At 40.6% G+C, this 144179-nt stretch overlaps 1 protein-coding gene across 1 annotated transcript; it reads left to right on the top strand.

Annotated features, from left to right (window-relative positions):
- Positions 1-27699: 27699 nt before the first annotated feature.
- SLC9A4 (solute carrier family 9 member A4) lies at positions 27700-91399 on the top strand. Its single transcript, XM_044262425.1, has 12 exons — positions 27700-28662; positions 35220-35683; positions 58092-58351; positions 59759-59976; positions 62612-62814; positions 63841-63927; positions 67270-67340; positions 72263-72424; positions 77844-77940; positions 82575-82706; positions 83918-84005; positions 90604-91399. Exons 1-12 carry the CDS (start codon positions 28302-28304, stop codon positions 90957-90959), a joined length of 2499 nt encoding a protein of 832 aa, XP_044118360.1. The 5' UTR covers positions 27700-28301; the 3' UTR covers positions 90960-91399.
- Positions 91400-144179: the final 52780 nt, after the last annotated feature.

Below are 144179 nucleotides of genomic sequence, written 5' to 3' on the forward strand. Positions count from 1 at the left end.
TTAGAAATCTGCTCCATTGAAGGACCTCCCTCCAGAGGCTACACCAGGGGTGGGGGAGGTGAAGCCCTTACGGGGACAGTGTGGTCTCAGGACCTGCAGGGTCACAGAATGGGGGGTACCTGAGTGTGGCAGAGCCCCCAGGCATCGGAGTGGGGAAGCCGGTGGCAGAGACTGAGCCAAGCAGTGAGCTGTCAGCTCAGGGTTACTTTAAACTGTCATCCAAGGCAGAGTCTGGCCACTGCTCTTCAAGCAGGGACCCCACAAGTAGCAGATCTGGGGAGACTCACCTTCCTCCTCCTCTTGGAGGAGCAGCATGTTAGGAATCTACTGGGTTTGGAGACTCCAAATGGGGCTGTGTGCCAGAGATAGAAATGCTCGGTTACAGGCCAGGTGAGATCAGCATGCAGCCAGAGACCAAGGAGATGGGAGCAACTGACTGCTTTTTTATGAGAATGCACTGAGGAGTGGGGCCCCGAGCTCCACCAGGCTGGAGATTAGGAGGCCACCATTTTCATTCCCATCCTCCAAAGCCCTATGGAAAGCATTCAGGGAACAAAATCTATGAGCATGAACCCAAGCAGATTACTTGTATGGCCCCTGGCAAGGGCGGTACAATTCTGCCTCGGGCAAAGACATTTGAGAATCACTGCAAACAGGCCCCTCCCCGAGAAGATCAGCAAGAACATCCAGCCAAGACCAAGTTCACCTATCAGAGAACCAGGGAACTCCAGAGTTAGGGGAAAGCACCACGTAAAATTCATGGTTCTCTCCCTACGATTGATTCTTTAGTCTTTCAAAGTTAAAGTTTTTTAAATTTTATTTTTTCTTACTCTATTTTTAAAAATTTTTCCTCTTTCTTAATTTAAGCTTTTTTAAACTATTTTATCAATACCTTTTTAAAAAATCTCTTAAAATTTTCATTGTGTATAGTCATATTCTATCCTTTAATCATATTTAATCTTATTTTTTTGTATACATAAAGGCTTTCCTTTCTTTAAAAATTTTGGGATACAGTTTCTTCTAACAGATCAAAATGTACCCTAAATCTAGCACATACCTTTCTTCTGCTCTCCAGCCTAGTCACATTTTTTTGTTCTCTTTCTTTTTCCTTTTTCAACCAACTTCTTATCAATTCCTTTTTTAAAATCTCTTTTAATTTTCATCTTTACAGTCATATTCCATCCTTTCATTAGGTTTACCCTTATTTTTGTATATATCAGTTTTTCTTTCTTTAAAATTTTGGGAGGCAGTTTCTTCTAACAGACCAAAATATACCCAAAATCAATATGTGTGGCTCTGTTCTATTCACCAGTCTAATATATACATTTTTTTTCTTTTTTTTTTTTCCTCCTTTCTTCTCCCACTGATTTCCTCTCTCTTCTGATTTAGTTAGTGTATATTTTTCTGGGGTCTTTGCTAACATTATAGTATTTATTCTCTCATTCATCAATTCTTATCTAGATAAAATGACAAGGCAAAAAAACTCACTTCAAAAAAAAAAAAAAACAAGAGGTAGTACCGATGGCTAGGGACCTAATCAATATGGACATTATTAAGATGTCAAAACTAGAGTTCAGAATTACAATTATCAATGTTCTAGCTGGGCTCAAAAAAAGCATGGAAGATACGGGAGAAACCCTTTCTGTAGAAATAAAATTCCTTTCTGAAGAATTAAAAGAACAAAAATCTAGCCAAGTTGAAATCAAAAAAGCTATTAATGAGGTGCAATAAGAAATGGAGGCTCTTACTGCTAGGATAAATGAGGCAGAAGAAAGAATTAATGATATAGAAAAACAAATGATGGAAAATAAAGAAGCTGAGTCTACGGCCATACCACCCTGAACGCGCCCGATCTCGTCTGATCTCGGAAGCTAAGCAGGGTCGGGCCTGGTTAGTACTTGGATGGGAAAATAAAGAAGCTGAGAAAAAGAAAGATAAACAACTCTTAGACCACAAGGGGAGAATTCAAGAGATAAGTGATATCATAAGATGAAACAATATTAGAATAATTGGGATCCCAGAAGAGGAAGAAAGACGGGGGGGGGGCAAAATGTAGATTTGAGCTATTTATAGCATAGAATTTCCCTAATTTGGCAAAGGGGAACAAGAATCAAAATCCAGGAGGCATAGGGACCCCCTCTCAAAATCAATAAAAAATATGTCAACACCTCCTCATCTAATAGTAAAACTTACAAGTCTCAGTGACAAAGAGAAACTTCCAAAAGCAACTTGGGACGAAGGTCAGAACACACAATGGTAGAAATATTAGATTGGCAGCAGACCTATCTACAGAGGCCTGGCAGGCTAGAAAGGACTGGCATGATATATTCAGAAGACTAAAAAAGAAAAATATGCAGCCAAGAATACTATATCCAGCTAGGCTGTCATTGAAAATAGGAGAGATAAAAAGCTTCCAGGACAAACAAAAACTAAAACAATTTGCATACACCAAACCAGCCCTACAGGAAATATTGAAAGGAGCAGAGAGAGAGCCTAAAAGTAACGGACCAGAAATGAACAGAGACAATATACAGTAACAGTCTCCTTATAGATGATTCAGTGGCACTAAATTCATATCTTTCAATAGTTACTCTGAATGTAAATGGACTAAACGTATCAATTAGAAGACACAGAATAAAATTTTAAAAATTATCCATTTTATCAGAATGGATTTAAAAAAAAAAAAACAAAACCCATCGATATGCTGTCTGCAAGAAACTCATTTCAGATCCAAAGACACCTCCAGATTTAAAGTGAGGATGTGAAAAACAATCTACCATGCTAATGGACATCAAAAGAAAGCTGGGGTGGCAATCCTTATATCAGATAAATTAGGTTTTAAGCCAAAGACTATAATAAGAGATGAGGAAGGACACTATACCATACTTAAAGGGCCTGTATAACAAGAAGATCTAACAATTTTAAATATCTATGCCCCTAACATTGGAGCAGCTAATTATATAAACCAATTAATAATAAAATCAAAGAAATACATCAACAATAATACAATAATAGTAGGGACTTTAACACCCCCTCACTGAAATGGACAGATCATCTAAGCAAAAGATCAACAAGGAAATAAAGACCTTAAGTGACCCACTGGACCAGATGGACATAGCAGATATATTCAGAACATTCCATCTCCAAGCAACAGAATACATGTTCTTGTCTAGTGCAATGGAACATTCTCCAGAATAGATCACATCCTGGGTCAAATAATCCTAAAATTTAAATGGAACCAGAAAAGACCCCAAATAGCCAGAGGAATGTTGAAAAAGTTGGCAGCATCACAATTCCAGACTTCAAGCTCTATTACAAACCTGTAATCATCAAGACAGTATGGTACTAGCACAAAAACAGACACATAGATCAATGGAACAGAATAGAGAGCCCAGAAATGGACCCTCAACTCTATGGTCAACTAATCTTCGATAAAGCAGGAAAGAATGTCCAATGGAAAAAAGACAGTCTCTTCAACAAATGGTGTTGGAAAAATGGGACAGCCACATGAAAAGAATGAAACTGAACCATTTCCTATATCACACAAAAAAATAGACTTAAAATGGATGAAAGACCTCAATGTGAGAAAGGAATCCATCAAAATACTTAAGGAGAGCACAAGCAGCCACCTCTTCAACCTCAGCCACAGCAACTTCTTCCTAGAAACATCACCAAAGGCAAGGGAAGCAAGGGCAAAAATGAACTATTGGGACTTCATCAAGATCAAACGCTTTGGCACAGCAAAGAAAAAGTCAACAAAACTGAAAGACAACTGACAGAATGGGAGAAGATATTTGAAAATGACATATCAACTAAAGGGCTAATATCCAAAATCTATAAAGAATTTACCAAACTCAACACCCAAAGAAGAAAGAATCCAATCAAGAAATGGGCAGAAGACATGAACAGACATTTCTGCAAAGAAGACTTCCAGATGGCCAACAGACACATGAAAAAGTGCTCCACATCACTCAGCATCAGGGAAATACAAATCAAAACCAGAGTGAGATACCAACTCACAGCAGTCAGAATGGCTAAAATTAACAAGTCAGGAAATGACAGATGTTGGTGAGGATCTGGAGAAAGGGGAACCCTCCTACACTGTTGGTGGGAATGCAAGCTGATGCAGCCACTCTGGAAAACAGTATGGAAGTTCCTCAGAAAGTTGAAAATAGAGCTACCCTACAAACCAGCAATTGCACTACTTGGTATTTACCCTAAAGATACAAATGTAGTGATCTGAAGGGGCACTGCATCCAAATGTTTATAGAAGCAATGTCTGCTATAAACATTATACAGTATATAATACTGTATAATGATATACAGTATGGATACCCAAACTACAGAAAGAACCTAGATAACTATCAAGAGATGAATGAATAAAGAAGATATATATATATATATATATATATATATATATATATATATATATAGCAAAGATCCGGAAAACCAAAATCTTGCCATTTGGAACAAAATGGATGTAACTAGACGGTATTATGCTAAGCAAAAGAACTCAATCAGAGAAAGACAGTATCATATGATCTCTCTGATATGAGGAATTTGAAAGGAAGGGTGGGGGTAGTGAGGGAAAGGGAAGGAAAAAATGAAACAAGATGGGACCTGTGAGGAAGACAAAGCATAAGAGACTCTTAATCTTAGGAAACAAACTGAGGGTTGCTGGGGGGTAGGGAGGGGAGGGCTACAGTGGGTGGGTTATGGACATTGGGGAGGGTATGTGCTAATGTGAGTGCTGTGAATTCTGTAAGATTGATGATTCACAGACCTGTACCCCTGAAGCAAATAATACATTATATTTTTATAAAATAAAAAAGTGAAAGGAATATATCTCAAATTAATAATCTAAATTTCCACTTTGGCAAGAAGAGGAAGGAAATAATAAAGATAAGAGCACAAAATGATTATAATCATTATACTGAATATAGGAAAACAATTGAGAAAATTAAGAACACCAAAAGCCAGATCTTTGAAAAGATCAGTAAAACTGATAAAGCCTTAGCAACACTGGTAAGAAAAAAAGGAGGGAAGACACAAATGACCAATATCAGGAATGAAATAAATGGTAACACAATAGACCCTACACATCTTAAGGGGGTAAGAAGAAAATACTATGGATAACTATATGGACATGTATAGGGAATTGAAATGAATAAATTCTTTTTTTTTTTTTAAAGATTTTATTTATTTATTTGACAGAGAGAGATCACAAGCAGGCAGAGAGGCAGGCAGAGAGAGGAGGAAGCAGGCTCCCTGCTGAGCAGAGAGCCCGATGTGGGCCTCGATCCCAGGACCCTGAGATCATGACCTGAGCCGAAGGCAGCGGCTTAACCCACTGAGTCACCCAGGTGCCCGAAATGAATAAATTCTTAAAAAAAACCCACAAGCTATCAAATGTATCCAAGATGAAATAAAAAATTGAATAGTACATAACTGTTAAATAAATTAAGTTTGTAACTTAAAATTTCCAAAAGCAAACCAGATGTTTTCACTGCCTAATCCACCAAACAGTTAAAGATGAAAAAAAACCTCCACCCATTTTTACAATTTCTTCCAGAAAATAGAAGCTGAGGGAACATTTCCAAAGTCATTTTATATGGTCAGAATCTTCTTAATAGCAAATCAAACCAAGCATTAGAAAATTATCAACTAAAATTCTTTATGAACACTGACACAAAAATATTCAAGAAATATGAGCGGATTGAAACCAGCAATACATAACTACAATAATAAACCATAGCCAAGATTTCCAAGGTATATCTTAGATATGCAAAACTGGTTTAATATTAAAAAATCTTTCAATATAACCCTATAATAACAGTCTGAAGAAGAAAATCCACATAATCTTATCAACCAATTCCAAAAGAGCATCTGGCAAAATTTACCACCATTCATCATAAAAATTCTCAACAAACTTTCTCACTATAGTTAAAAACAAACAAACAACTAGAGTTAAAGCCATCCTTGATCATGACACACTGTTTGCTTTCTCCATAACTGGGAAAAAAGCAAGGATGTTTGTCCTCACAACCTATTCAAGCTTGTACTGAAAATCCTCACCAGAGCAATAATGCAAGAAAAAGAAATAAAATTCATGCATTTTTGAAAGAAATATATAAAATTGTCCTTATTCATGACACATGATTTTCTGTGTAGAAAGAAAGCTGAAAAAAAAAATCCTGGGACTAATAGGTGAATTTATTAAGAAGATCCCAAGATACAAGATTAACATGCAAAAATCAAATATATTTCTATCTCTAGAAATAAACAATTCAAAACCAAAAATTAAAAAGCATTATCATTTACAATAGTTCCCTCCAAGAAAGGATTACTTAGGGACAAATCAAGGGAACATGCAGAAAATTATAAAATACTTTTGAAATAAATCAAATAATAAGTAAATGGAGAGGCATAGCATGTTCATTGACATAAAAAGTCAACATATTCTCAAATCAGCAATTCTCCTCAAATTGATTTAGAAACTTAACACAATTTCAATCAATATCTGAGCAAGATTTTTTATAGATACAAGCAAACTGATTACAAAATTATATGGAAGGGCAAATTATTTAGAAAAACCAAAGCAAATTGAAAAAAAAAACCTGGAGGAATTAGACCACACCAGTTTTATGAATCGATATAAAGTTACAGCAGTAAACACAGTGTGATATTGGCAAAGTGACAGATCAATGGAACAGAGTCAAAAGTGCAAAAATACACCCACACTAATATGGCCTATTCATTATTGATAATGATTTGTAGGTAATTCGGTGATGAAATACAGAGTTTTAAACAAATGGTGTTGGTAATTGGACATACATATGCCATAAGATGAACTTTATACCCTATGCAAACATTAAATCAAAATGGACCATCTATCTAAATGTAAAACCTAAACCTCTAGAATGTTTAGAAGAAAACGTGACCTGAGATTAGGTGAAGAGTTCTTAGATCTGACACCAAAAGATGGTCTATAAGAAAAAGATTGATAAATTAGACTTTAACAAAACTGTTTGCTTTGAGAAATATGCTATTAAAAGAATGAGAAAACAAACTTTAAACTGGTAGAATATATTTGAAAAATCACACATCCACCAGAGAACTTGTATCTAGAATACATAAAGATCTCTCTAAATTCAATAATTAAAAAATGCAAGCTACTCAATTAAAAAAGAAGCAAAAAACTTAGACAATTCAATGAAAAGGCCAAATAGATGGCAAATAAGCACGTGAAAAGATGTGCAACATCATTCATTAAGAAAATGCAAAATAAAATGACAAACTAAAATGGCCAAAAAACAAAACAAAACAACAACAACAACAAAAAAAACAATAAAAAGAGAAAGGAAGAAGGAAAGACTAAATAAATCTGACAATACCAAATGCGGGTGATGACGCGGAGCAACCAGAACTCTCGTGTGCTCCTGGGGGGAATGAAAAATGGCGGTCACTCTGCAAAAAGCTCAACAATTCCTTATAAAGTGAAATATTCACTTAACTACATGCCCCAGAAATGCCATTCTTAGAAAATCTACCCCAGAGAAATAAAAACTTACGTTCACATGCACACAAAATCCTGCGCCTGGATGTTTATATTAGTTCTATTCATCACCATCAATATCTGGAAAAAACTCAATGACCTCCAACTACTGTGTTAGTTTGAGTCCAATCTGAAGACAGAACCACATGGCAATTTTAAAAGGCAAATTTTAATATTAAGAATTATTTGGCTGTAAGAGAGTATCTTTAAAGCCGTGAATAGAACTCTAGGGTATCTTAGGGCCAAAACAGGGTGGGAAGACAAACTTGGAAGGGAGCCCTCCTCCAGTCTGGGTCTCAGATGTTGTTAGAGAAGGTGTGGTATTGCGCAGGGAATGACGAAGTTCTCTTGGTTGCCTGTGTCAGAGCTCCCCACAGTCTCTGGAAGGCAGTAAGCAGCCCTCTGGGATCAGGACACGGCTGGGGGAAATGAGGTCTGGAACACAGAGTGTCCCCATTGAGGGAGCTTCAGGGAACAAAGCTTTGGTGTGCAGGAGAGTGGCAGCTGATGTGGGGGGGCACGGGGGCAGGTGGAGTGCCACCGTGGGCATGAGGCTTGGAGCGCTGTGTTCATGGCAGGAGGCTGTGGGGAGGTGGCCACGTGACTCAGGCCAGGAAACTGAGAGACTGCTTACTCTGGGTGCATGGCTGGATTGCGCAGGGCCGGACAGACATCTCACATACCCATACTGCCAAGTGCTGTTGCAGCACCAGCAAGAAAAACAACATTCCGGGGCTGGAACCAGGAGGACCCTCCTGCAATGCCCCTCCATCTCCCTCTACTGACGGAGTTTAATATTGCGCTCACTGCAGGGGGTAAGTGCTGTGAAATTTAGTCCTTTATGCCGGGCAGGTGCTGAATGGTAAACTTGGGACTGACAGGTAATAAAGTGATAACCTGGCACAGGCCAAATCAATAAGTAAAGAGTTGCACATGCAAAAAATTAAGTACTTCTCAACCAAAAAGAAGAGTTCACTAGTGAGACGCAGTACCTTGGCTGAATCTCAAAGCATCATGCTGAGTGGAGGGGAAAAAATTAATCTCAAAAGAAAACCTTTTTTCATTGTTATGACGTGTTTAAAAAGTCAAAACTGTGGACCAGGAGAGATCTGTGGTTTCCAGGGGTTAGAGGTGAAGGACGGTGTGACATCGGGACATAGGAAGAGAGAGAGGCTTGTTGTCTTGATGACTATGTGAACCTGTGTGTGCATTGCCCCTCACATGGCTGTATCTTACTGTATCTTAGTTTTATTTCATTCTATTCTACTACCTTAATTTTATTAGATTTAATTTTAAAACAAAAAGTTTAAGTCAAGTCCCATCTAATATCAAAACTTTAATTTTGAATCCATCTCAAACTTCTCCCCTTAGTTTAGACCCAACCTGTGTGTCCATGGACCAGCAATGGGACAGGGGAACCAGATCTACTCTTCCGTCCTTTTTCTGCATCCTTCTGTCTGCTTCTCCCTTTCTCCTCATTGGATTTAAAGGGAGGAGGGAGTAGGAGAGGAGGACAAATCTTAACCCAGATGGTGTTCTTTGAAATTCTCTGCCAATGGAGTGCTCTTTCTTCTACCTAATGCCAAAGCACTAGCTCCTTCCAACTGAGGCATTCTGATGAATTTGAGGACAAGATATGCAGTGTGTTGACTATAGTCAACCAGAAAAGCCCCATGGAACAACCTCTCCTCCCCTGCAGCCCCACTGGGACCCTCACTGCTTGGGAAGCACCTGCAGCAGGTTGATGCCTTCTCTGGATCTCCTCATCTCCTGCCCTGTGCGTTGAAGCCTCTAACAGCCTATTCTCTCAGTGTGATTCCCGTGACTCCCGAGGAGTCAGATGCCCACTTTCTCCACCCCTGCAGTCGTGCCAGCTGACCTCCCACTGCCAGTGACATCCTGGGGAGGCTCATGCACCTATCCGATCTTTGAATCCCAAAGGAGAAATGTCACATACTCCCAAGATTTTTTTTTTTTTAACCCTTGTACATCCAAACTGCAAGGATGCTCTGGGAATGATAATTCTTCAGCTCCACCCACCTTCAGCCTGGGGTGGGGCGGGAAATATCAAGTGTCAGCAGACAAGCCCCAGGTCTGGGTTGTTCTTGGAGCTTTCTCCCTGGTAGTGGGGCTGAAGTGCTTCTCCTCTTAGTTGCTAGGGTTTGCGATGTGGCAGTTTGGCTGCCCTCAGCAAGTCCTGCAGAGCTGTTGTCTAACCTCTGTGTATGGACCAGGAAGGCACATATCACTCACAGTCCTTAAATGTGTGATGTTTACCAAAATGCAAAGTCAACCAGAAAAGCCCCATGGAACATCTCGTTGCACCCACGCTGGGGAAGTTTTGGGGCCCTCTTCAAAACCAGTTACACAAAGGCAAGTTTCTGACCATAATTTTGCACATTTAAATACCACATAGCAGCTCTTCTTAGCTTTCTAATCTGTTCTTTTTGTGTCTATAAATTTTCCGCCAGCCTCTTCAGCTCTGAGTGGATTATTGAGCAGGTTGCCCTTATTGACATACCTGCAGGAAATGGCTTTATTCTCCTCCTACCCCTGCCTTACCACCTCCCACAGAGTCTCCTTCACAACCCTGCTCCGAGCCCACGGGAAGTTATTTACGAATTACCATCCAGCTGTGGATGGAGGGTCACTTACAGAATTGCTTCTTGAGTCTAATGAAAGCTAACTTCAGAGTGTGGTCAACGTTGCTATGTGTTCTCCAAGATCATTTTGTCTTTTCCAACATACAGGATGGCCGGACAAGTGGCTCCTTTGTAGCTGGATGAGGACCTGTGACAGATTTTTTCTAGAAGATAAATGGAAATGGTACGTGATTTCTAACAGAGACAAATAAGAGCAGGAATAATGTTCCCCCACTCTCCCTGCCACCATTGTGACCTTGAAGTCCACATGCCTGGGTTGGCATTGCTGTGTGATTAAGAAGGGCTTCCCAACCCACACTGAGCCGTAATGTGAGCGGGACATACACTTGTTATGTTGAGCCACTGAAGTTCCGGGATTATTGACTACTGTGGCTGACTAATAGAAGACAAAAACTTTTCTGTTCTCCTTCTTAAGTCCTCGCCTTAGGGTTTGCCATTTGAAACTGTTATGGTTTTCAGAGTTAAAGAAAACAATACCAAAGCAGTTATTTTTTGGTAGGGAGAGTTGTGATTTCCTTCCATGATCTTTCATCTCATTTCTCCTTTATAACTTCTTCCTTTTGCCTTCTTGCTCTGGACAATGCCCCTGTGACAGAGCAGTTCAGTCAATAGTTGTTGAATCGAACTGAGCTCTGGGGCTCTATTTTAGGAACAGCTGATGAAGAAATCCATCATCCTTCCCACTGACTCCCAGAGCTATTTACAACTGACTTTGACAGGAGCTTTTTTTTTTTTTAAGATTTTATTTATTTGAGAGATAGAATAAACAAGCAGAGGGGAGGGACAGAGTGAGAGGGAGAAGCAGACTCCTGGCCAAACAGGGAGCCCGATCCAGGTTTCAATCCCAGGTCCCCGGGATCATGACCTGAGCTGAAAGCAGATGCTCAACCAAGTGAGCCACCTGGGTGTCCCTGACAGGAGCTCTTTTTAACTTTCCCAAAAAGCCTGTCTTTTTTCTTCCTCTTAAAATTAACCAAATGACTATTCTCTTTTGTTGGGTGAGCAGAATATAGACATTTCTCAAAGGGACTCAAACTTACCAGAATCACATCATTTAGCATATTTCTTAGTAAAATGGGATCCCGTCTGAGGGTGGGCAAGTGGCTTAATTGGTGTGGAAAGATCACATGCCCAGTCTTTTGCAACACACACACACACACACACACAAGAATACATTATTCAGTCATAAAAAAGAAGTAAATTTTGCCATTTGTGACGGTATGGACGGGCATTGAGGACATTACGCCAAGAGAAATAACAGACAGAGAAAAGTGAATACCATATAATCTCATTTGTATATATAAAACATAAAATGAAAACATGAACTCATGGACATGGAGAATAGATTGGGGTTGCCAGAGGTAGGGCAAAACAGGGGGTGGACAAAATAGTTTGTAATCAAAAGGTACAAACTTCTAGTCATGAAATAAGTAAGTCCTGGGGTTGTCATATGCAGTGTGGTGACTATAGTTAATAATATCGTAATTTCAAAGTTGCTAAGAGAGTGAACCTTAAAAGTTAACCATCACAAGAAAAAAATCTGTAATTATGTGTGCTGATGGATACTAACTAGACTTATTGTGGTGATCACTTTGTCATATATACAAATCTCAATCAGTACGTTGTACATCTGAAAATAGTATAATGCTAGACATTAATTATATCTCAATAAAACAAAGCAGATTTTAAAAAGACATAATCCCATCCAAGTTGCTTTAATTATCAAAAAGCTACTTCCTGTAAGAGCCTTTCTCTTATCCCTGAGCTGAGCATTAGGTAAATATCCCCAAAACAGGTCTGGTCTCATAGGTCTCCAGAGGGAATCATGTTTGGGAATCTCCCAGGGTTGATTAAACAAGTGAGCAGCCACCTCTGTTTCTCTGAGCTATAGAAGGTTGTCTTCGGGGAGTTGGGAGAGAGCTCAGCTCTCCTGTCCTGAAAGCAGGGTCAAATGTCTTGACTTCTCTCCAGTGTGGGAGGCAGCCTTTCAATTTAGGGGTATGATATGCCAGAGCTTTGTCTGAGGCCATCCAGCTTAATTGCTAGCTATGGTCTTGGAAAGCAAATCATGTTTCTGGACAGCACTGACCAGCTCTCTATCACTACTTTCTTGTTCTTCTTCCTGAAAAAAAAAAAAAAAAAAAAAAAACCACCATGAAGTTTAACCATGAGAAGGTAACAAGAGTTCAGGGACAAACAGCTTATCCTTTGAGTCCCAGAGGTGCTACACAAGTACTTTCTGGTAAAGTCAAACTGCTAGGCACTCTGGAAGGCACCTCAGGAAGAAAAGAGAGGCTGGCCATTTTGTTTAAAACTGTTCTTGGAGAGCAAGGACTTTCTAACTCCTCATATTCAGGCACAGAGCCTGGCATCAGTTTGACCCTTGTTTCTTTTGGAGCTTCGCTTAAGATGAAAGTTGCTTTGGGAAACAAAACTGAGGGTAAACAGGGAAGAAGACCAAACCCCCAAAACTCTGCTTCCAGCCATGCACAGCTGGAGCTCTCGGGGACGCGTGAGCCCTCTGCTGGGTGCACCACCCTTAATTAGTTCCATGAGGGTGGACCGGGTATGGCCACTTAAATTATAAGGGATCCACTGGGGAGAGGACAGCAGGTCATTCCCTCCCCACCGCTGGACTATATGAGTAGATGGGTTTCCAAGAGCAGATGAAAAGGATCACAAGGTTTCATAGGACCTTGCACCAAAGGTCAGAGCAGGCCAGGTTTCTACTGCCAATATCATTATCTGGATAATTAGACCAAATGCATCACATCATCCAGTAGCTTGCTGCTGACCTAAAATTCCAGAATAAGTCCTTTAATTCTCTGTCTTGCAAGGGAGAGCTGGTCCTTTTCCCAAATCTCTTTCTACGTAGTGGCACCTGGGTGGGTGTGTTGGTTAAGCATCTGACTCTTGATTTCTGCTCAGATCATGATCTTGGGGTCATGAGATCGAGCCCTGGGTGGAGCTCTGTGCTGTGTGTGGAGTCTGCTTAGGATTCTCTGTCTCCCTCTCTGCCCCTCCCCCACTCTCTCTCTCTCTTTCCAAAAAAAAATTTCTTCCTATGTACACCAGTGGATGGGTAAATGTCCAGCTCCCCCCAGTGCCCTGAAGCCTTCTCAATTGATCTCTCTCAAGGATTCAGACAAACTGATAATTATCTGTGAATTTTGTTAAAACATGGACACATAAAAAAGAATTTGTTTCAACTAAACAATGAGGATATAACTAAAAGCCTCTTTCTATCAGTTGCTGGGACCCTTCCTAAGGTCTGCAATCTTTCAAGTCTAGTCCATGGTGTAAAATGTGTTCTGGAAATACCACATGCTTTTCCTGAGACAGTATCTCTTCCTTCCTGTTATCCTCAGAACAAATGATAGCAAATTCATCATGTTTGTTGAAGAAATGCCCTCCTCCTCCCCATTCCCTCTCGTCCCCCTTTCCTTAAGCAAGACTTACTTAGTGCTCTTCTATGTGTCAGGCTTCATCAATATCAGCTCGCCTAACACTCAGACATTACAGAAGGGGAAACCAAGGCACAAAAAGGTTAAGTCACTTTTTCAAGGTCACTTTTCCAAGCTAGTAAATAGGAGAGCTGGGATTTGAAGACAAACCACCTAGCTCTAGAATGTGTGTTCTTAACCACCCCATAGCCCTGCTTCACTTCAGGAGCTTTCTCAACATGCAACTTTCCCTGCGAGACTTCTTAGCATTGTCTTCCTTAGTTGTGACTTTCAGAAGGCAATGTGTATGCTCTGGAACTTCCAAAGAAGAGTTTAGTTTTTCCATATTGAGAAAATCAGACTGTGGAATAACTGAGGTTAGTGGGAAACGCTTTTCATTTCCACATGGTTTGCAACATCTGTCCTTCCAGCATAGCCCCTTGGTGCCAGACAAGGCACCAAGAGATAAACGTGGCAGTGCTTGTTCCAATGAGCTCCTCATCTGGTGGGAGGAGAAGGTTAACGTAAGTCCCAAAAGAAACCCTCTTGGAGAGCAGAAGGGAGTGAGATGCTCCTGGCTTGAACTCTAAAGGGCCAGAAAGCATCATTGAGATAATGGGCAGTGATGGGATGTAGAATTGAGGTATTGCAGTCAAAGGCATTTACAATGATGCAGGTTTGAAAGGAGTGTGTCGGGCTTTGTCTTCAAGAACTGTTATCAATTTGGGTGTGTGGAGCTGGAGATGTAATCAGAGGTTAGAACCTGCAAGTCACTTACATTATGCTAAGAAATAAACTGAGCAGAGAGGCTTTTTTTTTTTTTTTTTTTAACTAGACCCCGGTTTAAGTCCCACCATCTCTACCCCCTCCCTCCTATCCCTCCTTTCCCTCCTCCCCGAGCCCCTCAACCTCATTCAGGATTTCCCTTGCTCCATCTGCATGGGTCTCCACCAACTGCTCTGGCTTCCATAACCTTGCTTGTTCAACTGGTCCCACATCAAATTGGTCTTCTCCAACAGATATCCTTGAGTGAGGGCATGAGCACCTATTGTTGGAACAGCAGCTTCTCAACCAGTAGATGGATTATAGTCTTAGAATGCTCAAAACTTGTCGGTGTGCTTGGAGGTCAGCTTTCACAGCCAGAGATGAGCAGCTGTTTATCATTTCATGTGAGGACCTGCAGCTCACCCTACAGTTCTTGTCCCATGGGCAGCAGCGTGGTAGGTGGCACCTCCAAAACTGAAGCCATCCATTTCCCCAGATCCCTGGCTCTGGCGTGGGGGTGGGGGTGGAAATCCTAAGACATTTGGCAGCTTTCTACAGTCTTTGGCTGCAACAGCATCAGTGGCTTCTGTAGGCTTAAGCCTTGGTCTCAATTTGTCTGAATCCAAGGAGGCTATCTGGCTCTTTTTCTTACTTCCAAGTGTATGGACTGCCTTTCCCATGGGTACTCTGTAAATACATCCTGAAGTAGAAGGAGTTAATGCCCAATGGGGCAACTGTGGACCAGTAAGAGATCGGAGACAAAATGGACCCACCAGCTAATTCCTTCCTGATTTCACCCATCTCCCATAGACTTTTCCAAAGCACAGTGATTCCACATGCTTTCTGGAAGACACCTTATGGGACCAAGCAACAGATTGTGTTTTCTTGTGAAGCTTCAGCAGCTGAGTGGTAACAAATGAACTCCCTTCCCTGTCTCATTTCCTAGATTTTTAAACAGCTTTTTTGAGATGTAATTCACATTTTCTACAATTCACCCATTTAAAGTGTAACATTTGGTGGTGTTAAGGATATATACAGACCTGTGAAACCATCCCGTGAACTTAGAAGTTTTCATTAACCCAAAGAAAACCCCATTACCGTGAGCAGTCACTCTGGATCCCACCTGTGCCCATTTCCCTCTCACCTCAGCCCAGGCCCACAACTAATCTACTTTGCATCTCACAGAGTTGCCTATTTGGGGCACATCATCTAAAGAGTCTTGTGTCATGTGATCTTTTGTAACTGGCTTCTTAAACTTCACATAATTTTTTTGAGGTCATTCTGGAGCACTTGTCAGGACTTCATTCCAGCATATAGATAATCTATATTTTATTTACCCATTCAACTGTTGATAGGCATTTGGGCTATTTCCTCTTGTTGTCTATTAAGAGTAATGCTGCTAAAAATATTCATGGACCGGTTTTTGAGTGGATACGTGTTTTCATTCCTCTTGGGTATATATCTAAGAGTGGAATTGCTGAGTCATGTGGTAACATTGTGTTTACCCAAACTGACCCATTTTAGATTTCCACTAGCATTTTACATTTCTACCACATCCTTGCCAGCTTTGGCAGCGTTGGTTATTATAGATCATCATCATCTGCTCCTCCTCCTCTTTTTCTTCCCTTTATTTTTTCTTTTTTACCCCATTATTATTATTATTATTATCATTACTATTTAGCCACTCTAGCATTCTAGTGAGTACGAAATGATATCTAATTGTGGTTTCAATTCATATCTCCCTTTTGACTAATGATATTGGGTCTCTTTTCATGTGCTTATTGGCCATTTATGTATCTTTTCTGGAGAAATGTGTTTTCACATTCTTCATCCATTTTTTAATTGGGTTATTTATCTTTTTATTATTGAGTTGTAAGAGCTCTTTATATATTCAGGATACAAGTCCCTTATCAGACATGAGAGTTACAAGTATTTTTTCCCATTCTGTGAGTTGTCTTTCTCACTTCCCTGATAGTATAGTTTGGAGCACAAGATTTTTATTTTGATGAAATCCAGTTTATCTGTTTTTTTCTTTTATTTGTTGTGGCTTTGGGATGTGTATATAAGAAAGTTTTGCCTAACTCAGGATCATCAAATCTTATTCCTGGTGTGGTTTTTTTTTCCAGTAGGTTTTGGGGTTTAACTCTTACATTTAGTCCATACTCCATTTCGAATTAACTTTTATGCATGGTATAAGCATGGAGTATGTCTCATTCTTCTGAATATGTGGATAATCAGGTTTTTAGCACTATGTGTTGGAAAAGTCATTTTTTTACTCATTGAATTGTGTTGGAACACTTGTCAGGAATCAATTGACAATAAATAGAAAGACTGATTTCTCTTTTCTCAATTTTGCTCTACTGTACGCTCTACTGTATGTACATTCTGATGCCAATATCATATTATCTTGATTACTGTACCTTTTTAGTAAGGTCTGTTTGTTTATTTAGGATTTATTTATTTATTTGAGAGAGAGAGAGCAGGGGGAGCGGTAGAAGGAGAGATACTTTAGCGGATTCCCCACTAAGCATAGAGGCCAAACAGAGTCTTGATCTCACCACCCTGAGATCATGACTTAAGTTGAGATCAAGAGTTGGATGCTTAACCTACTGAGCCACCCAGCCACCCAAGTTCGCAGTAAATTTTGAAACAGAGAGTATATGTTTTCCAGCTTTGTTTTTGTTTGAAAATAGTTTTTCAAGATTGCTTTGTTTCAAGATTGACTGATTGATTTTGGAGAGAGGCTTTTCTGGACATATTCCATATAAATCTTAGGACAGCTTGTCAATTTCTGAAAAGAAAAAAAAAAGAAAAGACACGTGGGATTTTGATAGAGATTGTGTTGTATCTGTAGATCATTTTGGCGGAATATTCCCATCTTAACAATATTAATTCTTTTGATCCACGAACAGGGATATCTTTCTTTCCATTTATTTAGGTCTTCTTTAGCTACTTAACTTTGTGTTTTTATGGAATACAAGATTTACACTGCTTTTGTTGAATTTATTCCTAAGAAATTTAGCTTTTGATGCTATTAATTTCACTTTGGTTTATTCATTGTTACTATAAAATGCAATTTGTTATTTTATATTGATGTCATACCCTGCAAATTTGCTGAAGTTACTTACTAGATCTAGGAGTATTTTATTCAATTATTTAGGATTTTCTATATGTAAAAGGACCTTTCATGTATAAATAGAGATGGTTTTACTTTTCCCTTGCAATCTGTATATCTTTTTTATTTTTAAGATTTTATTTATTTGACAGAGAGAAATCACAAGTAGACGGAGAGGCAGGCAGAGAGAGAGGGAAACAGGCTCCCTGCTGAGCAGAGAGCCTGATGCTGGACTTGATCCCAGGACCCTGAGATCATGACCTGAGCCGAAGGCAGCGGCTTAACCCACTGAGCCACCCAGGCGCCCTGCAATCTGTATATCTTTTATCTATTTTTCGTGCCCATTGCCCTTGCTAGAACCTCCAGTGGAACGTTGAATGTGAGTGGCAAGAGCGAGCATCCTTGTCTTATTTCTGATCTTGTGGGAATATATTAAATCTTCACCATTATGGATGATGGAAGCTGTGGATTTTTTATAGTTGGCCTTTATCATGTTGAGGAAGTTCCTTTTAATTCCTGTTGAATGTTCTTAAAATGAGGGGATATTAAATTTTGTTAAATGCCTCTACTTAGTGTACTGAAATGGTCACATAGTTTTGTCCTTTATTCCTTTGGTATGACGTTATACTAACTGACATTTGGATGATTAGCTGGCCTTGTACTCCTAGGACAAATCCCATTTGGTATAGAGAAGTTTGTAATTGCTATGTCTTCTTGGTAAGTTAGTCCTTTGATTTTTATAAAATGCTCCTCTTCATCTCCAGTAAAATTGTCTTTTTTTTTTTAAAGATTTTTTTTATTTATTTGACCGACAGATCACAAGTAGGCAGAGAGGCAGGCAGAGAGAGAGGAGGAAGCAGGCTCCCCACTGAGCAGAGAGCCCGATGTGGGGCTCGATCCCAGGACCCCGAGATCATGACCTGAGCTGAAGGCAGAGGCTTTAACCCACTGAGCCACCCAGGCGCCCCTCCAGTAAAATTGTCTTAATATCTATTTTGTCTGCTATTTGTTTAACCACTCCAGCTTTCTGACCTTACTGCTTTAGGGTATATTTTTTCCATCCTTTTATTTTCACTCTACTTGTGTTTTTGAATCTAATAGTGTGCCTTTGGGGTGCCTGGGTGGCACAGTTGTTCGAGTGACTGACTCTTGACTTCAGCTCAGGTCACCATCTCAACGTCATGAGATTGAGCCACACATCAGGCTCCATGCTCAGCGGAGAATCTCCCTAGATTCTCTCTCCCTCTCCCTTTGCGCCCCGCCCCCTGCCCCCGCTTGTGCTCTTTCTCTCTAAAATAAATAAATAAATCTTTTAAAAAATGAGGGGATAGCATGGAAAAATCTGGAGATAGCATGTAGTCTTACATTTTAGTTGTTGTTAAAACTAGACATTTTAATGTCTTGTAGTGACTCTTCTTACCGATTCTTCTCCCTCCCCCAGCTGTTACTGTGATCTGGTTGTCTGTATAGTGACTTGGATGGACTTGTTTTGGTAAAGTCTGCTTCCCTACGCAGACTTTAATATTGTCTTTCGGCCCATTTGGTCTTAGGCATACTCATAATCTCCCTGACCTCTTCCTCTCTCAGCCAGGATGACAGTGCATTGAATAGGATTCCCTTTGACTCTTTCCCTGATATCCCTGTTAAGTTCTGGCTGGTCTGTTGTCTCTATGAACATTATATCTAGCTCTTAGCTTCCAGTAATTGCTAGCTGAATGATCTGTTGTGTTCGACAGGCCTTAAATTGCTCCACAATCTGATCCAAATAAAGTCAGGCCCTTTTTCCGGGAGATCTTGAGGCCAGACTTTGACACTCCTCTGACCCCATGATGACTCTTCATATCTGTTTCTTTCCCTAGTTCTTCTGTTATACTTCTAAGTAGTCTACCTTTCACATATTGGTATCAGGGAGCTACTGGCTCTTCTTAACTTGAACTCTACCTAAATCTCCGCTGTCTTTGACAGTTCCCTTTGGCTTGAACTTCCCTACTTTTCCTCCAAGTAAAGTCAGTCCCCTTAGAGATACGTACGGAGTTCTCTGTTCTAGGCCTGTCTTCCCTCTTAACAGAACGTCTGCTCCAACACTCTGGAAATGGATACAGGGATAGCAAACTGCTTCTCTTGGAATAACACTCCTGCTTTTACGAATAAGTTCCCAGATAGAGGGATTAACTCTCGGTATTCTTGGCTTGTCTTCCCTGGTGTGGAAACTCAGCCCTATGAGTAAGAGGTGATGAGAGTGACTGGGACCCAGTATTCTTGGCCTGCCATGCTTGGGGTAGAATTTCAAGCCTATAAGTGAGCAGTACTGTATAAAAGAAGGAATCTCCAGTCACACTATCCTGCAATGCAGTTTGTGTAACGCATTGCTTGGGGGTGGAGGGTGGTGGGTGAGGTGGTACTGATGGCCAATACTGACTGTCTGACTTTCTGAGTAGAAATTGTAGCCTAAGACCAGGAGCTAGGGTTAGACGGAGCCCCATCCTCTTGACTGTGCCTTCCCAGAGTAGAGTTTTCTTCACACTGAGTGGGGAGGTAGGGGCAGAAATAGGTCATGCCACAGACTCTCACAGGTTTTACCAATATTTAAAAGATTTATTTTAGTTGCTGAATTCCCAGAGGACAATTTCCACAGACCAAGGGGATATTCTTTTTATTTTCTTTTTTTTTCCAATTTATTTATTTTCAGAAAAACATTATTCATTATTTTTTCACCACGCCCAGTGCTCCATGCAAGCCGTGCCCTCTATAATACCCACCACCTGTTACCCCAACCTCCCACCCCCCCGCCACTTCAAACCCCTCAGACTGTTTTTCAGAGTCCATAGTCTCTCATGGTTCACCTCCCCTTCCAATTTACCCAAATTCCCTACTCCTCTCTAACGCCCCTTGTCCTCCATGCTATTTGTTATGCTCCACAAATAAGTGAAACCATATGATAATTGACTCTCTCTGCTTGACTTATTTCACTCAGCATAATCTCTTCCAGTCCCGTCCATGTTGCTACAAAAGTTGGGTATTCATCCTTTCTGATGGAGGCATAATATTCCATAGTGTATATGGACCACATCTTCCTTATCCATTCGTCCGTTGAAGGGCATCTTGGTTCTTTCCATAGTTTGGCGACTGTGGCCATTGCTGCTATAAACATTGGGGTACAGATGGCCCTTCTTTTCACGACATCTGTATCTTTGGGGTAAATACCCAGGAGTGCAATTGCAGGGTCATAGGGAAGCTCTATTTTTAATTTCTTGAGGAATCTCCACACTGTTCTCCAAAGAGGCTTCACCAACTTGCCTTCCCACCAACAGTGTAAGAGGGTTCCCCTTTCTCCACATCCTCTCCAACACATGTTGTTTCCTGTTTTGTTAATTTTGGCCATTCTAACTGGTGTAAGGTGGGTTTTTGATCACTGATTCAATCTCGTTATTAGATATTGGTCTATTGAGGTTGTCGATTTCTTCCTGGCTCAATGTTGGTAGTTTATATTTTTCCAGGAATGCATCCATTTCATCTAGGTTGCTAAGCTTATTGGCATATAACTGTTCGTAATAACTTCTGATGATTGTTTCTACTTCCTTGGTGTTAGTTGTGATCTCTCCCTTTTCATTCATAATTTTATGAATTTGGGCTTTCTCTCTTTTCTTTTGGATTAGTGTAGCCAGTGGCTTATCGGTCTTATTGATTCTTTCAAAAAACCAGCTTCTAGTTTCATTGATACGTTCTACTGTATCTCTGGTTTCTCCCTCATTGATCTCAGCTCTAATCTTGATGATTTCCCTTCTTATGTGTGGAGTTGGTTTAATTTGTTGTTGATCCTCCAGTTCTTTAAGGTGTAGAGACAGCTGGTGTGTTCTGGATTTTTCAATTTTTTTGAGCGAGGCTTGGATGGCTATATATTTTCCCCTTAGGACCGCCTTTGCTGTATCCCATAGGTTTTGGACCGAAGTGTCTTCATTCTCATTGGTTTCCATGAATTGTTTCAGTTCTTCTTTGATCTCCTGGTTGATCCAAGCATTCTTAAGCAAGGTGGTCTTTAGCTTCCAGGTGTTTGAGTTCCTTCTGAACTTTTCCTTGTGATTGAGCTCCAGTTTCAAAGCATTGTGATCTGAGAATATGCAGGGAATAATCTCAGTCTTTTGGTATTGGTTGAGTCCTGTTTTGTGACCCAGTATGTGGTCTATTCTGGAGAAGGTTCCATGTGCACTTGAGAAGAATGAGTATTCTATTGTTTTAGGGTGGAATGTTCTGTATATATCTATGAGGTCCATCTGGTCCAATGTGTCATTCAATGCTCTTGTTTCTTTATTGATTTTCTGCTTCGATGATCTGTCTAATTCTGAAAGAGGCGTGTTAAGATCCCCTACGATTAGTGTATTCATATCAATATGACTCTTTATCTTGATTAACAGTTTTCTTAAGTAATTGGCTGCTCCCATATTGGGAGCATAGATATTTACAATTGTTAGATCATCTTGGTGGATAGTCCCTTTAAGGATTATGTAGTGTCCTTCTGTATCTCTGACTACAGTCTTTAGTTTGAAGTCTAATTTATCTGATATGAGAATCGCTACCCCAGCCTTCTTTTGAGTCCATTGGCATGAAAGATGCTTCTCCACCCCTTCACTTTCAGTCTGCGTGTATCTTTAGGTTCAAAATGGGTCTCTTGTAGACAGCATATGGATGGGTCCTGTCGTTTTATCCAATCTGCAACCCTGTGCTGTTTTATGGGTGCATTTAGGCCATTCACATTGAGAGTGATTATTGATAGATACGTTTTTATTGACATCGAGTTACCTTTGAAGTCTTTCTTTCTGTAGACTGTCTCTATATTTCTGTTCAATGCTATTCTTGGGATTTTTCCTCTTTTATAGAACCCCCCTTAATATTTTCTGCAGTGTCGGCTTGGTGGTTGCATAGTCTTTTAAGCCTTGCCGGTCTTGGAAACTCTTTATCTCTCCATCCATTTTGAATGTCAGTCTTGCTGGATAAAGTATTCTTGGCTGCATGTTCTTCTCATTTAGTGCCCTGAATATATCTTGCCAGCCTCTTCTGGCTTGCCAGGTCTCTGTGGACAGGTCTGACGTTATTCTGATGGGCTTCCCTCTGTAAGTAAGGAGCCTCTTTGCCCTGGCGGCTTTCAAGAGATTATACCTACAATTATAATTCCTCAATTTGACTATCAGGTGTCGTGATGTTTTTTTGGAGTGTACAATCTTGGGTGGAGACCATTCAGCCTCTAGTACATGAACGCTGGTTTCATTCGCGAGATTCGGAAAATTTTCATGAAGGACTTGTTCCACGATATCTTCTAGACTTCTTTCTTTCTCCTCCCCTTCAGGAATTCCAATAATTCTGACGTTGGAACGCTTCATGGCATCATTCATTTCCCTGATTCTGCTTTCGTGGGATCTAAGCTGTTTGTTCCAGGCTTCCTCCTGATCCTTTCTCTCTATCTGTTTGTCTTCCAGATCACTAATTCTATCTTCTGTCTCAGTTACCCTAGCTTTGAGAGAGTTTAGATTAGATTGGAACTCATTGAGAGCATTGTGGACCTCCTCCCTGGTAGCTTTAAGCTCCGCCCTAACATTGTGAACATCCTGTCTGGTCGCTTTCAGTTCGGCCCTAATCAATTCTGTTTGGTCATCCATGGCTTTCTTCAACCTAGCTATTGCCTGGATAATTGTTAGCCTGAATTCTCTTTCCGACATATTGTCTATGTTGATAGCCGTTAGCTCTGTTGCAGAGGGTCCATCCTCTGTATTTTTCTTCTGTTGGGCATTCCTCCTCCTAGTCATTTTGGTGGGAGAAGACTGAACAGATGTAGCTGGATGTATCAACTCTGGTGCAGTCAAGGTGCACCCTGGAACACTTCTGAGCAATCAGGATTCCCCACCCAAACGAGAGACAAAAGAAAAGAAAAAGGAAAAGAAGAAAAAGAAAAAGAAAAAAGAGAGAGAGAGAGAGAGAGAGAGAGGAAAGAAAGGGAAGATGAAAGAGACGGTTCAGCCCAGATGGGCCCCAAGGTAAGATTTATGAAGTAGACAAACAAAAAGAGATAAAAAGACTGATACAATTATATGGCAAGAGAAAGAAAAAAAATATATATATATGCAAATAAAGAAAGAACCTCGTCAAAAGAACCACAAGTGTAAAATTTATATGCTATCAGGACAAACTCAAAAAACACAGAAACACTGGTGGAAGAAGATGGGAGAGTTCTTATAAATTCTCAGTGTGTGCGAGGAAGGTTGTTTTGATTCTTCCTGGATGTATCTTGATATCTTTGTTAAAGGACTCAACTTTCCTAAGATAAAGGGGATTAAAAATTGGTTCACCTATAGGGGTAGTATTGATTGGGGAAAGGGGATTACTTTGAAGTTAACTCTATATGAATATTAGAGGATAAAAATAAAAAGGAATATACTAGACTAAACTAAACTAAAATTTTAAAAAAAAGGAATTCAAAAAATAAAAATGCAAAAGAAAAACATAGGTGTATATATCAAAAAGTTCAGGTTAGAAAGGTATTATGGAATTTGATGTACTGTACAGCTCGCTGTGATGGTAAATAGGTTAAAAAAATTACCTATGTGAAAAAAAAATTATCTATGTGGTTAAAAAAAAAAAATATATATATATATATATATATATATATATATGAACCGGAATAGTGGAAACGAGTGAATAATACAAGTTTTCCTATGAAGTAGTGGTGGTTCTCTTGTAGTCCTTTTTTTCTTTCTTTCTTGGTTTGTTTTCTGGGGGAGGGGCCTGCCACGTGGGTTGTCAGTCAATGATGTTTCCTGAGTTGAGTCCCCCCGCCCCCCTCAAGGGGGTGGGCTCTGGGGAAACTGGTTTTTTTCAGGCTTTTGTTCTCTGGTGGTTTTTTTGCTTGTTCACTTTTTTCCCTCTCACCTTGACCACCTTTGATGGTTTTTGTAGTATTAGAAGAAATCAAACCGCACCCTGATCTCCGTCTCAGAGAGAAGCCTCAGTCTGGGTGCAGAAGCTGAATAAATTCCCCCTTGGCCGCTGGCAGCGCAGGTTCCAAGTTGCAGACCCTGGGGGCACAGGATCTTTTGCTCGTCCCCAAAGCCAAGGCAGTGGCAGCTGTCTGGGAGCTCCTGACCGCCAGAGAGGTTCCAAGCAGCGATCGCACACTGAGATTTTGCCGCCAGCCCGGGCTGGGAGTGCCCAGATTGCGCGCACCTCTTTTCAGAGGCGGCTGTGGGTCGGGCGCGTGTCTGGGGCACTGAGAACGGGGCGCTGGTCCGTAAGCCGCAGGCTGGGCTTTTGCGCGCCTCTGTCCGGGGAAGAGTTTCGCGCGCGCGCACAGCTTAGGCTTTGAAACAATGGCGGGGGTCAGGGAGCGCCGGCCGGGCCTCATTAACCCAGGGGAGTTCGAGGGACGTGTGCGTGTATCTCGAGCTTTGTGGTAGGGCTAGTGCGCGTTCTGCAGACCGGCGCGGCTCCCATCCCCTCACAGGAGCCGGAACCCCCGCGCTCTGGGGCGCGCTGGCGGCTTAGGGACCAGGAGCCGGTTTCACCGCCGCACTCTCTCTGCCTCCGCGCCGGGGAGGCCGTCTGGGACCGGGGACTTAAGCCCCGGTCCCTAGCCGCCCCGATTCCCACAATTTCCCCCCGCGATCCTTTGCTCTTTTGGAGTGCTTTCAACCAGTCTCCAAGTTAATGCTGGTCCCCAGACGCAGGGCACTCTCGCTCATATTGGGGTATTACTCTCCCACCGGTCGCCTCTGGTGGCTCCCTCCCCCTTTTGTTTATCTTCTGATATCAGTCCGCTGTTCCCATTCCGCTTTACCTGCTCACTGGCGTCTTCTGCCCCTGTAGAGATCCAGACGTGTATAATTCTGATCTCAGGCTGATTTCATGGGTGATGGGAGTTCTTTGGTAGGTAATCAGCTCACTTTGGGGTACCAGCTGAAAAGCTGCCTCTTCCTACTACCCCGCCATCTTGTCCCATCCTATTCTTTTTATTTTCAATAGTTCTTCCCAATTACAGTTGTCTCCCTAACACTAGGGAGAGGGTCTATAGAACTCTCCACACCACCATTCTAGAAGTGTTTCTCCCTTGCTTCCTTTTTTCTCTCACTTTGCTACCTTTGGTTTGCACCACTCATGTAAGCTCTGTCTCACACACAGTTTTCTAGAGAACCAGGACTAAGGTGATTTTAGAAAGAATATTTCATGTGGCTGTGTGAAAGCACTTTTGCATGGGTGGAAGTGATACCAAGGGTGGACCCTGCAGGCAAGGCTGGGGATTTGGAGGAGACAGCAACCTCGATCTGGAAGACAAGGTGGCTAGTTGCTGTAGAATTCACATTTTCCTCTCACCATCCCCCAACCTTGGCTTCACTTCTCTGATAGTGATTGTACTCTCAGCTACCTGATGATTGTATGACAAAGCATGTTGTAATATATTCACAAAGATTTGAAACTTAGAGCAGGAAAAGAGACCTGGAGTGGACAGCATCTTCAGTTTATAGATGACAAAAGGTGAAATGTTTTTCCCAGAGTGTAGCAGGTAATTAAAGTCAAGGAATAGAGGTTTTCTGATTCTTGTTTTGGTCTTGTCATGGAGCACTATGGGAAATTCTTTCCCATTTCATTTTAGAAAACAAAAGTTAAACAGATGTGCAAATGAGAAGACAAATATCTAGTCTAAAGAAGTTTTCCACTACAAGCTTATGCATGTCATCTTTCTTGAAAAATATATTGACCCAATATGGTGACCTACTAGTGGTCAACCTCTAAGTTTAGTGACTAAATCAGATCTATTTTTAGAGCCAAACTGCAAAGGAAAGAGGAAAAACCCATATGCGAGCTCTTAATCCTTGTCTTACTAAGAAGTTGCATCTAGGTGCTAGCCTTCCTCAACAGAGGTAGCTCTGTTTTCCAGTGATCTCTGCTGAGCATGGGGTGGAGGGTTGGAGTGATCCACACTCACTAACATGAACCAAAATATATATATATATATATATGAATTGTCCTGCAATATGATATGGAAAAGGCATTGAGACTGTTTATGAAGACTAATTTGCTTTTTCCATTGAGCGCTGATCCGCATTGTAACAGAGTTCTTGTTTTCATATAGCCTAAGAAATGTGAGGCGAAATAATAATACCAGCATTTATTATGTGCCACTTAAATGCCAGAGACTTTACTTGCTTTATCTCCTTTAATGCTTCTAGTCAGTCAATGAGGTAGACATTATTATCCTCCCCTTTTTCAGAAAATGATGCTTGAAAAGTAACTAATTTGGTTAAGGTCACTTGGCCAGATATAGTAGATCCATGAATCCATTTCAAATTCTTCCATAAACTCTCTGTGGCACTGCTCTTTTCGAACAAATAAACCGTAATAACAAAATTCTTTAAAATGAAAAATTTGGGGGCGCCTGGGTGGCTCAGTGGCCTAAAGCCTCTGCCTTTGGCTCAGGTCATGATCTCGGGGTCCTGGGATTGAGTCCCGCATCAGGCTCTCTGCTCAGCGCGGGGCCTGCTTCCCTCTCTCTCTCTGCCTGCCTCTCTGCCTACTTGTGATCTCTCTCTCTCTGTGTCAAATAAGTAAATAAAATCTTTTAAAAAAATGAAAAATTTGGATGTGCCATGGAGGGTTTTTTATTACAAAGTTTTAAATGTATTTCATAACACATGTTTTTCTGCTTTTTTTTTTCTTCCTGTGTTAAGTTCTTGGAAACCTGGAACTTCTTTGAATTACTGCTTATGAGTTTGGTAATGTGTTATGCTGCCTCCTTTTCCTTCCTAATTTACAGAGACCATATGATTCTGGGATAACCCTGGCTGACACCCATAGTCTGACATTAAGTATCAATCGCTCTTCTCTACTCTCAAAAATGCCCTTGTGTGGATGATAATTACAAGACCACCTTAATCATTCATCATTAAACATGCAGAAGTGTATGTGCTTTTGGGTAAATTGGAAGGGGAGGTGAACCATGAGAGACTATGGACTCTGAAAAACAATCTGAGGGGTTTGAAGTGGCGGGGGGGGGGGGGGGGGGGTGGGAGGTTGGGGTAACAGGTGGTGGGTATTATAGAGGGCACGGCTTGCATGGAGCACTGGGTTTGGTGAAAAATTAATGAATACTGTTTTTCTGAAAATAAATAAATTGGAAAAAATAAATAAATAAAACATGGATCAAAAAAAAAAAAAAGCAGACGTGTCATTTTGCGGCTGCCCACTAGGTGTCAGCAGCGTAACCTCCGGAAAAACCCTCAAGGAGAGCATTTCATTACAAAAGTCCTATCAGAGCAAATAATTAAGTGCAGGAGCTACCTGCACCCTTGCCCATTCAAAACAAGTACGAGAGCAGGGGGAGGAGAGAAGGAACAGGTGCAGGACAGGTAGCTCCTTACTGAGACCTGGTGGAGAGGGAAGGATCGCCTTCCTAGTCAGAAGGACTCCAGTGATACCTGGAAGGCACACCGTGGTGTCCTTCTTAATTTTCACTCACAAGATGAAACCAGTGTGCCGTGAAGTGAGGAAACAGCTTTGAATGAAGACATGTTTTTCCCCTTCCCAAACTGTTCTTCAAATCACGATCGGATGAAGGTCACACAGGTGACTTGGGCTTTACCGGGTCTACTGAATGACTGACGCCTTGGAGCCAGAGGCTGAGTTGTCTGGACACAAATCCTTTAAAGGTGATTTAAAAACATCGACACTCAGAATTCCATGGCAAGCTCGGACTCTTCCTGGAATGACCCACAGACTGTATGTATATTACCTTTGACCCAGGAAGACGCCTCTGTGCTCTAGAAACCCTCCTTGAGGCAGATGTGTGGCACACAATCGCACACGGGGTAGGAGAAGCCCACAGCATGGGTTTTCCAATGCTTGTGCCTTTCAGTCCTTGGTGCTGGTTGCTACTGCTGGTGGTCCTCAAGTGTTCTGAAGCATCTTCAGATTTGAACAAATCCACAAATTCCACTGCCCAGCATGAACCTAATGTTCGGTTTGCTGCTGCCAGCTCAGAGGCCGATGAGAAGATATCTGTTTTTGCCCTGGATTATGACTACGTACAGATTCCTTATGAGGTCACCCTCTGGATACTTCTAGCATCCCTTGCAAAAATAGGTAAGTCCCCCAGATGCCTGGTTGTGGGAGTTGTTCTCCACGGGAGATAATATATGTGAACTTTCACATACATTTCACTTGTAGGTGGTGAACTACATGGATTTTAATGGTTTACTGCTATTAGATTAAAAAAAAAATCTGTTCCTTTGAGTCAAGGGAAAGTTGTAACTGCTTTTTATGAAGCCATGTAACACTTCAGGATTGTGCTTTGAAATTTGAGCAGACTTCTGGGTCCTGGGTTGTTTTGATTTCTTCTTATTTCAGGGTGACAACTATGGGACATTATTTGGCATGTAAAAATCTCGAGTTCTATGCATTAAAAACTAGGGAAAAGGCATTAGACCTTGGAATGATACCCATTGGAAATTTCAGGAGCACATAATGATTCTTCTGTAAAATAGTCTTCCTTCATTCTTGGCCATGTAACTGTGGGCTTCATCAATGACTCCCATTGTTTATTCTTTAAAAGTGACATGTGCTCCTTGCAGAATGACAGAAAGCAAGGAACAAGACAATCACAGGCCACTCTTATATCACCCAGTGGTGGGATATGGGGGCGTAAGGGAGGATATGTCAGTAAAATACTGGTTTATGCCTGAGCCAAATGGTGCCAGTGGGGTACCTCTGCTTTCCTTTGTGAAATAAAGGGAGTTTCAAGTTCGTGGATTAAATTCTAATCAGGGTTATTTGTGCCAAAACCCAAAATAATGGTTTACACCCTGTGAACCTTTAATCCCTAACTCCACCCCCCTTTCTCCCTAAAACCATCTTATTCCAAAGTGAAAAACTGATACAGTTATCTCAGTCATTATGCAGGACATCTCCTTTGCCTCTGTTAGGAACTTTATTACTTGATAGATAAGTTGTCCTAGTGGGATAGAATCTATGATTCATTTGGATGCTTATTTATAATTTTCCCCTAGCATGGGTGTGAAACAAGGGTTGAGCCTTGGGATCTGGCAGATAACTCCTGGGGATCAGGTCTGCGGGCTCCGTCTCCCCATCTTACTCCCTCCCGGGAATGACGGGGTACGAGTGTAATCTCTAGATGCCCTTCACAATTGCTACTCATTTTGATCTAGTAAAGTGTGAAGAGAATGGAAATTGTTAATTAGAAGAACTCCTGTGTGTGATTTATCCAACCATTAAATTACATAGAGGGTCTCCTGTTAATTTCTCCAAAGTGCTCAAGTGAAAATGGCTTTCTGATGGGATAAATTCACAGTTCAGAGGTAGGATTCTACCACCTTTCACGCAACTGCATGGGCGCGGATATCATTCGAAGTGATCTTAGGTGGATCTTGTCTTTTCCTGGGTGAACAATACTGTCCCCACCCACTCCTTCCCTCTTTACAGTAAAGGACGAAGTTGGACCGGGAATCAAGGAACTAGAGCTGTCACTGACCGGCTAGTCACATTGTCTAAGTCTTTGCTGTGAAATTATTTCTAAGACCTCCTTTTGGTGCAAATAAGGATTTTCTAGTGGCAAAAAGGTTTACATGTTATGTCAGTGAACGGTTCAATGCAGAAAGGATATATTTTATCTTGGTCTTATATTAGCATAAAACTCAGATTTTTCTTTTTAGAATATTGCACATATCCAGACCCACAATGTCTAGAAGCTCAGAGGATGGTAAGGATGCTGCTCTTCACAGGACTACAGGCTTAAATGGTCTTGATTTTCATTTTGGTGAAATGCAGCATACTTTAGAAAAAGAAAGTAACTTTAGTAGGTTATCATTTGGATCATTTTTTTTAAGATTTTATTTTTTATTTGACACACACACACACACACACACACACACACACACACATAGCTAAAGAGGGAACACAAGCAGGGGTAGTGGGAGACGGAGAAGTAGCCTTCCTGCTGAGCAGGGAGCCTGAAGCGGGGCTTGATCCCAGGACCTGGAATTATGACCTGAGCCAAAGGCAAACCCTTAACGACTGAGCCACCGAGGCGCCCCTGGATCATTCTCATTCAAATACAATTTCATGCTTTCTAGCCTTTAAGAACTCAGACTATTTCTATATTGGATATGAAAAGAAGGCTACATTTAGTGATTATTATTTCTTATGTCAAGTACTGGGCTCATAGTTTTCTATATGGTGGCTCATTTGCTTGGGGCAAAAAAAAAATGACATAAAAGTTTCACACATGAAGAATCTATATAGATTTTTTAGATTCTGTATTGTGAAACTTGAATCAAAATATAATTAACAATATTATATTTAACATCCATTCATTTTTTTTAAAGATTTTTATTTATTTATTTGACAGACAGAGATCACGAGTAAGCAGAGAGGCAGACAGAGAGAGAGGAGGAAGTAGGCTTCCCACGGAGCAGAGAGCCCGATGTCGGGCTTGATCCCAGGACCCTGGGATCATGACCTGAGCCAAAGACAGAGGCTTAACCCACTGAGCCACCCAGGTGCTTCTTAACATTCATTCTTTCATTCAGTCATTCTGTTGACACACATTTTTTGAATACCCCTACCATACATCGTAATGCCCACGGTTCCTGGCCTCAAGGGACTTAGCATGATGGGGGAAACAGATGAATCTAGCACTGCCTGGCAGGTGCTCGGACACAAGAACATCACAACTCTCCCCCAATTCTTTTTAAAACAGCCAACTCTATGTGTTATAGAAGAATATTATAGAACAAAGATAATACCGAGTCATCTCAGATTTTGTTGTTTATCTTTTATTTTAGTTCCACTCCTTGGCACATTACAGAAGGGTGTTCCTTGAGTCATTGGGCAGAATGGAATGGTAGAACCATCTCTGACTTTCAGGCAGGACATTGCTATCAGTGGCCATTTAAATTTCAGGCGCTGGAACTGAAAACTCTCAGTGACAACTCAGGACGGATGCTGTGGTCCATCATGAAAGAAAAAGAGAACTGGAGAGTGTGATGCACATGATGCATATTGCCCTACTTTACAGTGCACAGTGCCTCTTCCTGCTACCATCGTGTAGGTGTAACTTGGCTTAGACAGGTGGATCCATTTCAGGAAACTTGATTCCTGGAAGAAGGACCAACTGGGAAGACACAGAGCCTGAGGAAATCACACTATAGTCTCTTCCACCTCTTTTACATGTTAAAGAATTCAATGTAGTTAAAAGGAGCACGAATTGAAGAAGAGGAAGAAGGAGGAGGAGGGTGGGGAGGAGGACAAGAAAGCTGTTGTTAAGGAACAAAGAGAGCAGGACTCTGAGAATCTTGAAGGAGACCTCAAACTGGTCTTAAAGCCAATGTGTAGGCTTGTGGTTTTGAACAGTCCCTTGATACTAATATATCCTATCATAATAACCTACCTGCTGATTACAAATGAAATTCAAAGCTGTGATTAGGTGAACCTGCAGACTCTTGGATGGCTGTCTTTTTTTTTATTTTAATTTTTTTATTTCAAGTTTTATTTAAATTCTAGTTTGTTAACATATACGGTAAAATTGGTTTCTCGTAGAGAATTTAGTGATTTATCACTTACATGTAACACCCAGTACTCATCACAACAAGTGCCCATCACCCATTTAACCCATCCCCCCACCCACGTCCCTCCATCAACCCTCAGTTTGTTCTCTATAGTTAAGAGTCTCTTATGATTTGCCTCTCTCTCTCTCTTTTTTTTCTTCCCTTATGTTCATCTGTTTTGTTTCTTAAATTCCGCATATGAGTGAAATCATATGGTATTTATCGTTCTCTAACTGACTTATTTCACTTAATATAATACACTCTAGCTCCACCCACATTGTTACAAAAGGCAAGATTTCATTCTTTTCGATAGCTGAGTAATATTCCATTGTGTATATGTGTGGGTGTGTGTCTGTATACATATACATACATATATACACGTATGTATACATCTATATGTATACACTTATGTATATATATACACATATATGTATATGTGTATATATACACATATAGATGTATACATACATGTATATACACACATCCATCAACTTACGAATGGATAAAGAAGATGTGGGTGTGTGTCTCTACATACATACATACATATAAATACATGTATGTATACATATATCTTTACATGTATGTATACATACATGTATTTATATGTATGTATGTATGTAGAGACACACACCCACCTTCTTTATCCATTTGTAAGCTGATGGACGTGTGGGCTCTTTCCACAGTTTGGCTATTGTTGATAATGCTGCTATAAACACTGGGGAGCATGTGCCCCTTTGAATCTGTATTTTTGCATCCTTTGGGTAAATACCTAGTGTGCAATTGCTGGACCATAAGGTAGTTTTATTTGTAACTATTTGAGGAGCCAACGTACTGTTTTCCAGTGTGGCTGCACCATTTGCATTTCCAGCACCCCAAAATATATAATCCAGTTAAGAAATGAGCAGAAGACATGAACAGACATTTTTCCAAAGAAGACATCCAGATGGCCAACAGACACATGAAAAGATGCTCAACATCACTCATCATCAGGGAAATACAAATCAAAGCCACAATGAGATACCACCTCCTTCCTGTAAGAATGGCTAAAATGGAATTAAAATTAAAATTCCTAAGGAGATATTCAATAGCTCACTATGGCCTGTAGAGAAATCTACATTACTTAGCCTTGAACTCAAGACCCTGTCTTATTTGGTCCAATCATCTATGGACTCTTCTTCCAGTATTCTTCCCAACTCATAAAAACTTTGCTGCAACCAGGTGCATCTCCTCAATAAATGCCAGATATATCTCACTGGGCTATTCCTGTCTCCCCTTTTTTTCTTTGGGGTTATTATCCCCATTTAAAATCTCTTCCATTCTGCTGTCCAAATATGTAAGTCCTAGTCACTCTCCCAACAACCTGTTCAATTCCTACTTCTCATATAAAAGCTTCTCTGGTGAACATTTAACCAGATCGATCATTCATGTACACAGTTATAGATTCTTCCAGCAAACAGACCAACTGTTGTGGGCAAGACACCTTGCTAATCACTTTGGGTCAGTTGGAAAAATTTGGAGGTTAGTAGGGCAGATAAGTCATGCACAGAAAATGGTAGGAAGAGAACATTGTTGTTAGACAGATACTGATAAAATATTACAGTATTTCAGAGGAAGGCATATGATTTCTTTGGGAAGTGGCCGGGAAAAGTTTAATTTTGAAGACCAAGAAGGACCTAAATAGGTTGAAGAAAAGAACAATTCGGGCAGCAATAAATAAAGATACAAAAGGGGACCACAGGGAAAAGGTGTGTGGTTGGCTGTCACATAGGATGCATAAGAAGGATAATGTTGGGTGGAAGGGATACTGACTTGGAGAGAACCCTGGAGTGGCCTGCTGTGCACTGATCTCTTCTCCTGTTTGGTGGCATGGTCAATGTACACTTCACTGCATTCTTATGCACTGCCTTGTCTTTGTTTTCCTATTTGTTAATGTCTTATTTCTTAAATGTGTTAAAAAAGCTGGAATTATAATAATCCTGTTTGGTTCTTCACATCACACACAGTGCTCAGCAGTGCCATACATACCCTCAGCTAAAAATCTGTGAGATGCTTTGTGTGCCTTGAGAGTCCTAGGTCGGGAATGACATGAGCAGATACACAAGATTTGGAAAAGTCATCTGACAGTGGAAGGTGGAACGGGCCGGGGAGTTGAAGGTGAGACAGGAGACCAGGAAGCCAGTGCAGAAGTCAGGATGGGACATGGAGAGCCCCTATATAAAGGTGATGACTGTATGAATAAGGAGGAGGAGATGGTCCTTAGGTGCAGCCACTGAGAGACACAGATGACGAAAGAGGGAGCTGGTTGCACGAGGAGCAAAGTGATGGGGGTTAAGGAAATGCAACTTGATTTCCTTCCCTTTTTTAAAGATGTATTTATTTATTTTAGAAAGAGAGAGCGTTTGTGAGTGGCGGGAAGGGTGGAGGGAGGGAATCCTCACATAGACTCCCCACTGAGCATAGAGGCTGACATGAGGGCTCCATCCCATGACCCATAAGATCGTAACCTGAGCCAAAACCAAGAGTCAGACACTCAACTGACTGAACCACCCAGGCACCCCTTGATTTCCATCGTATGCAGCTGACCAGATGGCAGTGTCATTTGTTAAATGAGGAAAATACAACAAAAGACTGAATTTTCATTTATTGGCTTAGTGGAAGGTAAGTTTGGAAGAAGCTGACGGTGATTGACTCTGAATGAGCCTTAGAGGGTCTAGAGCCTCTCAAGGAGCCTTAGAGCTCCTTGCACAGGAGCTTCACCTCCTTGCTCTTCTTCTCTCACTGCCCTCTCAGACCCTGTGAAGTGGGGAAACAGGACAGAGGAAGAGGAGGGGACAGCGGACTAAGGACTAATCTGAGACCTGCACTGAGCCTGGCCTGTTAAGTACGTGATCTGACTGGAAGCCCTGGCAACACTTCCAGTCCCTGCTGCAGACAGGGTGCTAAGGCTCAGGGAGACACATCACCCCAGGTCTCATCTGCTTGGTTTCAAAGGCCTCTTCTTCACCAGTCTCCTGGTATCTTCATGCCAGAGCCATTTTATTAGCAAACATCTCAGTGTAGTTCTCTGCTCTTTTCTAGGCTTCCATCTTTACCACAGACTACCAGGCCTCATGCCAGAAAGCTGCCTCCTCATCATAGTTGGGGCTCTGGTGGGCGCCATCATCTTCGGCACTGACCATAAATCTCCTCCCGTCATGGATTCAAGCATCTACTTCCTGTACCTCCTTCCACCCATCGTTCTGGAGGGTGGTTACTTCATGCCCACCCGGCCCTTCTTTGAGAACATTGGGTCCATCCTGTGGTGGGCAGGCCTAGGGGCCCTGATCAATGCCTTCGGCATTGGCCTCTCTCTCTACCTTATCTGCCAGATCAAAGCTTTTGGCCTCACTGACGTCAACCTGCTTCAGAACCTGCTATTTGGCAGCCTGATCTCAGCCGTGGACCCCGTGGCCGTGCTGGCTGTGTTCGAGGAGGCGCGTGTGAACGAGCCACTCTACATGATGATCTTCGGGGAGGCCCTTCTCAATGACGGCATTAGTGTGGTAAGCATGCAGTGAGCATGTCCCCAGGGAGAGCAGGGGTCAGGGTGGACCTGGAGACAGGAGTCTGTCCTCAGGACAATGGGAGAAGGCTGAGCAGGACTGGGTCTTGGCTAGGTGGGGATAGGCTTTGGTCAATGGAATGTGACCCAAGTTCTGGTGACTTCTCTTATGACCTGCATCAAGTGTATAATTACTTGTTAACAGTGTTTTTCATTCAGTAGCCAGATGACCTCTTTAAAGAGAGAAAAAGTAGAGGACATATCTATCATTGTTTAGTTAAACTCAAGTTTTCACTTAGCAAGAGGGAACTGCTGCCAAGGGCTCATCTGGTTTTCACACTGGGATAAAAAGTACTTAACCATTTTTCTTTTCTCTCTTTCACTGGACCTCATCCTCCTTCTTTTTATGTACTTTTTGTTTGTTTGTTTTTAACGTGTTGCATGAGATGACGAAGTCAAATAAAAGATGGGGTAGGAAGGGAATTGAAAAGGATTTGCAAAAATACCTTGGCTGGCATATCTGTCTTGATTGCCTGACTCCTCCAGAATATGTGAATTAGACAATTTTGCTTTAGAACTCCCAGAGAGAAGCTGAGAAAAATTTAACAGGCTGAGTCAACATATAGTGTTAAGGCCCAGAAGATATCTTTGGTGCTGGGATAGTCAGACTAGACACTCCCACCCGTTAGTTGTGTTACATTACTACAAACCTTCACCAGGTGTTAGTCTAGGAAACTTTTGTATATAGTTTGATTTCCCTTCCTTACTTAAATTTCTATCACATCACATGATACTAGAATGCACTTTCAGTGTAGAAGACTCGAACGGTACAAAATTACACAGCATAAAAACACAAAAGCCTCCCCTTGTCCTTCTCCTCACTGTCTACAGTAACTCTGATCAGTTTTTATTGGCTTCCCTGTCTTTATTATATGTGTATATGTATATAAGTGTATATGCACACACACATATATGTAGGTGTATATTATTTTGCATAAATTGGGTGCGATTATATGTATTGCTTAAAAATAACAAGTCTTGGAATTCATTCTATGTCATTTTAATTGTTAGGTAGTGTTTCACAGATTACATTGATGATAATTTATTTAACCATTTCCTCACAGATGGATATTCAAATTGCTCCCAATTTTTCACCTTTATTTTGTTTTCTTTTTTTTTAATTTCTCTTAAAAAAATAGGATGTTGTATTGAATATTCTTGTTTCTGCATGCATCTCTTTTTGTTTGTGAGTATTTTTATAGGATATTTTGTCAGAAGTGAAATTTTAAAAGTGAATACCTTCAAAAGTTTGAAAGATGCTGCTATTTTAATCACCTCCTCTTCATGGGGTTGATGAGGGAAGGATTCCTGCCCCAGGGATAGAAGTGACAGCTCACCATAAAGAGATGACACCAACTAGATGCATATACTCACAGCCCAGGGGAGGAGGACGCTGCACACAACACAGGGTCACATGGGTGCTACATGTGGAAACAGAGGGAACAATCAGGGGTATGGGAGTAAGGCTTTGTTGTAGCAAGAAGAGAGGTGCCTCCTGGTTCCCACAGGATGACGTGATTGGTTTGTTTTACATAACTCCACAGGCTGTCAGGAGATTGACACCGAATACTCAGGGATGAGCAGGTATGGCACCAGTCCCAGCAGTAAGGAGGGCTATTTGGCCAGCAGGTAATCAGACTGGGGAGGAAAGTTTGCAGTTACATGATTGAGGACCCTCCCAGCTTTACCAAATGACAAGGTAGCACATAACATTGGATCTTAATTTTAGGTCTTACACCATAGCTGCTAGAATTTTCTGGAAACTCCTTTGGTCTTATATTTTCCATAGACAGTGCATTAAATATTAGTATATTAAGTATTTTCTTTATTGAAGCCCACAACGGACATTGCTTCTTAATGTTTTCCAATCAAATGAGCAAAAACGGGTTAGGCATGTTTGTTTAATTTGCATACATCTCTTCCATGATATTGCATCATTAGTGTTTTTCATGCTGTGAATTGGAGGTTCATATCCTCTTACAGTTGCCAGACTTTAAAAAACAACAACAACAACTGAGGATACCCAGTTAAATTGAAATTTCACATAAACAATGAATTTTTTTAATGTGTGCCCCAGTTATTGTATGCAAATACCACACCCTGTCCGTTTTCTTTGCTGTTTTTTTATTTTTTGATTTGTAGAAACTCATTAAATTATCTAAATTTGAAACCTTTGAGTATTACATGCATATCAAATACTTTCTCTCATTCTGTCACTTAAAATTTTTTAGACTAAGATTTTTTTTATCCTATAAAAGTTTTAAATTATTATGAGCTCAAACCTAATGTACTCTTTTATTTTCTCTGCAATTTATATTTTGTTTGCAGAGATTGTATCTAACCAAAGAACATGCAAACATTTTTTTTAAGATCTTATTTATTTATTTTACAGACAGAGAGTAAGTGCCAGCCAGGGGTGGGGCAGAGGGAGAGACAGAATCTCAAGCAGAATTCCTGCTGAGTGCAGAGCCTGGTGCAGAGCCTGATCTCATGACCCTGAGATCATGACCTGAGCTGAAATCAAGAGTTGGCCACTTTACGACTGAATCACACAGGCACCCCACAAACATTTTTTTTTTTCTTTTTCATCTTTTACAATTAGCTATTTAATTCATCTGGTACACAATGCTTTATAGTGAGGACTTCATGCTAAAGTAGATAGTACAGGGACAAAAGTCTCCTAAAAAGTAATCCAAGGCATCTAGTTTGGATTCACCAAGTGAAGGAGACCCATACATGAAGTTGGAAGTCAATTTATTGATTCATAATGCGAATCTCTAACCGTTTAAGAAGATGCTGAACTCATTAGGGCTCCATAGTCTTTCCTTCTGGGCAAGTTCCACAGGAAGCCAAGTTGTCAGAAACTGAGAGGGGAGGCTGGGAGTCCAGACTCCAGACTCCCGCCCTATGCCTCAGAATCACCTCAGTGATTCACCTCATGAATATTTGAATGTCCAAACCCCATCTCAGACTCTCCGAGAATGAACCTGGCAATCTGTACTTTAACAGGCACCTCTGATGATTGTTGACACTTGAGAACTCTTGGTTTCCTTCCTTTAAGTTGAGAGTAGCTGCTGTATCTTGACGTAAAATAGTTCTATGTTTGGAACAAGGGAAGCTCTCTCCTCACACTGGGCTGGATTGACTCTGAGATCCCCTTTCCTCACCCCATTCTGTCTTTAGATATTTTCATCCTTTCAGTGTTCTTACAATGGAGTAAGTGGCCTCAGCTGGGAGCCTATCCACTCCCAAGATGGCCCCTCTAAGCAATGAGGTGTTCATTTCACAGTTAACCTTCCAAAGATTTCACTTAAATTCAAGTTATTGGGTGTTACTTGCTTACTGTAACTCCCACTCCCGGCAGCATCACTGAGGAGGCTTATCTGTGATAACATCAAAGGCACCTCTTGGCAGGCCATTCCGAGGTAATTAATTCTTCAACCTTTTCTTCACCAGTGCCTTTCCAAATATCACTTCTTGTCATTTTCCCAGAACATGCTATTTATAGCACTGGACTCTGTTACCTCTTTGGTGTTGCCTCTGAACTTGAGAATCTGACGTCCCTCTGAATTTTCTCTTGATTTTACATCTAGAGCCAATCACAGCTTGGTTTCTGGTTGGAGTTTCTTGGCTAACAAGATTTGTTTGACTTTCCCAAAGTTTAATTGTTTCCACTTGGACTTTTTTTTTTTAATGATCATTTCAAAATAAAATTGCAATTTTCAACCCACCACAGTATCTGCTGAGGGCACTGCTGTGACCTCCAATGGGCCAAGCTGTAGTTGTGTTGGCCGCAAGGGGGTCACCCACACGTCACTCCTGGGTCATTCTGTGGTTGCCCACAGCACAGTGAGTATTAAGTGTGTGCTGGGGCACTTCTGTGACCCAATGTGAAACCAGAGAAGCTCCAGGGCCAGATTTAGAAGGCAGTTTGAAAGCAACTGGTATTTAATGCTGTCCAGTTGTATTTTGAGCAAAGGCCCTTGCACTCACCCTTTCATTGAGGAAGGGGCCTTCCCGAGGGCAGCAGTCACAAGCATGCTCTTTCAGCAGAAAGTCTGAGTCATCGGGAAAGGGATCTGTGATTTGTGGGTTACATGTGACATCTCCACGGATCTTTATCCACTGAAGAGACACTTTCTCAGTAAAGAAGAGCTGTTCTAGAATTGTCAAAATACCAATTGGACCCTCTAGGTCTCTTGTCCTACGTATTTTTCCCTCTTGCTGAACATTTCACCAGAACACACCCTTAGTGGTAGGCAAAGGGAGCAGAGACAAAACCCGAATAGCTCTAATATGATCACTAGCACCCCCGTTTGAACGACATGGCCAAAGTCATAGCAAGGGACTATATCCAGCTAGTGTATCCGGGCCCTGGGTGGGATCACCTCAACCCTTATTATTTTATTAAATTCTTGCATTTTACTATGACCCATGACTTAACAACCCCATTTCACAGATAAAGAAAACAAGGCAAAGGAAGTTAAAATAAATTGAACAAGGGCATTTTTGCTTCACAAAGGACAGTCTGGAAAAGACACACAGCTCTGCCCTATTCCAATCTTTTTCCTTGTATTCTTACCTCTTGCCTTTCTTCCTTTTCTTTCTCTTTCTTCCCTTCTTTCCCTCCCTCTCTTCCTTTCTTCCTTCCTTCCTCCCTTCCTTCCTCTCTCTTTCTTTCTAAAGATTTTATTTTTAAATAATCTCTACACCAAGCAAGGGGCTTGAACTCACAACACCGAGGGCAAGAGTTGCCTCTCTACCCACTCAGCCCATCCTTTTGAACTTCCAACTCATGGAGTCCCAAGGGATATGAGAGAACCCATGTGTTACCACTGAGTGCCCTGGGCTCATGTCCACTTAGCAGGGAAGCCAGTGCTCTTTGAATTGGCTAACGGGGCTGAGTCCAACTTGTGGCTCCGGGAAAGGTTCTGATCATCTCTGTGCCTCATTTCTGTAAATATTGGAATGATGAGATTCCTTAGCTCCTAGGGTCACTGGAAAATTCCTATTAAACATGCATGAGTACTCAACACGCAGGGAGCGCTCAGTGAGTGTATCGCAGAAGCTCCTAGACACGGCATGGCTGTTGGCTTACTCTTAGTGGGCAGTCGGCTTGAAATATGGTGCTACTTCATTTTCTGGAGGCAGATGGTTCTCCCTGAGGGAAGATTGTTTCTCCCTGGTTTTCCGTGAGTCAGTCAGTTTCCCTGAGTCAGTTTGCTACCAAAGTCTCTTTTGTGTCTCATCTCTCCCCATCTTCCCCCTCCTCCACCTCATCTGAGAGGTCCAAGAGGCCAGCACAGGCAGGACTGACACTTGAGCCGGGGCGGAGGGTTCCAGAGCAGTCTGCTCCTGACTGGTACTCCATGCTCTCCCTCCTCTCTCCCTCTCTCCCTGCGCTTTCTTTCCCTCTGACTTTCTTTCCTTTGTATTCATCTGGCATCTTGCTGCGTTGGAGTCCACCCTCCAGCACAACAGTGAATGAGAGAGTAGTAGAGGGAGGGCAAATGAAAATATCTGACTGAACACAGACCTCCGGCCCCTCACGTGGCTGGTGCTTCATGGAGATTTCCTTATTCAAGATTCAATGCAACCTGATGTAGCCAGGGTTGTTGTCCCCATGGCATGAAGGGACAGTATTACAGGTTAAGAAGAGAGACACCCCCCACTCCCACCCCGGACTCCAACCTCCAGGTTCGCATCTCCTGTTGGTTCTTCTTGCTTCTTTGAGCCTCTGAATTCACAGATCGCCAGGTGCTTATGGTTCTTCCTTGTTATTTTTATTATAAAGACACAGATGGTCTGGAAGTTGTTTTTTGGATACAATTTATTCTATGTGGTTCAGGAGCCAAGAGATAGAATGAAAAGTTGCCCTCCCCCTGTTTTTCCAGCCTGGTTTTCTAAGGCAGAAATCCATAGCACCAGGTTCTTCACAGAGAGATTTTGCCTTTCATTCAATTTACCCCTTTGTTTATTATGCATGCTTGTTGCTGGCCTTAGATCCTAAATTGCCGGACCCCTTATGCTAGAATTCCCTGCCCTCCTCTCGTCTCATCTTGCCATCCCTTTGCCAGCCTAACTTGGCAAACTATTTGCCAGGTGAACCCCGTGATTCCGCTGCTAGCAGCTCCTGCCATCATTCCTACGACCTTCGGCTCATGTCATGATCCCAGGGTCCTGGAATCGAGCCCCAAACTGGGCTCCCTGCTTCTCTCAGCAGGGAGCCTACTTCTCCCTCTCCCTCTGCCTGCAGTTCCTCCTGCTTGTGCTCTCTCTGTGTCAAATAAATAAAAATAAAATCTTAAAAAACAACAATGATGAAAGGACCAGGTTCTGAGAGTTTGGGGTTGGTGAAAGTGGAGATTCAGGGATGTGGTGTGTCTGGAGAGAGCATGGAAGCTCCACACACACTGTCCCTGTGCCTTACCCTATGCACCCCTCCATCAGGCTGTTTCTGAGTTATAATCACCTATACCAAACTGGTAATCTGGTCAGTAAAATGCTTCTCTGGAGTCTGGAGGGTGAGTTCCGTGAGCCATTCTGGCACATAAATAGAATCTGAGGAGGGGGTTGTTGGAACCTCCTTTTTATGTCCAGCTGATTAGAGACACAGGTGACAACTTGGACTTGTGATTGGCATCTGGAGTGCAGGTGGGGAGGACATTCCTGTGGGACTGAGTCCTTCACCTGTGGGGTCTGACGCTATCTGCAGTTGAGTTAATTGCTCAGAGTTGTAGGATTAATCAGACTGATAGCTACTGGTGTCAGAATTGGGTGTTAGTAATAACACAAGTCCACCTATGTGAGTGCTCCTGAGTCAGGAATCTCCTCACACCCTAGGTGATGCCACGGTACCCGGTCGATCAGGCGGTCTAAGCTTTTCCTAGAGAAGAGCTGTGTGCAAACTTGACTCTTTAGTGGGCATGGTAGACATTATTTTCTTGTCCTCTTTTTACCTCCTTATTTCCTTATTTCAACTTATTCAGGCTCCTAGGATAGGAAGTGAGAGGCTCCACATACAAGTATACAGTTTCCTCTGGCCAAGAATGTAGGAAGCTCAGGGTAGAAGACAGAGGCAAAACTTAACAAGTTGTACAATCTTGAGTAGGTGGCTCAATCTATTTGTGTCTCCATTTTGCCATGTGTACAATGGGATAACTGATCTCACCTCAGAGAGCGGTTTTGAGGAGGATATGAAAAAATACACAAAGATGTCCAGCACATAGTAGTTGATGACTAAATGTCCCTTTGCCCTTCCCATATTCGAAGGGAAGTTCCACACAAGAAAGGCAATCTGTTGGCATCTGTTGGCATAGAAACGGGAAGAAGTCCTAAACTGCAGACAAACTGGGCCCTGGAGCCTTGGCTGGTTGGGTGTAGGTGCCTGGGGAATGAAATTTACTGCCCCCGCCCTTGCAAGGGCTCAGCAAGTGCACCCGAGCTGTGAGACTCCTCCCCCATGGCTGCTTCTGACCCACCGTGGTGGGGAGAGCAGGTGTCTGGTGCTGGCCCAGCCAGGGGCCCAAGCAATTTCCTTCAGACATGTGCTTTCAACAAAACATTTGGAAGTTAGCTCACAGCTTCCACTGGCAGTGAAATATAGTGCTGACTATGAGGTGCAGGCGTGCGCACACGCCTGCACACATGTGATGCAATGGCAAAAAGAACTTGGGATGAAACAGGATGTTGGAGAGGTCACAGATTCACCAATCTGGAGGAGGCAAATCTGACTCCTAAATGTACCCAATTGGGTAACATCGTTACCTCCCAAATATCCTATAGACTCTTGTTCGCCAGCAGCCTGAAAGATCTGTCCCTTAGATGCATGTCCCAATTCAGGAGCTTACGCACGCAGTACAGGGACAGAGAGGGACACTGCAATTTCACTGGAATTCCTCAAACTTGATTCACATACACTTGTTTGGTTCATTTTCTTTGGGTTGAAAAAACAATGATTGCAGTGGGAATTGTGTAAATCGACTTTCCACCAGCCTACGCCGTGAGCCCTTTAGGGGTGGTTAGAGCTCCCTCCAACTCCGAAGTGCAGGAAAAAAGAACAAAGCCTCCCTGGTTGTCAAGTTGTCCTTCCTTTGTCAGGAGGGAGGTTGAACAGCTGTGGAAATGAATTTGGAAAAGAAACACTTGGGGAGAAAAGCAAACTCTGTAAGCCTTTAGAGAACAAGCAGAATGAGCACAGAAAAGCATGTGCAAGCACTTCTTTCAGAACCATAACGACCACGCGCTGCACAGCGACTGCGCTAAGTGCCCGGATGCAGGAGCACAGGAGCGTTGTCTCAGCCTTTGATGAGCCACCAGCTATCAACATTTGCCTTGTTTCTTCTTAGCTGTAAATTCTTTTTCTTGCCCTACAACCAGGAACCTGCCTGTTCTTCTGTATTGTCTTTTTTCTGTTTGTCGATTTATTTAATTTAGAGAGGAGAGCCTGCACATGGAAGTGGGGGGAGGGGCAGAGGGAGAGACTCTCAAACAGACTCCCTGCTCAGCGTGAGCCCCACTTGGGGCTCCATCGCCCAACCCTGAGATCATGATCTGAGCTGGCCCTGAAATCATGAACCCAAGAAACCAGAGACCCGAAACCAAGAGTTGTTTGCACAACCAAGTGAGCCACCCAGGTGTCCCCTTCTGTATTCTCTTACTGCACTTTCAAGCCATAGAGGTTTCTTAGGAAATTACATAATTCATTAATAAAAGTAATTGACTTGGGAGAAAAGCCTGGAACTACAAAGAGAGCTTCATAGTTCAGTGGTTTTCAATAGAGCCCACCCTCCTGCATTCTCAAGGGTGAGTTGGGTGTGTCGGGCTGCGGCTGGGAAAAAATATGCTCAACGTCAGGTGAAAAGCCCCACGAGTTGGCTGACAAAGAGTTTCCCTATAGCTTCCTAAATGATTGTGTAAGGTGAACAGTAGGTCCAGAAGAACCTGTTGCACAAGGCTGCTCTCTGAAGTGATACCCAGACGGTGGGCTGGAGAAGTGAAGCCATGAGTACTGTCTGGACTGTCTTTCTCCAGATTTTACCCCTCACAACCCAGGACTAGCTATGGTCCTTAGTGAGTAGGAGACTCCTAGCCTGGGAGAAAAACGGAGAGATGGTGAAACCCAGAGCCTTAATTTTAAGGATGCAAGTTCAGTCCTGTTTGAGCCAGAGAGCTCCTGAATTCGAATCATCTATTTACTCCTCATTCTTTTATTCACAAAAAACTATTACTGAGCAACCCCTTTCAGTTTCTGAAAGTTCAGTTTCTCCAAAGAAGCCAATCACCGAGCTCGTCTTCAGTGAATTTAAATCTACTGGTCACAGCTGATGTTTGCTTTTATAGTTAATAAAATTTCTGAGGTTAATAGCCTTTAAATGACTTTTCCTGCCATGTTGGTGTACTAACACCAGATGGTGAAAGATAGCCCTGTGGGCATTTGCTCTAAGCTGATGAGAGGGCGGGCGAGGCCAAGCTGAGGTAGACATTGGAGTGCTAGGCTGCGACCTTCCTTGGATGGTAGTATGGGTGAGGAACAGGTGTTGGTAGGGGCCACGTGATGACTGTTAGGTGAGTTTTGACCTGCTGAGCTTAAGATAACCTATAAGCCATTGAAAAGAATTTTCCCTGAGTTTTAGAAATAGGAGTCTGGAGTGGGGGGGGGGCAGGATCTAATGGACGTACATGCTTGGAAGCCATTGGCAGGTAGGTGGTAATAGTAGCTTTGAAACCTGGCAGCCCTGCTTTCTACCATTCTTCGGGCTGAGAAGAATTTTCAGGCTTTTTGTATGAAGATGAATTTCTCAAAGAAGCTTCTTTGCTGGGCCCTACATCAATAAAGTCCTGCCGCTCACACTTCTTTTTATTAAATCTTCTGACATCTCTTCAGGTCATCTTCTTGGCCTCTGTTCTCTGAGGTTCTAAGCAACATGTATTCAGGGATATCCATCCTAGGACAGCTGGGAAATCCCGTGTTAAGTGTCCTGTCTGGGGTTGCTGATCATCTCTTTCCTCTCTTTAGGAGTGAGGCTGAAGCTTCCTCCATTCTGTCTTTTATTTTATATCATTATGCAGTGCCTGTAGGTCATTGCTGGGTTCCTTAGTTGATTTCCTTTACCCGTCAGAGCCAGCGGTTGTCAAGGAAATGCTCTATGACAGAGTTTAATGTGTCCATGACCCTTCAAACAAAAGAGAAAATTAGCTGGGCTTATTATTTAATTTCCTGTAAGGTCGTTGGGTGCAGATCCCTCTGACAGTCTTTGTACCTGTCCAGTATCTGATGGAGAGTAAGGATCCTTTTTACTGTGATTCTGAAATTTCAATGCTTTTCACATGTATGTGGAGTCAGGAATTAGTTAGGCTTTTTGTTTTTAAGGAATCGAGTTTATGGCAAACTTAATGAATGAGATAAGTTAAAAAGACATACACAAAGTCATCAGGAAGATAGAGATCCCAAAGTAGTCTGTTAGGGCCACCATAATAAATAGCACAGACTGGGGGCTTACACCAGAGAAATGTATTTTCTCAGACTTCAGGAAAAGTCGAACACCAAGGTGCTGGTTGGGTTGGTTTCTGGTGAGACCTCTCCTCCTGGCTGGCAGCTGGCTGCCTTCTGACTGTGACTTCACGTGGCCTTTCTGGTATGCGCTTTCTTGGTACCCCTTCCTTTTCTTATAAGGACACCAGTCTTACTGGATTAGGACCCCTCCCTTATGATCTCATTTTAACTTAATTACCTCTCACTAGACCCAATCTCTTATTCACTCACATTCTGTAGTACTGGATGTTAAGACTTCACATAAATTTGAGGGGGACACAATTCAGCTCAGAGAAGACCCATCAGGAACCCTTCAGGAAATGCTTTACTACCAGACCTCATAAAAGCTGTACCTGGAACCAAGCTGGTTTTAGGGGTTTCAGAAGTACCTAAAGTTCAGGAAAAGAAACAAACAAACAGAAAAGTAAAATCAATGAATCACTGAAGAAGTCGTTAGTGTAAGTTTATTGTGTATAGACACAAAAAGATGTTTGCAAACCAGGAGCACTCAAAACAAAACATGGAATGAGGATATGTTGTGAGCAAGAAGCTTATCTAGTGTGAGGGCAGAGACTGTTCTTTATAGTGATTGGTTACGATATTAGAATTTTCTTAAATGAAAGGGAATTGGTTAGTGGTCACTTCATATCAATTTTAGGGAATTATTTAAGTTTTACTAGATAGAGGGCATCTGGGTGGCTCAGTAGGTTGAGTGTCTGACTCCTGGTTTCGGTTCAGATCATGATCTCAGGGTCCTGAGTTCAAGCTCCGCATCAGGCTCCACATTCAGCTTGAAGTCTGCTTGAGATTCTCTTTCTCTCTGTCTGTCTCTCTGTCTGTCTCTCTCTCTTGTCTACTTGAGATTCTTTCACTCCCTCGGACACTCCCCTTGCTCACTTACTCTCTCTCTCTAAAACAAACAAATAAAATCTTTTAAGTTTTGCTAATGATTTTTGGAGGTGTACGCAAAGAGAGACCCAGGTGGTGCTAGCCTGGCTTGTCTCACAAAATAATGTAAATTAAGTGTTGCTAACTAAACTGGTTTTGTCTGCTCAGGAAATTTTCCAGTCTGGTTTCCATTTGTGTTTGGCTTTCACAGAATCAAGAGTTCCTAATCTTCTGATTGTCAGGAAGGTCCAGATTATGCTGTGGTAATAAACATCCTTCTAAACCTCTTATTTCTTATTTACACTACTGGTTTCTCATGGGTCAGCCAGATGCTCTATTCATCATGGTTGCTCGGGACCCTGGGCTTATAGAGCAAGCACCATATTGAACATTGCTGGGCACTGCTGGGAACTGTGCCACAGGGTAAAAGAGTTATGGAAACTCATCTCAGCAAGCAAGTGTCCCATCTCATAAATTATATATATCACTCCTCGAAACTCATTCAAAATCAAAACTTAGCAAGGCTTAGTCACATGGTGGAGCTGAAAGTGGAGTCCTACCAGGTGCCTTGTAGGAAAAGAGCTATGGGCTAAACTGTGCTAATAAGTATCACATGATCCCTCCAGAGCACCATGGGTCAGTTGCTTAGAATCTGCTCCTTTGTATAGCTCTTTCCAGTTTCACTCCAAGTAGAGTCAACATAATCTACTCAATTATCTTTTCCACTGCTCCTACTCATAATTCTTACTTTTTTGTGCCTCTTTATCATCTCTTAATTGATCTTATGATATTTATTTGTCTATACCTAGTCAAGTCTCCTGTATTTCTCAGAAAATAGAGTTGCTATAGATCATAAACAGGGAGAGGATATTCCTGATAGTTACGTCTATGGACAGTTTTCTCAAGAGTCTGTGTACTCTGTTCTTGAATGGGAAGTCTCATGTTGAAAGCTGCATGAGGCTACCCCTGCCTTAGATTCAGTGTCATAGCAGTCACCCTTACAAGGAGCCACTGAATGGTGGGGAGTATGACTGTGATGTCATGAGGGTTTGTGTATTGAAAGGGTTTTGCTGATTTTTGCAGTGGTTTCTGGTTGGTTAGTTTGTTTGTTTTAGATTTTATTTATTTATTTATTTGAGAGAGAGAGAGAGAAAGAGAGAATGAGTGATCATGAGCAGTGGGAGAAGCAGAGGAAGAGGGAGAAGCAGCCTTCCCACTGTGGAGGGAGCCAGATGCGAGGCTTAATCCCAGGACTCTGGGAGCATAACCCGAGCTGAAGGCAGACACTTAACCAACTGAGCCACCCAGGTGCCCCTCAGTGGTTTTTCTCTCTCTCTCTCTCTCTCTCTTTTTCATTTATTTGACAGAAGGATACACAGCAAGACAGGGAACACAAGCAGGGGTAGTGGGAGAGGGAGAGGGAGAAGGCTTCCCACAGACCAGGGAGCTCGATGTAGGGCTCGATCCCAGGACCTTGGGATCATGACCTGAGCTGAAGGCAGACGCTTAACGACTGAGCCACCCAGGTGCCTCCTCAGTGGTTTCTCTTTTTTTTTAAAAAAAAGATTTTATTCATTTATTTGACAGACAGAGATCACAAGTAGGCAGAGAGGCAGGCAGAGAAAGAGGAGGAAGCAAGCTCCCTGCTGAGCAGAGAGCCCGATGCGGGGCTCGATCCCAGGACCCTGGGATCTTGACCTGAGCCGAAGGCAGAGGCTTTAACCCACTGAGCCACCCAGGTGCCCCCTCAGTGGTTTCTCTTAAAGGGTTGATGTTATTATGATCTTGGGAGGTTTCATGAACTTCTTCAAGGGAACATAACAGGACCATTCCTTGAGCCCCCACCGCCGAACTGTTGTGTTTTACACTGTTTGTGACACATCAAATGTGTGGCTGTGTTTTCCTATACCAGCCAGTTCTCCAACTCTCCAGACTTGGTGTTCTACAGTTTAATTGAATTCTGACACTAATTCTGAATTAACACAGATCCCACAGATGAAGGACTCAGTCCCATTAAATGGCCCCCACTTCAGACATCCATTGCAAGTCTGGGCCACTCATACCGAAATTGGCTGTGAAATTGGGAGTTCCAAAACCCTCTCTTCATGTTTGATAATTTGCTAGAATAGCTCACAGAACTTGGGAAAGCACTATACCTTGGTTGCCAGTTAGTTATAATGGATGCAAATCAGGAAGAACCAAATGAAAAAGAGACATAAAGCAAGATATAGAAGGAAGGGTTGGTATTCCATGTCCTCTCCAGGCGTGCCATCATCCTGGCATCAACCTGGAGACTTTCTGACTCTGGTAATTTCAGATTTTTCTGGAGGTTTCATTACATAGGCATAATTGATTAAATCATTGGGCATTGGTGATTGAACTCAATCTCTAGCCCCTCCACCTGCAGATCATGGAGTGGGGATGAAAGTTACAACCTTCTAATCACTTGGTTGGTTCCTCTGGCAACCAGCTCACCTCCAGAAGCTCTCTGGAACCCGGACAAGAGTAACCTCATTAGCAGAAACTCAGGTGTGGTCAAAAATGGTCCGTTATGAATAACAAAGGATGCTCTTCTCACTCAGGAAATGGCAAGGTTTTTAGGAACTCTGTGCAAGGTATTGGAAACAAAGACAATAAATACAGATTTTTCTGTTATATCACATTACTGCATCTCCATCTCGAGTGAAGAGGGTAAATCTAATCTTGTTTCCATGAATGCCGTGGACATGTTTGAGATTTAGCATTGGCTGAGATTTCCCCTCCAATATGTGAAAAAGATCCACAAGATTGTGATTGAAATGAGTCCAAAGAAAATCTTTTACAACTTTAATGACATCCAGAGCCATGTAATTTGGAGAGATAAGAATTGTTTTTCATGTAGTCATAGGGACTGCATCTGTAAGTGTAGTCTTCTTAAATTATATGTGCTACTTTAGCTTCTCAAACTAGCATGCATCTTTCTGGCAGTGTATACCGGTGTCCAGGGACAGGGCTGGCCCAACTGACTTTCCCAGATCCTGGGAACAGACTGAGTAGCTCTTTAGAACCCGGAGGGCTATGCATAGGAGTTTTCGTTTGTGGCAACAACATGCAAATCTTTGAGTCTTAATCATATCCCCTGTGTTTCCTCTAGATTTGAGAGTCAAATAAACTCCTAGGTCCCACTAACACTCATTCAAATATGCCTTTTTTGGGGACTTGTGGAATGTCTGGCCCCACATCTTGGCTTCACTCCTTGGAATATGAGCACATCTGCAGAGGTTGTCTATATGTGGGTTGTTCTAAGGTCAGGCAGAAGGTACAATGGGACCGAATAAACTCATTGAGCTGGGATACAATCACTAAGCTTCTGTTGTGTCCATTTTGAAACCTAACATCACAATTTCCTTTCAAACACTCAGCCAAGATTTTTCTCAAAATCTGGCCTCACTTTACTTAAACCAAAGAGACCAATATTATAACAGCTTTGTAAAATATGCTGGGTAGAGTTGGATAGATATTGTTTAGGTCAGCCATGCGCCAGACATTCAAAGGGCATTTAGATGCACAAGAGATGTATAGGGGAAATTCCTATTAAAGAAGATGGGGGGGGGCTTAGAGAAACGGGGAGCTCAGACCACCATGCAGAGTGACCCCAGCTGAGCGAAAGGGGACTGAAGGGAAACCGGAGGAGACTGGCTGACTGCATTTCTGAGAGGGCTTATAAGCCCAGTGGGAGTCTTCAGGCTAAGAACATCCATCAGAGGATCCTGCACCTTCCAAGACTGGGCCTGCCTTAGGGCGCTGCCAGACCAGGTCCTTGGCTGAGGACAGCAGTAGGAATCAAGGTGTAGTCCCTGGCTTCTCAGTTTCATTCCCTGCAGTTGGAGACCTGAGGGCTCCAGGTGATGGACAGAGAAGCAGGATTAGAAAGGACATACACAATGTTGGTTAGGCATACATCTCTGTGTACCTTCCTCCCTGCTTATCTGTGATGCAAAGGAATTAAAAACACAAATGCAGACTAGCACTTGCCACCTGTGGGGAGGTGTGTGGACAGGATGGTGCAGAAAACAGCGACAGAGTACAATAGAGATATATGAATTATTGAAAATATATAGCTCTTGTGTCAGAGTGTTTCTATATAATGTTTATATTATAAACGGGTAAATTAATTCACACATAAATAAAACATGATGTGTGAGTCTATTGTTAAAGATGAAGAGGAGAATGGAGATAGAAGGTGAAACAGCTGTGACTCTTGGATTTCTTGCAGGAGTAACTGAAGAGAAGGAGATGCCATTGAACCATGAGATGCTATGGACCCTGAGAAACACTCTGGGGGTTTCAGAGGGGAGGAGGGTAGGGGAAGGGGTAACAGGGTGATGGGTATTGAAGAGGACATGTGCTCTTATGAGCACTGGGTACTATACTTAACTAATGATTTACTGAACACTGCATCAAGGGCTAATTATGTACTACACAGTGGCTAACTGAACATAATAAAAAAATTTTTAAAGAATTTTAAAAAAGAGAAAATTTTCAAATGATGCTGACAGGAGAAAATAAACCAAATGTAGTATATATATATATAAAAAGAAAGGACATACGTGTGTGTGTGTGTGTGTGTGTGTGTTTACATGAGATTTACAGATGTATTTATAAATATATATGCATATACTGTGTCTATATATAATATTTAGAGTGGCTTTCTCTGGGAGAAACTGGGAGACAATATGGGGATTTTACTTTGTCCTTTTAAAATTTCTGTGCATCAGCATGAGTATTCTTAAGCAAATCTGGTGTGAAATTTCAGCAAGTCTCTCCCTCTCTCTATTTAAGGCAATCCCTTTCCTAATTGCACCAATGTACAGAGCTCATGATGTAAGAGTATGTGTGTCTTTGCTTGAGTCAATTTGCATTCAGCAAATTTTTTGCTGCTGCTTCTTCTTCTTCTTTAAAGGTTTATTTTTTTAAGCAAGAGAGAGAGAATGAGTGGGTGGTGGAGGGAAGGTGTCAGAGGGAGAGGGAGAAGATCCCCCACTGAGCGGGGAGCTTGCTTCAGGTCTCGATCCCAGGACCCTGAGATCATGACCTGAGTTGAAATCAAGAGTTGGCTGTTTAACTGACCAAACCAGCTATGAATCCCTTTTTCTTCTTCTTATACACCTTCCCCAGCTTCTTCTCCTTTTCCCAGAAGATGTCTAGAAACATTTCTTTAGGGGAGGAAGGGAGCCTGTTTACAATCTTCTTCTACATATCCCTCTATCTAACCAAGCTTGTTGGCTACTGGCTACTAATCACATTAAAAAGCAGGAACTAATCCAGACACTGAAAACATGTGTCCTAGGCTCCCTAAAGAAATAAAATGGAGTCATTTGGAGGAAAGCCACAGATAAGGACTTTTTGAAATTCAAAATCAAGTTGTAGCCTGAGAGATTGACAATGAAAATCTGCTAGTCTGTAATACAAGTCAATTCATTTTGGTTATAGAAGCTGTACTGGATTGAATAGTGCCCCCCTCCCCCAAAAAAGAACTCATGTCCACCCAGAACAAGATCACATGAGATGTGATCTTATTTGGAAATAGTTCTTTACAGATACAATTAGTTAAAATGAACTCACACTGGAGTGAGGTGGGTTCTAGTCCAAGGACTAGTATCCTTGTAAGAAGACAATGTGAAGACACAGAGGAGGGGACACACAGAGAAGTCCATATGTGGACAGTGGCAGAGACCACAGTCCTATGTCCACAAGTCAAGGAACACCAAGGCCTTCCAACAACCACCAAAAATGAAGAAGAAGCAAAGAACTATCCTTTCCTAGAAACTTCAATGGAGTGTGGCCCTCTCAGCACCTTGATTTTGGACTTCTAGCCTCCAAGACAGTAAGAGAGAATCAAATTTCTGTCCAGGTTTGGGGTGTGCTGTTACAGCTGCTCTGGGAAACTCATACAGAGGGCAATGTGACAAAGCTGCACAGGGGAGGGGAGGTGCACTGGACACCCTCCTCATGTCTCCCCTCCCCATTCAGCAAAGTCCATTAGTGATACAGCATCCTACATGAGGAGTGGAGACAACCGAGTGACGTTGAGGACTGACCTTTCCACCAACTCATATTCCAAAGACAAAAGCCATTCTGTTCTGGATAAGACTTTTTTTTTCTTATAATTCTCTTTACTAAAGGTATTGTCGTTCCCAAAGCTAGAGGATGTAGGGATGGAAGTTTCCATTTAAAGGTAAGTGCTCACAGCTGCAAGGGCCATGCAGGAACAGGAAACCACACAACACATTGTCATTTCCGAAACATCATGGCAATATAAAAGAGTCAAAAAAAGGTCCAAAAGGATCTTTAAGGGAAAATTAGATGGAACAAAATTGGAGGCTATAAAATGGCATATTGTGAATGCATGAGAATCCCTTATACGAGGAGGTAGCATCATAGTTTAAGACCCATTATTAGGGAAACCCAAACACAACAAATCACTTTCAGATTTTAACTAACAAATTCCCAGGAAAACAGAAACATTCCTGGTTTTTTCCCCCATTTATTGTTTTCTTTGGAATTGAATTTATTCTATTAACTTTACTTCTTTGTAAGTTAGTGTACAAAGACTAAATGTGAAAAGTCACTACTCTTGCAATATCTTGTAGCAAAACCCTAATATCTTTTTTTCTTTTCTTTTCTTTCTTTCTTTCTTTCTTTCTTTCTTGAGAGAGAGTATATGTGTACAGTGAGAGGGAGGGGTAGAGGGAGCAAGAGAGAGAGAGCACCAGGCTGGGTGTGGAGCCTGACTTGGGCTGGATCTTGCGACCCTGAGATCATGACCTGAGCCCAAATCAAGAGTTGGACGCTTAACTGACTGAGCCACCAGGTGCCCCCAAACCCTATCTTAAAGAAGGTGATATACAAGTCTGTGATTCAGAAAGGAAACAAGTCTGTGATTCAGAGGTTCTGTAGGGAAAAGTAGACAGTACAAGAACATTTTCCCAATGAAAATGTTTCCCAATTTGACATGCAAGGATCCAAACCAGATTAAGAAAGAAGAGAACAGATTTCCAAGAGAGGGCAGCAGGGAGAAAGACCTGAAGTATCACTGTAAGAAAGAAGTGCTCTACATTTGGCCAGATTAGGTGCACCCTGGTGGGTGTGGGAGGGCCGTGGAATGGCAGCCAGCACGGAGAACAGTATTTAAGTGTTGGTTACAGTATAAGCAAGTTGTGTATGTTCTGTGGAGTGCCTATAGTTGTAATAGTAACCAGCTAAATATGTAAGACTTGAAGAATGGAATATTTAAATTCTTCTTAAGAAAAAAGAATACCAATTCGTCCTTCAGAGATGTAGTACAAAGTACTATGCTTTCCATAGACTCCCAGGGAAGGACATGATATGGGAATAAGAACCCATCCTGCCCCAGCCCCTTACCTCCCATCTCCAGAAATAGACTTAAGTATAAAAGTAGTAGTAAGTAAGTATAAAAGTAGTAGTAGTACTTTTACAAAGGTAATAGTAGTAAATATAAAAAAATTAACGTGTTAACAACTGGACTCTGGGGAGTTCTGTCTACATGCCACAAACTTTTAAACAATTCTGCTGAAAACATTTTCAGATAGGCCAATCGAAATTTAAAACCTGTTGCAAATCCCATATTGTCTAACTTTTTTTCTTTCTCATTCTAGCTTTATTGAACTATAATTGACATATACCCTGGATAAGATTTTTTTTTTGAAAAATGTATTTTCTTTCCTTTTTTTAAAAAAAAATATTTTATTTATTTGTTAGAGAATGAGAGAGTGAAAGAGAAGGCACAAGCAGAGGGAACAGCAGGCAGAGGGAGAAGCAGGTTCCCTGCTGAGCAGGAAGCCCAATGCAGGGTTTGATCCCAGGACCCTGGGATCAGGACCTGAGCCAAAGGCAGATGCTTAACCACCATGCAGGCATCCCTGGATAAAATTTTTGCTCTCCACAGAAATGGATAACAAATCAAGCGGAGAAAGACAAATATCATATGATCTCCCTGATATGAGGGAGTGGTGATGCAACATGGGGGCTTAAGTGGGTAGGAGGAGAATCCATGAAACAAGACGGGATAGGGAGGGAGACAAACCATAAGTGACTCTTAATCTCACGAAACAAACTGTGGGTTGCTGGGGGGAGGGGGGTTGGGAGAAGGGGGGTAGGGTTATGGACATTGGGGAGGGTATGTGCTTTTGGGTAAATTGGAAGGGGAGATGAACCATGAGAGACTATGGACTCTGAAAAACAATCTGAGGGGTTTGAAGTGGCGGGGGGGGGGGTGGGAGGTTGGGGTACCTGGTGGTGGGTATTATAGAGGGCACAGCTTGCATGGAGCACTGGGTATGGTGAAAAAATAATGAATACTGTTTTTCTGAAAATAAATAAATTGGAAAAAAAAAAGAGAAATGGATAACAAAGTGTGTTAACAGTCTATACAGTAACTCTAGGGCACACATGAACAGAGACACACATTGCCACAGACCAGCTGCTTGTGCTATTTCTGCTACTGGAGAACAACCTCACTCAAACAAATGAGGCATTCCTTAGAAAATAAATGCAAATGAGTTGAAGTGGGGCTTTGCTTTAAATGTACCTTGATGGTTTATGATTTTTGAACCTAACAAGAAGCCAGCCTAGGCTTCTTCATTGACCATCTCTGTGAGAAAAACAAATATTTTTTAAAGATTTTTATTTATTTGACAGACACAAATCACAAGCAGGCAAAGAGGCAGGCAGAGAGAGAGAGAGAGAGAGAGAAAGAGAGGAGGAAGCAGGCTCCCTGTTTAAGCAGAGAGCCCAATGTGGAACTTGATCCCAGGACCCTGAGATCGTGACATGAGCTGAAGACAGAGGCTTTAACCCACTGAGCCACCCAGGCGCCCAGAAAAACAATTTTTAATCAAAGGTGATGTCATGGGGTATCAGCAGAGGCCCTTCACAGAGCAGATCTGGAAAGGGCAGGACTGGGATAAGGGCTGGAGAAGGAATGGCAGATGAAAGACCATGGCCAAAGGGTCAGTGTGTATTCAGAGCTGCCAGTAGTTCTGGTAAGCCCCATGGGTGAAGTCAAGGCCAGTATCCAAATACTATCATGGCACACTGTAGAACAGAGGTGACACTGAGTGTCTCAGTAAGGAAAGACGAATTGGGGATGGAGAAGTCAGAGTCACACAGGAGGCTCAGGCCTGGGCAAGTCTTGCAGGTCACAGAGTGGGGGATCATTCCAGAAGTAAGGTGAGAGCCAGAGTAATGAATGGGATAGAGACCCAACCATACTGGAGGGTCTGTCCACTCCTGTGGTTCCACGTACAGCAGATAATCATTGACCTTATTTCCTTGAGTGTTAGCTTCTGCTCCTGCTCTGATCCCCCCCCCCATTTTTCCTAGTATAGGCAAACAAAGGCCAATATGTATATTTGTGGTTTATCAGGGCTGTTCAGGGCCTGATCTTCTCAAAGGTCTTCAATATCCTCAGAGATCTCACTTTATCTGTGTGTCTCATTAACAGTGTGACAGCTGCCCCTTTTCAGAAGTTCAGTCTAAATTCTGGGCTGCCAAGCACATGAAGCAGCGATTCCTAGATTACTGTAATTCATTCATTCATTTAGATTTTATTTATTTATTTGAGAGTTAGAGGGAGAGAGAGAATGCAAGTGGGAGAAGGAGCAGAGGTAGAGGGACAAGCAGACTCCCTGATGAGTGTGGCTCCATCCCAGGACCCTGAGATCATGACCTGAGCCAAAATCAAGAGTCGGATGTTTAACCACGTCAGCCATGTGCCCCCCACTCTAATTTCTTACACATGTTGAACTGAATAGAGAAATAGCAGGAAAATTGGGAGTGTGTATCAGGTGGGCTCCAGTGGTGTGAAGGATTCCACGAGATGACATATATTCAAAGTATAGTAGGTCGGGTCCAACTGAGAGAGAGAAACCACACAGTAGGTTAAACAGAGAAGTTTTAATATCGAAATGATTAACTATAACAAAGGACTAGCTGTAAGCTAGGAGAACTCTTCCAGGTACCCTTAGAGTAGGGTAACAGGTTTACCAAAACATAAACTTGAAAGGGATTCCCACCTCCCTGGAGGTGTGGATGGACCACTGGGCAGGAGATGAGCTGGCCTCGAGTTGCTGGGCAAAGAGCAGGGCACCCTCAGGGAGGCAGGCAGGGAGAGGGCATCAGTAGTTGGTGGCACGCGGTGTGCAGTGGGAGGCTGGGCTTAGGAGGGAGCACAGGGCCTTCTGAGAGGGCTGTGTGGGCAGGGGAGAGGAGAGGGTTTCCACACAGTGGGCTGCCCAGGCCCCTGACGACAGACATGCTGCATGAGGGTTATGCCAGGGCTTCTTTTTTCCATGTCAGGAGGTCCACGGACAAGTTATCCCCAGAGGAGGCCGTAACTTACAGACCAATTTCTTCCAAGGCCTGTGACCCGCCCCTCCAAGGACCTAGAGGAAGTCCTCTCAATCACCTGCCTGACTCTTGCCCCTCCCACCGGAAGTTGCTGGAAAGTCCCTTCTCCCAGCAATGTCCCTTCAGCGCCCTCTGCTGAGAGAGCTGTAACATGCGGCTCCCTTGAAGGAGAAAAATTCTGCAGAGGGAATTCCGTTGTTTATTATAGAGCCTGTATTGAAAGGTGCATTTGGAGCTGGGAGGAAATTAAACTAGTTGATAACTGAAACAGAGAGCTTCGCAAAGAGACTGGCACAGAGTAGGTGCTCAGTGACTGACAGCTGTATTAGACTCTTACCCACTGTAATGAATAAGAGTAAATTATGTAGAATGATTTTAAAGTTAGGTGTAAGACATATTAATATATATGGTCCTGTAATTCACTTATGTATTACTCAACTGGACACGAAGTTAAGAATCTGTGTGTCAAGTAATTCTCATTTCTAATTCATGTTTCTTTCATTTTCTTTTTGTCTAGGTCTTATACAATATATTAATTGCCTTCACAAAGATGCATAAATTTGAAGACATAGAACCTGTTGACATTTTGGCTGGATGTGCCCGATTCATTATTGTGGGTGTTGGAGGAGTGTTTTTTGGCATAATTTTTGGGTTTATTTCTGCATTTATCACGCGTTTCACTCAGAATATCTCTGCCATCGAACCACTCATCGTCTTCATGTTCAGCTACCTGTCTTACTTAGCTGCGGAAACACTCTACCTCTCCGGCATCCTGGCGTGAGTACAAACCAAGGACTGACTCTTACAGCAATAAAAGAGAATGCAGGACCGCACGGCGTGGACTAGCATTTGCAGAAGGCAGAACTTTTGACACTAATCTGCAAAGGTGTTGCTGGATTTAGGTTTTTTAAACTTCTGTAAAATCTGATTCGGGGCCTTTGCCAAACAAATGTTCTTTCCCCCCAGCCTTTGTATTTGCTCTTCTCCTGAATGACCTTAGCAGAGCAGAGCAATTACGAGGTCAATTTGAAAGACTCAAAAGCTCTGATGCAGAGAAGAACTAGAAGTTCAAGCTTAAAGCCTCGTTTCAATAGCTTTTTTTTTCCCCCTTGAAAAATTCATTATTTTGAAGGTAAAGGGCAGCATACCATGAAGGACTGTCATTCCTGAGCTCTGCCTTCTGCTATTTCCCTTAAATCACATCACACCACACTGGAATGAGACTAGGTAGATGGGATAAGACCAGAGGTCCAGATTTCTTTTTCCTAATGAAACTATTTGTAAATATTTATCCTTCCATAGGTCTTGGAATGAGGTTTCTTAACTTGACTTGCTATATCTGGTCATGTTGTTTTTTTCTATGGCATTATCCTCATACCCAGCTACTCAGGCAGAAATATTTAATTTTATTGCATAGAAATACCTATTTTAATTAAATATAATAGTACAAAATCTAGATGCTCATTATTGTCCCACCTTAAAAGTGGTATAAATTACTTAGACAAGGCAAAGATTTTTTTCTCTTCCCCTGGCCTCAGGTGACCACCCACCACCATCTTCCCCACTGACTTGCTAGTGACCCTAGAGTAAAAACATTTTAAATAAAAAATTTCTCATTAAATTGTTGTAAGAAACATTGCTCAGGTGGGGGAAATGAGAGCCTTGCTTCATTATTCTTTCCAGAAACACTTCTGCTTTGGGTTTGTGCACCCAGTACACAAATGGTTGATACCATTTTCTTTTTTTTTTTTTTTTAAGGTTTTATTTATTTTTTGACAGAGAGAGAAATCACAAGCAGGCAGAGAGGCAGGCAGAGAAAGAGGTGGAAGCAGCCTCCCCACTGAGCAGAGAGCCCGATGTGGGACCCTCAGTTCCCAGGACCCTGAGATCATGATCCGAGCTGAAGGCAGAGGCTTAACCCACTGAGCCACCCAGGACCCCCTGATGCCATTTTCTTGTGAGAAATCCATGCCATGTCCACCTTCTCTAACACATTAATTTGAGAAAACTCTTTGGGGAAGGAGAAGGGAAATAAAGAAAACCTGTGGGGAAAGGGAAAGGGCAATGGAGACGATGTTTTCTCTGGATAAAAACAAGATGTGTGTATCTATGACATCACCAGGAGGGAGTTTTTCAGGGAGGGGGAAATCTCGGGCTTCTCCTGAGACTGTCTTCTTTCTGCAGAATCACAGCCTGTGCAGTAACAATGAAGAAGTATGTAGAGGAAAATGTGTCCCAGACATCCTACACCACCATCAAGTATTTCATGAAGATGCTGAGCAGCGTCAGCGAAACCTTGATCTTCATCTTCATGGGCGTGTCCACCATTGGGAAGAACCATGAGTGGAACTGGGCCTTCATCTGTTTCACCCTGGTCTTCTGCCAGATCTGGAGAGCCATTAGTAAGAGACAGCAGGACCCACAGAGGCTTCTGCCTGCTTGCTTTTTACAAATATTCTTTTCCCTTTCTGTAGTGTAACAGCCTAAGTAGTGAGGTGACACTAACTGGTTTTACAGGTTAGGGGAGAAGAGGCACTTTGTAGGGACCAGGAATGTTGTCTATGTGCTCCCTCACTCAGTTCAGAGAAACTAGAGGCTAAGAAGGTTGTGCACTGAAGCAAGGCTGGGGCAAGGAGTTTGTTTCTCTTTTTTATTTGAAGAAAGAATTTCACGTCTACACATTTAAATATAACTCAATAAATTTATCCCTTGTTCTTCATTTCCTTGTTAGTTTTTACCCTCTTGCACCTTAAATAAGATATAGGTTATACACTGTGAGCATTTACACTTTTATTACAAGAAAAGTGAGATCTCACTACTTGTATTCTATGTAAGGCAGGTACTGCCAGAAAACAGTCCCCTAAAACCCACAGGTTATTTTAGTTGAGGGTTGAGTTTGACGTACAGAAAACCAAGGACCAGGAAGTGAATCTTTATTTTATTTATTTTTTTAAATATCTTTTTTTTAAGATTTTATTTATTTATTTGAGAGAGAATAACTGGGAGAGAGCATGAGCGAGGAGAAGGTGAGAGGGAGAAGCAGACTCCCCGTTGAGTTGGGAGCCCGAGGCGGAACTCGATCCCAGGACTCCGGGATCATGACCTGAACTGAAGGCAGTCACTTAACTGACTGAGCCACCCAGGCACCCTGAATCTTTATTTTTAAAAGCTCTTATTACTAATTAGTAAAGGCAATTCTATAATGTAACTGACTTCACCCGTATAAAATGTGCCTAGCTTAAAAACATGAGATCTCTTGACTAATGGCTACGTTTTTATCTTGTACATCATGTTTCTGGGCTAGCGAGAACATTAAGTACGGAATGACATTATAAGTGCTGCCCTTTGATTAGAAGCAGTTTTATTTTTAAGTGATTTTGACCAGGATTTGAAACATTTGCTTGATTGACTTTATCAATATTTTCAAGCTAATTACAGTTAAAGAGAAATTAGGGGAAATGATTCAAGAACTTACCTTGAACATGCAATTCTAAATTAATTTAAGGTGGGTTTTAAATCTAGGAAAGAATAACAAGAATGCAAAAATATTAAAATATTCAAAAAACCAACTCTGAATATGTATGCATGTTCGGTTTCTTGGAATGAAAAGAATTAAGGAAACTGTGTTATTAACAATACAAATGTATAATTTCAAATCAAATCTCAGCATGGCTAATAACTAGCTATATTCAAAATCGTCTTCCTCAACCACAAAATGGGAGGCATGAACAAATTTTCTGGGTTCCCTTCCCTCTCTAATGTCAAGAGAAGTAATATTACTGAACTTCAGCCCAGCCAACAGGAGTATAAACCATCTAAGAAAGGATTAATATTTTGGATACCTCAATATTGTTGGTCCTTGGTGACAAGGACCTTGGTGACCAACTCCCTCATATTCTAGCGGAGAGAATGGCTGACTGGGTCACGTCACAGTGAGGGACAGAGCCAGCTGACAGAATCCAGGTCTCTCTCCCAGCCTCTTCTCATCCCCAGCCTGACTTGTGGCTGATAGTAGCCATGAAGGCTTATAACGCAAAGTCTCTGCTTTCTGTTATATATAGATATTTAATTTATGTAAGCCTTCCATCTACCTTCTGAGGTAAATATTACCATTACCTCCTCCAGAGAGATGGACTACATGAAAAAATTAGAACCTTAGCCAAGGTCACATACTAGTATGTGAAGGAGCCAGGACACATAAAACAAAATGAAAAATTTTAGATTTTACCATCTCTCACATCATCCATGTGCCTGTCATCAAGGGTTTCGTGCTGTGAGGTCTGTGTGATTAGAAGTCACACGTGGATATTGAGAATTTTATTCTACAGTAAAAGCTCCTTAGAGCTTTAGTGAAGGACCTTTCCCACCAGGAAGCAGCGCATTGGTGGTAAGCTAGGTCATGCTGGCCACTCAGAGATAGAAAAATCAGTGAGGTAGAAAACACCTCTGTGTTTTAAACAAGCTCTGTCACCCTCCACCTTCCACTTACTGATGGTAAGAACTAGCCCCCCCTCCTTTGAGCCCTTGCCAATTTTCTTGTTTGCATTGAACCTCAAGAAGAACCAAACCAACCACAAAAGTTTTGCTTACCCAGCAGAGACCACAATCACTAAGAGAGTCCTCTTATGTTTAAAATTATATGCCTCCTTTGGTTACTTATTGAGAACATGAGATGACAAAAATGTTTCTATCCCCCGAGTAATACCCTTGCTTTACCTAGTTTTGAAAGGCAGAGCAAAAATTTTGAGTATAGATTAGAATATATATGTCACGTCATATCTAAAAGTATCAAGATTTTATGACTTTAAACACACACACATGCACACAAGCTAGGAAGCTAACAACGTGAAGTACTATGTTCACAACTACTTAAGAAATGAAGTTTTGTAGGATGTTCTGTTTGGGATGGACAAGCATAGATGTGATGAAATTAGGTTGCATTGTTTTGTGGGCACAAACACACAATTTGGGTACGTTAGCATTGTATATCTACTCATTCATGACCCTCTGCTCTAATACATATTTTCCCCTTTCTAGGCGTATTTGCTCTCTTCTATGTCAGTAACCAGTTTCGGACTTTCCCCTTCTCCATCAAGGACCAGTGCATAATTTTCTACAGTGGTGTCCGAGGAGCTGGAAGTTTTTCACTTGCATTTTTGCTTCCTCTGTCTCTTTTTCCTAGGAAGAAAATGTTTGTCACTGCTACTCTAGTAGTTATATATTTTACTGTATTTATTCAGGTTAGTAGATTTTTTTTATATCTGAAATAAGTAGAGTCTTTCAAGATAATGTATTAAATACATATAGTACCAAAAAAAGGGATGCTTTGTCTAATTTTTCAACATATGCTCAGTACTCCAACTAAATTCCCAAATACTTCTAGATCATGTTTGTGTTCATCCTTTAACCTCTAAAATATGTTTCTTTTTAATCAATAAGATATATTAGTCAAAATATTCCTGGGTAGCAGGTGAATGATAGTTACTCTAATGTGTTTTACTGAAAACAAGATTTCCATTAGTACTGGATAGCTCAAATTTTTATTTTAGCTGGAGTTTTTTCTCAGCAAACTAATGAGCGGTTATTTTAAGGTATGACACTAAATTCCTGCCTTAAAGTAATGCCTTTTTTTTTAGGGGCACCCGGGTGGCTCAGTGGGTTAAAGCCTCTGCTTTCGGCTCAGGTCATGATCCTAGGGTTCTGGGATTGAGCCCCACATCGGGCTCTTTGCTCAGCAGAGAGTCTGCTTCCTCCCTCTCTGCCTGTTTCTCTGCCTACTTGTGATCTCTGTCTATCAAATAAATAAATAAAATCTTCAAAAAAGTAATGCTTTTTTTTAAAGAGAAATGTGATTAAAGCTATGCTTTTTTTTCTTTTAAAGAATTATTTATTTATTTGTTTATTTGGCAGAAAGAGACAGCAATAGAGGGAACACAAGAAGGGCTAGTGGGAGAGAGAGAAGAAGGCTTCCCACTGAGTAGGGAACTGACATGGGGCTTGATCCCAGGACACTGGGATCATGGCCTGAGGCAAAGGCAGACACTTAAGGACTGAGACACCCAGGAGTCCCAAAGTAATATCTATTTTCATTGCAGAATTTGAAAGACTTAAATAAGAACTAAACATTAGAGCATTTATCCCAAATGCTTATGTTTATACAAAACAAAGATGAAAATTGGAAGCTCTAACAGTTTTGCTAATAGATTTGCTCTCTATACGACAATCTTTACTACAATGAACTCTTTATTTTGTCATTTGTGGTCTAGGGAATCACAATTGGCCCACTGGTCAGGTACCTGGATGTTAGAAAGACCAATAAAAAAGAATCCATCAATGAAGAGCTTCATATTCGTGTAAGTTATCTCTGTCATAATTAATAAGTTAAAAAGATGTTCTCCACTTGTCACTGACAGGAGTGATCTAGAGCTTTGATGAGATGTTGCATACACATTACTAAATGTAGCTTCTTTCTTTGCTAGCTAGATTAAGAGTGACTGTACTAGTTTCTGATTGCTGCTGTAGGAAATTGTCACAAATTTAATAGCTTAAAAAACCATAGTTATTATCTTATAGTTCTGGAGGTCAGTTCAAAACGGGTCTCACTGGACTAAAATCAAGATGTTGCTGGGCTGCATTTCTTCCTGGAGTTTCTAGGGAAGAATGTTTTCTTGCCTCTTGCAGCTTCTAGAATCTTCCAGCATTCCTTGGCTCATGGACCCCTCTCATCTTCAAAGCTAGCAATGGCCACTCAGGTCTTTCTCATGTTGCATCACTCTGATCCTGAATTTTCTGCCTTCCTCTTCCACATTAAAGGCCTTTATGATTATGTTGGGCCCATGTGGTTAATTTAGGATATTCTCTCTATTTTAAAGTTGGCAACTCTAAGTCCAACTACTATCTTAATTTTCCTTTGCATATAAACTAACATATTAACCAGTTCTGGGGATTAGAATATAGACATCTAAAAAAAAAAAAGAATATAGACATCTGCAGGAACCATTATTCTGTCTATCAGTCTGCCCTTGGCCCCTCAAAGATTCATATCTATTCCACAGGCAAAATACATTAACTCTATTCTGAGGTCCCCAAATTCTCAATCCATTGTAGTGTCAACCTCAAGACTAAGATCTCATCTAAATTTTATCAGCCCAAAAGTCCAAAATCTCATCATCTCAGTCATCTAAATCAGGGATGATTGACCCTCTGGGTATTATCCATCCTCAGGCACAGCTTTTCCCCAACGCAGAACCTGTGGAATTCAAGAGACAATCATCTGATCCCAAAATACACTGGTAGGGCAGTCATAAAATAATGGCTATATTCCCTTTCAAAAAGGTGGGAAATGGAAGGAAACAAATAGAGTCATTTCTAATGACTGGGAAATTTACTTGGTTTCAAGGCCTGGGAACTGCCTCTGTTCTCTCAGATCAGAACTCCAATATAGTTTCCACCCTCTGGATTCTCAACTCCACCCTCTGAGTCATCCTTCCTGTTTCCTGAAAGATGGCCTGTGTTTTCAGCTCATTCCTTTGATCTGCCTGTTTCTTGCCTATAGAACTTTGGGGTCCCAATCTTTGCTTTCATTCTATCTATTCACCTTGCTTTTTGGTTCCAGGCTGGAAGTGTTTCTGTCAGGATTCAACAGGGAAGCAGAACCAGTAAGAGATATATATTAAGAATGTCATTGGAAGGAATTGGCTTACCTATTGTGTGGGCTGACTAGGCAAGCCCAGAACCTACAAGACAGCCCCTCAGGATGGGTAGACCAGAACCCTCAGGCATGAGCCATAGCTGCACGGTGCACAACTGGAGTTTTCTTCTTCATCAGGAAAGTTTCAGTCCTACTCTTCAGGCCTTTTAACTGATCATATTAGGCCCACCCAGATTATCTGGGATAATCTCCCTCACTTCAAGACAGCTGATTATGGGCTTTAATCATATCTACTAAATACCTTCACAGCAACATATAGATTATGTTAATAGTACCTGGGACTACCCTTGCTTAGAGGACACCTCAAAAAACCATCACAGTAACTAATGCTCATAATTGCCCTACTTGCTTCTGAAATCATCATTCCAATGGAACATGGGCCCTTCTGCTCTTTCTGATCTTCTCATTAGGGAAGGGTAAAGACTTCTACTCATTCTGCAGATACAGCCTAGTACAGTTTTCAGTGAAAACATTCAATTCTGACAAAGATGAAGTTGAGTATAGTTTCTATCTGTTTAAATTCAATACAGTATTAGATGGATGCCATTTTGTATGGCTCCAGAGCATAAAAATGGGCAGGAATACATGGAAGAGAGAGGGAAAGAGACTTCAGCTCAGCTAAGGAAGACCATTCTGGCAATGGCTTCTCCCACAGCACACCCAAAGCTAAAATGGATGTGTACAAACAGCGACTGGCATAGCTGCTGTACAGGAGATTCAGGCTCTGTGGGGATGATTGTCTCAGATAATTTTGGGGTTTCTTTTATGCCTATAACTTCATGATCATAATGCTGGAGAGACTGATGAAGTCTTTCAAAATCCGCCCTGATTTTTATGGCCAAAGTCATCTAAACCCAAACCGACAATCTTCAAGGCCATTTGAAAATTTTCAACAGATGGGGATAAGGAGAAAATGTTTTAAAAATAAGAAGTGTTTTGGGGATCCCGAGTTACTCCATCTATTAAGTGTTTGCCTTTGGCTCAGGTCACAATCCCAGGGTCCTGGGATCGAGCCCAGTGTCAGGTTCCCTGCTCAGCAGGGGGTCTGCTTCTCCTTCTCTTTTTGCCCCTCCCCCCTGCTCATTCTCTTTCTTGCTCTCTCAAATAAATAAATAAAGTCTTTAAAAAAATAAGAAACACTTTAACCTGATTGAAGATTTTTGTTTCTATTTTTTTACCCTCTATTCGGCATTTTTTGAAATTAAATAATACTCCTAAGACAATAGAACTTGGGTACTTTACTCCTTCCTTAATTTTTTCTCAAATAGAGTTATAATTACTGGTAGAAAGCACATCAATTAAATATTTCAGAATTAATTTAGTATTTTAATCTATTTTGCAGAAGTATTTTAGAAGTCAGCATAAACTTCAATGATTACAAGTTTAATTATGAAGAGTAATTCATAAATTTTGAAGAGGTTATGCTTTTTTCTGAAATTCCTATTAATAATTTGGGTGAAGCAAATTTAGTATAAATGGCTTGGATTGTGAAGTGTAATACTGAGACAAAATAATCAGATAAAAATGAGGCAAATAGGTAAATTTTGTTATGAGTTATTGTTATTATAGGATATCTGTAGAATTCTATTTTCAGAAACTCTATAAATTGGATCCTGACTATATTTTTCTTGTGTGTTGAAATTATAAGTAACAATTAGAATTACATTCATGTGATCTCAGTAATGAGACATTGTCCAAGTCATTCTAGAAAAATATTATTCAAAATAAATAGCAGGTACCCTGTTTTCATCAAAAGTTATGTGCATTATTAAGGAGATTATCAGCAGAGTCTGAATCATGAAACTAAGTTGGATTACTATGGAAGGCATTATAAGTTTCAGTTACATGAACAGACTGATAGAAAAGAGAACATGTTCCAGGAAATTAAAACCTCCTTTGTTTTCCAAAGTGTATTAGCTTTCCTTGTGTGTCTTTTAGAGTTAACGTTTCACCAGCAATCATTTTCCTGTATTTGGTTTGGCAGCTGATGGATCACTTGAAAGCTGGAATTGAAGATGTGTGTGGGCAATGGAGCCACTACCAAGTGAGAGACAAGTAAGGAGGCAGAGGGTTTCACTGCCTAGGAAGGATATCTGTGACCGGAGGAACCTCAGAATGTTACATTGAAAATTGAGCGTAATTAAAGAATCCAGAGGAATGGGACCAGGAATACAAAAGGCCCAGCAATCAGGGCATAGAAGAGGCAGGTGGAAGCTGTGGGAATGCCCAGTCTGTGAGTGGAGGGCTCTCAGCTAGAGGGGCCATAGATTTGGGCTAGGTTGTGTCAGAGAGTACTGGTGCAACTTTCAGGTTGAAATTAGAGAAGTCAGACCTAAGTTTAAAACAAGGACAATTTTCCTGATGAAAAGAGAAGCTTAACCATGAAATGACTGGCTTCATAAGGCTACAAAGGGAGTTTAGTGAGTCATCAAGGATCCTGGGGAAGAAACTCCTCCACTGGGGAGGGGGGTTGCAGTGAAAGACCTTCAGGGGTCCTTTCTATGTGATTCTATACAAATGCCAAAGTCTCTCTTCTCCACCACATCTCATATTCAGAACACATTCTCTTCCTGGATTTTAGTCTACAGCATATTTCTTATGTGGCCCTGAACAGAGTTTCACTCAGAATAAGGAAGATGAGAGCTTGGGAGTTAAACACAGCTATTTAGTGAATGTAGGAGTTGACAGTAGTTGAGTTAACCAAAGGGCAGAAGTTTTCTTTCTAGGGCTTGCCAACATATTGATGTTGGTGATGTGAAGAGAAACTGACTTTTGGAAAGTCTCGCAGTTGAGATGTGTAGTGGCACCTAAATGAGAAACTGAGAGCTTTTTTGTGGGGTCTTTATGTTTTATTTTATTTTTTTCTTTATTTTATGATTCTGTGGGTAATCTATTTTTACATTTTAATTCCAGCTAGTTAACATGCAGTGTTATATTAGTTTCAGGTGTACAATATAGTGAGTGATCCAACACTGCCACACAACACCTGGTGCTCATCACAACAACACAACAAATCCCCATCCCCTGTTTTACCCATTCCCCCCACCACGTCCTCTCTGGGAATCATCAGTTCTTTATAGTTAGGAGTCTGTTTCTCGGTTTGTCTCTCTTTTTTCCTTCTTTCCTTTGTTTTGTTTCTTAAATTCTATATGGTGAACTCATATAGTATTGGTCTTTCTCTGACTGATTTATTTTACTTAGTATTATACTTTCTAGTTCCATCCATGTTGTTGCAAATGGCAAGATTTTCTTCTTTTAGGTGGCTGAGTAATATTCCATTTTATATATTACATCTTTTTTATCCATTCGTCAGTCAATGGACACTTGGGCTACTTCCATTGTTTGGCTATTATAAATAATGCTGCTTTAAACATAGGGCTACATGTATCCCTTTGATTTAGTGTTTTTGTATTTGGGGTTAAATACTCAGTGGAATAATTTTTGGATTATAAGTTAGTTTTATTTTTAACTTTTTTTTTTAAGGAACTTCCATACTGTTTTCCACAGTGGCTGCACAAATTTGCATTTTGAGTGGGCTCTTTTTTATGAAGTAAAATGGACAGTCCTCATAGTGTTAAAATAGAACTTGATAAATGTAAATGTCCACCAACCTAGAACCTAGGTCATGGATTTTTAAAGTCTAAACCTGATAGTTCACCCAGTGAAAAATCATTTAATATTATTCCATTTGGCCAAATTTATACCAAATTTTCTAGAAACTAAGCAGTAAGACACACTCAATGCATTCCAAGTCCTCACATTGCTATAGAGAAGGTTTTTGGGGAAAGAAAAGAGAAAGAGCCTGAATCAATAATGATGATCCATAGAAGAAATGCTATAACAGAGGCAAATGCATAGAACTATAATTGTACAGAGGTGGGAGTACATTTTGAAAATACATGAGAAGTTCTCCAGGCAAAGAAGAATGGAAAACATGCCAAGAAGCAGCAGTAGCAGCAGGATATTTCAAAATATAAGGCAAGAAAGAGCACAACATGGTTTGGACACTGTCAGAAAGGGACGTGGTGAGACAAGAGGTTGGAAAGACAGAGATACACTTCTATGGCACAGTGCTAAGAAACTCTATACAGCCACTTAATGCTATAAAATTCCATTTGACGTTGAACATTCATATCAAAAGAGTTTTAGATAGAGTAGTGTAAAATAGGAGAGTAGTGGAAAGAGTTGACAAAACCAAAAGACAAGTTGGCAACCAGAAAACAAATAACCCAAGCCAAGGAATGGGCAGAAGACATGAACAGACATTTCTCCAAAGAGGACATAGAAATGGCCAACGAACACATGAAAAAATGCTCAACATCACTTGGCATCACAGAAATACAAATCAAAACCACAATGAGATACCCCCTCACACCAGTCAGAATGGCTAAAATTAACAAGTCAGGAAATAACAAATGTTGGCAAGGATGCAGAGAAAGGGGAACCCTCTTACAATGTTGGTGGGAATGCAAGCTGGTGCAGCCATTCTGGAAAACAGTATGGAGGTTCCTCAAAAGGTTAAAAACAGAGATACTCTACTCAGCAATTGCATTACTAGGTATTTATACAAAGAATACAGATGTTGTGATCTGAAGGGGCACCTGCACCCCCAATGTTTATAGTGGCAATGTCTTTAATAACCAAACTATGGAAAGAGCCCAGACATCCATCGGCAGATGGATGGATAAAATAGATGTGGTGTATATACACAGTGTTACATTACTCAGCCTTCAAAAAGGATGAAATCTTACCATTTGCAATGGCATGGATTTAACTAAAGGATATCACAGTAAGCAAAATAAATCAGTCAGAGGATGAAATTATCATATGGTTTCATTCATATGTGGAATTCAAGAAATAAAACAGAGGATCATAGGGGAAGAGAGGGGAAAATAAAATAAGATGAAATCAGTGAAGGACATGAACCATAAGAGACTCTTAATCATAAGAAATAAACTGAAGACTGTAGGAGGGGAGGTGGGTAGGGGGATAGGGTAACTGGGTGATGGGCATTAAGGCAGGCTCGTGATGTAATGAACATTGGGTGTTATATGCAATTGATGAATAACTGAACTCTGCATCTGAAATTAATGGTACACTATATGATAATTAACTCAAAGAAAATAAGACACATTTTTAAAAAGGAAAAAGAAGTAAACAAATGGGAGAGTAGTACGATCATAGTTGACTTTTGAAAGGCAAATAACAGCGATATGGAAGCTGAATTTGAGAGATACTGTGGGTGCGAGATGTGTAAGGGGTATCCACATGGACGTAAGAATTTCATCCTGTAAACACAAAATAAGCCCCAGGTACTATGCTAGCTGTTTCATATATTGTATCTTACATGATCTCCTGAATCACCTGTGTTAGTCCTATTTTTCTCATTTTGAAGCTGAAGAAACCAACTCCAGGAGATCAACTAACCTACAGCGGAACCTTGATTGAATTTAGGTCTGGATTTAGAACCTCTTCTGTTTTCAGTGAGCCACAGAGTTTTCAGAATCATAGGGATGAGGAACTAGCAGAAGGCAGGCATGGGGACTGGCCAGGGGCTTAGGGAGAGGACAGTGAGGAAAGACAGTAAGAGTGACTCTCAGATTTCCAGATAGTGAGTCTAGGGGGATAACACCACCATGGTGAAATGTATAGACTAATAGAAGAATGTTCAGTTAAATAATACTAGGGTGTGAAGAGGGGAAGCTGAATGAGGACAGGACTCTGAGAAGGTTAATTCCTCTGGGACAGGTAAGGAGGAGGAAGAAATTTGGAAGAGACCTCTAGGGAGGCTGAAAGGGAAGTAGGTGTGGATCAGGTAGTGGAGGGCACAGAGGAAATGACCCGGCGGCCCATCAGGAGAATCGAGGTGGCACATGGGGCACCCCCCCCCCCGTGTTGAACAGTAAAGGTCAAGGTGAGCTCAGTATGAAGAGTGTCAGGAAGGTCCTGTGGGTGGGGAACAATGCAGTGGATTGAACAATAGGCAGGAGGAACAAACAGCCTCTCTTGAAGAAAGGCAGAAAACAAGAAGGCTGAGAGGTGAGCCCACTTGGAGCAAGAACAGGTCTGGCAGGAGCCAAACGTGGGTCCTAAGGAATCACAGCCTGCTAACCCCAGAGGAGACTTGACTTATAAAGGATCCATCTGCTTCACAGACCAGGAGATCAATCACCAGATAAGAAGGCAGCAGCCCAGGGAGTTGCTTTCCCCTCCAGAAAATAAAGCAGGCACACAAATTACTTTTTGAATGTAAAATGATTGGAAGTGTTGAAAATTCCTACTCCAAACAAATAGCCGATTCTAAAGACGCCATATGCGGACATGCAGCTCAGTCTAATGGGTCAGCCAGAGGTTTGCTACAATAGTCAGCGGCCATCAGCGCCTAGCCTATTCAGCTTCCCCATCATTCAGACTGTCAGGATATGTGGGTTCTCCCCCCCCCACTGCTCCCTCTTGCATTGTCAGGAATCAAAATGATCTGCAGCATAATGGGCAAAACTACTGTAACTACTGGGCCATTTAAATTTATTGGGTTCTGGTTGAATAGGCCAGTATTACTGTAAGTGCAGCTGCCACTGTTGGGAGCTGTTAGAATGGAACATTTGTTCAAAAGCCTCAACCCCTCATTTCTTCTCTTATAATTGGAGCTGAGCTGGGCTGGGCCTCCCCCGCTCTGCACTTATGCATACTTTCTGCCCTAATTGCAGCTTATCCCTCCCTTTTGTCTAGTTGATTTTCAATGTATTCAGACCACTAGGTTATTCTTTCTTTATTAAAAAAAATACATATATAATAAAAATAAAATATAAAAATATAAAATTCCTATTATTTTTAAAAAATGTGTTCAAAGACTGAATTTTCATCACTATCCTGGTGTTCAGAACAAAGTGAGGTAATAGTTTGTTTTAGGAAAAATACATACTTCTATAACACTTACAGAGATTAAAGGTGTCCAAACCATTGGTTTTTGTTTTTAGGTTTAAGAAGTTTGATCACAGATATTTACGGAAAATCCTAACCCGAAAGAACCAGCCCAAGTCCAGCATTGTCTCCTTGTACAAGAAGCTGGAAATGAAACAAGCTATTGAGATGGTAGAAACTGGGATCCTCAGTTCCACAGCCTTTTCCGTACCCCACCAGTAAGTCCCATATGTCCTTTGATCTGGACTTTTCATGTCAGAATGCCTAGGAGGCACTAACTCATCGTTTCAATTACAGATAATATGAGGAGTGAAGAGGCAGAAATTTGAAGGAGGAATCATGGGAAAAGGATGACCCACATCTTGGTCATTAGGTCATTGGCCATTTGTACTTTGGCCCATGCTCAGCCTCTGTCACCTAGTTTCTGAACATTACTTTCTAGCAAAAGCTGCATGCTATAGCTGTATGACTCCTTACCTAGAGAAGGAGGGGCAAGTGAATTTCTAGAATGATGGCATAGTTTACAAGACTTTTTCTTTCTCTTTTTGATTAATTTCTATCCTTTAACCCCAGTTCATTTGATTTTTGCTGATTGTACACTAATAATAATATGTATTTCTCCTGCAAGTCGTTTATTTCTCTTCCTGTCTCATATGAGGAGGAGAGACCCAATCAGCATCCTTTGTTGATAGCTGGGATTAGGGCTGGAGGGGCAGTAACAGGAGGTGTGGTGGTTGGTGAGCTAGTTACATTTACCAACCCCCTTCCCCCTCCCCCTGCCCACTCAAGGATGTCCAGGTTTCTTTCATGAAGAAGTTTATGAGGGATGCCTTGGTGACTCAATTGGTTAGGCGTCTGCCTTCCACTCAGGTCATGATCCCAGGGGCCTGGGATAGAGCCCCCCATCAGGCTCCCTGCTTGGCGGGAAGCCTGCTTCTCCCTTTCCCTGCCACTCCCCCTGCTTGTGTGTACTCTCTCTCTGACAAATTAAAAGATATCTTTTTAAAAAAGGAGTTTTTGAATTGAGGAAAATTACTCCTAATTTCTATAGGAGAAGGAACACTGCCATCCCGTCCGCTTCTGTAGACACTTGATCACGAGCTCTAATTGGGTCTTCACGTTTGAAAAGCAGGTTGAGATAAGAGCTAAGAACAGATAGCAGTTAAAAGGTCGCCAAGGACTGAGTGTGATCTCGCAGCCCTTACTTGCTAATGAATCAGAAACACCCTTGCCTTTCTTCCGAGGCCTGAGAAAAATCTTAAGTCCGGTCCCTGAGGGCATCTCAGTGTAAACAGAGCTTTCTGCCTTATTTCTCAGTGAGACTGTTTTTGTGGTTTGCTTGTTTGTTTTGGTGCTCCTGGTTGCCTGGCTTGCTTTAAGGAAACTTCTGATCTCAAAATGGCAGTCTAACAAATATTTATTGGCAGTGCCATGCGTAGCCATGTTAGAGCCTAAGGCAGAAGGAAAAAAAAAAAACACAATAAACCTCAGTATTGTCAATCCTGTCTTTATTTAAAATGTTGATATAGTACTCATCGTGGATTGTTTTCTTTTTTACAGTGACCTTTGTTTTCTAAAATATTGTGTTTGCATTCTATTTAACTTGACTGAGCTTTTTGGTATCATCTTGGGCCCAACCCTGTTCCTTGGATACCTATTATGTACCAGGGACTTCAAGCCAACACAGTCCCTGGCCTTATGGAGCTCAAACCCTAGTGGGGGTCATGGCATTAATTAAAAAAAAAAAAAAAAAAAAAAAAAGTCTCACAAACTTATAATCCTAAGGTCTAGGGAGCTATGAGAGTGAGAAGAGGTGACCCTCTGGTCCCCAGGCATTTGACCTGCCCACTGAAGAGGGAAAGGGGAGTTAATTCCCTGCAGGAGGTCTGGATAGCTTCGGGCACCTTAAACCATTAGGAACTTCCTCAATCCATTTGCTTAGTAGTCCTGTGAGCTGTTGGTCTAAGAATGTAGGGGCGCTTATCTCAAATGAGAATCAGGCTGTCATGTGCTAAAATATATTTGCAATCTCTGTATTACGTTGCATTGTTGCATTGGTCGTAAGCAGCCAGCCCAGCCTGTAACCTCAAGGCAGTTTCCAAGCCAGCTTTATCTGGAGGGAGCCTTTCTGTTGAGTTCATTAGTTTTTGGACATTGATTCAAGATTAGTAAGAGAGCCCAAGAGGTTAGAGACTTTTCCCCCACCCCCCAATAGCCCAAACCCATGAGTTAACTGGGTTAGGAGAAGAGATTCTTTTACCTGATATTTTATACAAGTTTAATCGTATTTAAATTGCATTCATTTGATCTCAGAAATCTGTACGACATCAAGCAAAAAGGAATTCCTCTCCCAAGATCAAAGCAGCTAATTTCTTCAAAACAAACCTTCATACAATAATAGGAAAAAGAAGTGTGTACTCAGCTCGCTTTTTATTATTCTGTATGAGATGATAACAACAAAATGCACATATATTTTTTTCTTTAGAAGTTTAAGCAATTGTTCTACGAGAGAGTTAGCTTTCCAAACTCTGTGAACCTCAGGAGAACACTATCACCAGAAGTTGTCAATAGCACAGAGCAGGTGGCCTTTCTTCTACGGAATGCCCCCCCCTTTTTTGCATGGATTATGTTATTTGACCTTTGAAACAACCCTAAGAAATAGATAGAGTGTGTACTTGGATTGTTATTTTAAACAAGAGGCATCTCGTTTCACCAATGAGTAGGAAGCTTTTACAAATACCAGACAATAAAGGCTCAAATGATTAAAAGTGTCAAACCCTTAAAAATATTTGATTAATATTAAAGAGTTATTAAAGTGTGTTTAAAGTTATAGGTATAACAAACTACAACTGTAGAACTTCAAAGCTTCATCCTTAAATGCTCCCAAAGAATTTTAACATGTCATTTATTAAAAAAAAATCCATAAATTACTTTATTGTAGTTTAAGAATTTTTCAATTGATCACACATTGGCAGGTAGAGGCTTACATTTATGCTTCTAATACGGAAGACTCCAGAATGAAGATTCTGGTGCCATTTTCATTTCCATAATGAAACACTGTATCATGAGGAGCCAGGATCTCTCCTACACCACCCTTCACTCATCCTAAATGTTGGTAGTCTATGTGACCTTTCTAAAAAGACACAAGGAACCCACATACAGAGAAGAGCAGTTGAGTCCCATTGGTTTATCAGAGGACGCATTCTTCATTTACCCTAGCATACATTTCTTATGGATTTCGTGTGTGAAACTAACACAAGAGAAACGGTTCTTTCAAACGAATCAAGGTATAATATTCGATCTTTTAGGAATTCATATCATGGCATAAATAGAACATCTACTAGATTTCTTATTTATATTGCTAATGAATCAGTTCAGTGTTTCGAACTGAAATGTCTTTTTACATTATCATAGCATCTGATTAAAAAAAACTAAGAGCAATGTGAATGTTTTATGTAATACATTTGGATTCAGATTTTCCCAGTTTGATCTTAATAGTCATGAAATTACTTTTATTTAAGGTGCCAGAAATTTCCTTTATGGGTATTGAATGAATGCTCCAGGGACAAGCATCTCTCAGCTTATAATTTTATGTTTTTGACCTAGAGATTATGTTTTTCTAAGGATGATATCTCTCTGTGCTCACAATATGATCATCTCAGGGATGATTTTGCTAATGATGTGATGTGTAGAAAACTCCAGGTATCACCTTGCCTAAATTAATAATTCCTCTGTATAATGTCATAGCTGTTGCTTCTCAGTGTTGATCAGTGTGAGATAATGCCTTTGGGATCCATGTATTACACATCTAGCCAACAGCCTGAATGGACCTTAATTAAGTCTAATCTTTCCCAAAGTGGCCAATTATAAACTGGGAAGGGTGCCAAGTGAGACCTACTGCTATTTTGAGTTTAACTTCGCTATTATCTTATGGTTTCTTTCCTATTTGGTTGTGAATATCATTATGAACATAGGAAATGTAACTTTTCGATTAGTTCTTTTTTTCTGCTCAGCAAGAAATTGCTTCCATCATAATAAAGGAATGTGTTCAGATTGTGGGAATGTGTAGGTATATCTCAATCAGAATAAATTTTACTTCAAGGACTTTTCAATAGTCAGGTTGAAATGCCCTGATAATAATGTTTAGATCACCAAGGGTGGTAACTGAATATCAATAGTGTTGACATTTGCAGCTTTGAGATATGGAAACTCTGATTTCAAGGATTTTGTAGAAAGGGCATTAGTCAGTCTACAGATAGGATTGCTAAATAAATTCTGGCATGCTGTGGTACCTGGTATCTGAATTCTTAGTTCTTAAAAATATTTTCATAAATATTTTTTCTTAAAAATATTTTACCAATTGTACTTACAAATGCACAAAAAGTACTCACAAGTTGTTCTTGCTATGTTGCTACTAATGTTTAAAAAAAGTGGCCTGTATTGAAACCAGTAACTACTGATTTCTGTGCTCAATTATCTTAAGACCTTTTGCAAGCAGATAGTAGGATCTCTGTGCCTTTATGCACCAAGAAGAGCTCCAGCAAGGAAAGAAAAAAAAATCAACATTCTGGGAGGTTTTATACCAAGATATTAAGGGAGAGGAGAGTATTAAAAGATGTATTTAATTTTCTTTAGTTCTCTCTTTTTTGTTCTTATTTTTTATAGTGAACATATATTATTCATACAATGAAATGTTTACTAGAAATTTCTACCACTAGATTGAAATGACTGAAATCAAATATATTTGTCACATGGGAATTCTGCACATAGCAATGTCATGATTTTGAAACCCTCAGAAGACAATAGTGCATTGACTGATAACCTGGACATGACTTGATATTTAAACCCTTTTGGTGGGCACAGCGAGGGGGTGGTGACGGGGAGGGCTCATGGTGCAGGAAGCCTTGGGGAGCTGGTCATGCGGAGGCAGAGAGCAGTCAATGGCTTCTAGAATCTCACAGAGTGCCCAGTGTCTCAGAGCTGGGCTGGCTTTCAGAATAGAAATAGTCCAAATAATCCTTGTAAAATATGATTCTAGTTTCTTACAATTATTCTTTAACCAATGATAAAATTCCTAAACGGACCATTCCAAGGTAAATGTACTCACAGAATTTTAGTAGTCCCTTAGATCAGTGTTATTCAAAATGTGGCATGTGGATGGTGTTGTCCGTGAGCCGTTTGTCACCTGTCTGCAATGAGATCAGTACAGACCTAACCACGAGCCAGTCTTGAATACCTTTATTTCCATTGAATCTAACAGTAAAACATTTGGTTCTAATTTTATAGTATCTTTTTAAACATTTATTTTCTAGCAATTGATTTTTGTTGTATTTTACCAGCGTGTCTGCTCATTACAGATGTGGAGGGAAAAAATAACTGGTTTGTAACCACCTTCGACTCCTTTCTAAAAAATGAGTTAGTTCCCACATAAAAGCTATAGGCAAGGAAACCATATTTTCAAAATGGCAAGTCAAGATGAATGTATTGTGTCTTACTAAACTTACTAAAACGGTAGAAAACATTGTGTTAAAATATGGGTTCTGGAACTTAGAACTCCCATATATATATTGACACTTTTGTGGCGCTCTTGCCAGGATGTAAGAATAATGCTTGGCTTCCCTCCATTGATGTTTCCAGGGCCCAAAGGATACACGGAACTAAAAGGCTTTCCCCGGAAGACGTGGAGTCCATGAGAGACATTCTGACACACAACATGTACCAAGTTCGACAAAGGGTGTGTATAAGCAATCTGACTTGTCTCATTGCCTGGCCTTGGAACCAGTCCTTCAGGAATTCTTTCTTGTTCACATTATCTCCTCTAAAGCAGCCTTCTGGCTAAACCATTTCTTTCTGCCAGGATTTGGAGGACAGAAAGTTAATTGTTACTTTTCTGCTTAAAAAAAAAAAAAAAATTGGCACATGTGTTGTAAAAAGGAATGCAGATCCAACTGCTGGCCCTAGGGGTCAGGCTGCCCTAGCCCTGCAGCCTGGTACTTTCCAGACCAACAGAGATGAGCAAGTGGTGGAGCTCATTCACCACACCACAGAGAAAGAGGGCACCAGGACGCCAATGATGTGCTCAATCTGTTTGACTGTAAAAGAGCTTAGAAAGTTGAGATGGTTATTGAAATGCTGAAAGCCTACATTAGAGGAGATGTATTAGGTATATTGTATTTTAATTTGGGGAAAGGGTATGGAGTCTATACTACCACTTGGGAACTGGTGGAAAGTATATAGTAAGAACATTCCTGGGGCAGTGGGTGAGTCCTTCTGAAATTTTGATGCAGTCAAATGACATTTAAACTTGCAAAATCTAATTATGAGGTGGTTTTTGTTTGTTTGTTTTTTCCAGTTTGAGGATTCTATTGAACATACTAATTGGCTAAATATGGCTACAAGTAAATTCATTTGGGGGCCTTGGTTTTTGTGACTATGTTATAGATCATAGTCTTGAGTGGGGCCAAAAAATTTCATCAGGTTAAAGCCCTCTAGTTTCAAGGAGAAGATGCTGAGGTTAGGAGAGTTGTTTATCTGGCTTGTTGAAGGTCACACAAGAAAAATCCAAGTTAAGAACCAGGTCTTCCAACTGTCTACCCAGTGCTCTTTCCATGACTCCAGCCTTACATGATCCAGTAAAGTGAATGTTCTCTCGCTTCCTGTTTTGGAAAGGTCAGTGATTAAGGGGAATGTGTCAGCAAAAGGCTCTGCACCTGCTGAAGGAATATAGGTCAGCATCAATCATAGCAAGCTTAGAGTAAATTCAAGAGCTTTCAAATCATTCCAAGTGAAACTGTTTCAGTAAGACTATCACATTCTGATAAATAGTTAGATAAATTCTTAAGAGCTTCCTGGTTTGAAGATGTCAGCTGGTTTCTTAGGGGCCAAGCTCAAAGACAGGGTAAAACTAGCCTTTTCCCCATGTGGAAAAAGGTTGAATTTAAGGAAAGGTCCAGAAATGGAGAGCGAGTTCCTGGGACTCCAACCCAGCTAAAATGAAGGTAACTAACCATTCTCTCTTCCTTTTCTTTCATGAAGATTCCAAGACAGCCAAATTTCTTCTTTCATAAGTACACCTATTTAGTTTGTCCTCCAGGTTTCTCCCATCTAAGCTATATAGTATCTTCCCTTCTTACTGCCCCCAAATAAGCAGATAGGTCATAGAAGGTCATCCAGGGAGAACATAAATAATAAACAAAAGGGAGTTTCAAGCCCCTAAGTTGGCTTTTGCCTCCACTTTTGTTACTTTGACAGAGTAAGCCTTATCAGTCCTTCCCTTCCTATCTCCTTTCTCACCCCATCTTTTATATAGGTCATGTGACTCCCCTTTTCCCTGTGGTCCTCTAGCCCTCTTGAAAGAAAAACTGCTCTAGAGATGCAATGCAGGTCACGTGTCTCCTTGGTTTCTAGTGGGTGATCTACAGTTTTGAGGGTTGTCACAAAAGGTGACATCTGTTGTATCTAGCCTGGGTGGTAGGTCACTGGACCTCACACAGTGTGGGGCTGATGGCTGGGGCATTTCTCACGGTTGCATCTCAGAAGAGGCCATCTTGGGAGTCAGGAGTCACTTCAGGGCAAGGGTGGGCTGAATGCAAGGTTTGACTCTGGGGATCCTGATTCATAGTTGGTCTGGAACTGAGCTGGTCCATCGCACCTGGGAGGGCTCTGGCCATTCCTGTTTGAAGTCACTCCCCTCAGCACATCCAGTATCAGATTGTCACTGCTGGACAAGTTAAGAACTAGCCTCTGGAAGTTCCCATTGGGACAGCCCTCTGTGATACAGAAGCTCTCTGCAATGCCCCGAGAAACACTCTCTTTAAACGTTCAAGGGAAGAAACTGACCTCACCTCAGACTCTAAGGATAAGTCAGAGGTTGATGGGCAGCCCCCTGGGGTGGCCTAAATGATCAGGTCACACTCAGAATTCTCACACACTTTCAAAGAACGAAAACAATTTATTCAACTTCAGTTCTCTTCAGTCAATATTTAATACACATCTATAGCCTTTTCCCATAGAAGTCAAGTTCTAGGGGGAAATACAGTCTTTCATCAATCACCAGCTCCTTCATTAAAGGGCTGGACTAAACGAAACAGAGTGAAGGAAGCTGTGTATACATTATGTGCATAGGACCACTATACTCCCTGCAGACAAGCAAGGATAAGCACATGGGTGATGTGATATCGGGTGAAATAGAACAAAAAATGTCCACATGTTCCTCAAAGTACAGGCTTCAAGTCAAGGTATAGGAAATTCCTACCAGTAACATGCACACACACACACACACACACACACATACACACACACAGACACTCACATATAAGTGTGTGTATATAAACATACACACACACTGACTTCACTTTTGCATGAATCTAACGTTGATAAAAATTATAAAAGTTTGTCTTGGGATTCTAATACTCGGTTTTAAAATGTTTCTCTGATAGTATCATGTAATCATTCCTTAATATCTCCATCTATACAGTGAGTGCACTGAAGTTGAGGTTCATCATTAGTGATGGTGGTTAAGAGTCCCTATTTCAAACATATTTCAAAATTTTAATTTTTTGCCAGGTTTTTATCAGATTGGTTAATTTGTCAAGAGTGGTTTGTAAAGATCTCCTATGAGGAGATGGTGAAAGTTAGCTTTGCAAATTCTTCATCCTTCCCCTGGCCTCCAACCTCTGCCTTCTATATGGAACTCCTTTTAGACAATTGTCTGTTTTACGAGGCTTAGTTACCTAACAGATAATGAAAGCCACAAATCTACTTCACTGGCTGTATAGACACAAAAAGACAAGCAATAAACTGAAAACCAGTGAACCAGTGAGGTTGACTTCCTACTCTTAGTCAACTCCTCCTTGTTACAAACATCCTCTTCTGTTCTGGGAGGAAACTAGACCATCCCCTATATTGACCAGGCAAGGGTCTATTATAAATCTACATAGTATAGAGAAACTTAATTTCTTTCATATTTTTTATGAAGATGAATGGAAACATAAGTATTAGTATTCTTTCCTTACACTGGAGATCATCTTATAGCATCTCCTAGAGTATGTACTTCCCACTTAGGGAACCCTTAACCTGGACGATGGAATCTCATCTCTTGGCAGGTTGTCCCTAGGTGCTCCACCACCCCCGCCCCATACCTCTGTCTCATTTCTCACCATGCTTTGAATAAAGTACTAAATATTCCTGTGGTAAACAAATTCCCAGCTCTGCTCCAGTAGGTCCTCCTCTCTCCCATCACATTTTTTTCAGAGCTATGTCTTATCTCATGTGTTCAGTCTTCCTGAAGGGAACATCTACTCATCTTCCAGGAGTCAGTCCGGGCAATGAAGCTTTCCCACCCAAGACTGGATCAGTGCCCTTTGCCTGTACTCTATAAATCCCTGCAGGCCCAAAATCATAACACATAACATAGTACATAACAGTATATGCTTGTTTGATTCCCCAAGTAGACCATGAGCCTTATGAAGACCGCTCTTCAAAATTATCCATTTTTTAAAAATCCTGTGCTTACCATGGCACCTGATACACAGAACAATTGCCCTTGTGCTATTGAATTGGAAATCCTTATCACAATTTTCATTAACCAGGAGCACAAGGACCTGTAGTCTGAGTCTGTTACCTGTATTCCAGTGAGACTGGTATAGTCACTGTTGCACAGTGAAAGGTACAGAGAGAAGAGATTCCAGTTTAAGTACTTTGTAAACATTTGAAGACCAGTGTTGGTCTGTGGTTTAAGACAGGTTATTGCTGGCCTGGTGAGAATAAGGAAGAAATTTTTTATAATGATAATTGTTTCAGTTTGAAGGACTACTCTTTAATCGGCAATTATATCTTTCCTTCATTTTGATTGGGAAAAAACCTCTTCCTTTTTAAACAGTGACAGTAATTGGTTGATTTTTTTTTTTATGTGGCTTTAACCAGAAAAATGTAAAAATAGCAACCTTAACGAAATTCCCAAAGCAGTTTTGACATTTTCCTCATCCATTGGATCCAAACATTCAGTAAGCACTGTCCAGGCATAAAAAACACGACCGGGGAAAATGTGTGGGTATGGGGCAGCTGAAGTCCATCGGTATCTCAGGGCAGGGCCACTGCAAAGATACAAAAGAGACAGTACAGGGGGACAGCAGGGTTGTGTGGGCTGGAAGGCATAGGCTCCAAACCACAGCTGTCTCCTGGTAGGGTGGCCTCAGTCACAGGCCTTTCTTCTCGGGGGCCACCACTTGCTCCCCTGTAATTGAGGCAAATGCTTGGGTGGCCTCTTCGATGTCTTCTTTCTCTTAGTTTGTGATATTTCCATGGACTCCAAAAGTCATGGTGGTTTGGAAATGTCCTGACGTATTTGACATTGTGTTCCTTCCGCAGACCCTGTCCTACAACAAATACAACCTCAAACCCCAAACAAGCGAGAAACAGGCTAAAGAGATTCTGATCCGCCGCCAGAATACCTTAAGGGAGAGCATGAGGAAAGGCCACAGCCTGCCATGGGGAAAGCCGGTAAGGTGGGGTCCATGGACACACCTGGGGGCTGTGCCAGTCCCTCTCCCAGGCCTCCTCTGTGACGGCCAGTGGTAATTACACAAAGCCAGCACATTGCTGTAATACAACAAGTAATACAAAAGCAAGAAGGCACAGGACATGAGACAACTTCCCTCTGGGTCCAGAGCTTTAGGGTTCGTGGTTAGGGTGGACCTCCCAGATGGGTCAGTGTTGGGAGCACACTCCCTGGGCTGTGAGTCTAGATCAAGTGTCATGGTGGCCAGGTACTGACCATAGGGGAGCCTCCATGGACTGGGGCTCTGGGGTCTAGGAGGCTTCCTTCTCTCCCAGAAAGATCTAGGGAAGGATCAGTTCCTACCCAGACTCTTGGGCTTGTCTTCATATTACCCACGGTGCATATGAACTATGCTATTTGAGGCCATATCAAATAATTTCACTGGAACTTCCCGACAAAGGTTACGTCTGGATACATTCTAATTTCTACCCTAGTCTCTGTGGCTCAAATGTAGTGATAATAGGAGGATAGTAATAATAGCACTAACCACCTGAACAGAGGGTTAAGTGGCCTTGTTCAAACATTTTAGTTTCACACTTCATCATTTTCAAAATAAAATCAAACAAAGTGTTCAACCTGTGATCCTGTAGGAATGCTTACCTTAAGCACACATCTGATGAGCTAACATTAAGAGGTACCTGTAAACTTCCTAGTGATATCTTATTTGCAAAGAATACAAGTGCATTCTAATGTATTACTTTATCAGACTCTTTCCATGAACAATGGAACACAGGCATTTTATCCCCTTTCTCCAGACAGTGAAACTCCAGCACAAAAAGGCTAGTTGGCTTATCCCACTTAATCATAATTAATCCAATGAGTAGAATACATAGATCTTCATACAAAGATCTTCATAGATTTCTATTTTTTCCTATAAAAATACAGCCCAATAACCCATAATTTTGTTTCCCTTAATAAAAAACAAATGTTTTCCAAAATAAAATCATCCAAGGGGTTCCCTCATGGGAGGGAAAGGAAACACATATTGAAGACTGAGGCATTCTGCTGTCTTTAAACCAGAGAAACAGGAGTACAGGCGAGCCTGTAACTTACATGAGATGCCCAGTGTGGGCCTGTGGCTCCCACTGTTTCCCATGGGATAGTCTGAATGGCAGACTTACCTGTGCTTTTCCTTTCTGCTTCTTACCCACAGGCTGGTACTAAAAACATCCGCTACCTGTCCTTTCCCTATGGCCACCCTCAGCCCATAAGAAGAGACCCGAAGGTTGCTGATTTCACAGGTAACGTGCCTGCCTGGCTGTTCTTTTCCTTGTGCTTGGTTTACAGACACTGAAATTTGAATTTTATGTCATTTTTTACCCGTCATAAAATATTCTTCTTTTAACTTCTTTTTCAGCCCCTTATAAAGGTAGAAATTATTCTTTGTTCATAGGCCATATGAAAAGGGAACAGGATGGATATAGCCCAGGGGGGATAATTTGCCAATGTAAAATGGGCACTCTTTGGAAATATTTGAAAAATTTTAACTCAAATTAAATATTTGAAATATTTAAAAATTAGCAGAATTCTCCAAAGTTGGTTAAGTTTTACTAAAATAATTGCATCAAATTTACAGATTAACCATTTCCCTTTAATGTCTAACTTTTAAGTAGAATTCTTAGAATTTTTGAAGCTATTATTCTAATAAAGGCCATTATTATTGTATATGTAAAATGATTCTCTATGAGCAAAAGATGATATATAATATATAATATGCCATATTATCTATTTAAATTTTTCTAAATTTTTAAGACTTAAAAATCGATTAGAATTCAAATAAGCTAAATGTATCAGATTTCAGAATTCAGTCTTTGAAGAGTGAATATAATTATTCTCCAAAATGAAACTTATTTTCTTCTGATTTAAAAACATGCTTGATATAAAATAAAAATCAATCAGTGGGAAAAAGTATAAAATAAGAAAGTTAAAAGCAATTGGAAGGGGAGGTGAATCATGAGAGACTATGGACTCTGAAAAACAATCTGAGGGGGGCGCCTGGGTGGCTCAGTGGGTTAAGCCGCTGCCTTCGGCTCAGGTCATGATCTCAGGGTCCTGGGATCGAGTCCCGCATCGGGCTCTCTGCTCAGCAGGAAGCCTGCTTCTCTCTCTCTCTCTCTCTCTCTCTCTCTCTCTGTGTCTGCCTCTCCGTCCACTTGTGATCTCTGTCTGTCAAATAAATAAAATCTTTAAAAAAAAAAATCTGAGGGGTTTGAAGTGGCAGGGGGGTGGGAGGTTGGGGTACCAGGTGGTGGGTATTATAGAGGGCACGGATTGCATGGATCACTGGGTGTGGTGAAAAAATAATGAATACTGTTTTTCTGAAAATAAATAAATCATTTTAATTAAAAAAAAAGAAAGTTAAAAGCACTTGAAACCCCAACAGCAGGATATAATCACTATAGAACATTATGGTAAGCATTCTTCTATAATTCTGTCTGCACCATCCTGATCTCTACCCTATCTGTACCTGATAAAAGAAAGAAAGAAAAAAACACACAGTATCATATTATCCACAAAATCATTGTGTCTTATTGCTTTGGAATTTTTATAAATTGTCTAGTATACTCAACCATCTACTATAGACATATTTCCATTCAATTGATATGAACTAAATAATCATTTTTATGAGTAAATAGCAGTCAATTATATAAAATAATCCTAGCCTAGTCAGCCAAATCCGTATTAATAAATATTAAGGTATTTTGTTTTTATATGTAATATGAGCAATGATATATAATAAGCTCTTCAAATCACTTGTGATTTTTTTTTTGCACAAATAACCAGTTATTGCCTTAGTATATTTTCTTGGAAGCAAAATTTGAGGGTCAAAAACTGCAAGTATTTAAATTTGCCCTCACACCAACGGTCTATGAGAAAGGTCATTGCCAATCATTTCACCATCACTCAGACTTCCGAGTAAACTATGATGAGATAGGATAAAATTTATATACTATATTAATTTTTATCTGAGTCTGTTTCATTTTTAGTAAGGTCAAATCTTTTCATATTTTTGGAAGCAATGGTATTTCTTCTTGGGAAGTTTCTGTTTCTGCCTCTGTCAATTTTTTTTTTTCTTTTCCATTGTTTGTTTTGTTAAAATGAATTGGAAGAACACTGTTTAACAAGGATATCATCTGTTGTCTCATGTTTGTTGCCCATGGTTTCTCTTCCGGTTTCACATTTATCTGTTAGTTTTTAGATATATTCACCATTCAGAAAATTTTATTCCAACCAATCAAATCTGCTCCATCTTCCACAGAAAAATTAAAAAACGATTTACCCAATGTTTTTAAACTTTAATAGTTTAACAATTCCATTTAAGTTTCAAGCATTTGAGATATATCTTTGTGTAGATTAAGACAGAGACACCCTTCAAATTGTTTTCCAATGGCTGTGCACCTGCCCCACCCCATCTTTTCCTCTAAGATGAGATGCCACCTTTGCTGTGCTAAAGTCACTTATCCTAAGAGAGTTCTTGGGCTCTTCAGTTCTGTTTCATTGATCTAGACATCTGTTCCCAGAGCACCTACTGGAAAGCAGTGCCATTTTATGTTATAAAAGAGCTAGTCCACAAACAAAAAAAAACACAACAAAAGAGCACCATTGTAGGGTGTACAGTAAATTAATTTCTAACAATCTTCCTGGTACAAATAATCTGGTGCTATTTATATTGTTTGAATGCATAGAAAACATGAAATTCTCATGGTCATGTCTTGTGATGAACATCAATATCACATGCTTCTGTAGCATGAGACCACACATAGCAATCTCACTTGAGCAAAATGTGAATTCCTCAATAAAGCATTATTAACAAGATACAGTAGAATGTTAAAGAAATACTATAGCTTACAAAGTGGGATTTATTCCAGAAGTGGAGGTTGTTTAACATTTGGAAATGTGTCTACATTATTCATCAGATGAATAGATGAATAGGTCAAAGGATCCTATTCTTTGAACAGATGTTCTAAAAGGCATCTCACTCATATTTTCCATAAAAACAATAATATACTTAGGACTTATATGAAGAAAACACAAAAGCCTACTTCTTCGTTCTCTCTGTAAAGAGGAGAATATTGATTCCTCCTACATAGACCAGAGTTGTCCTAAGATGAAGCCAGTCAACGCATACAAATCTCCCAGAACAGTGCCTAGAATCAAGTAAATGAGAAAGAAATATTACCCATTATAATTAGTACTACTGAGGAACATCAAAAAAGACTTGATGTGAGTAGCTAGAGGTGTTCTTGCAAAGAAAGACACTTCAGAATTGCCACTTGAACATGAATTCTTCTGGGAATGAAATGAAATCCTGGTCCAATGCAATATTTTTCCTTCAACTGTGCACAACTGGCTCAAAATTTTTATTAGATGAGCAAAAATCATGGTTAACCTAGAAATCTGAGACAGGAAAGTAATGAAGTGGGGCCTATTTTTAAATTTTTATCATGTTTTTAATTTTAATTCCAGTATAGTTAAGATACCATGTTATATTAGTTTCAAGTGTATGATATAGTGATGCAACAATTCTGTCCCTTACTCAGCGCTCATCAAGATAACTGTACTCTTAACCCCTTTATCTATTTCACCCATCCCCGACCCACCTCTCTTCTGGTAACTATGTTTGCTCTCTATAGCTAAGAGTCCGTTTCTTGGTTTACCTCTCTCTCTTCTTTCCCTTTGATCATTTGTTTTGATTCTTAAATTCCACATGTGAGTGAAATCATATAGTATTTGTTTTTCTCTGACTGACTTATTTCACTTAGCATAGTACTCTCTGGATTCTTTCATGTCATTGCAAATAGCAAGATTTTATTCTTTTTGAAGGCTAAATAATATTCCACTGTGTGTATATACTACATCTTCTTTATCCATTCATCAATCAATGGGCACATGAGCCGCTTCCATAGTTTGGCTGTTGTAAATAATGTTGCAGTGAACATAGAGGTGCATATATTTTTTTCCAAGTGGGACTTAATTTATCAGCTATCCTTAATAAATTTTAAAGCATTATAATAATCAGAGTTAGACTGAAATAATTCTCAGTGTGTCTCTGGGCACAATTATTTGAATTCACATTCTCTCCAAACTTGAAGTCTTTCTGCACCAGGACAAAACAAGGAGTGGCCAGAGGGCTTCTAGGGGAGAATATGGAGGGAGAGACGGCATCCAGCCAACAGTCTCTGGGTAACCAGGCTGTGACTTAGGGAACATTCTCCTTTCTCACTGTACCCTTGCTCTCCAGTATTGGAATATCCCTTAGTCTAGATGTGTGGAGGCTCCACATACTTTTCCAAGGCTCTTCTGTAAAAAGCCAAGGCTCACTCGGTGTTAATACGTAGAGAACTCTGTCCTGGACACCTACCTCTCCTGCTCTGAGATAGCTGACAATCCATGTGGATTGGGGAAAATGTCAGAGTTCTGGAGATGGACACACAGCAATGTAAATGTACTTAATGCCACAAGATTATATAATAAAATGGTGACAATGGAAAAAAAAAGGTTAAAATGGTGTGTTTTACCAGGATTAAAACAAAACCATGAGGAAAGGGAGCAGAGAGGGTTGCACCCAAGGTCTAGGTCTCTAAACAGCAAATTTTGTATGAGATAATCCATGGTCACCCCCTGAGTGTCAGGCTCTGCTTTGCCCTGTGCAGAAGCACTTCCTGTTTCTCCTTCACCCTGCCCCTGGGTGCCAACGTCCAGAAGTTAAAGTGGAGGATAGAAGAATAGATGTTCAGATTCTGCTGCAAGGTCTCCATTGATCTCTCCCTGGAACTGCCGGCCTGAGTGTTGCAGGCAGGAGGAGGTTTTGCAATTGGGACAAAGCCCAGCCCCCAATCTTCCTCCTTCCTCTTCCCCTTTCCCCTGGCTTCTTCCTCCCCTTTTGGGCACATCTACTGACTTAAGTTGCGTGGAACCTTGTAAGTTGTCTGTTCAAGCCTCTTCCTAGGGTTTGGAACCTATTTTCTAATAAGCAGAGGTGGTCAGGAAACATCAACTATAATCTGTGTGCTGATGCTGAACATACACTTAGAAGGATTAGAAGGAGGGGTAGGAAACCAGGAGGGGGCAGAGGGGAGGGACAAAAGACCGCTCTTGGGGGCAGAAGCATCCAGGCCATTGTTTTCTTAGGTAATATTCCAAGTACCAAAGGATCAAGAGGAACTTTTGTTCCAGGCCAGGTCATGGAGCACAAATTAAAGGGAGGTAATGAAAAAAAATGGACAAATATTCTGAACTAATTTTTTTAAATTCAAACAATTGATTTCTGTCCCCTCTCCCCTCAACTTCCAGGCTACGTTCTGAGGATAATTCAATCTCATTAGGAAAACATTAATGAACAGGTTATTTTAAATTTTTCTGATGGCTCAACACATTTTGTCTTTTGTATACCTGTGTGCATATCTGTTCTAGCTGTGGGGTTTTTATTTTGCTTTGTGTTTGTTTTTTTCTTTTTTAAGAGGGAATAAAGAGTGGGAGAAAGAACTCTGCTTTCAGATTTAAATATGAAGTTCTTAAAATGCTTAAAATCTCAGGAGATTATTTAAAGGGAAAATAAATTTATAAGGTTAAAACTTAAGGAAATGAGAATAGATGAGATTTGTGAAAGATATTCCCTTGAAGATGTGTGCACAGTAAGTAGGGAAAACACAATGTCCTAGGCATGGATGAGGTCTTTGGAAGGTCATTCGAGAGGGGATGTTACATAGATACCCAGTGGTTTCCTTCTGCCCTTGGCGTAGCCTCTGACCTGCACATGGCACATATTAGGGAGTGAGGCTCAGTGTGGCAGAGAGCAGATGTGCAGCTGGACAGATTCCGCTAAACTGCAGACCCATCTTCACTGTGTGATACTGGAAGTCACTTAACCTCTTGAAACCTCAGCCTCTTTACCTGTGAAATGGGGATGCTAACTATACTCATCTCCAAGGCTTGTCATAAGGGTTAAATGGCATTGTAGATGTAAAACAGTTAGCACAGTGATGGGTGCATAGTGAGTTCTCTATGCAAGGACATGTCTACTATTTTCATGGGTTGTCATGAGCGAGCGGTAATCTGTTCACCCCTGACTTCCTTTGAAGGGAAGACATCTAGTCACTGTGGCTTTGCCACACATGGCTATCTGCTGTGGCTCTCTCCCACCCATTTTTCCAAGACTGGCTCTTTCAAGGTCAAAGGGATGAAATTCAGATTTAATGCTTTCTGGTAACCACGGATTCAAAACAAACCAACTGGGGCACCTGGGTGGCTCAGTCAGTTAAGTGTCTGCCTTCCGCTCAGGTCATGATCCCAGAACCCTGGGATCAGGCTTCCTGCTCAGCAGGGAGTCTGCTTGTCACTCTCCCTCTGCGTTCCCCACCCCTACTGCTCGTGTTCTCTCTCAAATAAATAAAATCTGAAAAAACAAAAACAAACAACAACAAAAAATCCAAAACCAACCATGTTCCTATCACAGTTACCACGGAACCTTCAGTTAGACATTGGTCTCTGACAACACAAAGCATCTTTGTGCCTTATGGCCTAATGCCTATGGCCAGTTGATCTGATTTGTAAAAAAACAAAAAACAAACAAACAAACAAACAAAAAAACAACAAAAAAACAACCACTCCCTTACTTACCTGAAGGAGCCTGATACACAGGTTTCAATGCATTTCTGTTTATAACCCAGCACATATGCTTCTATTCTGTGCCTTCACTGGGGCAGGGAAAGTCAAACCCATGACCTTGAAAACTGGAACCTCAAGGACTCTGTTTCACTCTCAGTTCTTGCCATCCCGATACGGCGTCCTCTCTGACCTTCAGTCGTATTCTTTCCTCCTCTTGTCATATTTTCCTAGGTGATGACAGCAGCGATTCAGAGCTCCCATCCATCATGTTCAAACCATACCCACGAACAGGGACACTTCAAGAAAGACGGCTGACACAAGAGATAATCCCAATGAAGAGTTTTCCCAGAGGAGGGAAGCCATGCCACTTTGGGTATCCAAGAAACACAAGCCAAGAAGAGCATGTTGGCGCAGGCAGAAGGGAGGCCCTACGGCCCAAACCACTGTTCCACGCAGTAGATGAAGAGTTTGAATCTGGAGAGGAGAGTGAGGAGGAGGCCTCAGCAGGTGGGTCCCGGTGGTCAGCGGAGCACAGACCCAGCAAGCAATACCACAGGTCCCACAGTCCATTGCTCCAAAGAAAATAATTTCATCATCCACAGGATTGTCTCCATGTATTTCAAGAGTCCATTTTCCTATTATTGTGGAAGAAGGATTTTCCAAGTTTCGAAGAGAGCTACTGAGTTTATTTTTCAGAAGATATTAGACATGTATCTATTAGAGGAAGGGGGATTTTTCTGGAGAATGACTTGGAACAAATTTGTAGGCTCTGCTACATTCTTGGTTGGTGTACTCTGCAGAGGAATTCCCTGAAAGTGATAAATGTTAATCATCACAGGGGTTATTGCTAAAATTCCCAAGAGTGGGTGATCTATGAAATTCATTGAGATACAAGCATGATTGGTCAAGTCATTCACCTTGACTATCTGCAGGTGCAGCTTATAAACGAGTGAGAACTGGAAAGGGCCTGGGAAATCGCCTGGCCCAGCCCTCTGTGTTTACAAATAAAGACGCCTTGCCCAAGGTCCATGGCGAGTTGCTGCTTTCAAAGCGGGCTGTACTCTATCTAGAGAGAATGCATTCAATTTTCATTTTCAAGTATACTATGTGAGAATTATACTTCTGGGGAAAGGCAAAATTTGCCACAACATGGCTATATTTAATCAGTAGCAATAATAAATGGATGTGATATGTTCTAGAGCATTAATCTGTGAACCATGGGCTTGTAGTCTATTTTATAATTGGAATATTTATTTTAAAAATGAAATAGCCATACACAGTCTTTAATAACGATGACATGAGCAACAAGTATTTATTAGACATGTAGTTGTAGGCTGTGATACTGTGCCCTAGGGTTGGAAACTATTTCCCAATTTAATTTTCCATCCTCATCACCCCCAGACTTGACCTTGAGCCTCACAGTCCAGATGGTCTAGCTCACCAGCTTTGCTAGATGACTTTATCTTTCCTCCCTTCTTGCCCTCCCTCCCTCTTCCCTCTGCTGGCCACCTGTAGATGAACACATTTGTTGTGTGAAATGGCTGATCTATAATAAACAATTGGGCATACTATCCTTGATCATTGCTATATTTGATATCTCTAATCACCCCCAAATGATTTAATCATATACATCTTTAAAGGATGCTTTCTGATGCACCCTGCTCTCTAGACCTGCCTTGATCTGCTTACTCAGAAGCAATGAAGTGATCTGCTTCCTCCTGGGTGTCCCACATCACTTTGTGTGTGTTACAGAACTTATCTAGGAATTGCATGTATTCCTGTGTGCGCATCTGGTGTGGTCTGAAGGACAAGGGGGATAGTCTTTTCATTTTAAATTTTATCCATTCAACAGTTGTGTTTTTTATGTTTCGGATTTACCCTTTTTCTATTCTTTTAAACTTTTCTCCTTTTTTTTTTTTTGTCTTAGTTATTACAATACATAATGGATTATCTATTAATGTTGGGGCAACAGTGACTTTTTTTTTTTTTTCTTTTTGGCTTCTGAATCTGAAATATAAGACTGCTTCTAAGTTGCCTAAATATGTTAGGTTATGTGTTACCAAGTAATAGTAATCAACCCAAAGAGATAGAAGTATGTATAAAAGCCAGGCATCTCTGGGTTGGGGTTGTTGTTTTTTTCCCGTTTATTATTGTTCAAACAAACAAGCAGTCAAAGCAACAGAAAAAACTTGATGCCCCATGAGAGGGAGTCAGTGAGTCATTATCTTCAAACTGTAGATGAAAATACAGAGACAGAGTAGAAGCATCAGAAATCACCTTTCCAAAGCCATATGCAAAGCTGATTCTTAAGATTCGGCTGGGTTCCTTGCTAGATTCTCCACATAACAGAAATTCAAACTATGAAAGTCAGAGTATCCAGCTACTCAGCCTACCCAGAGTAGCCAGCAAAGTCTAAAGATTAGTGGACTTCATCTAATTCTTCTGTTTTCTCTGAGATGTTGCTGCCATTTGAGAGTGGGATTTAGTGAATAGATGGGAATTTGCCCCTTTTATTGGTAGAAAACATCATAAAGTTGTTAGCCCCAAGGCCCTCTGTTCATCTAGATCCTGTCTGGCTCTGGCTGTCTGTGTCAGGAAAGTGGCTCTGGAGTTCCTTCCTGCAAAGTATGACATATTGAGGTCCCTCGTGGTCCTGGTAGCTGGTAGACTTGGCGAGCTCATGGTGGAAATGACCTCTTTCCTCAGTCATCCAGGGTGGTTTCCAAATGTAGTGTGACCTGATCTTCATCCCACTGGTGACAGCCTACTTCGGGATTGGTTGAGGGTATGATCAATACCCCAAGAGTGCTCTTGGATATGGGTTTCACATTATGAGTTTTTCCAACAGGTACCATGCAGTGCAGCAGAGAAAGTTCCCTTTTGAGTGTTGAGAAAGATCTGCTTCTTGTTTCCCTTCACGCTCAGGGAGAGGTCGGAATCCCATGAGGGCGCTCTCCTGGGCCCAGCAGCTGGTCTACGGGGCATCACAACTTCTCCACTAGGGGCAGAATTTGCCCTTCTATCTTCAACCTTGAAAAAGCAAACATACAACTCACAGAATCTTATCCCCGCCCCTCGTCCCCCAGTGTTTTTTTACTTTCTCAAACCTGTTCTTATTGTTAGCCTTAGTGGACTTAGATTTTAGTAAATTCTGAATTTGGGTAAAGGAGCATTTCCTTTTCTTTATCCTATACAGCAGCTTTCTACCCTAAAGGTTTCCCACATGTTTGCTGGTGTTTGGAATGTGGTAAATATTTGTACACACCCCACCAAAACCTGTTGAGATGCTATGGGACCTCCCCTGTCTTTCATCACCTGCTAAAAGAGAAACCTTGGCTGCAGGAGAGAGTCTGCTATGACAGACTGTGGATGGCATTCTGGACACTCTATTGTGCTTCCCTCATGGTTTTCTCTCTTGGGAAGGCCAGATACTTCTTTTTTTTTTTCCCCCTCAATTTATTTATTTTCAGAAAAACATTATTCATTATTTTTTCACCACACCCAGTGCTCCATGCAAGCCGTGCCCTCTATAATACCCACCACCTGGTACCCCAACCTCCCACCCCCCCGCCACTTCAAACCCCTCAGATTGTTTTTCAGAGTCCATAGTCTCTCATGGTTCACCTCCCCTTCCAATTTACCCAAATTCCCTACTCCTCTCTAACACCTCTTGTCCTCCATGCTATTTGTTATGCTCCACAAATAAGTGAAACCATATGATAATTGACTCTCTCTGCTTGACTGATTTCACTCAGCATAATCTCTTCCAGTCCCGTCCATGTTGCTACAAAAGTTGGGTATTCATCCTTTCTGATGGAGGCATAATATTCCATAGTGTATATGGACCACATCTTCCTTATCCATTCATCCGTTGAAGGGCATCTTGGTTCTTTCCATAGTTTGGCGACTGTGGCCATTGCTGCTATAAACATTGGGGTACAGATGGCCCTTCTTTTCACGACATCTGTATCTTTGGGGTAAATACCCAGGAGTGCAATTGCAGGGTCATAGGGAAGCTCTATTTTTAGTTTCTTGAGGAATCTCCATACTGTTCTCCAAAGAGGCTGCACCAACTTGCATTCCCACCAACAGTGTAAGAGGGTTCCCCTTTCTCCACATCCTCTCCAACACATGTTGTTGTTTCCTAGGCCAGATACTTCTATGATTCTCTTCTGAGAAACAGTTATAGGGTCATGGGAAGTAGGGCTAGATTTGCCACTTGAATTCAGTAATAAAATTACCATGCCTGGGTAGAAGAGGTGACTACTACTGCTTAGGTCTTCGGCCTACATTGTTGGTTTCAGCCTATAGGGAAGCTCCTAGAATACTTCCTCACCTCCTCAGATGTCTGCCACTCAGATCATTTAGATTTTTAAATCAACATAGTTAGTTCAGTGCTCAGGCTCTGAGGGTGAAAGCCAATTTTAGCTCTGGGACTTTGGGCAACCTAGTTATCTTCCCCAAGCTAAAATTTACCCATTGATAAAATAAGGTAGTTATTTAATCTACCTCATCATTAAGGATTAAATTAGGTAATATTTGGAAAATTCTCAGTTTAGTGCTTGTTTTATAGTAAGAGCTTGATCATTAACAGCTATAAGTATTTAGGGAAAAATGCAGGTACTCATGACAGAGGAATATTACATGAAGCGGTATAAATAACAGACATCTGAGACTTTTCTGAGAGGCAGTTTGAATGACATAATTAAGGACACTTGGGGCTATCCATCAATCTGTAGCAAAACCAGAGATCAGGTCTGGATACAGATTCATGTTTTTCGAGCAAAGCCTATTTAATTTTTCTGTCATTACCTCAAAATTATTGTATTTCCTTGTTTGGGGGGATGGTCACCATGGCACCTGATTCTAAGCATGGCTTACTCTCAAAGAGACAATGAATTTAGAAGACCTAGCCCTGCATTTCATGACAGGTACCCAGTGAAGAAAGGGAAAATTTCTCTGCGTTGGGGTTTAACTCCTTGACTTGAAATCTTTTCTCTAAGAGACCTTCGCTCTGAAAGAATGATTATTTTTAACTTATAAATATTAACTAGTGAAATAAGTGTTTAAGGACTTTCAGCATGGAAAAAAAAAGTAGTTTTTATTGTGTTTTGTAACTTCCTAAAATTAGGGAAAATATATACATTTTTTAATAAATAAGGGCAGTGCATATGTTTGTGTTGTGTAGGGTTTTTGCAAATATTTTTATTGACAAGTAATACAGGTAGTTTCTTGTAGTTTTAATTTTTTTTTCCCCTGACTAAACTCTGTCAAGTATCTTATTTCTAACTCTTCCTGAGAAAACCCAGCAGTGCAGACAGAAAGCTTCCTTTTAGGACATTAGTCACTGCTAATTGTTAATTGGGCCATAAGCCGAAGGGAATAAAAGAGATGCCTGCATCAGTGCTAGTCACTCCTGTAATTAGCAAGTGATATGTTGTTTCATCTGTGTACAATATTTGATTTAATAAATTCTTTTTCTTTCTGAGACTCTAACAAGCTTCCAAGCCAAGGGTGCTCCGAGTGAGTATGGCAGGTCAGAAATCAAAATTTCCATTTTCTGGCCTTCTTCATGTTAGGGCTTATTCAACAAAGTAATTGGAGCCATGTTGTAAACTGAATGGAGATGGTCACTACTCTGTTTCCAGACACAGTGATATAAATTTTGAATCAAAATGGGTGGTCCTAAAATCAAGGTGAATACTCTGTGTCCTAAGAAATTAGTCTTGAATAAAACAGTAATATTAGCCAACACTTATAGAGGGCTTGCTATACTCTGGGCACTATTCAAAATGCTTTACTATAGTTGGGTGCAATGTCACCCCATCTGAAAAGAAAGAGTACAGCTTTAGAGAGATTGAATAAGGGGTTCAAGGTCTCCCTGCTTCCAGCAAAGATGCTGGAAACTGAGTCTATTTAGTTCATAGCCATTGACCTAAACTTTCTCCCCGAGGAGAAATGAGAATTTAATTTTTTTCTCACTTGGGAAAGATCCAATGGGAAGAAATGGAGGACTTCCATCCTACAAAAAAGGAACTTGGCTAGGGCAACTTGGTGGCTCACTGGTTAAGCATCTGCCTTTGTCTCAGGGCATGATCCCAGGGTTCTGGGATCGAGCCTCGCATCGGGCTCCCTGCTCAGCAGGAAGCCTGCTTCTTCCTCTCCCACTCTCCCCTTCTTGTGTTCCCTCTCTCACTGTGTCTCTCTCTGTGAAATAAATACATTTTAATTTTAAAATAAATACATTTTTAATTTTAAAAAAATTAAAAAGGAACTTGGGTTTAAAATGGACAAATACAGTGGAAGGTGATGTGATTTTGAAATTCTGTTTTTTACAGAGGTTGGAAAGGGGTTAGGAGAATGACTGAGTTCTGAAGCATTCATCTAATATTTAAAGAGGTACATATATTCCTGGTAAGCACTGTACCATTAATTGGAAACAGCATGTGCCTGGCTTTTTACTAAGAACTTTTCACTTTTGTCGTTTTTGTTGTTTTTTAAAGATTTTATTTATTTGATAGAGAAAGAGATATCAAGAGAGGGAACAGAAGCAGGGGGAACAGGAAAGGGAGAAGCAGTGCTCCCCACTGAGCAGGACATCCAGAGAGGGAACACAAGCAGGGGGAACGGGAAAGGGAGAAGCAGTGCTCCCCACTGAGCAGGGAGACCAATGCGGGGCTTGACCTCAGGACCTGGGATCATGACCTGAGCCGAAGGCAGACACACTTAATGTCTGAGTCACCCAAATGCCCCCTAAGAACTTTTCATACACATTTTTAAAAATTAAATTCTCAGGATGCCTGGGTGGCCCAGTTGGTTAAATGTTTGCCTTTGGCTCAAGTCATGATCCTGGAGGACTGGAATTGAACCCCCCAGGTCGGGCTCCCTTCTTGATGGGGAATCTGCTTCTCCCTCTCCCTCTGCTTGCCACTTCCCCTGCTTGTACTCTCTCTCTGTGTCAAATAAATAAAATATTTAATAAAAAATTAAAAATTAAATAAAAATTAAATATTTATAACAATCTCATGAAGTTGGTGTTATGATTATTATCCTCATTTTACAGATGAAGAAACTGAGTCTCAGAAAAGCTTTCACCAAGGACACACAGCCGGTTCAGGGATGCATCAAGGGCACACAAATGGCAGTGTGTTCACATGGAGAGCTATATGACTCCAAAGCCACTAATTATATCTGAGCTATAGCAACACCTTCATCACTGTTGTAAAGAGTACGGAGTCACCTAAAAAGTGAATCTGCCTTCTACCACCATCATTTGAAATTTTGAGATCTCTTCACTACTTCAAGTCATAGTTCTGGTTTTATTTATACACTGCTGCCACAAACACAAGTTTCCTTTATGTTTGGCTTGATGTACATATGCTAATTGAAGCTAACAGTACCAAATCATTGCTTCCGGACTCTTGGAATAAGTATAGGGAACCAAGAACATGAATTATCCTTTAACTGGTTTTTATAATTTGAGTATTTTTATTCCTATCAGAGTTTATCTTTCGACTAATGAAAATACTAGAAATAAAGTCAGATAGAAATTTTCAAAATAAGGGGTCACTTGGCACCCTGGCCTTGGACCAGTGGAAAAGGAAGGAAGGCCCCACAGTGTTTCATTTATTTTGTTTCCTCACAGGAATTTTTCTAGGTAACTAAGAGCAAGTGAAACTAGGACTCTGGGTTTTGCTGGTGTACTGTTTCACTGGTGAAGGCTGCCCTTGTTTTGAGTTTGTGCTTGTCCTGGACCTGGTTCAGGAGGCAGCCCTATTATCTAACTATGCCATCTTTCAAAGGGGTTGTGTGTATGGGTAGAGAGGATGTTCCAGATGTTCTTCTAAACACAGAAGTTAAAAAGCCAATAAGAAAGAGGAAAAGAGGATACATGTTCTGCCCTCCGAAAAGGAGATACTCTTAAAACAAGAGGACAAAGGACAGGTCCTCGCCCAGGGATACGCCCACGGGAAAGGCACACAGAGCTGGGCAGTCCAAACCAACAGTCTTAAGAGCATGGGGTTCCGCAAACAATGGTGGCTGTACTCCACCCACACCCCTGGAGCTGAATTTCAAGTTCTGAATTTAAGACAATACAGCTGGAATTTCTGCAGTTTCATTCCCCGACACATGGAACTTCGGGCAGCTCTCCTTAAAAATATCCGGACAAATACTGCAAGAACGAAAATGAATATTTGAAAAGTGAAATACGTCCGTAGTGAGTTGGAGTAAATTCTTCCAGGCAGGATGAAAGAAAATAGCTTTTAAAGAGTGTCTCCAAGCACGTTAGTAGTTTCATAATGGCTTGAGGAGGTAGGATGAGTTTGTTGGAGGAAAAAAGGTAGAATTGTGATTACATCACATTACACCCTTCCTTGCTTTTAGGGTTGACTCAGGAAATCTTCATACACAGAAGATAACCTTACATTTGATAAATTGTTTTCAAGGCTTTCAACACCACACTGTTCGCTTCTAGACCATAAACTCTTTGATGCCAGCTATAGAGAAAGCCTTGGGAAATATTGGGGGCATTAATGTGTCCCCTATTAAATGGTAAGAACTAAACCTCCTAGAGCAGTGGTCAAATGTTGGTTTAACACTGCAGGATCAGTTCTCCCAGGGCTTCTGAACTCTCCAGGATTACCCTGAGAGGATTCACCTGGCAGTAGATTCTTTCCCACTGGGCATTACCACCTTCCTGGGGGTGAACTGAGGCCCGCCTCCTCCAATAAAGCAGAACATAGAATTCGGAATCCGAAGGTTTGGGTTGGAGTACTAGCTCCATGGTCAGTGCTTGTGTGATGCCCACCAAGCCCTTTCACCTCCCCAGTCAGTTCCACATCACCAAATCGAGACTATCAACATTTACTCTACCAACCTCACGAAGAGGAACAAGGCCAAGGGTTTATTCTACTGACCTCACTCTGGAACAAGGCCAAGGGTTTAGCGAACTCTGAAGTATGGAGCCATGCATTAGTCTTGAGGAAGCTGAAATTTGAGGGGCTGTGAGAAGGTTTAAGGAGGAAATCTAAGACAGTGGTTAAGAGTTGGGAGTATTGGAGTAAAATGGACCTGAATCTTAATTCTTTACTGTGGCTTTTTAAAACTTTTTTTAGGCAACATTTACCATCTTCAAGCTCTTAGCAGAGTGTCCAATATGGTTAGTGTGTGATAAACTTTACCTAGTACCCTAGTGAAGGAGTTGGCATAGTTTTGTGGTGAAAGACTTGGGTCCTGGAGTCAGATCACCTAGATCCTATGAAAGAGCAAGTCTTTTTTTAAGAGGTAACATCATAACTCTCAAAAATAAAATGCACACTTGTAAAAATGATGTTTAACTCATTAATTAATGAGGGAACCAATGTCTCAAAGGATAATCTCAAATACCCTTCACTAAGGGATAAATACACATTTAAAAGGCAGTCAGGAATGCTAAAATGAAATTGTGAATAGATGTGAAATAAGCTTTTAACATGGTGGGAAGAGAGATCAGTTGTCTCTTCTGACAGAATCCATTTACATGTCTATGGACAATTGGTTGTACTACTGTCAGTTTTCTACAATTTATAGAATTGAAATTAGCTGAGAGACCACAGAATAATTCAAAGTCAACAAAAGCCTAATACCATAGTGCTTGGAGCAGGTTAATCTAGAAAATGAGAGAAAAGGATTTTTTTTTTCTACACCTTAATGTTGTGAACATTTGTTAAAAACTCATAGGAAATATTACAACCCTGAAATTTCCATTTTCTCTGGCAAAGGGGATAAGCCCCATCTACATCATTGTCTACTGTTCAAATCTGCAACTAATTCAAATTGGATCCTTTGTCCTGTGCTGTCCATAGATTTGGCACTTAAAGGATATGCGTAGTATACTGATCTAGTGGATTCTCGTGAGACTGGGTTAGCAGAGGCCTTCGTTTGATTGTTACTGAGACAGCATATATCTTAAGGTATAGTTCATTTAAAAAAAATATTTATTGATTTGAGAGAGAGAGAATGAACAGGGTGAAGGGCAGAGGGAGAAGCAAACTCCCCACTGAGCAGAGAGCCTGATGTGGGGCTTGATTCTGGGACTCCAAGCTCATGACCCAAGCTGAAGGCAGCCAGCCAACCAACCAAGACATGCAGGTGTCCCAGGTATAGTTCATTTTTTGCCCAATTAAAACTCTTTCCCCACGAGGGGCACTTTGGTGGTACGGTCAGTTCAGCATCCAACTCTTGATTTCAGCTCAGGTCGTGATCTCAGGGTTGTGAGACTGAACCCCAGACTGAGTTCTTTGCTCAATGCAGAGTCTGCTCAAGTTTCTCTCTCCCTCTCCCACTGCTCCTCTCCTATCAAGCTTCTCTCTCTAAAGTCAGTAAATAAATCTTTTTTTCAAAAAGCCTCTGACCCCATGATTTATCTCTATGTTTGTTTTTAAACTACTCCCAACTTCTTCAAAACTGTCCTAAAATTGTAAAGTTTTCTCCTATTTCCTTATTCAGAGTGTTCATTTCATTTGATATGTTGGAAAAAGCATTGGTTTAGGGGTGTGATGAACACGATATCAAGTTACAGTCATGTAACATTCAAAACTGTGGGAACTTAGAGAAGCGACCATAACTCTTTGAAACTTGTTTATTGATATACAAAATGGGAAAAATAATATTTCCATGGATGTAAGCTATAAATAAAATAATGCATGTAAAACACCAGGGGAAGCACCTAGCAGGCTATAATAATGATAAAAAAAACTACCCTTGGGGGAGGAGTCAAGATGGCGGAGAAGTAGCAGGCTGAGACTACCTCAGCTAGCAGGAGATCAGCTAGAGAGCTTATCTAAAGATTGCAAACACCTGCAAATCCATCGGCAGATCGAAGAGAAGAAGAACAGCAATTCTAGAAACAGAAAAACAACCACTTTCTGAAAGGTAGGACTGGCGGAGAAGTGAATCCAAAGCCACGGGAAGATAGACCCCGGGGGGAGGGGCCGGCTCCCGGCAAGCGGCAGAGCAACGGAGCACAAAATCGGGACTTTTAAAAGTCTGTTCCGCTGAGGGACATCGCTCCAGAGGCTAAACCGGGGCGAAGCCCACACGGGGTCGGCGTGACCTCAGGTCCCGCGGGGTCACAGAAGGATCGGGGGTGTCTGAGTGTCGCAGAGCTTGCGGATATTGGAACGGGAAAGCCGGCTGCAGAGACAGAGCCGACAGTAAGCTCGCAGCTCGGAGTTGCCTTGAACCGGTCGCAAGCTCGGTGAGCTCGGAGCGCGGCCAGAGGTTAGGCAGACGAGAGTTACTGGGAGCTGTTGGCTGAGGGCGCACAGGGGAGTGGGGCCCTGGGCTCTCGGCTCCTCCGGGCCGGAGACCAGGAGGCCGCCATTTGTATTCCCGTCCTCCAGAACTCTACGGAAAGCGCTCAGGGAACAAAAGCTCCTGAAAGCAAAGCCGAGCAGATCACTCAGCCCTGCCCCTGGTAAGGGCGGTGTAATTCCGCCTGGGGCAAAGACACTTGAGAATCACTACACCAGGCCCCTCCCCCAGAAGATCAACAAGAAATCCAGGCAAGACCAAGTTCACCTACCAAGGAGTGCAGTTTCAATACCAAGGAGAGAGCAGCAGAATTCCAGAGGAGGAGAAAACAAACCACGGAACTCATGGCTTTCTGCCTGTGATTTTTTAGTCTTGCAGTTAATTTAATTTTTTTCTTTTCATTTTTTTATCTTCTTCTGCTAAAATTTTTTATAACTTTTACCCTTTTCTTTTTTAATGTTTTTTAACTAGATTATCTAATATATATATTTTTCTTTTTTATACTTTTGTTTATTCATTTTCTTTTTTTTTAATTCTTTTTTTTCTTTTTTTTCTTTCTTTCTTTTTGAACCTCTTTTTATCCCCAAATCAGAAGAGATCCTAATCTCTTCAATCTTTTTTTTTCTTAATTCTTTTTTAAATTCTTGACTGAATTTTTAATTCAATCTCTTTTTTTTAATTCTTTTTTTCTTTTTTTTCTTTCTTTCTTTTTGAACCTCTTTTTATCCCCAAATCAGAAGAGATCCCAATCAGAAGAGATTGGGAGATCCCAATCAAAGGAGATCCCAATCAGAGGAGAGCCCTCACCCAATCGTGAGGGGGGAGAAATCCCCCCTCACGATTTGGGATCTCTTCTGATTTGGTTAAAGCATATTTTCCTGGGATTGTTGCCACCCTTTTAGTATTTTACTTGCTCCTTCATATACTCTTAGCTGGACAAAATGACAAGGCGGAAAAATTCACAACAAAAAAAAGAACAAGAGGCAGTTCCGAAGGCTAGGGACCTAATCAATACAGACATTGGTAATATGTCAGATCTAGAGTTCAAAATGACAATTCTCAAGGTTATAGCCGGGCTTGAAAAAGGCATGGAAGATATTAGAGAAACCCTCTCCAGAGATATAAAAGCCCTTTCTGGAGAAATAAAAGAACTAAAATCTAACCAAGTTGAAATCAAAAAAGCTATTAATGAAGTTCAATCAAAAATGGAGGCTCTCACTGCTAGGATAAATGAGGCAGAAGAAAGAATTAGCGATATAGAAGACCAAATGACAGAGAATAAAGAAGCTGAGCAAAAGAGGGACAAACAGCTACTGGACCATGAGGGGAGAATTCGAGAGATAAGTGACACCATAAGACGAAACAACATTAGAATAATTGGGATTCCAGAAGAAGAAGAAAGAGAGAGGGGAGCAGAAGGTATACTGGAGAGAATTATTGGGGAGAATTTCCCCAATATGGCAAAGGGAATGAGCATCAAAATTCAGGAGGTTCAGAGAACGCCCCTCAAAATCAATAAGAATAGGCCCACACCCCGTCACCTAATAGTAAAATTTACAAGCCTTAGTGACAAAGAGAAAATCCTGAAAGCAGCCCGGGAAAAGAAGTCTGTAACATACAATGGTAAAAGTATTAGATTGGCAGCTGACTTATCCACAGAGACCTGGCAGGCCAGAAAGAGCTGGCATGATATTTTCAGAGCACTAAACGAGAAAAACATGCAGCCAAGAATACTATATCCAGCTAGGCTATCATTGAAAATAGAAGGAGAGATTAAAAGCTTCCAGGACAAACCAAAACTGAAAGAATTTGCAAACACCAAACCAGCTCTACAGGAAATACTGAAAGGGGTCCTCTAAGCAAAGAGAACCTACAAGTGGTAGATCAGAAAGGAACAGAGACAATATATAGTAACAGTCACCTTACAGGCAATACAATGGCACTAAAATCATATCTCTCAATAGTTACCCTGAATGTTAATGGGCTAAATGCCCCAATCAAAAGACACAGGGTATCAGAATGGATAAAAAAACAAAACCCATCTATATGTTGCCTCCAAGAAACTCATTTTAAACCCGAAGACACCTCCAGACTTAAAGTGAGGGGGTGGAAAAGAATTTACCATGCTAATGGACATCAGAAAAAAGCAGGAGTGGCAATCCTTATATCAGATCAATTAGATTTTAAGCCAAAGACTATAATAAGAGATGAGGAAGGACACTATATCATACTCAAAGGGTCTGTCCAACAAGAAGATCTAACAATTTTAAATATCTATGCCCCCAACGTGGGCGCAGCAAACTATATAAACCAATTAATAACAAAATCAAAGAAACACATCAACAATAATACAATAATAGTAGGAGACTTTAACACTCCCCTCACTGAAATGGACAGATCATCCAAGCAAAAGATCAACAGGGAAATAAAGGCCTTAAATGATACACTGGAAGAGATGGACATCACAGATATATTCAGAACATTTCATCCCAAAGCAACAGAATACACATTCTTCTCTAGTGCACATGGAACATTCTCCAGAATAGATCACATCCTCGGTCCTAAATCAGGACTCAACCGGTATCAAAAGATTGGGATCATTCCCTGCATATTTTCAGACCACAATGCTCTGAAGCTAGAACTCAACCACAAGAGGAAGTTTGGAAAGAACACAAATACATGGAGACTAAACAGCATCCTTCTAAAGAATGAATGGGTCAACCGGGAAATTAAAGAAGAATTGAAAAAAATCATGGAAAACAAATGATAATGAAAACACAACAGTTCAAAATCTGTGGGACACAACAAAGGCAGTCCTGAGAGGAAAATATATAGCGGTACAAGCTTTTCTCAAGAAACAAGAAAGGTCTCAGGTACACAACCTAACCCTACACCTAAAGGAGCTGGAGAAAGAACAAGAAAGAAACCCTAAAGCCCAGCAGGAGAAGAGAAATCATAAAGATCAGAGCAGAAATCAATGAAATAGAAACCAAAAAAACAATAGAACAAATCAACCAAACTAGGAGCTGGTTCTTTGAAAGAATTAATAAAATTGATAAACCCTTGGCCAGACTTATCAAAAAGAAAAGAGAAAGGACCCAAGTAAATAAAATCATGAATGAAAGAGGAGAGATCACAACTAACACCAAAGAAATACAAACTATTATAAGAACATACTATGAGCAACTCTACGCCAACAAATTTGACAATCTGGAAGAAATGGATGCATTCCTAGAAACATATAAACTACCAAAATTGAACCAGGAAGAAATAGAAAGCCTGAACAGACCCATAACCAGTAAGGAGATTGAAACAGTCATTAAAAATCTCCAAACAAACAAAAGCCCAGGGCCAGATGGCTTCCCAGGGGAATTCTACCAAACATTTAAAGAAGAACTAATTCCTATTCTCCTGAAACTGTTCCAAAAAATAGAAATGGAAGGAAAACTCCCAAACTCATTTTATGAGGCCAGCATCACCTTGATCCCAAAACCAGACAAGGATCCCATCAAAAAAGAGAGCTATAGACCAATATCCTTGATGAACACAGATGCAAAAATTCTCACCAAAATACTAGCCAATAGGATTCAACAGTACATTAAAAGGATTATTCACCACGACCAAGTGGGATTTATCCCAGGGGCTGCAAGGTTGGTTCAACATCCGCAAATCAGTCAATGTGATACAACACATCAATAAAAGAAAGAACAAGAACCATATGATACTCTCAATAGATGCTGAAAAAGCATTTGACAAAGTACAGCATCCCTTCCTGATCAAAACCCTTCAAAGTGTAGGGATAGAGGGCACATACCTCAATATCATCAAAGCCATCTATGAAAAACCCACTGCAAATATCATTCTCAATGGAGAAAAAACTGAAAGCTTTTCCACTAAGGTCAGGAACACGGCAGGGATGTCCATTATCACCACTGCTATTCAACATAGTACTAGAAGTCCTAGCCTCAGCAATCAGACAACAAAAGGAAATTAAAGGCATCCAAATCGGCAAAGAAGAAGTCAAATTATCACTCTTCGCAGATGATATGATACTCTATGTGGAAAACCCAAAAGACTCCACTCCCAAACTGCTAGAACTTATACAGGAATTCAGTAAAGTGTCAGGATATAAGATCAATGCACAGAAATCAGTTACATTTCTCTACACCAACAACAAGACAGAAGAAAGAGAAATTAAGGAGTCAATCCCATTTACAATTGCACCCCAAACCATAAGATACCTAGGAATAAACCTAACCAAAGAGGCTAAGAATCTATACTCAGAAAACTATAAAGTACTCATGAAAGAAATTGAGGAAGACACAAAGAAATGGAAAAATGTTCCATGCTCCTGGATTGGAAGAATAAATATTGTGAAAATGTCTATGCTACCTAAAGCAATCTACACATTTAATGCAATTCCTATCAAAGTACCATCCATCTTTTTCAAAGAAATGGAACAAATAATTTTAAAATTTATATGGAACCAGAAAAGACCTCGAATAGCCAAAGGGATATTGAAAAACAAAGCCAAAGTTGGTGGCATCACAATTCCGGACTTCAAGCTTTATTACAAATCTGTCATCATCAAGACAGCATGGTACTGGCACAAAAACAGACACATAGACCAATGGAACAGAATAGAGAGCCCAGAAATAGACCCTCAACTCTATGGTCAACTAATCTTCGACAAAGCAGGAAAGAATGTCCAATGGAAAAAAGACAGCCTCTTCAATAAATGGTGTTGGGAAAAATTGGACAGCCACGTGCAGAAAAATGAAATTGGACCATTTCCTTACACCACACACAAAAATAGATTCAAAATGGATTAAGGACCTCAATGTGAGAAAGGAATCCATCAAAATCCTTGAGGAGAACACAGGCAGCAACCTCTTCGACCTCAGCCGCAGCAACATCTTCCTAGGAACATCGCCAAAGGCAAGGGAAGCAAAGGCAAAAATGAACTTTTGGGATTTCATCAAAATCAAAAGCTTTTGCACAGCAAAGGAAACAGTGAACAAAACCAAAAGACAACTGACAGAATGGGAGAAGATATTTGCAAACGACATATCAGATAAAGGACTAGTGTCCAAAATCTATAAAGAACTTAACAAACTCAACACCCAAAGAACAAATAATCCAATCAAGAAATGGGCAGAGGACATGAACAGACGTTTCTGCAAAGAAGACATCCAGATGGCCAACAGACACATGAAAAAGTGCTCCATATCACTCGGCATCAGGGAAATACAAATCAAAACCACAATGAGATATCACCTCACACCAGTCAGAATGGCTAAAATCAACAAGTCAGGAAATGACAGATGCTGGCGAGGATGCGGAGAAAGGGGAACCCTCCTACACTGTTGGTGGGAATGCAAGCTGGTGCAACCACTCTTGAAAACAGCATGGAGGTTCCCCAAAATGTTGAAAATAGAACTGCCCTATGACCCAGCAATTGCACTACTGGGAATTTACCCTAAAGATACAAACGTAGTGATCCAAAGGGGCACATGCACCCGAATGTTTATAGCAGCAATGTCCACAATAGCCAAACTATGGAAAGAACCTAGATGTCCATCAACAGATGAATGGATCAAGAAGATGTGGTATATATATACAATGGAATACTATGCAGCCATCAAAAGAAACGAAATCTTGCCATTTGCGACAACATGGATGGAACTAGAGCGTATCATGCTTAGCGAAATAAGTCAAGCGGAGAAAGACAACTATCATATGATCTCCCTGATATGAGGGAGTGGTAATGCAACATGGGGGCTTAAGTGGGTAGGAGAAGAATCCATGAAACAAGATGGGATAGGGAGGGAGACAAACCATAAGTGACTCTTAATCTCACGAAACAAACTGTGGGTTGCTGGGGGGAGGGGGTTTGGGAGAAGGGAGGTAGGGTTATGGACATTGGGGAGGGTATGTGCTTTTGGGTAAATTGGAAGGGGAGATGAACCATGAGAGACTATGGACTCTGAAAAACAATCTGAGGGGTTTGAAGTGGCGGGGGGGTGGGAGGTTGGGGTACCAGGTGGTGGGTATTATAGAGGGCACAGCTTGCATGGAGCACTGGGTGTGGTGAAAAAATAATGAATACTGTTTTTCTGAAAATAAATAAATTGGAAAAAAAAAAACTACCCTTATTCTCAGTTTATTCAGTATGAGTCTGTGTTTTATTATGGCATATGTACACCGTGATTTGGTATTGTTATTTTTTTTCTTTAAAAATTAGTGTTCCAGACCACTTGGGAGAAAATTACTAGAGTTGGGGGAAGATATTAAGAAGGACCCAAGTAATGTGAGAAGACAGATAGGAAGACTCAACATAATATAGTAATTCTCCCTGAATGTATCCATATATTTAATAAAATTTAAATAAAATCTAACATGCTCAGTATAGAATTTATCAAGATTTAAAAATTTTAAATTTAAAAGAAGATTTAAAAATTTATATGAAAGTGCAAAGTCCTAAGATAGATACTACAGGAGGTGAAGGAGAAAGTGAAGGAGAAAAGAAAGAAGAAGGAGAGAGTGGAGAAGAGAGGAGGTAGATTTGAAAAACTGGTTAAATCAGATTTCAAATCTTTTTATAAATCTATAGCAATTAAGGCAGCATAGTATTAGTGAAGGGATAGATACATTGACCAATAGGACTATGATAAAAGACTCCAGAAATGAATTCACATGTACTTGGAAACATACTATCAATAAATGATCATGAGACAACTGGCAGGGCATCAGAAAAAAAAATGAATTGCCATCTTTCATGATACATAAAAATGACTTTTATTTTTTTTAATTAACATATAATGTATTATTTGTTTCAGGGGTACAGGTCTGTGATTCATCAGTCTTACACAATCCACAGCACTCACCATAGCACATGCCCTCCCCAATGTCCATCACCCAACCACCCTATCCTTCTCCTACCACCCCTAAGCAACCCTCAGTTTGTTTCCTGGGATTAAGAGTCTCTTATGGTTTCTATCTCTGCCTGGTCCCATCTTGTTTTGTTTTTACCCTCCCTAGCCCCCATGACACCCTGCCCTGCCTCTCAAATTCCTCATGTCAGAGATATCATATGATGATTGTCTTTCTCTTATTGATTTATTTCGCTTAGTGTAATACCCTCTAGTTCCATCTACGTCATTGCAAATGTCAAGATTTCATTTTTATGGCTGCATAGTATTCCATTGTGTATGCATGTGCCTGTGTGTATAGACACACACATACCACATCTTTATCCATTCATCTCTTGATAGACATCTAGGTTCTTTCCATAGTTTGGCTATTGTGGGCATTGCTGCTATAAACATTTGGGTGCATGTGCCCCTTTGGATCACTTCCTTTAGGGTAAATATCCTGTAGTGTGATTGTTAGGTCATAGGGTAGCTATATTTTCAACTTTTTGAGGAACCTCCATACTGTTTCACAGAGTTACACCAGCTTGCCGTCCCACCAACAGTGTAGGAGGGTTCCCCTTTCTCAGCATCCTGGCTAACACCTGTCATTTCCTGACTTGTTAACTTTAGCCATTCTGACTGGTGTGAGGTGGTATTTCTCTGTGGTTTTTATTTGTATTTCCCTGATGCTGACTGATGTAGAGCACTTTTTCATGTGTCTGTTGGCTATTTTTTTTTAAGACCATACATATTTATACATACTCGGATTAAGGAAACAAATCACAAGCCATGTACCACTGAAACAAATAGGAAAACTCAAAGTACCCTATCTACTTCCAGCTGCCCAAGACAAAAGATCGCATTAAAAATCCAGAGGGTGCATTTCCCCTACGTGCCACTGAGGATGGAAGGCTAAGGTTTCCATACAACGTCCAACTGTGTCTCTCACCAGCACACCTCACAGGGCTGAGAATGGAATGCAAGAGTGCTTCTAAAAGCTGGGACCCGGGGTCAGGGGTGGGGGTGTGGGACACCCAGATGAGCCAAGACCAGAGCCCAGAATCCCCAGGCCTTGTGGAGACCAGGGAGCTGGCAGCAAGGAAGGTCCACTCCCAGCCCATGTCTTCTTTGCAGAAACATCTGTTCATGTCTTCTGCCCATTTCTTGATTGGGTTATTTGTTCTTTGGGAGTTGAGTTCAATCAGTTCTTTGTATATTTTGGATTCTAGCCTTTTATCTGATATGTCATTGGCAATTACCTTCTTCCATTCTGTCAGTTGTCTTTTGGTTTTGTTAACTGTTTTTTTGCTGTGAAAAAGCTTTTGATCTTGATGAAGTCCCAATAGCTCATTTTTCCCCTTGCTTCCCTTGCCTTTGGTGATGTTTCCAGGAAGAAGTTGCTGTGATTGAGGTTGAAGAGGTTGTTGCCTGTGTTTTCCTCAAGGATTTTGATGGATTCTTGTCTCACATTGAGGTCTTTCATCCATTTTGAGTCTATTTTTGTGTGTAGTATAAGGAAATGGTCCAGTTTCATTTTTCTTCATATGGCTGTCCCATTTTCCCAACACCATTTGTTGAAGAGACTGTCTTTTTTCCATTGGACATTCTTTCTTGCTTTGTTGAAGATGAGTTGACCATAGAGTTGAGGGACCATTTCTGGGCTCTCAATTCTTTTCCATTGATCTATGTGTCTGTTTTTGTGCCAGTACCATGCTGTCTTGATGACAGCTTTGTAACAGAACTTGAAGTCTGGAATTGTGAGGCTGCCAACTCTGGTTTTCTTTTTCAACATTCCTCTGGCTATTCAGAGTCTTTTCTGGTTCCATATAAATTTTAGGATTCTTTGTTCCATTTTCTTGGAAAAAATGGATGGTATTTTGATAAGGATTGCATTAGATGTGTAGATTGCTTTACGTAGCTTCGACATTTTCACAATATTTGTCCTTCCAATCCATGAGCATGGAACATTTTTCCATTCCTTTATGTCCTCCTCAATTTCTTTCATGAGTACACTATAGTTTTCGAAGTACAGATTCTTTTCCTCTTTGTTTAGGTTTATTCCTAGGTATCTTATAGTTTTGGGTGCAATTATAAATGGGATCAGCTCCTTAATTTCTCTTTCTTCTGTCTTGCTGTTGGTGTGTAGAAATGCAACTGATTTTTGTGCATTGATTTTATATTCTGACACTTTACTGAATTCCTATATGAGTTCTAGCAGTTTTGTAGTGAACTATTTTGCGTGTTCCATGTAAAGTATCAGATCATCTGCAAAGAATGAGAGTTTGAATTCTTCTTTGCTGATTTTAATTCCTTTTATTTCTTTTTGTTGTTTGATTGCTGAGGCTAGGACTTCTAGTACTATGTTGAATAACAGTAGTGATAGTGGACCACCCTGCTGTGTTCCTGACCTTAGGGGAAAAGCTCTCAGTTTTTCCCCATTAAGAATGATATTCACTGTGGGTTTTTCATAGATGGCTTTGGTGATATTGAAGTATGTACCCTCTATCCCTACACTGTGAAGAGTTTTGATCAAGAAAGTTTGCTGTACTTTGTCAAATGCTTTTTCAGCATCTATTGAGAGTATCAGATGGTTCTTGTTCTTTATTTTGTTAATGTATTATATCACATTGATTAATTTGCTGATGTTAGACCATCTGCAGCCCAAGATGTTGCAGCCCAGGAATAAATCCCACTTGGTCATGGTGAATAATCATTTTAATGTACTATTGGATCTTATTGGCTAGTGTTTTGGTGAGAATTTTTGCATCTGTGTTCATCAAGGATATTGATCTGTAATTCTCCTTTCTGATGGGGTCTTTGTCTGGTTTTGGGATCAAGGTAATACTGGCCTCATAAAATGAGTTTGGAAATTTTCCTTCCATTTCCATTTTTTTGGAACAGTTTCAGGAGAATAGGTCTTAATTCTTCTTTAAGTGTTTGGTAGATGGGGTGCCTCGGTGGCTCAGTGGGTTAAACCTCTGCCTTCAGCTCAGGTCATGATCTCAAGGTCCTGAGATCAAGCCCTGTATTGGGCTCTCTGCTCAGTGGGGATCCTGCTTCCCTATATCTCTCTGCCTGCCTCTCTGCCTACTTGTGATCTCTCTCTCTGTCCAATAAATAAATAAAATCTTAAAAAATAAAATAAAATAAATGGCAGAATCCCATTGAGACCCTGTCTGGCCCTGGGCTCTTGTTTGTTGGAAGATCTTTGATGATCTCCTTAATGGTCTGTTTAGGTTTTCTATTTCTTCCTAGTTCAGTTTTAGTAGTTTATATGTCTCTAGGAATGCATCTATTTCTGATACACTGTGTCTTTTGACTGAGGCATTTAGCCCATTTACATTCAGGATAACTATTGAAAGATGTGAATTTAGTGCCATTGTATTGCCTGTAAGGTTACTGTTACTGTATATTGTTTCCGTTCTTTTCTGGTCTGTTACTTTTAGTCTCTCTCTTTGCTTAGAGAAACTCTTTCAATATTTCCTGTAGAGCTGGTTTGATGTTTGCAAATTCTCTTAGTTTTTGTTTGTCCTGGAAGCTTTTTCTCTCTCCTTCCATTTTCAATGACAGCCTAGCTGGATGTAGTATTCTTGGCTGCATATTTTTCTCCTTTAGTGCTCTGAATATATCATACCAGTCCTTTCTGGCCTGGAAAATTTCTGGATAGTTCTGTTGCCAATCTAGTATTTCTGCCATTGTATGTTACAGGCCTATTGTCCCAAGCTGCTTTCAGGATTTTCTCTTTGTCATTGAGATTTGTAAGTTTTACTATTATATGAATGGGTGTGGATCTATTTTTGTTGATTTTGAGAGGGATTCTCTGTGCCTCCTGGATTTTGATGTTTGTTCCCATCACTAAATTAGAAAAATCCTCTGCTATAATTTGTTCCAATATACCTTCTACCCCTCTCTCTCTTCTTCTTCTGGGATCCCAATTATTCTAATGTTGTTTTGTATTATGGTATCACTTATGTCTCAAATTCTTGCCTCATGGTCTAGTAGTTGTTGGACTTTCTTTTTTGCAGCTTCTTTATTCTCCATCATTTGGTCTTCTATATCACTAATTCTTTCTTCTGACTCATTTATCCTAGCAGTAAGAGTCTCCATTTTTTTATTGCACCTCATTAATAACTTTTTTTTAAAATTCCACCTTGGTTAGATTCTAATTCTTTTATTTTTTCCAGAAAGGGGTTTTATTTCTCCAGAAAGGGGTTCTCTAGTATCTTCCATGTTTTTTTCGGGCCCAACTAGGATCTTGATAATCATCATTCTCAACTCTAGATCTGTCATCTTACTAATGTCCATCTTGATTAGGTCCCTAGCCATCAGTATTGCCTTTTATTCTTTTTTTGAGGTGAGTTTTTTCACCTTGTCATTTTATCCAGATAAGAATAGAAGAATGAGAGAACAAAATACTGAAAGGGTAGCAATGACCCCATAAAAATATACACTAAACAAATCACAAATCAGAAGAGACCAAAATCCAGGGGGAAAGGAAAGAAAAAAAAAAGATAATCAGGTCAGTGAATGGAACAGACCCACATGGTTGATTTTGGGTGTATTTTGGTCTGTTAGAAGAAACTGTCTCCCAAAACTTTAAAGAAAGAAAAAAATATATATATATATATATACACACACACACAAATAAGGGTAAACATGATGAAGGGATGAAATATGACTATAAATATGAAAATTTAAAAAGAGTATAAAAAAGGAATTGATAAGAAGTTGGTTGAAAAAACTAAAAAAAAGAGGAAAAAAAAGGAGGAAAGTGTGTGATCAAGCTGGAAACTAGAACAACACCACTTGCTAGATTTGGGTATATTTTGATCCGTTAGAAGAAATTGTATCCTAAAATTTTAAAGAAAGAAAAACCTATAAGTATACAAAAAAATAAGATTAAATACAATGAAGGTATAGAATATGACTATAATAATGAAAATTTTAAAATATTTAAAAATTATTGATAAGATAAAATAGTTAAAGAACATTAAAATAGAAAAGAGGAAATTTTAAAAAATAGAATAAGAAAAAATAAAATTAAAAAATATTTAACTTTGAAAGACTAAAGAATCATGGGGGAAAAGCCATGAATTCTATGTGTTGCATTGCCCTAGCTCTGGAGTTCCATAGTTCTCATTGATCAGTAAACTTGGTCTTGGCTGGATGTTTTTGCTGATCTTCTGCAGGAGAGGCCTGTTGCAGTGATTCTCATATGTCTTTGCCTGAGGCAGAATTGCACCGCCCTTGCCAAGGGCCAGAATCTACTCTGGTTCATGCTTGTAGGTTTTGCTCCCTCAACACTCTCCATACAGCTCTGGAGGATGGAAATGAAAATAGTGACCTCCCAGTCTCTAGCCCCCTAGGAACTGAGAGCTTGGGCCCCATGCCTCAGTGTGCCCTCAGAGAAAAGCAGTCAATCCCTCCTGTCTCCCTGGTCTCCAGCTGCACTCTGTGCTCACCCAGCCTGTGACCAAGTGTTTCTGTCTCTGATGCATGGCCTTGTTTGAAGTCTCCAAACCTAGCAGATTCCTGCAACATGCTCCAGCACCACTTCTCTCTGGGGAAGAATGTGAGTCTATCCATATCTGCCACTTATGAGGTCCCTGCTTGAGGAGCAGTAACCCGACTGTGCCTCAGATCAGTTTAAAGTAACCCCAAGCTCTGTCTCCATAGGCAGCTTCCCTGCTCCAATACCTAAGGGCTCTGCCACACTCAGGCACCCCCAGCTTTTCTGTAACCCTGAGGAGAGACCACACTGTCCCTAGGAGGGCTCCACTACCTGCCCCCCCACCAACCCTACTTAGCCTCTGGAGTGATGTCCCTCAGTGGAGCAGACTTCTAAAAGTTCTGATTTTGTGTTCTGCTACTCTCTCACTTGCCAGGAGCTGGCCCCTCCCCCCACAGGTTGTCTTCCCGAATGTTACCTCAGATTCACTTCTCCACATGTTCTACCTTCCAGAAAGTGGTCAATTTTCTATTCCTAGAATTGCTGCTCTTCTTCTCTTTGATCTCCTATTGAGTTTGTAGGTGTTCAGAATGGCTTGATAACTATCTTGCTGAACACCTGGGATCTGATGATATTAGGTCTCCTACTCCTCTGCCATCTTGCTCCTTCCCCTAAAAATGACTTTTCAAGTATATCTGATGTGTTCATTCACTGGCTAAGAGAAGCCCAAGGGAAATATGTTCTGGCATCAACATTAAGATAGATCTAAAGGTATGGCAACTGGAGGCAGTCAATGAGTTATCTTCCCTATAGAACGTTATCTTTGCCTGGGTAATGCATTTGGTTAAGTGCCTAACTCTTCGTTTTGGCTCAGGTCATGATCTCAGGGTTGTGAGATTGAGCCCTGTGTCAGGCCCCATGCTCAGCATGGAGTCTGCTTAAGTTTCTTTCTTCCTCTCTCTTTCTCCTCCCTCTGCCTACCCACTCTATCTTTCTAAAACAAATAAACAGATCTTTAAAAAAAATGTTCTTTTTGAAAGAGAGCACAGTAGCTCCATGATGACAACATATCCCAAATATGCAAATATTTGGAAGATAGTGAGCTGCCATAAAAATGGAAATTAGTACCTATCCTTCTCTCTCAGATACTCAACATCAATATAATCCTTCTTCTATAACACAAAATAGCCACAACAGAATGTTCCTATTAAACAGTATTACTAATTCTAATATGACCCAGTTTTGTCCTTAAATGAAACTTGAATAAAAATTCATATTGGGAGAGACAAGACATAAGAATAGAAAGTGTATATTTATGTGCAAGTATAGCAATAGCCAATGCAAAATATTTGTATTTAGTTTAATAGAGCTAATTAATTGTATGTAGTTTAATAGACTGAGAGCCAATCCCACTTCTATCCTTGATTCCTGGACCAGTGTATTCAAGTTACTGTTACCACACAGTCATCCCATCTTTTTTTTTTTTTTTTTTAAGATTTTATTTATTTGACAGAGAGGGAGAGAGAACACCAGCAGGGGGAGCAGTAGGCAGAGGGAGAGGGAGAAGCAAGCTCCCTGAAGAGCAGTGAGCCTAATGCAGTGCTTGTTCCCAGGACCCTGAGATCATGAACTGAGCTGAAGGCAGACGCTTAACTGATTGGGCCACCCAGACACTCTGACATACCACATCTTCTTAAGACTATTACACAAATTCACAAGGTAGTTTCTCCCAGTTGCTTCCATAACTGAGTCTTCAATTGACTATTCTACTACTCTACTTCTGGGTAGTGGGGTATGTGTTAAAACCAGCGGATTCTGTTGGTTTCACTATATTGTATTTATTCTTTTGCTATAAAATATGGGTTTTTGTCATATATTGTCACAATTTTGTGAGTATAAATAAGTAAACATCATGACTATAAATAAAGAGTATGACTTTCCACAGGATGTAAAGCAAGGTAAGCAAATTTTTTTCCAGAATACCTGCCTAGAGAATGGCAGAGAAAGGAGCTGCATTAGTCTCTTCCTTCATAAAAACAATGAAAATACTGGAAAAATTGTCAAAATTAACTTCAGAGCTCTGAAAATTGGCTGAAAGCTCACAACAATCTGAAGATTATTTATCCATGAAAAAGTACTAAATATCAGTAAAGATGGTAGGTTTTGTGGTATTTTGTACGACTTACTTACTCTGACTACTCTCAAAAAGCCCCATGACAAGCAAATTGTGATTATGTGACAGCTCCTTGGAAAAGTCTAGTTCATAGGGCTTCTGTTATTTGATCTGAATCAGTTTTTATTCAGTGAGGAAAAACTCTATCTTTGATCTGTTTGTCAAAAACAATCAGCAGAAATGGTTTAATATCACAGCTGCCTAAGGCTGTGTGATACCACCTACAGCAAACAATAACTACCCAACAATTTAAAAGGAAAATATGAGAAATGAGATATCTATAGAAAATTTAAAAAGCTGTGACACATTCCTGGGGATTTACAAGTCCTCGCACATGTGCAGGATAGATCGGAGAGGGTTCTGGTTTCCTCTGGCTATCTTTAAATGCCTATACAAATGGGAAATAAAGGGTATGGCAGACTTGTAAACTGCCTGAGCATTGAAGGCATGAGTCGACAAACACAGAAATTAAAACTTTGAGGATTTGGGTTATTTTTCCATCCAATGTGACATGTTGGTGATTACATTGATGACATGCTGAGAAGGCTAGGTGACCAGGGAATAGCAAGGAGCATTGATGTCCTATTAAGACATACATTGCATAAGAGAATAGATGACTCTTGCAATGAAAATTCAAGTGTCCTCCAGGTCAGTGAGTTTTCTCAGGTCAGTAGTCTCAAACAGGTTCTTCTTTCTTGTTTTCATCAAGGTTCTATCAAGAAACCATGAAATCTTCAAATATTGGTAAATAAGGATTTCTCAATGAAGAATCTATTTAGAAAGATGAAGACAAAGTTAGGAATATCAACAGAGAATGGTGAAATACCCTTGGGCTAGCAAGAGGAAGTCTTTTCTATCCTTACACTAAAGACTCCTAGAGGTGAAGGGTCCACACCACCCACTTGTGCAGTTTACAAGTGCCTGTTGGTCCTCCCATGCCTGATCTCAGATTATACCAATCTGATCTTTTGCTTGTCGCTCATCCTACCTAAGCTTCTGGCTCAATGGGGTCAGACAGAACTCAGCTCACAATAGACAGTTTAACAACATGGTCACTTTATGTCTTGTGATCAGAAGCTATGAGATCCTAGGAGCCTGCTACAATTTTTAAAAGCTGCTTTAAGGTGATGCATAATTTTGTGCTGCAGATGCCATAGCCTTGCTCCAGAATTGCAGGTGCCAATTTTGTGATACTTATACACAATTTTGCCATCAACTCCATATGGAGACTTTTACTGCTAGATATCTCTAACACTACAGCGTCTACTACTTCTGATGGCTCAGGTAAGCAGAGCTGCTTATACTAATGCCTGGACTTGTTGCAGAGTCCTTCTGGCCTGAGTCACCCTCAAAGCTGGAAGCCTCCTGCGTTACTTGATCATTGGGTTAGAGAAACATTACCAAGTATGAAATATGCTGCCTCTGAAGCCCAGGGAGGTCTGTTGGATCTTGGGCATGCTTTTTAGTGATGAGTAGTATGAAACACAACATGTTTTCCTTTACATTAGAAGGGGCGCTCAGTAGGTCCCAGCTCTTTGGGGCACAAAGTCTTCAGGAAGTGGCAGATCCCCTGAATCTTCATATTGTTTATATTCCAAATTATGCTATCCATGATCTTTTCAAGGCTTCCAAAAACATTTGCCATTGCTTGTTCATACATTAGGATGTTCTGTATAAAATTCATAAGGTGCAGCTATCTTCAGATTGTGACAGGGAGATAGAGAGTTAACATAGCCCTGGGGCAAGAACAGATAGATATACTGATGTCCATTCCATGAATACAAGCTGTTTCTGGCCCTCCTTCTAAATACAGTTGAAAATAAATGCATTCAGCAGTGGATGACTGCATACATTGTACCTGCAACCCCATTATCAGCTCTAGCAGATAGTACCATATCTAAGTAACAGTTGCAATTGGGGCAATTATTTGTGTGAATTTGCAATAATACACAATTAACCTGTAGTATTTATGTGTTCTTTATAGGAACCAGATTGGTGGATTAAATGGAAATATTATTGGGACTATACTCAGCATGTCACTTAAGTCTTTCAGGGTGGAACCAATCTCTGCCATTTACCAAGGGATACAGTACTGTTTTTAATTTAATATCTTGGTCACAGTGAGGATGTGGCTTGACCTTGGCTTTCCAAGCTCTTACCCCATGGGTCAAGGAAAAGGTGTGGAGTTCTAACCTCCAAACCTGTCCACTTTAATTATACATTTGGAGACTAGGGAAATGACCACTGAGTGGGGCTTTGGGGACCACGGACTCACAGTCAGCTAAACATGGGTGAGGAATCAATTTATTATCTTGCTCCTGTACATGTACACTTTAACAGGTCATAATGCTCTTCAGAGCTCTCTCAGTATTAAAGTCAAATCAGACCCTATGTCCAACAGTCCTGGAAACACCTGGGTACCCCTCTTTTCTCAGTGATGGTTCCCTGAGTAAATGACTATAGGTCCCTTTAGGGAAGGACAAGGAAATCGTTTCACATAAACTTGCTCTAGGGTTACAAAATAATTCCATTTAGGGGTCTGACCTCTACTTGGTTCCATGGGTTCTAGTTCTGAAATCTGACTCAGTTTTGAAAGCTGTCAAGTAATTGCCATGTTTATTTGGATAGTGTGATAAACTGAATATTGACCCCCAAGTGTGTTCATATCCTAATTCCCAAAATCTGTGAATGCATTACCTTATGTGGCTAAAGAGGCTTTGCAGGGGACTTAATATAATCTCTAAGGTCTGTATAGAGGAAGGCATGAAGGTCAGACTCAGAGTAAGAGATGAGGGCCTGGAGGGTCAAAGTCAGAGAGAGATTGAAGATGCAATGCTGCTGGCTTTGAAGATGGAAGAAGGGGCCATGAGTTAAAAGATGCAGATTGACTCTAGAAGCTGGAAAGGGCAAGGAAATAATTTTTCCTTAGAGCCTCCAATAGGAACTAACACTGCTAACACCTTAATATTGACCTAGTGAAACCCATTTCAGATTTCTAGAACTACAGGAGAATGCATTGGCCTGCCTTCAATCCATTAAATTGGTGGTAATTTGTTACAGCAGCAATAGGGATCTCATACAGACAGCCTCCTGAACCATTTATCCCTTGGTATTTTGTTGTAAATATTTAGTACCTTTCTTCATTACCCACCTATCAAACCCCAAAACAAGATAGATTCTCTTCTAACTGCCTACTCTGTAGGTCTTCATGGGTCTGACTAACAGCGGGACACTCCAATCTTCATGCTGTCACATTTCTTCCACCTGTCTTTCCTACTTTGGGATATTTTCCTTCTCATTGCCATCAGTGAGTCTCCTCCGATCAGGCTTCCTTATAAAGGATAATGACTCTGAGCTTCTCAGTGCTGCTGCTGTCCTCTCAATAGCACATTCAGTGTCTTCCAAAACTCCAGCAGAGATCAAAGTTGGCTGGTAGTGGATTTCTGGCTTTCCATGATAGATCCACTCAAATATTGCCAATTATTTGAGTCTTTGGACTCCTTCCCCCCACCTTTTTTTTTTTTTTAATCATTTGCCATAGAAGTTTGGGCATTTTTACTTCACTTAATTTGGAACATGGATTTTAAAAGCTAACCTAGCATATTAGTACCATCTTGCAAAATATTGCTGGGGTTTTAAATCCTGAATCATGGGAGAGGGCACCTGTATTTATAAATCTCTTTTATCAAAGTTTGTGCACCCCTCACCACCTCAATGCAGCACCCTTAGGACCTGGTCCCATCCATACTCCTCCAGCTCCTACCAGTACATGAATTCTAGGCCCTGCTGCCCACTTGGAGTGTAGGAACTGTCCCTTTCACAGGCCTTGCACTTCTGCACCGGACAATGTTAAGAATTAATACTAGTTAGTGACAGGAGGAGAGAGGAACGTAGGTCATGGAAGAGCACATGTAGTCTTCCTAAGCAGAGACCTCAACGCCATCTTCAGCCAAAGGGAAGGGAGTGCTGGAGTTTGGCGGAGAATAGTGGACCAGAAATTCACAGAATCTGCCATTCAAGATTCTTAAGTTCATTAACCCTAATGACTCAGGACCAAATTTTCCTAATCAGGACCCTGATCTTGGGAATTATTGGGATTGAGAATTCGGTTTTCATGGAACTCTGCTATCACTATTATTAAGTTCTGGGTGTGATCTTTATCTCTTTTTGCTCTCCAACTTCAGGAGATGAGTGTCTTTCTAGGCTTCCAAGGAGGCTTCTGGCTTCATATTTTTTTTAAAAAGATTTTATTTATCTATTTGACAGAGAGAGATCATTAAGTAGGCAGAGAGGCAGGCAGAGGGAGAGAAGAAGCAGGCTCCCTGCTGAGCAGAGAGCCCGACGCAGGGCTCAGTCCCAGGACTCCAAGATCATGACCCAAGCTGAAAGCAGAGGCTTAACTCACTGAGCTACCCAGGTGCCCCTGGCTTCATATTTTGTATTAAATCAGTAATTTGTCACCCTCAGCATTTCACTACCTCTTCCTAATTCATTAATGGCATTCAGAAATAGCCATCTCATCTCATTTTCCTTATAATTTCCACTTCCTTATGTCCCTGAAACACCTGAGCTATTGTACCTGTTTGTGTATCTCCTTCCACTGGTATATAGTCCCAGTACATGACCAATAAAAGTTGGATGCAGAATAAGAGCATATCAAAGGTTATATATATGTGTGTATATATATAGACATATATATATATACACACAATACACACACATACCATATATATACCATGTATGTATGTATGTGTGTTTGTGTGTGTATATATCATCTTATATGAGATCCTTATTGTTAACTGATGGGTGATGCAGTTCCAAAATTTCATTTTGAGTCTATTTCCTGGGACCAGTCCTGGCACCAACTGTCTTAGGTCTTATTCCCTGGGAAATAGACTCTGAAAAGGAGATTTGCATGCAGGAATTTTAATGGATGGTGTTCCCAGGAACACCTATGAGGGAGTAAGAGCTGACAAGGATTAGGCAGAAGGAGAGATTTAACTGTAATGGAATTGCAACAAAGACCTCTGCTAAACTCATAGGGAATTCTTAAGCTGAGATGGCCCTTGAGAGATGACCTGAACTAAAGCAAGGAGGCCAGGCCTTTTTACCTCTAATAGGACCCATCACTAGATGTGGGCTGCCCCAAGAAGGGGTCATAGCCTTGGACAAGGCACTTTCTTTTTTTTTTTTTTTTTTAAAGATTTTATTTATTTATTTGATAGAGACACAGTGAGAGAGGGAACCTAAGCAGGGGGAGTGGGAGAGGGAGAAGCAGGCTTTCCGCTGATCAAGGAGCCTGATGTGGAGCTCAATCCCAGGACCCTGGGACCATGACCTGAGCCGAAGGCAGACGCTTAATGACTGAGCCACCCAGGTGCCCAACAAGGCACTTTCTTAGCTAAGGATATTTCTAGAGAAGGAATAGCCAGCTGCAAACCTTCAGCAGACAACAGCTATGCCTCAATCCTAAAGGGGGTTCTGAAGGGTGCACACAATGCCTATTACCTCCACAAATTTCACACACAGTCTTGAAAAGACAAGGGAAATGAGGAGATGATAGAAATCACCATCCTTGCATGTTTTAAGCTATGAAAATGGCACTAATACTTGTGATTCCCCCAAGAATGTGGTACTAATATCAGTTGGCAATTTTGCAGAGCAGGAAAAGGTCTATAGTTTCACTTGCTCCTTCATGATGTGGTAGCCATCATTTGACAAATCAGGGAGCCAATTGCTGAATAACTGTGTTTCAATTGTGCATTCAGGATCTGGAAAATTAACCACAGATAGATCCATAGATCTAGTAGGCCATCGATACAGAACTCATACCAAAATTCCATGTCTTGCTTTACCTCATAAGCTTCTATTGGGACTAGTTTTCCACTGTGGAATTTTAGATTTGCAGAAATGAAAGGTACCTCAAGAGAGAGATCATTAAGTAGGCAGAGAGGCAGGCAGAGGGAGAGAAGAAGCAGACTCCCTGCTGAAGAACCCATGTCCAATAATTCCCTAGATCTTTCTTTCTCTTGGATACAATGATAAGGAAAATATCTGCAACTTACTTTGGGAAATATTGGGTGAGATATTTCATGTGTGTGGTTTTGATTTATCATAGGATGTCCAAGGGTACCTGGTCTTGCTTTTATTCAAGGGGCTCTGGGTTTGTGAACTGAGTTAAATCTGAAAATTGGCAAGTGTCTATGAATCTACTGTGGTGATTTAAGCCAATGTCTGGATGACAAATCCAGAGATTTAAGGGATCAAGACTGATATTAGCAGGTGTCCTTCCTATTTCATCCTGGAAAACCAGTCATCAATGACTGCCAAAGATCTGAAGTCAATGCTCTGAAGATCAGACCATTCTCACACCCACACAAACCAATCTGACGACTACAGTGACGGTAGCTACCCTGCCTGTGGTTAGTAAGCACTGCTACTTTTCAAGAGTTTATCATCCACTGAGATTTGGAAGTCCACTTCAAGGTTAGTATCTCCCAAACATATCTATCATCTATGAAAATGGCCATTACAGTGTTTTTCAAGACACTTATGCTAAGCCCCACATCACCAAACTGAGATTTAGCTTATTTACAGTTTCAGCCCTCCCAGAAATGGAATCTTACACCAATCAATCAAGAATCCCTTGATCAACACTGATTAGGTAATCTGCCTGATGGAGCCCTACCATCCCCTAAAGAAGTGTAACATTACCATAACCAATTTACTTTTTGACCTAATATACCTTCCTCATTCTTGCTCCCTTCAGCCTGTAAAAGTTTTCATTTGTACAGCTAGCTCCTTGGAGTTCTTCTCCATCTGCCAGACTGCATGTTGCCTGACTCATGAATCAACTAATAAAGCCAGTAAGATTTTTGAAATTTACTCAGTTGAATTTTGCATCCTAACTTGGTCAAGGAGTCTGTACAATTTTTAGCTCTGTTAACCCTGTAGGTCTTCAGGTCCAAAAGATCTTCCTAGAATGCGCATAGAAACTTCTCTGGTTCTCTGACCATGCTGTATTCAGAGAATTTAAAATGTGGAGCCTAACCTTGTCTTTCCTTTATACCTCCAGCACATTTGGAAGCAGGAGCCCACAGAGTATTGTGTTCCTCTTGTCTTCCCCATTGCCTAAGGCAGCACTCACTCCATCCTACAAGGCCTGATCTGCACTGGGCATGTTACTCTGGGTGAGTGCTGATGACAATTAAAGAAATTCTTCCAGCATTATGTGAAATGGACAGCTGGAATCTCATCTTCTTATTCTCATATTCTTATTCTCATCAGTTTTGTTTTGTTTTTTTCCTGTTTCAACCAGGCTTCTCCTTTATTAGCTTCTCCTTTAAGTGAAGGCATGTTCCCTGCACCCACTGCTGGTAATGATTACTGAATAGGTTAAGGATCAGTCACAAGCAACAGAGTCCACTATCTAGTTCACAAGGAATGTATTAACTGGCATCAGTAGCTCATAGTATCATTGGGACAGAAGGAGAGATGGGTCTGGGCCTAAGTGTCCACAAAAAATGCTTAAAAGCTGTTGTTCCTGCTGCCATGATGGAGAGCAGATACCAGATGCCAGGAACTCCACTGTAGTCCCAACTTCCTCTGCTCCTTCCAACTCAAATCCTATAGCAAAGCACCCGAATTGGAGGGGCCCACATCCACAGTGTTACTGGTAGAAGAAGTGCATATTGAATTCTATCTGTGACACAGGCAGGAAGATATTGATTGCAACATGGGAATATATGCCAACATACAAAGGCTTTTCAAAGGATGATGTATATATATATATTTTTTAATTTATTTTTTTAATTTTTTATTTCTTTTCCGCATAACAGTATTCATTGTTTTTGCACCACACCCACTGTTCCATGCAATCCGTGCCCTCTTTAATACCCACTACCTGGTTCCCCCAACCTCCCACTCCCCGGCCCCTTCAAAACCCTCAGATTGTTTTTCAAAGTCCATAGTCTCTCGTGGTTCACCTCCCCTTCCAATTTCCCTCAACTCCCTTCTCCTCTCCATCTCCCCTTGTCCTCCATGCTATTTGTTATGCTCCACAAATAAGTGAAACCATAGGATAATTGACTCACTCTGCTTGACTTATTTCATTCAGCATAATCTCTTCCAGCCCTGTCCATGTTGCTACAAAAGTTGGGTATTCATCCTTTCTGATGGAGGCATAATACTCCATAGTGTATATGGACCACATCTCAAAGGATGATGTATATTGATTGAAAAAATAAAATAAGGATATTATTTTAATCCTTATTAAAGGATTAAAATAAAATCCTTGAAGGATTGATAAAAATAAAATAAAAAGATCCATTACGTCTTTACAACATGGAAAACTATTTACCATATGGTGATAGTTGTAGAAAAGCAGAGTATATCATAAGTCAGCTTCATTCATCTGCTTATTTATGTATTTATTCTTTGCTTCTTCTGTCTATAGTATGAGCTTCCTGAGGCCTAAAAGTTTTAGGATATCATGGATATATTGGCTGGCTTTAGCTAGGATAGAGTTTAAACCAGAAAGTGGGTAAATAATTACTGAACAGATTAAGAAATAAACAGATCTATTTATATCTAGCTAGGCTTCTTGATATGTGGCGTGAATGTTGCACACAAATGAAAGTAAGGCTTACTATTGTTATTTTTGGAATCTAAAATGATGCTTGAATGTACAGTAGCTACTCACTTTATTGTATTATTATTTTAAAGTTGACCAAATACTGTTATTTGACTTTTAGGAAAATAACTTGCCCAAGACTATCCAGTTAGTAGAGACCTGTGATTTTGGTATTAAAAATACAAATTCTGCTCCTGACACATGGTGACCCTGAGCAAGTTATCCTACTTCTCTATGCCTCAGTTTCCTTATCTATGAAATAAGGATAACAATAGTAACCATAAGATTGTGGTGATTTTTAAAAATTACACTTAAGTGTTTGTCACATGGTGGACATTCAGTGACAATATATTATTTTTACAAATGGCCCATTCATTCCATCCTCAGATACAGAGATGTGGTTTCTGCAGCCCTAGGGTCCCAGTCTGGGTGTCAGGCGGGTACTTCTCTGGCTGGGTTTTCTTCTCTGGCATTTGTCTTAATCCATCCACTATTCATCAAAGATTCATTAACAAGTCTATCACTGAATCAGCAGCTTCTTGAGGGCAATTACCAAGTCTTATTCATCTTTATTTCTTTAAAGCCTGGTGCAGTAGCTAACACATTTAGCAAAATGATTTAAACATGCTCAGATAAAGGAGTCACACATACCAAGTTCTTACTCTGTCCATGTTAAATATAAGATTTCTGTAGGTTTTTCTGAGAAAGTGTTTGGTTTAGCATAAGATAAGGAAATGAGCAGGAGTTTCTCTGAAACTTAGATATCTCATACAAAGGAGAATAAGGAAATCAAGAAATAATCATTATAAACATGACTCAGAAAGAAAGAGGTGACAACCCGTATTCAGAAAATGTAGCAATCCATCCTTGCCCAGACTGGTCACAAGGAAAGCCTAGAGGTTGAGTTACAGGGTGGGGAAGTGTTTGTTAAAGGAGGTTGGAAAATATGAGAATGGTGTTTCTAATATTAATGTGATGTCAAGAAAACTTGTGCTTCAGGATTTTGCAAATAATCCAATTACACACACCCTTTGTAGAGTAGGAATGTGGAATACATTTGGACACAATCTTATGAAAGCTTCCTCAGGGGAAGCCTGGGTGGCTCAGTTGGTTAAGTGGCTGCCTTCGGCTCGGGTCATGATCCCAGTGTCCTGGGATCGAGTCCCACATCGGGCTCCTTGCTCGGCAGGGAGCCTGCTTCTCCCTCTCTTCTGACTGCCATTCTATCTGCCTGTGCTCGCTCTCTCTCTCTCTCTGACAAATAAATAAATAAAATCTTTAAAAAAAAAAAAAAAAAGCTTCCTCAGATCCATAAACATTACGGCTGCTGGGGTTTATCTGAAAATGGTATACCAAGTAAGAAGTGTAACAAAATTACAATGATAAAATGTCGTTGAATAAGTCCCAAGAAAAGGAGCTGCAAAAGTGTTTTATTGTGTGGATGGGAGGCAGTTATAGACTAGTGGTTAAGATCATGGGCTTCAGAGTTTGACTACCTGGGTTTTTATATTAGCTTTCACATTGATTAGACTTACGGTGTTCATGTTCTCATCAAAAAAATGATGATAATGGCTATGTGAGCTGTTGGAAAATGAAAAGAGAATTCCTGGAAAGTGTTTAAAGTACCATTTGTCAATGGTAACTGCTCATCGCATGTCAATTGCTATGATCATTTCCAAGCAAAATGTGAACCTCATTTAAACTTCCTTTATCCTTCCAAGAATACTGATAACTAGTACACTGTCATTTTTTTAAAAAATATATTTTATTTATTTATTTGACAGACAGAGACCACAAGTAGGCAGAGAGGCAGACAGAGAGAGAGGAAGGGAAGCAGGCTCCCAGCTGAGCAGAGAGCCCAATGGCAGGGTTCGATCCCAGGATGCTGGGATCATGACCTGAGCCGAAAGCAGAGGCTTTAATCCAGTGAGCCACCCAGGCACCCCTACACTGTCATTTTTAAAGGGACTCTCCAGTCTAAACTGGATGCAATGGACTCCTTTTGTCCAGGAGAACGGTAAGACCACTTCCAGAAAAAGATTCAGTACACTGTGGTAGGGAAGGAGTCTTCTGTTGGGCAAACTCTGAAAACTGGGCTTTTCTTGGCTCCTTACCTTCCACCATTCCCATGTAATGACATTGTTTGTCACTAAAACTTATTTTCACACTTTCAAATGTCCAGCGCTTACAGATCAGGTGGGGCTTCGTAACTCCTTAGCTTCAAATTTATAACTGCATCCAGATTCCACTTCCACATACTTGATCTTGAACAGTGAAGTCACAGATCCCTGGCTAGATATGTGTGGGTCTATACCTGGACCCTCCCTTCTGTTGCAATGAATTATTATCTCTCCTTATTGCCAGTATCACTGTCTTGATTTCCTCTCCTCTTGATTCATTATATGGATCCAAGATTCCATTGGACGTCAATCCTCTCAGCTTAAAGAACTTTTCATATTTTCTATAGTCAGGGTCCTGGAGTCAAATTTTCTAATTTTAGTGTAACTGGGAAAAAAGTCATCATTTGAGGTGCCTGGGTGGCTCAGTCAGTTAAAGGTCTGCCTTCAGTTCAGGTCATGATCCCAGGGTCCTGGGATCGAGCCCCCACATCGGGCTTTCTGGTCAGCAAGGAGCCTGCTTCTCCCTCTCCCTCTACCATTCCTCCTTCTTATGCCCTTATCCTCTCTCTCTCTTTGTAAAATGAATAAATAAAATCTTAAAAAAGTCTTCATTTTCCTCTCTTTTGTAAGGATATTTTCACTGGATGTAGAAGTCTAGATTTTTTTTTTCTTTTCATCACTTTTTTTTTAAGATTTTATTTATTTATTTGACAGACAGAAATCACAAGTAGGCAGAGAGGCAGGCAGAGAGAGAGGAGGAAGCAGACTCCCCGCTGAGCAGAGAGCCCGATGCGGGGCTCAATCCCAGGACCCTGAGATCATGACCTGAGCTGAAAGCAGAGGCTTTAACCCACTGAACCACCCAGGCACACCGTCTTTTCATCACTTTAAAGACCCTATTTAATTGTTTTCTGGCCTCTATTTTTTTTTTAATAAAAAGTCAGCCATAATTTTACTGTTGTATTTGTCTATTTAATATCTTTTTTTCTCTATCTTCTTTTAAGAATTTCCCTTTATTACTGATTTTAAAGTTTTATTGTGATTTTCTACTATGTATGTTTCTCTTTGTTTTTATTCTGCTTAGTTTCATGGAGATTTTTGGATTTGTACATTGATTTTTTAGCCCAAATTCAAAAAACAATGGCCATATTCATTCAGATAGTTTCTGTATATCTCCCCAGCCCCCTTCTTCTTCTGGGGTTCCAATTACACAAATGTTAGACTGCCTCATGTTTTCCCATTGTCATTGAAGGCCTCTTTTTTGTATGTGTGTGTCATTCTTTTTTCTCTTAAAGTTCACTTTGGATGATTTTCGCCCTATTTTAGAGCTTAGTGATCCTTTCCTATACAGTGTCCTATTGCCTAATACTATTATTTTTTTCCCTGTTCATGTATTTTTCATTTCTGTAATTTCCAATTCTTTTTCTAATAGCTTTCTTTCTATGTTGATATTATCAATGCTCAAAAATCTGTCTCTCTTTTTTCATAAATCAGTTACATATTAATAATAGCTGTTTAAAGTCCTTGTCTGCTAGTTTTACATCTTTATGTATACTTCTATTGTTACTGTGTTTTTTTCTGATTAAGGGCCATTTTTCTGTCTCCATGTGTATCTAACATTTGGACACTTTGGATGATATGCTGTAGAGATTTTTTTTTTTTTAGTTTTCTCCAAATAATATTGAGTTTTGTTCTTCCAGGCAATTAAATTACTACTGCATCTAGTGAGCTTGTGGATGCTTTGGTTTTAGGCTGTGTTTGAATGAGTTATCTCAGTATTTGTTTTTCAGAGTACAGAAATTCCATTTGTTGTATCAGTGAGAAATTTTTACTATAATTAGTGTTAATATTTTCTCAACTTTCCCATGGAATTTTTCTCTTCTACTTTTTAATCTGGTGAATTATATTAGTTGATTTACTAATATTAAACCAACTATGTGTGCTACTACTAAATTTGTTACATATTATCTATTATCTATAATATGTTACATATTTTCTTGTTACATATTATCTATTAAAATGTTGATAATTTTTTTGGTGATATTTTGTTTAAGATTTTTATAACTGTGTTCACCACGGACATAGGATGTATATAATTTTACCATACTCATATATAACAGAATGTTAGTCCAAGCATATTCTGCTTCAAGGTGAAGCCATGAACTTTCCCCTTCTCTCTCAGCAACACCAGTTTAAATCCAATTTCCACCTCAAGGTTCAGTTGAACTATTCTATTTCTTTCATGAATTTGGTCTCAATTCTTCTATTCACAGTGAATTATTCCATTCTGTATATAACAGTTTATCTTTGTTACACTTTTTCTGTATGATAACCCTTCCTACCTACTATGTCCATGATGTTTGAATATTTCTTCTGCAAGACAGTAATCCTCTTAAAAGAGAGAACTTTGTGGGCCTCCTGGGTGGCTTAGTTAGTTGAGTTTCTGACTTGTTTTTTTAAGATCTTATTTATTTATTTGACAGACAGAGATTACAAGTAGGCAGAGAGGCAGGCAGAGAGAGAGTGCAGGGGAGGGGGGAGGCTCCCCACTGAGCAGAGAGCCCAATGCGAGGCTCAATCCCAGGACCCTGGGATCATGACCTGAGCCGAAGTCAGAGGCTTTAACTCACTGAGCTACCCAGGTGCCCTGAGCTTCTGACTTGATTTCAGCTCAGGTCATGATGTCAGGATCATAAGATTGAGCCCAAGTGGAGCCCCACATTGGGTTTACTTGGGGGTCGAGGGGAGTCTACTTCTCTCCATCTTCTTCTCTCACTGCCCTAGCTCTCTCTCTCTCTTTCTTGCTCTCTCTCAAATAAACGAATAAAAAATATATAGAGAGACTTTTGTTTGTAAACTTTGCAAGCTCTATCACGATGTCTGGAACAACGTAGGTGCTCAGCATGTTTGTTGAACTTGTTTATACCACGTTTTACATACTTTTCATTTGGATGTCCTTGTTCTTCATTGCCTGAACTCACTTTCGTTGCTTACACAGATTCCATGATACCCTTTATTTTTCTCTATGCAGTTCAAATAAAATAATGATAATAATGATGCTGATTATAATGACAATATAACCAACACAGAACCAAAATGGTTCCTTCTGACCTCAAACTCATTCCACCAGAAGCTTGGTGTGAAAGATAATAGTCCATGAGTAAAACAAATTGCTAAAAAGCAATTTAGTTCTTTTTTCTCTTGTGAAAAGACCAGATATAAAGAACATTCTGAGATGAATGCTTAAACCATATATAAATTAATTTCACATCTCTCTTACTCTGAGGACCCACCATACTGTGCTAGTATCCGAAGTCATCCTTTTAGTCAAGACTTCCCAAAATTGTCAAACCCATGCAAGGTCTGGATTCTTTTTTCATGCTTTCTCTTTTTCTTTCCATATTGAATCTTTCTTCTCTGCAACAAGTGATCTTTTTTCCTTTTTAAGGTTTTCTCCTCAGGAATTAATTGGATAAGGCTGGTATATGTGAAGGAGGCCCGAATGCTATTAGTCAAAGACAAAATTTTTCCCATCAGGTAGAAGAAGTAAAGCAACTATGAAACTCTTGTTTCACTTTAACGTTTTGTCCCTCTCACATTAAAAATTATCAGCCACCTATTACATTTACCAAACTTTTAATTTCCACACATATATAATTCTTATAATAACTCTGGTAACTAAGCCAGGTAATGGCCTTTAATGGATTCTGGAACCAAAAAAAAAAAAGAGAGAGAGAGAGACAGAGAGACAGAGAGACAGAGAGAAAGAAAGAAATTCTAATTAATTAAATTCTAATTAAAATAAACTAATTAAATAATTAAATAATTAAATAAAATTAACAATAAATAAGTTAATTAATTAATTAAAATAAATTAATTAAACTCTAATTAAAATAAACTAATTACAAAATGTGTATAAGGAAATGTAGCAGAATTATGATTCCTTGATAATACATTGGTCATTTTTCTTTTGAAGTATCAAATGTCACATTAACAAAGCAAAATTTTGTTTTTTCTTAAACAGTCTCCTGATGCTCTAAGAATGGAACAAAGCTTCCTTATGGGCAATACATCTCTGCCTGGAAGGTAGGGTTCTTTTCCACTTAAATAAATAAGCTAAGGATCAGAGCACTTGCCACCTCCCTAAGATTGCACAGTTGGTGTGTGGCCAAATAAGAATGGGAACCCAGGTAATTCAGTCATTTGAGACAGAGATCACTAGTGTTTTACTTTGTTTTTTATTTTTTGCTAGAATTTTGGTTGGTTGGTTGGTTAGCTGTGTAGTGTTGTTTCCTTCCATTTTATACTGCAAGTACATCTTACCATCAACGTGTACCCTATCTTTGGATATCTCCCAAACTCTACTTTTCTGATTGTATGAGCAGTAAATGTTGATGCCCAATAGATACTTCCTATTATCTACCTGACTTTTTACAAATCTTCCCCATCCAAACAATGAGCTCTTCTGTGTTTTGAGCTCCATTATTATATGTTCTTCATTTTTACCTGCATTATTGCATACAGCTATTTCTGGCAAGAACAAAGATTGTAGGGGGAGGGGAGAATGAGGGCAAAAAATGACCAGTTAAGGTGCAGGAAAAACTTGTTTAGCCCTTAGCAGAGGAGCTGCCCAGTTTATGATCCACGTATGTTCCCACGAATTAACATCAAATAACTCTCCAGGCAGCCTCTTGACATCATTCTGAAGTTGTTCTCAGTGTTAACAGAATGACTGTGAAAATTATGACCAAGTACTCAAAATCACAAGAGGAGAGTCAATATTCAAGCAAGTATCATTTAATATCAGTAAGAGAGGACGTATTTGAAAAAAGAATGGAGCATTCCATCAGGTCCATAGATCTTCAGAGCTTAATGTAAAAATACTATATATCTTAAGGGCCAAAGACACATACAATCTAATGAGCCCTCTGCATTATGGTGCAGCATCTGGGTTTTTTCCCCAAATATTTAGTCCCTGTGTAATTCTATCTCTGGGACTACCTGACTTCTTCTGAGTAATGGAGTCATCAATCCAACCACCACAAAGATAGCCAGGTGTAACAACTCTTAGGGTCAGAGACAAGGATCAGTCGTGTCCTGCCTAAAATCCCTGGTCATTAAGAAGCTCACCAAGCTGAGAGCCACCTGGGTGGCTCAGTTGGCAGTTGTCTACCTTCAGCTCAGGCCATGATCCCAGGGTCTTGGAAGCAAGTCCAGGGTCCTGAAATCAAGACCAGACTCGTACTCTCTGCTCAGCGGGGAGTCTGCTTCTCCCTTTCCCTTTTATACCCCATACCCCCTGCTCGAGTTCTCTCTCTTATTCTCCCTCTCTCTCAAATAAATAAATAAATCTTAGGGGGAAAAAAAAAAACTCACCAAGTTGAGAAAGTATCACCTAAAATTATATAAGTAAATAATCCCCAAATGTGTGAAATGCCATAATTCTTCCCTTACTGGATACCTATCTTTCAATGATGGGAAGACTTAAAACCTAATATAGAAAATATCCATGAGATCTAATCTTTGGTACTGACATCTTATAATTAAGAAATCTGTGCATGATTGATACTGTATGTATTTGTATTGTTTCAGATTTTCAACTATACAGACAACAGATTAGCCTTCTTAATGCAGTATAAGATGAATATTCAAGTAATTGAAATAGTCCCATGATTTTTAAGTAGCCATTTTAGGAAGATTACAAATAGCCATGGAATTGTAAGTTTGATTCATCAAATGTGGACTGACCTTAAAAGTTTAGAAAAATAGCTGAATGTTAAAATTTTTAATCTGTAGCTTTAGTAAATTTATTCCAGATTTCTTCTGCTACTCCAAAGCAGAGTGTTCCCATGAAATCTCTCCTAAACTGGCATAAAGTGGCATCAAGTGAAGACACAATTATTTTTCACTTATATGGAAAAAGTTTTGAACATTCCCAGACTCCAAAAATCACCTCTCTTAGGCTTTTTCTTTCTTTCTTTTTTTTTTTTTAAGATTTTATTTATTTGTCAGAGAGAGAGAGAGGGAGAGAGAGCAAGCACAGGCAGACAGAATGGCAGGTAGAGGCAGAGGGAGAAGCAGGCTCCCTGCCGAGCAAGGAGCCCGATGTGGGACTCCATCCCAGGACGCTGGGATCATGACCTGAGCCGAAGGCAGCTGCTTAACCAACTGAGCCACCCAGGCGTCCCTCTTAGGCTTTTTCTGATACCTTTAGCACACATCTTGCTAACAGATGCACAGAACAAATGGACATAAAGCCCAGAAGATCACAGACACAGGTCAGAGCTCTGGGGGTGTGATGCTGATGATGAAGTTCTAGAACCTAGGTGAGGTTCGATGTGCAAAAAGGTGGTTTATTAAAGCATGGGGACAGGACCTGTGAGTAGGAGAGATGCCGCCCCGCTGTCCTGAGGGGTGGCTGATTATATACAGAAGTTGGGTAGGTGAGGACAAAGGGGGTTTCAGGGTAAAGAAGACTGTCAGGATATTGGATATTGGATTTGGATATTATCAAGCCAAGGCTGTCTTTCCCTCTAATGAGGCACTAACATGAAGACAATTGGGCGTTTCCTGGTGGAATGTTACATTTCTCCTACTTGTCATACTTGTCAGTGAGTTTTAGGTTTAGAAGAAATTTTTTTGTTTTAAAGATTTTATTTATTTATTTGACAGAACAGAGATCACAAGTAGGCAGAGAGGCAGGCAGAGAGAGAGAGAGGAGGAAGCAGGCTCCCTGCCGAGCAGAGCTCCCTGAGCTCCCCATGTGGGGCTCGATCCCAGGATCCTGGGATCATGACCCGAGTGCCCCAAGTTTAGAAGAAATTTAACTTTGTTTCCATTTCCTTCTGCCTCAGCCTCCTTCAGTTTTATGGAGGGGAGGGTGATGTTAGGCCTTGAAGAACTGAGTTACTTGTCTGTGGAAGTTGGGCTGTTAATAAGATAGCTTCTTTGTTGTAAATCAGTAGGACATTTGTAAACAGAGGGAGACTCCTGTCTTGCAGGATTGTGATCTCTGCAAGTTAACCATTTGTTTTTCTTTTAGGGCAGCCAGTGGTGCCTGAGGAATAAGAGGGGGTGCAAGGTGCCAGCTTTTGCTTTGTCCTCAGCCAGCCTTCTGCTCCCTCATCACTGAGATGCTGAGATGCTGAGTTTAGCTCCTGGGGAAGGGGCTCAGGCACGCACTCTCTCTATAGGAGCTCACAGCAACACCAATGAACGCTATTTTTACTTTTTGGCTTTTTTTTTTTTTTTTTTTTGCAAAAGACAAAATCCTTCCTGGATTTCTCTGGGTTAGGGAAAACAGGTACTAATGTAGGTCTTTTGTTAAAACAAAGTGACGCAATGGGACCTTTGGAAAATCAGGGGATACCTGTATTAACTTTTTAAAACCAAAGTAAACCTCTGAATAGCTTTTCTGTGCACAACACTGCCCTACAGGGCACCAAAACACACATATCAATTGTGAGCCAATCTCTTGCTAAGCTTTCTGCCTGTTTGACTTTCCATTTGGCTCTTCTTCAAATTCTTCTAGAAAATGCCTTCAGACTTGGGATGGCAGTCTGGGAGCTGGGGACAGAATCACTAGGTGACACCCTAGGATCGCGGAGAGTTACCATGTGGGTAAGCACAGCCAGGCTGTAAACGAAGAGAACCAGAGGAGACTTTGGGAGTCATCAGAAAGTATTCTAGAGAATTCACCCGACCTCTGGCTACAATTTGGAGAACACCAAGGTTTAGAGCCGAAGTACACACTGTACCCTTCCGCCATAGGGATCCAGGACCCAATATTTGGACTTGTTATCTTCAATGATAAGGAATTAAGACTTAGAGTGTGTTTCGCTCTGAAAGCCAATGTGAAGGGTTGTTTCTGAGATAATCTTTTGTTAATCCTCGCTTGTTGGGGTTTTTTCTTTCCCTCAGGGTGAATTCCCTGGCACGAAGGCCCACTCCCTTCTCTATGTGGATGCTTTAGCTGGCAAAAGAACTGAGGTTGAAATTTGAGATTGGCTTTATGGGTGAGGTTCCTGTTTGTTCAAAGCCACCTCCTATCTTTCCCTTCTGAAGCCACCAAAGAAAACTCTGAAAATCCTGGAGTGACCCTTAATTAAGGCAGCTCAGGGAGGAGGTACAGAGCAGCTAAAATAGAAAGCCTTTCTTTTTCTGTATAGCAAATATAGGCTGGCGGAAAGGCTTCTATGGGCTGATCAGTTTTCCCTGGTTTGATCTACTATCTGCCTAAAGCAAAACAATCTTTCCTCTGTTCCTTTTAGACAAAGGGCCAGATTTTGAGCAAGTGGGTCCTTCAGCTGCAAATAGCTATGTTTCTGGGAAGCACCAGCCATTGTCTCCAAATGTCTCTTCCCTATTCTTGGGGGAAGTAAGTGGTGACAGGATGGCGCTGGTCCTGGGAAGGGGTCAAGGTCTTCTAAAGGATCCAGCTCCTTGTTGCTCAGCCCGCCCCTCCCCTTAAGGCCTTGCCCCCCACCCCGGCCTACCCCCACACCCTTTACTTTATCAAATGCCTCCTTAGGCAAGTTCAGAAGAAGCACCTTACATTTTGGCGTGTTAGAGCTCTCAGATCTAACTTTCCTCAAAGCCTCATTTGAAGAAAATGAATTTCAGGCATCAAAGTGGTTGAAAAGGGTTTTTAGGGAAAAAGAGGATTCCCTCTCACTCACTTTAAGAAGGGAGGCCTTCTTAAAAGGAAAAGTGATGTGCTCAGATCTGTGTGAGGCTCCAGACCAAAAGGAAAATTGGTCTGGACTAGTGCTGTAGCTGAACTTGATCCGACTTAAAGCAAACACTTTAAGCAATCTATTGAGGTAAAAACTAGAAAGCACTTAGGAGTGTATCTTTAAGCTTAGCTGAAGGGAATGTGAAAGTGTGCCATTTTGTTTTTGCCACGCAATTTAAAATCATCTTTTTTCTCAGGGAGGTTTTTCGATAGAAGCCATTGGACAAAGTAGAAAGGTTTATAAAAGGTTATTTTCTGGACATTTGCACACTCCCAATGTTTTCTTAAGAGCACAGGTAATCACCTGTAAAATGTTGTATGAACATTTTGTCTTAATGATTCTCAGTCTTTATTGTGCATGAGAAATACCTGGGGAGTTCATCCAAACCTGGATTGCTGCACATTCTTCTTCATTTCTTCCCCAGATAATCCAATCGGCGCTGGGGCCCAAGAATCTGCATTTTGAGAAATTCACAGTGAATCCGATGTTGGATAAAGCACAGGGTTTCATTTAACCTGCAGGACTGCATCGCTAATTCTGATTTGGATGCTCACCCTCTTTCCTGGCCTTGCCTGTGCTCAGCTCCTTTTGTCCTTCTTTGTCCCTTTTGCCTGTGTTGCCTTCTCTCTGCCCTGGGAAGCTAAGCCCTGGAGCACCACACTTTGAGTCCCCGCTTGTGACTTCGCCCCTGACCTTACATGCAGACCTTTATTGGCTATTGGTCACGTGGCGAACAAATTCTCACTTGCTCTGGCCTCATTTCTCCAGGATAAGTTCCAGTCCTTGAAGAAATGACCACCTAGAAGTATGTTGTGTGATCTGGTTACCACACTTTAGGAAAAACATAGCAGATCTGGAAAAGAAACTGCAGACATTAAAACAGCACAGAAGGTTTCATAGGAGGCAGAAGAAATAATTACAGTCTGTATATCTGGGAAGTAAAAAAATTCCCCAGGAGGGCCATAGTCAGAACCAGCTGGCACCGTCACGGGGTGCTGGCCTCTCAGTTCAAAGTCACTGGAAAACATGTACGTAAGAGCAAAACAATGTGGTCTTTCCTCATACAGAAAAATACCTATCACGGCTTGGGGGAGGGGATCATTTTGCAAGATAAAAGAAACATATTATCTAACAAGTTATGCATTAGATGTAGACAATACATTATCAGCAAATAAATCACGTAAGAGTTAAAAAAACATTTTTGAAACATTGATGCCTGTGGGACACATGAAGAAATAAAGGAAACTAAATATGTTCTGATGAATCTCTAATATTTGAAAGAGACCAATCTCTCCCAAAGGGATTTCTTTTTCCTTTACTTTTTTTTTTCTTTTTAATTACTGGTTTGCTGAAACCAGACATTTATTTCTTCTTCAGCCAGCAGGTCAAATGAAACCTCAGCACACCTGTAAAGTAATGTGCATGATATAATAAGAAACATGGCATGCAGCCCTCTGGAATGTCAGTGTAGTTGGAAGATAGAACATATGCATGAAAAAAAAAAAACTAAGCATGGCACAGCAAATGGAATGCACTGGAGTTGGGGAAAGGGCCCTGACACTACGAGAGGTAGAATAGACTAGTTAGTCCCTAGGGATAAATGTCAGGATCTAGAGTCACCCTTAACAGCTTTGTGCCTCAATTTTTTTTTATCTTTACCATAGAGACAATGGTAACAGTGGTAATACCTCTGTTACTTTATAAGGCTAAGATTTAATTAATGCATGTAAAATGTATGCCATCCAGCGTAAGAGCTTAATAAATAATCAGGTCCTTATTATCACTGTTCCCTTCCTTTTGAATGTTTTCTGTCATGCCATCCTTTCTTTTAATCTAGTTAACTCTTACTCACCCCTCAAAACCCTGCTCAAATAACACCTCCCTCAGGAAGCTGGCCCTGATTCCTCATTTTGGTTTTGGAGTGCATTACTATCAGCATTGATCTCTCAGTCTTTGGTCTCCTCCACTAGATTCTATGCTGTCTGAGGGTAGAGAGCAGGATTTATTTGACTGTGTCCTGATGGCTTAACAGCACACTCAACATATCTTAGGTACCAAGCAAATAATTCATTAGGTAAAATTAATTATTATTTTTTTAAGATTCTATTCATTTATTTGAGAGAGAGTGAGGGGGAAAAGAGAGAGAGAGAGATAGAGAGCATGTGCATAAGCAGTGGGGAGGGGCAGAAGAAGAGGCAGAAGCAGACTCCATATTGAGCAGGCAGCCTGACTTGGGGTTGGATCCCAGGACCCTGAGATCATGACCTGAGCCAAAGGCAGAAGACACTTAACCAGCTGAGCCACACAGCCACCCCAGAATGAATTTCTTAAATAAGGAAGGCAGGACTTTGTACTCAAGGTCCAGGTAAAATCCCAAAGGACAGCAATGGGAGGGGCACAAAGTCTCATGAATGAAAAACTATTGGTTTATACATATCTTCAAAGAAGTTATAATCCCCTCCTCCTATTGATCTATATTCTTCTGTTGGAAATGTACTTACAGTATGCAATTTTAGTTTGGGTATTGCTATCTAGATGGTTACTCCACCACACTAATTTAAAGGAGCCTGACATATAGCACCAATGGCCATGGTCGCCAAACTGTGGAAAGAACCAAGATGCCCTTCAACGGATGAATGGATAAGGAAGATGTGGTCCATTTTCACTATGGAGTATTATGCCTCCAGAAAGGATGAATACCCAACTTTTGTAGCAACATGGAGGGGACTGGAAGAGATTATGCTGAGTGAAATAAGTCAAGCAGAGAGAGTCAGTTATCATATGGTTTCACTTATTTGTGGAGCATAACAAATAACACGGAGGACATGGGGAGTTAGAGAGGAGAAGGGAGTTGGGGGAAATTGGAAGGGGAGGTGAACCATGAGAGACTATAGACTCTGAAAAACAATCTGAGGGTTTTGAAGGGGCAGGGGGTGGGAGGTTGGGGGAACCAGGTGGTGGGTGTTAGAGAGGGCACGGATTGCATGGAGCACTGGGTGTGGTGCAAAAAACAATGAATACTGTTATGCTGAAAATAAATTTAAAAATTAAAAAAAAAGAAAATTAAAAAAAAGAAAAGAAACACAGTTATAAAGACAGGGGAAAAAAAGGAGACTGACAGAATTTCTATTTCATAAAGTTATTATTGTCATTAAGTGTAATAATAAATATTTGGAAGCAGAGTCGCCCACCAGTAGTGTACCCAACATAAACTCATAGCACTTTTGTTAATCCAGCACTTCTTTCCTGTCTCATGCTCTGGAATAGGAACCCCATGAATGAAGGAACTGTCTCTTTCACCATTATAACCAGAACACCTGGAAGAATAAGTTCCAAGTAATTTCTCAATAAATATTGGTAGATTGAATAAATGATTGAACAAATTACTGAGTAAGAGCGTATGAACTTTTTTTCTCAAGAAAATAGTTTATTTACGCTTCCCCACATGCTTTCTGCCCTCATGTGTTTCTCCCTTTGACTGACCCACGTTCTATAGCTGGTTAACCAACTTTACACAGATACCTTCCTGCTAATATTGTCCTCTCAGATTTCATTTTCGATGGCCCCATCTTTCTTTCAGAGCCTTATTAATCCCCCAATATAAATTATTGTCTCTGCAACTCAAGTCCTATAATAACTGTCATCTTTATTAGAGCAAATCTTTCATGCTGCTTGACTTTTTCTGACCCTGATCCAGATCTTAAGTAACCCATTTTGGTTCCTTGACTCGTGTCAACTCATTCTTGATCACATGTATGGTATGAGTTTTTTCTATGTTGCTTCACAGACAATTTTTAAGTTATAAAAGTAAGGACTGGGCTCCTGGGTGGCTCAGTGGGTTAAGCCGCTGCCTTCTGCTCAGGGTCCTGGGATCTAGTCCTGCATCAGGCTCTCTGCTCAGTGGGGATCCTGCTTCTCTCTCTCTCTCTCTCTCTCTCTCTGGCTGCCTCTCTGTCTACTTGTGATCTCTCTTTCTGTCAAATAAATAAATAAAATATTTTTTAAAAAGTAAGGACTTCAACATATCAACATGTCTCAACAATAGGTTATATGTAGATATAATGTCTTATATAATATAGTGTTAGGCATTTAGATTCAGTTATTTTCCAACTATTTTCATTTGTGGGTATTTAAATAAATATGTACTCTTGCTGTATTTCCTAATTTTAATTTTAAGAAGTATAACTTTCGGAGGCACATGGGTGGCACATGGGTGGCTCAGTTGGTTAAGTGACTGATTCTTGGTTTCAGCTCAAGTCCTGGTCTCATGGGGTGTGGGATCAAGCCCCCTGCTGGGATCCCCACTCAGCAAGAGTCTGCTTGGAGGTTATCTCACTTTGCCTTCCCACCACTTGCACACGCATAGGCATGCACTCTCTCTCTCAAATAAAGAGATAAAGCTTTGAAAAAAAAAGAAGAAGTATTACTTTTTTCCCTTATGGTTCACAACATAGTAATTCGACAATTGTATATATTACACAATGTTCACCACAGGAAGTATAGTTACCATTTGCCACCAGAAAAGGTATTACTTTGTGTGGATTTAAAAATGACTTTTTAATTTGGTATATTTATATATTATGGTATATATTATAGTATATATTATTATATTTGCTATATTTAATAGTGGTTCTATAATTTGGGCTGGTTCTGATGTCTCAATGACTTAACTTCCCTGATTCCCAGTTTTTAAGTTTATAAGGTGGAGTTTCCTGTCAGTGAACATCACATATGTTACAAAATTCATTATTCTTTCATAGTATTTAACCATAATATTAAGAACATTGTGTATTATATTAATATTATTTGATTCCTATTACTTAGGATATGAATTTTTTAAAGATTTTATTTATTTATTTATTTGGGAGACACAGAGAGAGAGCACACAAGCAGGGAGAGAGGAAGAGGGAGAGGGAGAAGCAGACTCCCTGCTGAGCAGGGAGCCCTTTGCAGAGTTCAGTCCCAGGACCCTGGGATCATGACCTGAGCCGGAGGCAAACGCCTAACTGACTGAGCCACCCAGATGCCCCTAGGGTATGAATTTTTTAAAGCTGTTGTAAGTATTGTCAAATAATTTTTCAACGTTTTCTGCCACATTACGTGGTCTCCAGAAATGGATAGATATACCAGTTCCATTCATATTTTCACTGGTACTATACACACTATAATTTTAAAAATAATTTAATAGAGGAAATGAACTTCATTATTGTTTTCATTTGAGATCTTTCACTAGAAACGGAGTTGAACAATTTTCAATTTACTCAGACATTTTTATTTTCCCTTACTCTTAACATACTGAGCCCAGATTGTAGCGGAAAAAAAATTTTAGCAATTTTTATGCATTAAAAATCATCACCACAGATTTCAATAAACTAAATGTCTAAAACAATCTTTTCAATAATACCAGTTCTCATCATGCAGTAAGTATTTACATAGCTTAAATCTCACTTCAATGAAAAGGGTAGTCATGGATTAAGAGAGAAGTCATAAAAATCAAGTCCTGTACCCAGGTCTCTTTAACAGTCAGCTTCTGTTAATTACAAACTGGGGGCAGAGAAGGGAGAGACAGTTTCTATTCTATACCAAATCAAGAGAAAGGGAGGTCACTTATCTGGTGAGTACAAAGCAAATCAGACTCTGCTCCTTTCCCTATTCCACCTTTGTTTGCTTATTTAACCAGGCAAAAGTACTTAACTACACAAAACAGCTTCTACTATATTGACATAAAACTCATTTCACATGACCCACAAATAATCGCTGGCAGCCTTCAAAAGGGTACCTGCTCACAGCTCCATCATTTCCTTAAAATGAACTGTGGCAACAGCCCTACATTTAGTCTGTGCAATTTTTAAAATTTTAGAACCAAATGGCCCTTCATTTGCCAAGCAGTTTCCATGAAATAGTTTTTTTTTTTTTTTTTTAAATCATTTCTAAAATGTCACTTTCAGGGCACCTGGGTGGCTCAGTGGGTTAAAACCTCTGCCTTCGGCTCAGGTCATGATCTCAGGTTCCTAGGATGGAGCCCCGCATTAGGCTCTGCTCAGCAGGGCTTCTCTTCCTCTCTCTCTGCCTGCCTGTCTGCCGACTTGTGATCGCTGTCTGTCAAAAAAAAAAGTCACTTTCAGTGTTGGACAAGAACCCAATTTGATGACCAAGTCTGAGGACTTCCCGGGGCACTGGCTCTGGGTCGTGACTGCGCATTGGAGTTTTCGGGAGCTTTAATGGACACTAGTGTGCCCCCTTGCCCAAGGTTCTGATGTCATCTGCCTAGGCTGAAGTCCAGGCAGTGGGATTTTTTTAAAAGAGCCTCAACCAAGAGCTTCAGCCTCACTGCTTTAGGGGAAAGTAAGGGATAGAGTTTCTTTGTTACCTGCTGTAGCGACTTCTGTTTGTGAAATGTGATGACACATGTGAGTTTATTTCTCAAAAAAAGAGATTCCTGGGGATTTGTTTTTTGTCTGTTTACTTGCTTGTTTGAAGCCATACATATTTTGCCATAGTATTTTAAACTATGTATTTAAATACTATGTATATAGTATTTAAAACTATAGAATAAACATGATGCAAGTTAATCAGATCTTTTAAAAAAGTAGTTCTTTGGTTTTAAGACTTTACACGAACGCGGTTGAAGGAACAAGTACCAAATGGAAACGGGACACCAATGGCTTTGCCACTGATGCTCTGACTCATAGTTACTGTTTTAGCTTATTTCCTGGCATCCTTTATTCCTACTCTTCTGCTTTCCAGAGCCATCCAGACCACCTCCTTTATGCATCTCTTTGTTCTCCCTGCCTGGCAGTGGTGCCTGATACCGTCCAAGACGTGGTTGTTGACTGACTGCATTTTTCCATTGTTCTGCTAGCTATAGAGGTTGTTATTAGTAGCAGTGCCACAGTGACCTCTCTTGATGAAACCAGAAAGTGCAGAAAGGCATTTTAGAAAGGAGTTCTCATGATAACAATCAAGTTGAGGTTAAAATGGGAGCCAGTCTCAGCCTTGGACAAAACTGAGGAGGAGATAATATCAAAGGAGCTTAGGGCAAATGGGAACAGAACAGCACAGTTGGTCTGTTTCTGTGAGTAGCCTGCCCCACACTTTTAACTTGTCCAAATCCTTTTCTCTGTACATCCATATCCCAGAGGCACAAGCCTAAATGCACTCTTTTTAAATGATTTTCCTGGGTTTTCAGCATTCAAAGATTTAAATGTTTTGTTCTATGGATTGATTTTTTCATGAGTCAACAAGGCGTTCTAATCAAGGCAATTAAAAAACCCCATACTGTATTTTGGAAGATAAAGTCACAGTGCTTTAGAGTAGTTTTTTTTTTTTTTTCCTTTATTTGACTGTTCTTACTTTTAGTTTGTATTTGTTGTTATTGTTTATGTACTGATACACACTTGGTGTAAACTCAGAGGGAGGAAGAAATGAAAGAGACAGCTTTTGATGCTATGGTCAAGGAGATAACTCCTTAAGAAATTAAAGGCAAGAAAATTCAATCTTAGGGGCTCCTGGGTGGTGCAGTTGGTTCAGTATTAGACCCTTGGTTTCAGCTCAAGTCATTATCAGGGTCATGTGATCCAGCCCTGATTTGGACTCTGTGCTTAGCATGGAGTCTGCTCAAGATTCCCTCTCCCCCTACACTCCTCCCCTCCACTACCTCCTTTCCCCCCACCTCTCTCTCTGTCAATCAATCAATCAATCAATCTTAAAAAAAAAAAAGAAAAGAAGAAAACGTGATCCTATGATACAAGTACAAATGAGAATATTGCTACCAAATCATAAACATTTAGGCTATCAGGGTCAGCCAGCTAAGAGTTAACCTGAAGACTCTGGCTCTAAACTCAGGGTTCAGTTTCAACCTTTGCACTGACTGAATCAATTAACTTTCTGCCTAATTAACTCAGCTCTCAGATGAGGCTACCCATTAAGCATCCCATATGGACAGTGGCCCTATTTCCCCTTCTAACAATAAGGTATAAAATTGCTTATCTGCATACTGATAACTTAGAGGTTAAAGAAAAAAACAGGAGGTAGGGTGTTTGTTTAAATAGAAATAGGATATTAACACAAATGTGCTTTGAACAAAATGATAATTTTAGAGCTGGTAATAAAGGAAAGAGTATACAACAGCCAGGTGAAGAATTAAAACATTTTCTTCCGTGAATGAGGAATAAAAACACCCTGGGTCCTCACCCCATTGACATTCTGGGGGCTTCGATCATGGGCCCACCTTCACAGTGGGCCTACACTGGCAGACCCCCCTAATAGCAATAAATAAGCCTTTTGCCATAAAACCATTTTAGAAGGAATCCAAAACAAAGAACTCCATGTCAAATTACCAAACTATTTTTATAAGACTGCAGGTTTACTCTATTTATTTTTCTTCACACACCCTGTCCCCAAGACTTTTAAAGAGTGCTAAAAATGATACAAAACCCAAGAAGATAACAATAATAAGGCAGAAGCAACAGAATAAAGGAAACTAAAGA

The sequence above is a fragment of the Neovison vison genome, chromosome 8, assembly GCF_020171115.1.
Source record: "Neovison vison isolate M4711 chromosome 8, ASM_NN_V1, whole genome shotgun sequence".
Lineage (NCBI taxonomy): Eukaryota > Metazoa > Chordata > Mammalia > Carnivora > Mustelidae > Neogale > Neogale vison.

What these genes read in the sequence shown, in the direction of transcription:
- SLC9A4 (XM_044262425.1), top strand. Translation starts at nt 28,302, where the DNA reads ATGTATATTACCTTTGACCCAGGAAGACGCCTCTGTGCTCTAGAAACC. An exon ending in ATGAAGAGCTTCATATTCGT is followed by an intron (nt 63,928 to 67,269) that starts GTAAGTTATCTC and finishes TTGGTTTGGCAG; the next exon opens with CTGATGGATCACTTGAAAGC. An exon ending in GCCTGCCATGGGGAAAGCCG is followed by an intron (nt 82,707 to 83,917) that starts GTAAGGTGGGGT and finishes TCTTACCCACAG; the next exon opens with GCTGGTACTAAAAACATCCG.